General features: G+C 41.7%; 18 protein-coding genes, 1 non-coding gene and 2 pseudogenes across 31 annotated transcripts; 10 read left to right on the plus strand and 11 right to left on the minus strand.

Annotated features, from left to right (window-relative positions):
• Positions 1-2,759: 2,759 nt before the first annotated feature.
• On the plus strand, positions 2,760-8,296 carry LOC115752315 (callose synthase 12-like). The gene is made up of 2 exons (XM_048271634.1): positions 2,760-8,094; positions 8,143-8,296. Exons 1-2 carry the CDS (start codon positions 2,896-2,898, stop codon positions 8,146-8,148), a joined length of 5,205 nt encoding a protein of 1,734 aa, XP_048127591.1. The 5' UTR covers positions 2,760-2,895; the 3' UTR covers positions 8,149-8,296.
• Positions 8,297-9,443: 1,147 nt separating this feature from the next.
• TRNAE-CUC lies at positions 9,444-9,516 on the minus strand. Its single transcript has one exon. It is a non-coding gene; the product is annotated as a tRNA-Glu (tRNA).
• A 2,322-nt stretch (positions 9,517-11,838) lies between these two features.
• Positions 11,839-12,625, plus strand: LOC115752326. Its single transcript, XM_030690471.2, has 2 exons — positions 11,839-12,055; positions 12,275-12,625. Exons 1-2 carry the CDS (start codon positions 11,942-11,944, stop codon positions 12,395-12,397), a joined length of 237 nt encoding a protein of 78 aa, XP_030546331.1. The 5' UTR covers positions 11,839-11,941; the 3' UTR covers positions 12,398-12,625.
• A 911-nt stretch (positions 12,626-13,536) lies between these two features.
• On the minus strand, positions 13,537-16,304 carry LOC115752324 (GPI-anchored protein LLG1-like). Its single transcript, XM_030690468.2, has 3 exons — positions 15,962-16,304; positions 15,774-15,830; positions 13,537-14,212 (listed from the first exon to the last, which is right to left on the minus strand). The coding sequence occupies exons 1-3, from the start codon at positions 16,038-16,040 to the stop codon at positions 13,830-13,832; spliced, it is 519 nt and encodes a 172-aa protein (XP_030546328.1). The 5' UTR covers positions 16,041-16,304; the 3' UTR covers positions 13,537-13,829.
• Positions 16,305-17,354: 1,050 nt separating this feature from the next.
• On the minus strand, positions 17,355-20,833 carry LOC115752318. 4 transcript variants are annotated; one of them, XR_007196775.1, is made up of 9 exons: positions 20,411-20,833; positions 19,637-19,777; positions 19,423-19,515; positions 19,213-19,339; positions 18,746-18,840; positions 18,517-18,612; positions 18,199-18,281; positions 17,780-18,053; positions 17,355-17,565 (listed from the first exon to the last, which is right to left on the minus strand). XR_007196775.1 is itself a non-coding variant. In XM_030690460.2 (8 exons), exons 1-8 carry the CDS (start codon positions 20,750-20,752, stop codon positions 17,834-17,836), a joined length of 1,197 nt encoding a protein of 398 aa, XP_030546320.1. In that variant the 5' UTR covers positions 20,753-20,833; the 3' UTR covers positions 17,355-17,833. The 4 variants fall into 4 exon arrangements, 2 of the variants coding, with proteins under 2 accessions (XP_030546320.1, XP_030546321.1); XR_004016726.2 differs by having other exon boundaries at positions 17,355-17,664; XM_030690460.2 differs by having other exon boundaries at positions 17,355-18,053.
• Positions 20,834-21,942: 1,109 nt separating this feature from the next.
• LOC115752323 (thioredoxin M2, chloroplastic) lies at positions 21,943-28,141 on the plus strand. Of its 2 annotated transcripts, none has more exons than XM_030690466.2 (2): positions 21,943-22,508; positions 27,575-28,141. In XM_030690466.2, the coding sequence occupies exons 1-2, from the start codon at positions 22,244-22,246 to the stop codon at positions 27,886-27,888; spliced, it is 579 nt and encodes a 192-aa protein (XP_030546326.1). In that variant the 5' UTR covers positions 21,943-22,243; the 3' UTR covers positions 27,889-28,141. The 2 variants fall into 2 exon arrangements, with proteins under 2 accessions (XP_030546326.1, XP_030546327.1); XM_030690467.1 differs by lacking the exon at positions 21,943-22,508 and adding an exon at positions 23,231-23,248.
• Positions 28,142-36,403: 8,262 nt separating this feature from the next.
• Positions 36,404-38,587, plus strand: LOC115752320 (E3 ubiquitin-protein ligase RMA1H1-like). Its single transcript, XM_030690463.2, has 2 exons — positions 36,404-36,610; positions 37,607-38,587. The coding sequence occupies exon 2, from the start codon at positions 37,642-37,644 to the stop codon at positions 38,413-38,415; it is 774 nt and encodes a 257-aa protein (XP_030546323.1). The 5' UTR covers positions 36,404-36,610; positions 37,607-37,641; the 3' UTR covers positions 38,416-38,587.
• A 5,894-nt stretch (positions 38,588-44,481) lies between these two features.
• LOC115752317 lies at positions 44,482-47,800 on the minus strand. Of its 2 annotated transcripts, none has more exons than XR_007196635.1 (5): positions 45,909-47,800; positions 45,545-45,808; positions 45,257-45,370; positions 45,038-45,168; positions 44,482-44,527 (listed from the first exon to the last, which is right to left on the minus strand). XR_007196635.1 is itself a non-coding variant. In XM_048270997.1 (5 exons), exons 2-5 carry the CDS (start codon positions 47,049-47,051, stop codon positions 45,088-45,090), a joined length of 1,602 nt encoding a protein of 533 aa, XP_048126954.1. In that variant the 5' UTR covers positions 47,052-47,291; positions 47,397-47,800; the 3' UTR covers positions 44,866-45,087. The 2 variants fall into 2 exon arrangements, 1 of the variants encoding a protein (XP_048126954.1); XM_048270997.1 differs by lacking the exon at positions 44,482-44,527 and having other exon boundaries at positions 44,866-45,168; positions 45,909-47,291; positions 47,397-47,800.
• Positions 47,801-52,762: 4,962 nt separating this feature from the next.
• On the minus strand, positions 52,763-55,672 carry LOC115752319. The gene is made up of 4 exons (XM_048271750.1): positions 55,349-55,672; positions 54,944-55,102; positions 54,019-54,237; positions 52,763-53,119 (listed from the first exon to the last, which is right to left on the minus strand). Exons 1-4 carry the CDS (start codon positions 55,529-55,531, stop codon positions 52,778-52,780), a joined length of 903 nt encoding a protein of 300 aa, XP_048127707.1. The 5' UTR covers positions 55,532-55,672; the 3' UTR covers positions 52,763-52,777.
• An 87-nt stretch (positions 55,673-55,759) lies between these two features.
• Positions 55,760-56,801, plus strand: LOC115752325 (putative [ribosomal protein S18]-alanine N-acetyltransferase). Its single transcript, XM_030690469.2, has 2 exons — positions 55,760-56,267; positions 56,428-56,801. The coding sequence occupies exons 1-2, from the start codon at positions 56,012-56,014 to the stop codon at positions 56,655-56,657; spliced, it is 486 nt and encodes a 161-aa protein (XP_030546329.1). The 5' UTR covers positions 55,760-56,011; the 3' UTR covers positions 56,658-56,801.
• A 1,544-nt stretch (positions 56,802-58,345) lies between these two features.
• On the plus strand, positions 58,346-63,000 carry LOC115752321 (tetraspanin-19). 2 transcript variants are annotated; one of them, XM_030690464.2, is made up of 7 exons: positions 58,346-58,725; positions 59,854-59,953; positions 60,127-60,207; positions 60,303-60,407; positions 61,576-61,764; positions 62,479-62,538; positions 62,775-63,000. In XM_030690464.2, exons 1-6 carry the CDS (start codon positions 58,565-58,567, stop codon positions 62,488-62,490), a joined length of 648 nt encoding a protein of 215 aa, XP_030546324.1. In that variant the 5' UTR covers positions 58,346-58,564; the 3' UTR covers positions 62,491-62,538; positions 62,775-63,000. The 2 variants fall into 2 exon arrangements, with proteins under 2 accessions (XP_030546324.1, XP_048127645.1); XM_048271688.1 differs by having other exon boundaries at positions 58,347-58,725; positions 62,479-63,000.
• A 3,634-nt stretch (positions 63,001-66,634) lies between these two features.
• LOC115752277 (expansin-B3-like) lies at positions 66,635-69,195 on the plus strand. The gene is made up of 4 exons (XM_030690394.2): positions 66,635-67,027; positions 67,584-67,890; positions 68,343-68,472; positions 68,860-69,195. The coding sequence occupies exons 1-4, from the start codon at positions 66,850-66,852 to the stop codon at positions 69,052-69,054; spliced, it is 810 nt and encodes a 269-aa protein (XP_030546254.1). The 5' UTR covers positions 66,635-66,849; the 3' UTR covers positions 69,055-69,195.
• A 1,437-nt stretch (positions 69,196-70,632) lies between these two features.
• On the plus strand, positions 70,633-73,217 carry LOC115752278 (lanC-like protein GCL2). Its single transcript, XM_030690395.2, has 6 exons — positions 70,633-70,955; positions 71,051-71,229; positions 71,756-71,867; positions 71,960-72,076; positions 72,165-72,485; positions 72,620-73,217. Exons 1-6 carry the CDS (start codon positions 70,770-70,772, stop codon positions 72,956-72,958), a joined length of 1,254 nt encoding a protein of 417 aa, XP_030546255.1. The 5' UTR covers positions 70,633-70,769; the 3' UTR covers positions 72,959-73,217.
• Positions 73,218-75,760: 2,543 nt separating this feature from the next.
• Positions 75,761-78,217, minus strand: LOC115752272 (bifunctional epoxide hydrolase 2-like). Its single transcript, XM_030690382.2, has 5 exons — positions 78,049-78,217; positions 77,721-77,935; positions 76,668-76,838; positions 76,371-76,606; positions 75,761-76,224 (listed from the first exon to the last, which is right to left on the minus strand). Exons 1-5 carry the CDS (start codon positions 78,116-78,118, stop codon positions 75,975-75,977), a joined length of 942 nt encoding a protein of 313 aa, XP_030546242.1. The 5' UTR covers positions 78,119-78,217; the 3' UTR covers positions 75,761-75,974.
• A 1,794-nt stretch (positions 78,218-80,011) lies between these two features.
• Positions 80,012-82,246, minus strand: LOC115752275 (annotated as a pseudogene).
• A 1,262-nt stretch (positions 82,247-83,508) lies between these two features.
• On the minus strand, positions 83,509-86,448 carry LOC115752271 (protochlorophyllide reductase). The gene is made up of 5 exons (XM_048271727.1): positions 86,281-86,448; positions 86,019-86,120; positions 85,266-85,800; positions 84,228-84,586; positions 83,509-83,856 (listed from the first exon to the last, which is right to left on the minus strand). Exons 1-5 carry the CDS (start codon positions 86,332-86,334, stop codon positions 83,701-83,703), a joined length of 1,206 nt encoding a protein of 401 aa, XP_048127684.1. The 5' UTR covers positions 86,335-86,448; the 3' UTR covers positions 83,509-83,700.
• Positions 86,449-87,464: 1,016 nt separating this feature from the next.
• Positions 87,465-95,382, minus strand: LOC115752273 (annotated as a pseudogene).
• A 4,777-nt stretch (positions 95,383-100,159) lies between these two features.
• LOC115752329 (uncharacterized protein At4g04980-like) lies at positions 100,160-103,891 on the minus strand. 2 transcript variants are annotated; one of them, XM_048271422.1, is made up of 9 exons: positions 103,396-103,891; positions 102,952-103,113; positions 102,757-102,852; positions 102,545-102,671; positions 101,532-102,480; positions 101,259-101,424; positions 100,925-101,089; positions 100,679-100,831; positions 100,160-100,596 (listed from the first exon to the last, which is right to left on the minus strand). In XM_048271422.1, exons 1-9 carry the CDS (start codon positions 103,441-103,443, stop codon positions 100,399-100,401), a joined length of 2,064 nt encoding a protein of 687 aa, XP_048127379.1. In that variant the 5' UTR covers positions 103,444-103,891; the 3' UTR covers positions 100,160-100,398. The 2 variants fall into 2 exon arrangements, with proteins under 2 accessions (XP_048127379.1, XP_048127380.1); XM_048271423.1 differs by having other exon boundaries at positions 101,532-102,374; positions 102,541-102,671.
• A 2,686-nt stretch (positions 103,892-106,577) lies between these two features.
• LOC115752276 (ELMO domain-containing protein B) lies at positions 106,578-111,732 on the plus strand. 5 transcript variants are annotated; one of them, XM_030690390.2, is made up of 10 exons: positions 106,578-106,900; positions 107,906-107,999; positions 108,757-108,860; positions 109,127-109,195; positions 109,397-109,512; positions 110,073-110,127; positions 110,268-110,388; positions 110,877-110,924; positions 111,056-111,150; positions 111,391-111,725. In XM_030690390.2, the coding sequence occupies exons 3-10, from the start codon at positions 108,765-108,767 to the stop codon at positions 111,490-111,492; spliced, it is 702 nt and encodes a 233-aa protein (XP_030546250.1). In that variant the 5' UTR covers positions 106,578-106,900; positions 107,906-107,999; positions 108,757-108,764; the 3' UTR covers positions 111,493-111,725. The 5 variants fall into 5 exon arrangements, with proteins under 5 accessions (XP_030546250.1, XP_048127408.1, XP_030546245.1 ...); XM_030690385.2 differs by lacking the exon at positions 106,578-106,900 and adding an exon at positions 107,022-107,470 and having other exon boundaries at positions 111,059-111,150; positions 111,391-111,732; XM_030690384.2 differs by lacking the exon at positions 106,578-106,900 and adding an exon at positions 107,032-107,470.
• A 2,595-nt stretch (positions 111,733-114,327) lies between these two features.
• LOC115752274 ((R,S)-reticuline 7-O-methyltransferase-like) lies at positions 114,328-116,905 on the plus strand. Its single transcript, XM_030690383.2, has 2 exons — positions 114,328-115,098; positions 116,591-116,905. Exons 1-2 carry the CDS (start codon positions 114,328-114,330, stop codon positions 116,903-116,905), a joined length of 1,086 nt encoding a protein of 361 aa, XP_030546243.1.
• Positions 116,906-123,621: 6,716 nt separating this feature from the next.
• On the minus strand, positions 123,622-127,295 carry LOC115752363. Of its 2 annotated transcripts, none has more exons than XM_030690513.2 (6): positions 126,012-127,295; positions 125,655-125,869; positions 125,057-125,279; positions 124,808-124,893; positions 124,494-124,585; positions 123,622-124,364 (listed from the first exon to the last, which is right to left on the minus strand). In XM_030690513.2, exons 1-6 carry the CDS (start codon positions 126,099-126,101, stop codon positions 124,123-124,125), a joined length of 948 nt encoding a protein of 315 aa, XP_030546373.1. In that variant the 5' UTR covers positions 126,102-127,295; the 3' UTR covers positions 123,622-124,122. The 2 variants fall into 2 exon arrangements, with proteins under 2 accessions (XP_030546373.1, XP_030546372.1); XM_030690512.2 differs by having other exon boundaries at positions 125,649-125,869; positions 126,012-127,288.
• Between the last annotated feature and the right edge of the window lie 8,913 nt (positions 127,296-136,208).

Below are 136,208 nucleotides of genomic sequence, written 5' to 3' on the forward strand. Positions count from 1 at the left end.
TTGAGAACTAATCTGCATGTCCTAATAGCTTCCACATGCGAATGCATCTTGTTTCCATAAAGATGCATTGTTCACTTCCTACTGGTTTCTTATGGTTTTGAAAACCTTGCAAGGAATTCGAAATGTGGATTGTAGATCCAGAATCAATCCACCAAACGTTGTGACTCACATCAATTCATAACAAATATATGAGGTTGTATTACCTTTCTTCTAGAGTCAGCCCTTAAATTGCTAACAATCCTTCTTCATATGTCCATTCCTTTTAGAAAAGAAGCATTTGGATTCCCTCTTAATGTCAGCTTGGGGAAGTATTTTACCATTTCCCTTCTGCTTGCATTGCCTTTTAAATTTTGCTTGTGTTGTCAAATGAATACTATCTCCCGATTCCACAAGCAGCCTATCTTCCTCTTGAACGCATGTGGTCATGATTTCATTAATTGATTACTTATCCTTATGTGTTATAAAAGATCTTGAAATGTGCATATTGTTGGGGAATAGTATTCGGGATATAGTACACAAGAAAGGATTCAGATATATCAACCTTAATTTCTTTAGCCGAGCCAGTATGTCCCTTATCTTCATATGTGCTCACGCGTACCTCTAACACTCGTAAACTTCAACGATGACAACTTCATAATTAGGGTCATGGCATGTGCCTTTTCCAAATCAAATTGCATACCGATAGCCTCCAACAAAGCCTTAACATTGCTATGCTGAGAGACCGAACCATGAATGCTAGAAATTTTTTTTGTCCATATGAACATCGCACTAAGACAGTTGGATCACTCCCATTGTTCATAAAGGGTTATCACCTGTAGTGCTCGTATCAGTAGGAGCAGGTGGTTCGTCTTTCTTTGTAGCACATTCAACATCCATGCACCCAAATTGAAGAAGGATTAACTCCTTCCAAATTTTGTAGTTTTCACCATTCAACATGGGAACATCATTCTTAAATTCAAAGAAATTTACATGTGGTAAAACCGCATAATAAACAAAGTAAACATGCTTACGTCATAATATTTGAGGTAAATTCACTTAATTTATGTTTTACATATACAAAACATATTATATAATATGAATCAAATGACATCAAAATTGCATGTGAGCTAAGTTTCTAATTTAAATATATTCATAATAATCGTATGATGAAACTATCAAATTATATTCCTTTTTCCTAATCCTTGTGGGGAAATTAAAAAAATAATATGATATTTCAACCTAATTAATCATATTAATATAATGGAAATTCCTGTGGTATAAAATTTATTATATTAATATAATTAATTACAAGTAAATGCCATTTACTATATGTGATCTAGAGGCTCTTAATGATAGATGTTGTGACTAATCTCTAATTAATTAAAAATATATAGATTACTAGACATTTAATTGCATGCAAGTATACTTTATTGCATATAAGAGCAAATCTATAAATTTGCGTGAGCAGGACTGAATTGTAAATTAAACTCAAGGAGTAAAACCATAAATTAATTGAATGGGGTTAAAATCGTAAATTCTGACGCAATCTGGGACAAAATAAGGAAAGGAAGATGGGGGTGGGGGCAAAAGGGTAAATATGGCCACAGCAAAGCTCCCGCGTTTCCCCAATGCAGCAAGACCGTTGCCCATCTTTTTTTTTAAATGAAAGGGAGACACTCCCACGTGGACACGTGGGCAGTTCTCTCTTTCTCTCTCTGTTTGTTTTTTGAATTCTCCCCAAGTGGGCACCATGGCTGCGACTGCACATCTTCTTCCCTAAACAACGCGAACAGTACTTGCTTCCGTTCCGCCGGAATCCGCCGCTCGTTCGGCCACCGATTCTCCTCCGACAGCCCACCATAAATCAAAATAATTGGTGGGTTTTGCTCAACATGCCGGCATGACCATATAGGTCCAAGAATCAATGAAAACGGTGAATAAATTTGCCTGGAATCAAGCAAAAATCTCTCACACGAAAAAGCCTAATCCGCGACGTCCACCGCCAAATGGGCCTCCGGCGAGCAACCAAATGTCGAGATTCCTTAGGATTTTTGTTCTCCATGGTGAGACAACCCTACGGTTCCGAATTTGGGCCGTGATTCGCCTGACGGCCAATAACCCGCCGGCCATAATATCCCAAAATTTCGTTTTACTCATAATAAACCCACAAAAATTGCACCCGAAACTCAATAATTCAATCCAAATCATATGTTAAATATTAAAGCAGAGACATGCTCTGATACCAAACGTAAGTATTTCTAAAGATCGAATGTCTCGATTATACGTAGTCAAACAAAATCACATATAATCAGAACCGAATGCGAAAACATAAGAAATCTATACTTACCTCTAGCCATTGATGAAGTCGATTAATAAATTAGAATGGGCGGGACGTTGAACGGTACGGGTGCTTCTAGCCAATTGCCCTTTGTAATGCGATGGTGTGTGTTCTCTTCGAAATTTCATACAATTTGAATGCATGTTAAAATGAAAATTGACAATAAGAGAGTTTAGCTTAAATGACCTTTTTATATTTTTTCCTTCGCACTTCTTCGAATAACGTCATCCATCAAAATTTATCGTAATTTTTGGACGTGGTGACTCTTGAACGAGAATAGCTATCACATTATTTATAAAATATTATAATAGGGAAGCCTTAGGCTTAGGTCGACGCTGAAAAGTGGGCAGAGGATGTGGAAGGAAGAGAGGAAAAAATAAATAAGAAGAGAGAAAAGAAAAGGAGAGAGAGAGGACAAAAAAAAAAAAAACAGCTATTTTTGTTGACTGAGTACGGATCTTTGTCTCCCATTTTCGATCGTCAACAGTTGCTTCTAACTGAAGCTAACTGAAGAGGCACACGGACGGACAAGTTATTGCTCAAGTTCTCTCCATCTCTGCTTCCTCGTACATGCGAACATGGACCAGGTTGAAGCAGAACTTGAAGAAGAAGTCTACAATATAGTCCCACTTCGCAACCGCTCCAGCGACCACCCCTGCCTTCGGTCGCCGGAGCTCCGCAACCTAGTGTCCACCTTGCGCACCGCCACTGTCAGCCTCCGGAAACCACCTTTCGCTCCGTGGAGCAATCACTACGACCTTCTTGACTGGCTCTCTTTGTTCTTTGGCTTCCAGGAGGACAACGCTCGGAATCAGCGCGAGCACCTTGTCCTCCACCTCGCGAACCGCCACTTGCGCTCCCGCGAAACGCCGCGAGACGACGTCACTTTGCTCGACCCCGCAGCCCTCCTCTGTTTCCGTAAGAAGCTGCTCCGGAACTACGAGGATTGGTGCTGTTTCTTGGGGAAGAAGTCCGAGGTATGGCTGATCGATGGTCTCGGTGAATCTGCAACAATTCGCCGTGAACTTTTGTATGTCTCTCTCTATCTCCTCATATGGGGCGAGTGCGCTAATTTGCGGTTCCTGCCCGAATGCATTTGTTATATATTCCACCACATGGCAAGGGAGTTGAATATGGTGTTGGAAGATTACATTGATTCGAACACTGGGCAACCTTTTTTGCCAGAAACATTAGGGGAAAAGGGATTCTTGAATGGTGTTGTGAAGCCCCTTTATGAGGTTGTTCGCATGGAGGTTCAAATCGGCCGTAATGGGAGTGCCCCACATAGTGAATGGAGGAATTATGATGACATAAACGAGTACTTCTGGAGCAGAAGGTGCTTTGAGGAGCTGAAGTGGCCTTTGGATGAGAGTAGTAGATCTTTCAAGAAATTCAAGATGGCGGGCAAGACTGGTTTCGTCGAACGAAGGTCGTTTTGGACTTTGTTCAGGAGCTTCAATAGGCTGTGGCTGATGTTAGTTTTATTCCTTCAAGCGGCAATTATCATTGCTTGGGAGGAGGAGCACAAGTTTCCTTGGCAGGCCTTGCAGAATAAGGAGATACAAGTTCGGGTTTTGAGCGCATTTGTGACTTGGAGCGGTTTGCACCTTCTGGAGTCGCTGCTTGATTCCGTCATGCAATGGGGTTTGGTCTCGAGACAGACATGGTGGATTGGCATGCGCATGGTGGTGAGAAATGTCATTGCAGCGATGTGGGCCGCTGCTTTGGGATGGTTTTATGTAAGGATTTGGTTACAGAGGAACGAGGACAGGGAGTGGTCTGCTGAGGCTGACAAACGGCTTGACTTTTTTCTTGATTTGGCTTTGGTATTTGTTCTTCTTAAGCTCTCAGCAGTTGCTCTGTCCTATGTTCCCTCCTTTGACAATTTCCTTGTTCGGATGAATTGGAGGATGTGCGAGTTGCTGATGAGCCGGACTTTTGTGGGGCGCCACTTGAGGGAAGGCATGAAGGAGTATGCAAAGTATGCCATGTTCTGGGTATCGATTCTGGCGACGAAATTCTTTTTCAGCTACTTTCTACAGATCCAACCCATGATTAGTCCTACAAAACAGTTGTTGCAACTTAGGAATGTAGATTATAGATTGCATCAGTTCTTTTACGACAGAAATGGTCTTGCCATTGGGTTGATGTGGTTTCCCATGGTGTTGATTTATATGATGGATTTGCAAATCTGGTATTCGATTTGGACATTCCTGGTTGGAGTGGCAGTTGGACTGTTCTCGAGATTGGGCGCAATCCAGAACAATCAGCATTTGAGGTTATGGTTTGACCATTTCGTTCGTGAAGTTGCAAAAAAATTTAATCTTGTAGGACAGGAGCAGCTGCTATATGAGAGCGAGTCAATGACAAGCAACAAATTCAGTTACATAAAGTTGGTAAATCCAAGCAACTGGGTTTCTCCGCGCCTTAAGAAGCTCGAATGTAACCAGCTTTTGGTGCGTAAGTTTGCTGTGATGTGGAATGAGATTATTAGGGCTTTCAGGGAGGAGGATATCATCTCGGATCAAGTAGTTGAGTTGCTGGAGCTGCCAAAAATTTCTTGGACATCCCGGGTTATAAGCTGGCCCTACTTTCTGCTCTCAAACGAGCTGCTATTTGCACTGAATGCGGTTTGTCGACTGGCAGATGCTCCTGACGCTCGGCTCTGGCACAAGATATGCAAGAACGAATATAGGCGCTGTGCTGTCATTGAAGCTTATGACAGTGTCAAGCATTTATTACTTGAGATATTAAGAGACAACATTGAGGAGCATTCCATTGTTGCTGCCTTGTTTGATGAAATTGATCGTTCACTGCAAACTGGACGATTCAGTACCACGTTTGACATGACTGTGCTACCAAAGATTCATGCAAGTTTAATCCATCTTGTTGAGTTGTTGAACGGGTCTATTGTAGATCCTGATCAAGTGGCGAGTTCTTTACAGGCCCTCTATAACATTGTTGTTCTAGAATTTTTCAAGCAAAGGAGAACCTATCAACAGTTGAAGGAGGATGGTTTGGCTCCGCAAAATTCTTTTCACCATTCGGGGTTGCACTTTGAGATTGCCATTCGGTTGCTGAATTCTAGAGATGGAATTTTCAGCCGGCAAATTCGACGCCTGCGGATGATTTTAACGACTAGGGATTCGCTGCAAAATATTCCCGCAAGTGAGGAGGCTCGAAGGCGAATTGCCTTCTTCTGCAATTCTCTATTCATGGATCTTCCGCGAGCTCCTCCAGTTGAGAGAATTAAAGCTTTCAGCGTTCTAACCCCTTACTATAATGAAGAAGTGCTGTATAGCAAGGAAGAACTGCAAAAAGAGAACGAAGATGGTATTTCCACTTTATATTACCTGCAGACGATTTACAGCGAAGATTGGCAAAACTTCATGGAGAGGATGCACCAGGAAGGAATGGTGTCTCCTGATGAAATTTGGACCACCAAGTTGCGTGATCTCCGGCTTTGGGCATCATACAGAGGTCAGACGCTCGCTCGTACAGTCAGGGGAATGATGAATTATTCCAAGGCCCTGAAGTTGCTAGCTTTTCTTGAATACCATCCTGACATATATTTCTCCCAAGGGCTGCAGGAGCCGGGTTCCACAATGCTAGACGACAACAAGGATTGTGTCGGCATGTCAAGTTTGCTTTCTGAAGGTTGTGCCTGTGAGCATGGGGTTGCTCTCATGAAGTATACCTATGTTGTTGCCTGTCAGGAGTATGGATATCAGAAGGCAAAAAGCGATCCCAAAGCAGAAGAAATATCATATTTAATGGAAAACAATGAAGCGCTACGCATAACTTATGTTGATGAGGTGAGTAAAAGTAGGGGTGAAAAAGAGTATTTCTCCGTTCTGGTCAAGTATGACAGACAGTCACAGAAAGAAGTCGAAATATACAGAATCAAGTTGCCAGGTCCCTTCAATCTAGGAGAAGGTAAACCGGAAAATCAAAATCAGGCCATTATCTTCACACGAGGCGAAGCCATTCAGACGATTGATATGAACCAAGACAACTATTTAGAGGAGGCGCTTAAGATGCCGAATCTGTTGGAGGAATTTGAGAGAGTCTATGGTACGCGGAATCCCACTATCCTAGGTCTGAGAGAACATATATTTACCGGTTCAATTTCATCGCTTGCTTGGTTTATGTCTGCTCAGGAGACAAGTTTCGTTACCTCAGGACAGCGTGTTCTGGCAGACCCTTTGAAGGTTCGAATGCACTATGGCCATCCAGATGTTTTCGACAGGATTTGGTTCTTGACACGAGGTGGGCTCAGCAAGGCTTCCAGAAGGATTAACATCAGCGAGGATATTTTTGCGGGCTTTAATTGTACCTTGCGCGGAGGCAACGTGACACACCACGAGTACATCCAGATTGGTAAGGGGAGGGATGTTGGGTTGAATCAAATATCGATGTTCGAAGCCAAAATTGCAAGTGGCAGCGGGGAACAAGCTCTCAGTAGAGATGTATATAGGCTGGGAAGTAAGCTGGACTTCTTCAGGATGCTTTCACTCTTCCATTCCACCGTCGGGTTCTACTTCAACAACATAATGGTGATCTGGACTATATATGCACTGTTGTGGGGGCGGTTGTATATGGCTCTGAGTGGCCTTGAAGGGACGGCTTTGGCAGACAAAGCAAACAAGAACTTCTTTGGTCCAGTTGTAAATATACAGCTTATCCAACTTATCCTTTTGACGGGGCTTCCAGCGGTTCTGGACGGTTCAATTGAGCAAGGAATCCTCTCGGCTTTATGGGATTTCTTAATATTGCAGCTTGAGCTTTCACCTGTCTTCTACACATTTTCTATGGGAACTCGGAGCCACTTCTTTGGCAGGACACTTCTTCATGGTGGTGCAAAGTACCAGGGGACTGGCCGTGGCTTTGCTTTGCAGCACAGGAGTTTCACCGAGAATTACAGATTCTATGCCCGTAGCCATTTTGTCAAGGCCCTTGAGATTGCATTGGTTCTCACTGTATACACTATTTATAGCCCTCTTGTTAATGGCACGTTCTTATTCATAGACACGAGCATCACTGGCTGGTTACTGGTCGCTTCGTGGATCCTTTCGCCTTTCATATTTAACCCATATGGTCTTGATTGGCTGAAGACGGTTAACGACTTCGATGAATTCATGAGCTGGATTAGGACCCACGGATGGCGAGGAGGCCTGATTGGGAAGTCCACGCAGAGCTGGAAAACATGGTGGTACGAGGAGCAGGATCATTTGCGGACGACGGGTTTCTGGGGGAAGTTTCTAGAGGTAATCCTGAACTTGCGCTTCTTCTTTTTCCAATATGGGATTGTTTACCATCTTCACATATCCTCTGGGAGTACCAGCCTTCTGGTTTACTTATTGTCCTGGGCGTACATAGCCGGGGCTTTTGGAATGTTTGTGGTGATATTATTCGCTCGAGAGAAGTTCGCGACCCGAGATCACAGTAATTATCGGCTAGTTCTGTGGGTCGCTACTGCTTTGGTGGCTCTAGCATTGTGTGCCTTGGTGCAGTTCACGAATTTCAAGCTGATTGATTTTTTCCCTAGTCTGCTGGCATTCATACCCACTGGCTGGGGAATCATTTCAATAGCCCAGGTGTTTAGGTCCTCTATCGAAAGAACTAGGCTTTGGGACATTGTTGTTTATTTGGCTCGGCTATATGATCTCTTGTTTGGAGCGATTGTCATGGTGCCGGTCGCAGTATTAGCATGGCTTCCCGGGTTTCAGTCGATGCAAACGAGGATCCTCTACAATGAGGCGTTTGTCAGGGGAGTCCGGATATCCCAGATACTTTCGGTGAAGAAAGTAAGAGGAACGGGTAACTTGTAATCCTAGGGGCATTCGAATGTGGAGTCTCTTTTGATGTGTTTGCAGTCCCTGCTTTCTGCATTTTACATTTGCTTACTACTCTGTAACAAAATTATGCAGACAAATTGAAACCGCCTTTGGTCCTCTACTACTGATAGGGTAGTAGTTATCTGCAGCTCCATGCACCCCATGATAGATTACCATTTTTTTTTCCCCTAATGCTAGGGATTGGCTCTGCATATGGTATGAAATATCGGTCCATTGAGCAAACTAGGTTTCCATTGATTTTACAAATTCCAAGTGAGGCTTATGCATTAGTGTTTTGCAGCTGAACCGAAGGGGCTGGATGTTACAAATTCCAACTGATGCTTAAGCATTAGTCTTTTGCAGCTGGACCTATCAGCAACATTCTTTCAAACATGTAATTTTTGTTCCCCTTTCAAGCGGTTTCGGCAGCTAATAGCTCCTATCATAAGGCAATGTTACGCTTCTATTTAACCGGAGAGCATTGTTAAATTGTGGACCGAATGAAACTCGCCAGATCGTAGTCATTAACCGACCATTCATCCTAAATCAAGCTCAAGCTTATAGCTTGGAAGGCCTCTTCATATATTTCAGACTGGGATATTAGTCCAGGTTGATAACTGAAAACTGTTCATGTAAATTATCTCGGCTACGCTGGTGATGCAGAGTTGACTTCTGATTTTAACTTATTCAAGTTGCCTACTTACCTGATCCAACATGTTTCATTTCGCGGCTTAATTACTGTGGAGGGAGTGGATGGAAATCTTCAGACTCATGGGATTGGGGCTTCCCCTGGGGAAACTAGGCAGTGTTGTGAACCTCTCCGAGCCTTCATAATCTAGCAGGCCCTTCAAGGATGGAGTAAATTAGCTTTGCGCAGATAGATCACCGACCAGTTTCTTGCCTCTCTTACCTCCAATGGTCTTGGAAGATGCCTTGTCGATTCCTGCCTGGATTGGTCCAAAGAAAGGGTTTTCAGGAATTTCGGAAGAACATCACTTCGGCCGGAGCAATATTAGAGAACACGAAAAGGTGATTCGGCATAGGACTTGCCATGCATAGACCTCTCGTATCATCTGCACAAAACGTTGGAACCACTACTTGTCTTTTCACTTTTTGCCTCCTTTTGATCGAGTGGAGAGAGATTTAACCAAAAAAAAAAAGAAAAAAACTGAAAAGGCCATTGAATATCTCGGAAGCACTTCAAGGTCTCACTGAATTCTCATGACAGCGACAAATATCAGAAGATTCAGAACCAGAAATGGAGAAGAGAAGTTAAAAAAAGAATGAAATTCCGTTGCCGGGACTTGAACCCGGGTCTCTCGGGTGAGAGCCGAGTATCCTAACCAACTAGACTACAACGGATTTTGTGTTACACGTACAGATGTATATACTTTAATGTAAGTGTTAGGATGAGAGCGTTTCGATTGACACGAGGATTTCGAATCGAAAAGGCCAAATACGATTTTTGGCTTCATTTCTGCTTGCACTGTGGCAAAAAAAAAACAGAGAAAGAAAATACAAATGAGTGTCGGTCCCCCCGGGCGAAAACGACGTTTCTGGCAACTTTCATGTTCTTTTCTCGCTTCCACTGTCGAGAACATCTTCTTCCCCTGCGCATATGTTTTCTGCATGTGATTCGCCGGTGTTGAGCACGGAGTGCGAACGATGCTCCTTCCGAGAGGCCGATGAATTGCAGATCACCATGGCACCCGCGGACGTAGTGGAAAGGCCGACAGCCTCTCGCGCTCGAAACATGAAAGCATCGATAAACTAAGGAGAAGATAGTGCCGACACGTGCGTGCGTGTCGTTATCGGGTTTTATAAAGGAATCAAAATGGCTCCGTTAGAGGAAAAAAAAAGCGGTCGATTCATGCTACGAATCGATGGTCCTTACTACATATGGCCGTTGGTGGCCTTCGAATCTAACATGGCTACGTGTGGAATGGACGAACCGAACTGTCGATGCATTGCACGCGTATCGTGTTAACAAGGTAAAGTCTTACCTCCAGTCATCCGAGACGTCACGTCCCGCTCCGGCATTATTAAAATCCTTAACCACGTCCCATAATTGATCTCAGCATCTCATCCTGACGTACCCGTCGCCGTCGGTCTTCACGGGGATTCACATGGGGGCAAACTTTCCTAAAATTTTCAAGTGAGAATTGATTGTATTTGTTAACCACGATACCGTCCATGATTTGAATAACATATATATAAATAAATTATTTAAGATTACGACTTTAAGGACTGCACCGAGGTTGACTTTCGACCCATTTAAGAAGGAGCCGCGAAAGTGCGAAGAAAATTCGTTAGCGGGGGCGATGGGGATACCTAATCGCGATTTGGAGTTTCTTAAGATGCCACCGCCGGATAGTAATTACGCGATGAGGCCGAGGGCAAAAGAGGGACTTCGCGTGCGTAGCGACCGGTTCACCTGTCGCCCGTCCCATGCATGCGCCGACCCCCAGCCACCCACCCCGAAAAAAAAAAAACACGAAGATGCCGGAGAATCCCAGCTGGTCTTCACGCTGTCCCACCTCCTCCACACACGTGTCCTCCAGCCGGTGGTTGTCGTAAATGTTGGCCCCACGCCTTTTTCAAACCGAAATACTAGAAATAAAAGTCGGGAGGTATTAAGATTGTTTAAACTAAATCACGTTTAATTAAAAAAAAATGAAATATGCACATTCACGTATTTTTCCAATCTTAGTATTTCTAGTTCTACTAAAGCAAAATTTGGCTGGATTCAATTGATCAGACTAAGAGAATTAATTACGAATCCAACATTTATTACCGAAAAAAAAAATTCCAGTATTAAACACTCATGAAGCTGGTGCACAACGTAACGAAAGATTTTTGCTAGGACATAGGGGGATCATTTCCGATGTTATTTACATCATTATTGGTCATGAAATTCCAACCTTAAAGAAGAGTGTACAACAGGCTTGACACTTTTGACCGAAAGGTGAGGTGAGATGTCCTTTTTTTTTTTTTATAGGTTTAGGACATCAAAGGGGGAACGTCAAGTATTAACAACTCATAGCCCCAACAACCGCAACGCTTACCAGCCGGCAATTTGTTGAGGTAGTTGCGCTTCCCTTCCCCCACATGGTAAAAAAGAAAGAAAAAAAACACAACTTTCTTTAGTAATAGCTTGAAAAAAGGGATGCAATTGAATAGTTGGTGATCAGAATCTTGGGATCGGAAGCACCGTATTGCACTAACAAGAACAAAAGGACAAAAATTATTCCCAAACAAAACTGATTCGGGAACCGACTAGCGCTGACGGAACTTTACCTCCATAATTAGGGAATCGCGTATTCGTCCCGAGACAATCTTTAACGGATTATTTAATTTAAGAAGAAACCCATATTGAAGACGGATGCTGCGGCCCGGCATTCATGGGAAGCATGACTTAGTATTAACAAAATTGTGGTCCTAGTGGAACCTAAATTTCGAGCATATGGTCTTGGCGGAACAGAAAAAAAGTCGAACTACAGGGGCAGGACGGTAAATTAGGCAAGGAAAGGTGAGGCAGTAGTTGAGTGATGTACTGTTCCAAACGAACCTGTAACCACTAAATTAACCCGGTCGCTGTCCGAGTCCTGACCTCATATTAATACGATGGAGAGACTCCGAACCATCATTGTTTTCTCCCAAAACACTCTCTTCTCATTGGAAATTCTCTCTCTCTCTCTCTCTCTCTCTCTCTCTTCCCTGGTTCAATTCCCTCTCTGCACTCAGGAAAAAAAAAAAGGAAAGGAAAAAGTTCAAAGCTTGTCCGACAATGAAGAAGTCGGGATTGTTTGCAGTCTCTGCGGCTGCTGCTTCTGCCACTGTCATCTCTTCTTCTTCTTCTTTGAACTTCTCGTGCACTTCCAAGCTTCAGTTTTCAAACCAGGTATGCCTTTCGTTTGACGGCCCAGAAAGTGGGTGCTTGGTTCTTGAAAAAAGCTTCCGTTCTTTTGACTCTCTGGTGATGTCATGCCGAAAGGAGCAAAGTTTCTTCACTCACAGACGGCAAAAATGGATTTTTGCTGAGTGAATTTTGGTCTTTCTGGTTCCGGTCAGGATTGATCTTGGTCATTCGGTTCATTGATTTTTACCGCTCCACTTGCAGGAACGTGTCTCGAGCACCGAACAAGCTGCTGCTTCTTCGCAAAACTCGGGCTCAGCAGATAAGTTTGCGCCGAGGTTCGACGGCCTGCGCTTCATCGAAACGCTGGTTACCGCTCACAGATGACTCCCATTAGGTTCACATCCTTCGACTTTCATCTGTAGATAATTTACCCGAATTCTTGCAGGGTGGCAACACTGAAATTGCAGCTTTTAATTGCGTTTCTCATTTCGAAAGAGAAGGAAAGCTGTAGTTCTTAGTTTTATTTGGCCTATTGGGTGTTGAAGTATTTTTCTTGTAAGGACAACTTGTTAATGGTATGATTCCAAGTTTTCATTGTCAAGAGCTCATGATCTCCCCCATTATGCTTCTTACCGTGTCAAAGTCTTCGACTGTAACTTATGGTAAGCGCACAGTTTCGCGGAGAGATCCCCGTTCTAACCAATTAAGAATGACTCCCACGGCCAATGCGCGACACTTGGAGATTACCGTTTCATCTTCAAGAACTTAGAATTAGGAATGAATTGAAAGACACAAATTTGATTTAGGAATCGAAGCCAAGGTCGGTGCCAGTACCATTGATCAAAGCAAGAACCAAGTCGGAGCTCTTGCCATCGATCCAAACAACCGACCAGCCAGCTTCCACGCTTTGCTGGATCATGAACATTCACCCACCATTCTTCGTTTCTTTATCGTTTGTGCCTTTCCCATTCCCCACTGTGCGTGCATCTTGAGCTCAGATCTTTACAACTCCAGCTCAGCAAGAGCTGCATCAGCAAATAACTGCAATAATGAGAGAGCAACCAATATTTTTCTGTGGACAAGCTCAAGAACTTGGTGGGCAACTTCCGTGTAGGACAGATGGATCTTCCATTCCCACCTTCAATTGTTTATGCTAGAAAACATGACACACTCCATCAAAAGCAATGACTCTGCACATAAAGATACTAAACCCTGTGGACGAACTGTTCAAATTGAAGTGTCTCTCTTCAACTTTTGTCCAACTGCTTTGTCCATATGTGCCAACAAGTGTTGGAAGTCATAGAAACAAGCCAGCTGCGCACATGATTCATGCCAGCAAGAAATTGGGTATTTTAATTATGTTAAGTTCAACGAAGAACTGGGATACAATAAAAGAAAAAGGGCTCCTTTTGTTGCAAAGCATAGTGGGTCTTGACTTGGCCAAGATATTCAACCGCCGCCAAAGAAAAAAATTGTTCATCCTCACAGCCTAATGAAACGGTTTCAGGAGGCACCCATACATTCAAAGAATGTCACGTGCGACGTGAAGTTGGAAATACGAGGTACTCGGCAAAACATTTTGAGTTACAAACAAAAAGAGGGAAACAAAGCCATCTGCAATCGTCCCTGTGAAACAATGGAACTACAATCTGCAGAGGCTATGCACAGTCGCATTATCTAGCCATAATTTAAGACATCTCTTATAAAAGAATAGCAGCTCTCTATGGCATTGGGGAGGAAAAGCCACAACATCCGCACAAAGTATATAAGCCCGCAGGACGATACCTTCACATTTTCTTTACAAAGGCAATTTACTTCAGAAAAACTGAAGCAGAAGCGCAACAAACCCACCCAAGAACATCAACGACAAAGACTGTTTTGCCACTAACATGCCTCCGCTCGCATGGAGAGACTCTTTATCAGTTGGAGGTGCTGTTGCTGGTGCTACCGTGCTACAATCAAGACCTTCTTTCCCTTCTTTGCATTCATTAGCAAAGAGTCCTGGAGGGTATTTTCCGTAAAGGTTAATGTAGCTGAACATGGTGGAAGCACAATCAGTTGTGAGGTCATTTATTTGATCGACGAAGGGACACGCGAATTCTTTGAAAGCTCCACAGCAGAGCTTGGCTGTGTATTGGGGTCCCTTGCACTGGCTCGTGAGGATTGTGTAGTTCTGGTTCTCGAAGTCTACAGAGCAACCTTTGAGCCAAAAAAAAAAAAAAAGATCAAGGAGATTGAGGTTTAGAAATACTGCCCATTCACAGAAAACTCATATAAGCTGCCATTTGTCTTCTAGCTATAAAACGCAAGTTCCATCAACTACCAAGTACAAAAAGGGACATGTACCAAATGCAAAGGTTTCGCACATCTCTTCAACACAAACACGCGGGATAGAATTTAGGCATAGATGGAAGGCGATGAGATTCTACAGCATCATAAACTGAGGCATGGAACATTATACTGCAACTGTCAAATAACTCCATTGTGACTTGAAGAAAAGTAGTGTTCAATAATCTTCCAATAGAATTCGCCAAAGAGACATTTTAGCAGCATCATTCAGAAAATCTAGAAAGCTCTAATCACATTAGCAAAATCTCAGTGAAACGACACTTAATAGCAACTTTAAAAAGCTAATTTTGGATTACTCTCTTCAGTTCTCTCTCTCTCTCACTCTCTCTATAGACAGATATCTATATACACAAACACATATGTTAAGGTTACAAAGTAAAGCAGACTCATACCTCATAATGAAAAATCACAAAGAGGATTACTAATTGCAAGCACATTGATATATCTAAATCAACGATATTCCATGGAAAGTTTTGTGCTTCTCTTTCTTTCCCGAGAAAAATTCTCGAGCTATTGAAGATCATCATGGAAATATTAACTCTATATAACCTTATTTATAGGTGTGGAACTCAACCATACCTAAACAGCTTGTTCAGCTTCCTATTAGCTTCTTCTCAGAAAGCCAAAACCAAGTAATAGCCAAAGTTGTTTAGTGCCTGCTCTCTGAAAAGTCTACTTTGTTTCAGGCTATATTACTTCTTCTGTGTCTCTTTACATGTCTAACTTCTCATGTTCGACATAGGAGCAATGAAAAGTAGGCTGAAAATATCTAGGACTCAGGAAACTTGATGGTGATAGGGTAATGTTGCAAACAATTATACAACAACAAGTAGAGAGAGCTTATTGCTCAAGGGGCACAAGGAGAAAACTCACTGATGTGATGGAACAATTATAAAGATAAATTCACGCCATTACCAACTTATCTACGCAAGTATGGTGTTGAAAAGGTGCATGCTTCATTAAAATATTACCTAATTCCCTCTTCCTAAGACTGAAATAAGCATAAAATGTGCTCAGCCTCCAGAAAGCAACTGGTATTCTTGGGCTCAAAAGGGAGGAAGAAGATGGGTATAACAATTGCATATGTCCAGCAGCACTTGCTTGTTGCTCATAGAAATAGCTTCAGAATCTAATTACTAATCACATCCAGCCTCAATTTGGAAAAATTTAGTTGCAGTGCAAGGTCTATGGCCAAAACCACTAATGAGCACACCTATGACCTTAATGTATGTTGAATTTCCTAACATCCCAGAAACTACAAACTTCGTAATTTTCGTCAGACAAGAGACAACAAGCCATCAACAATTCGAAGAAACAGAAAACCTTCGACGGAAGGAACAGATCGTGCAATTGGTAAAACAAGGAAATCAAAGAAAAAGAAACCATAACGAGCATGCAGGAAAATCTTTACTCTTTTTGGCCTGAAGAAGGCTACGGCCACCAGCTTCCCGAGATTCAAAGATGCCATCTGAAAATGAAAGGCAAGAATCGTCAAGAAAACCAAAGGAATGAGAGACTAAGCGGGCGAAGAGAAACAATGAAAAGGCCCATAATTTTTTTTTTCTCGAGCAACAAAAACATCAAGAATGCGAACATGACCATGAATGAAAGAGGAAGATGCCAAGCCGATGAACAGGAAGAACAGAAGGCAACCGCAGGAAAACGGGTTGGGGGCCATTGCAAGGCTTTCTTCTGTGTGTTCTTGCCGGGACTCGCCGGAGATCAATCTTGAATCGAGTCGATCGACCTCCAAGAACAAATGGGTCCTCTCCTTCCTTTCAACGGTTTCTCTTTTTCTTGAAACGAGCTCGTTTCGAACAGGGTGTTGCTAATTTTAGCTCAGGGAGAAAGAGACAGCGAGCGAGCGAGCACGACAGGAAGAGAGAGAGAGAGAGAGAGAGAGAGAAGCCGCGTTTTGTCAGGCTGTCAAATGATGAGGGAGATGGGCAGAGAGGTCTTGACGTCGCACCTTAATCGATGATGCCTCAGTCCGATTGAACAGATTTTTGCCTTTTTATATCTTTATCTAATTTGCATGTTATGACCAAGGTCACTATTATCCAAAACCTCAAAAAAGAACATCACAACGTAATATTGATCGTTTTCTCATATAAAAGATTAGACTTTGAGGAAAAATAGGAAATTTCTATGCTCTATTTTTAAGAAATATAAACAAACAGGCCCTTGATGGTTTTAATCTCCACCGGTCAACTGTCGACGATAAAGTGTGCTGTCTAATTAATCCTCTGACCATTTGGCCAAGCGATCCTCTGTTGGTTGACCCAGTCCCTTGACAACAAAATGACACTGAATCCACTAATCTCGCCCGCCCGCCCGGCCACACACCTGACGATCCATGTTTTTTTGTGATAGCCACTTAGCTCAAATCTCGAAAAAGATCCAACATGGAAGAAGTCAGTGCAATGAAATTGGCCAACATACTCTGATTTTCCGTCCCACAACCAATGAACATAGTCATCCAGCTGGGAATAATTAGATGGAGAACTGCAGAGTGACAACTGAGGGAGGTGTTGAGATCGCCAACCCCATCAAAATTATAAAAGCAACATCCAACCTTTATCTCACTTCAATATGTGTTTCCCGTGTTGGATCTTCGTAGGAGACGGTGCATCTCACCAAATGAGGGAACGATGCCAAGCAAAACCCCCTTGGCCAATTTCATAATCAAGCAGCTCTCAGGAGGAGACGGAAATTTTTTTTTTTTTTTTTTTTTGGGGGGTGGGGGGAGCTGTGTGGAGGGGTGGGTGGGGGAGGGAAATGGTGTTTAGAGACAGAAGATTCTTTAAGGTTTGTAAAATTGATTTACAAAGTGATGTGTCAGACTATGATTGGCTCTTGAATATGAATCACTTGTTTAGAGTGCCACTCGCGGTATGACACATCACTTAGAATACCAATTTTATAAACCAGTTTAGTAAGTCTAGCATTTCTCTTATCGTAATAAAAACGATGCAAGCACAAGAAGGTGACAAAGAATTGAAATAGAGGTGTACCACAGCTTGAATTGGATGGCAAACAAATACGAGCCCTTTAGGCCTTTCAGGCCGACATGACAACAGGGAAGGTGGCTTTAAGCACAACAACCATGAGACTATCCAGAGTACAAATAGAACCAAAGAACCAGAACATTACTCATGACAACATCTTAAAGCCAAAATCGACATGCTTTTTCCAGAAAATCCCTATTTCATACGTTTGACAAAGTATATGGTTGTGAGTGCTGGGCCCTGGCATAACTTGGTCTAAAACATGACTATAGCATGCTGACATGAGTAGTCAGCCTATGGATCCACAATCAGGACAGAAGAAAATTTCATTCAGTAATATGCAAAAGACATGTTCAATCTATGTTCCTTGCCTTTTAAGTTTCCAAACATGAGTCAAACATGAGATTACCTCATGAGTTTGAAGCTTCCTCCCGTTACTCCATGATTACTTGTTAGTTGGATACTAGCAGATATTAATGGTGTGCCTCACTTTACGGGTGATGGACCTGCCCATTCGAAGGCGTCGAGCTGTGAGTGCTTCTAACAACACTTGCAAGGCATATTCCACTGATTCAGCCTGCTTATCCAAACTGTAGGAGCTAAACTCTGTTATCGCTTGTAGCTCCGACATGAGGCCAATGGCTGCAGCAGCTGTGCAGGTGCGATCCCATGAAGGCTGTGGCCTAAAATCAGACAGAAGTGATTGAGCTTAAGAGCGGTTTTAGGTGCTCTAAGATGAAGAGGAGAGAAAGTTCAAGGTTTTTATGGAGGAATCCTACAAGCAGCAGAAAGAATCAAGAGAAGGGAAGTTCTAGCCGTTCATATCACCTGAGCTTGTGCATTGCAGATGCACCAGTAGCGAGAGATATACAAGGAAGATCGTCTTCCCCCCAAACCATCTTTGCTTGCTCCTTCAGGTTCGAAAATATAAGTTCATGTCAGAATAAACTCATTAATCGCGACCAAGCATCAACTGCTAGGTTGTCTCGATAATGCAAAACTGTAAATCCTGTTCAAAGGGTCAAAGCCGACAGCACTGACTACCCATAGGTGACAAAGACATATTACTACATGGCGAGAAGTATGCTTTGTTGAGTGTCAACCATAAATCAGAGGAGATAAAATGGATCTGCCACCCAGTATAACCTTTAAACGCCGGAACATTGCAGCAGAATTACTCCATGTACCATCAATTAGAACAAAATTCAAAATTCCATCTTCATTTCTCTCAGCAATGGAAGCCTGGAGAAGATATAAAAGAGGAATTTACATCTGAAGCTATTGTAATCAAGAGACAAGGACAACAAGAAAGAAATAAAGATTCGTGTATTGCTACTGGCACAAGATGGCCATGTCAATTTTGAAGAAGCACTACCCTCTGTGACTGGAATTTTGCCCTGCTGAATGTCTCCTGTACAGATTCAGTCAGTGCACTCTTATTGGGATAGAGGCACCAAACCTTACTCTTCCCTGATATTAATAATATTACATGTCAGGTCCCAAGGATACAACAAAATGAAATATAATGACTCAAAGATCTCTAATATCTAAATCTAAAGCAACAGCAAATAGCCTATTTGCCTCTCTCCCGATATATAAAGACTCTCTCAAACTGAAAACCAGTTTATTTCACCCAAAAAGGCAAACACAAAGGTTGAAGGGAGGCTTGGATTGTAAAACGGAAGTGCATTTCCAATATGAACTTGACTCCGATCAACTCAAGAAACTTATTAAACTCGCAATATTTCCAAACATTGACCCTTCAAGATTTTCAGGTTGCTGCAATACTGCACTGAGAAACCTGCGAAGCGATAAGTCACAAGAGATAGAAATTGATGGAACCTGCGAGTCTGAAAGTATTCCACATGATCTCTTCGTCTTCAGCAATTCCAAAGAGGCACAAAGTTGCTGCTTCGACTCCAAACAATTGCCATAGCAACTTCCCAGTGTTGTTTTGTCTCAGAAAGTCCTGTAAAAGGACTAGACACGCTAACAGAGGCCGACGCATCAATGTATATGTATGATATACCATAAATGACGAAGGATTAATACCTTGGGATGCATATACACCCAGAAACGCATACCATGCCACATAGAACAGGGAAGTACTTTAGAACACATACAATCGTCCATAGGAAGCCAGCACTGCAAAACAATGGGACAGCAAATTGTAACATATCTCAAGATGGAACATATTTGATGCATTGGTAGAGGGAAGAAAAATGTTATTATGGAGAAGACCTATCCTTGCAAAGTAGCCTAGTACCTTTTGGCAAAGATAATTCCTGCTTCCAAGCAAACGGCATGCTATTTGTCGGGCAGCAAAGAATTGAAGTTTTTTCTCAGAGTCACCTAAAGCCTGATATTTTGCTCTGTGCTTCTTGTCCTCTTCCACTTTGAACTCGCCCTGAAGAACAAGTAATATTGACGAAGCGAATGCATAGCAATTAGAGACACTGATTCTCAATCCAAACTATTAAAGTAGCAGAATTTCATCGTTTAGTTTGGAAAAACCATCACATTAGAGCTCGCACGCATGCTTTTGTTATAACATTTGTTTTTTTTTTTTTTTTTTCAGTCTTGAAGAGCAATAGTCTCAGCATGATTTCAAGAGCATCCCCAGACGCGTGTAGACATCGGAAGGAGACTGATCTTCTTATGCAGTTCCAAACGTCCTGAGCTTCACCAAACTCTAAAACCTCCCCTAGTCACTTCTTTCATTAGAATAAAAATCTATTCTACGTAAAGGCACAACGCAAGACCAATCGCATCCTTGTCTTATATAGCTGAACGGCCAAGCTTCCCATAAACACAAGCATTAGAGTGACAGCAACATCAGTGAGATTGTTCCCAGGAAGACTCGCACAAAACTTCCTACTTTCCAATTGCTTATACTGAGAAACCACAAGCGGTGTCAAATTCAGCCAAGTCTACCGTAACAGATAAAGAGGGCAAACAAGTCCAACACGCCCCGTGAAGACCCAATTAATTAATCAGTCAAGAATCACGAAAGAGTCCGTCGACAAGCAACAGAGTATACCTGGAGTTTACCACCAGTGCCACCAAAACTCATGGGGGCGTCCGCGTCTTCCTCCAAGAGTTTCAGGTCCTCGATGACTTCGGTGACCATGGTGGGCACTGGGGACACGCATCCCCATCCCCGCCATTCTTGCAGCGAGATGGGACCGTCCTCTGCGGCTTCGCCGCTCACGTGGACTTGCCTCGGAGGCGCGCGAGAGGCGGAGCTCGAAAGGGTATTGCCATCGCCAGGGAAGGTTCTGGCTTTAGCATCCATGCGGCTCTCGACGAAGCAGAAGAATGTGCAATGTGCGGTTGCAGAGGATGGGCATCTGAGCGGAAAGGTTCTCCAAGGACGAAGCATTCTTCTCTTTTTTCAGGTCTCCTCTGCAGCATATATATTTTAATTTAGAGGTCGGTCCGTTCATTTCAGTGAGGCGAATTGGGAGTAATTCTGCCGAGCGCTGAGATGAATTAGGTCGCCCCGAGTTACTGTTTTACCGCCGAAAATAACCTCCAGGTAAAAATGTCGTGAAAAAAAATTCTACAAAGCAAGGACTTACATTCAAATATGCACTTTTCTCTTTTTGGATTAGTGACACATAATTTGCCGTGTGAGTGTGCTGTGCCTTGGTGCTTGCTAGGAACCGAGCTGTATGTGTTTATCAATCGGGTTCTACTGCGTTAATGGTTAGGATCGGTTTTTCCGAAAATTCGAACTGTTATGGTGAACGGCAAAGACAATCATGGTGTCGACGGCAATGGAAGCAACCATCCCACTGGAGAAGATCGGCGGACACGAGACTCGTCGGCGATCTTTTGTCGTCTCGAGACATCTCAACAGACCGTGGAAAATGATTTACAGACTTTAAATGGCTCGATTCGAGGAAAAACTCGAAAGCGGGCTAATGAAGTGGCACGGTATCCAAATAATAGCAGCCAAACGATCGAACAACCCGTTTAAGTGGGAATTTCAGAATAATTTATGATCCAATTTATGGAAATTTTTTCCTTTTTTTTTTTTATCGAAAGAAAGAACTTCATTTCATATCAAAGAGAGGTACATCACTTCAAAATTAAAAAAAAAAATCCACAAAACAAGTAAATCTGAGAAGTAAATCAAATTGGTACAATCCGCAGAAACTCGCTCAGCGGATAATGAAAATCTCACAAAATGTTAGACTTGCCCCAAATTTATCCGGGCCAAATTTCTTTTTTTCCATGTCACTTGTCGAGACCGAATGATCACCCATGGTTCAACTCGCGACAAATTCAGACTTAATCAAGTGACTTATCGGGTGCAGTTTTCTTTGAGTCCAATAGGTTGGTCCTGCCTAATTGAAGGATCACTTGCCAAGACGGAATAGTCATCCGTGGTTCGACTCGGGACCAATTTGAGCTTAGCCAAGTTTGCAAATTACCTAGCTAAGCCTATTTTCTGGCCGTTCTTCAGGTCGAGGAAAATCGGTCCAAACCGTGCCGAACCGGTCTGGTTTTCCGGGTTGCTGGCCATTTTGAACACCTCGACGGCTGAGCGACAAACTACAACAATGGCAACTTCCGCCCATTCGAGTCCATCTAACTTTCCTTGTTTCCGTCAACCTCCCATGCTTCACTGTCTTGTCTTTCTTCTTCTTCGCCGCCTTCCATCTCCAGGTCTCCACCGAAATATCTCCTCTTCTCCATCTCCATCTCCATCTCCATCTCCCTCCTCAGTCTTTCCTTCACCAGCTCATACAGTTACACACCGCTCAGCTAACTTTCTCGTATCCCTCGTTCCGTTGCCCCACATCCCCATATATAGTCGCACTCCCTCGTGGGGATATCTCGCTCTGTAGGTGAAACGATCATTCTCATGTCTTCGATGGCGGCTATGCACGAGTCGGTCGCTCTCTCCTCGCCTAACGTTCGCCCTTCCCTCCGCCGCCCGGCGGCAATGGCGTCGTCTCCCGCGGCGATTTCCCTTCCCTCGCGGCGGAAAGCCGGCGCCTTGCCGGGATTCGTGGGGTTGAAGATTCAGTCGCGATCGCTGGCTTCGTCGAATTCGAAGAGCTCGAGAGCTTCTTGCTGCTCTCGAAATGGACGGATTGTGTGCGAAGCTCAGGGCACTGCTCTCGACCGTGAGTTTTTTTTTTTTTTTCTCTTCCTTCTTTTGTGTTTGGTTGATCGTCGAATTTGGCGAGGAGTTTTGCCGAAATAGTTCGTCATGCACTCGCGAATTTAGAACTACAAAACGATGTGGTTTAGATTGTGCAGATTGATGGGGACTTTTTATTTTCCTTCATAGTGGATATCGAAGTGAAGTTCTATCTATATATATATATTCTCTAACTTCTGAAGTTTCCGATATGTTGGAGTATTCGGGAGGTTATATGCTTAGAGTCTTTTCTCACTCTATGCTTAGAGAGAGAGAGTATGCAGTTAAGTCTAGATAACAAAAAATTGACAAGTGATAGAAATGCCATATGTTTTATAGTTTGGTCGTTTCGTCATCAAAATATAATCGTTTTAAGGATCCGTTTGTTTGAAAGCGAACTATTTCCAGAAAATTGTTTTTCCGACTTTTCAGTGTTTTGATGCCGGAAAACTAATTGATCTACAGAAAACGTTTATCATGAGCTGAAAACAGCAAGTTTAGATTGAGGGAAAACGGCTTCCCCTTCTGGCAAGAAGGAAATCACTTTCCTAAGCCACCAAACAAATGAAAACCGATCATTTTCCTTAAAAATGATTTTCATGGAAAATATTTTCTTTTATCATGAAGTTTTCAATAAAACAAATGCACCTAAGTTCGCATTTGAGTGGGAGACTTGAGAAAATGGCAAAGAGACCTGTGTCTATGCTAATATCCTGCACTAAGGTTAGCGGGAATGTAAGCAAATTTAATTACACAAATCCTGCTGCAGATTGACTTTTTCTGATAGTCTACATGTTGTTCGACTCTATACTTTTTACCTAGCACTGAATTGTTGTGGAAAGTTTTGGAATTGCTTATGTATGATTTAGAGAATTACCCTTGACCTGCACTATCATGTAGTGTATGATCTGATGTAAGCAGAATAGATCGATTTCTTGGATTTGTGTACTTCTTTTTAGAGCCTATAGCTCAGTTCGCATCCATTGAGAACTGAGCTAGAGAAACTCCAATAGTTCTTTCTCCTCGAAAGTGTTCTTGCTGGGAGCTAGAGAAACTCCAATAGTTGACGCAACGGCTTATTTGGATTGCGTTGGAATATCAGCTTATCGCTGGCATATGCTAATAAACATGTTTTGCTTGGGTAGCACTTTGAAAAATGTAATTTCATGCTCAAGTTTGACATTTGGACTAGCAGTCTTGCGGAGAATTTGGATTAGTCAGCACCTTCGTTCAAGACTCATTTACTTTGCTCCCAGAACCTCAAATTATCTTAAGATCTCCTCTAAATGCTCTTTTTCATTTCAAAGTTTCCCAGATTCTGCACAATGGGAAGATGACTAGAGTATCAACAATGGGATGCATTTGCTTTGATACTAATCGCTTCTATGTTTGGCATTATCACGAAATGATGCCATCTTCTTTCAAACGCATTACCCCAGAAATCTGTATATATGTAATGCATGAATACTGATCTTCATGACTTGGATCAATGAATATGCTAGCAGACTGGCTAATGATCATCATTAAGTTAATGTTTGACGAGGGAAGAATGTCCCTGTGCACTTGGAACACCTTTTACCTGCTTGAACAGTGAATTTTAATCATTGGTCAACTAAATGTTTGTTCATGTGATTGCCCACTCCTATTAGACACGATTTTACATTTAAAGTTTGCTCGTTTTCTTCGGTTCCATCAATGGAAGATGTGCATCTCGAGATCATTAAATCCCATACTTGCCACTAGAAGCACTTGTTGTTAATGCGAATGAGGGTGTTTGGTGACAATTGACGAGTCGTTGATACTCCTGCAAACTTTCTTTAGTTGATATAGGATAGGCTTTCCTCCAAACCTTTTTAGGTTTACCATACGATATACTGCAAGCATCCTGTTTGCTGAGTCTGATTAATTGGTCCCTAAGTATTTTTAAAGAGTGTACCTGGTTTCCATCTCAAAGTATATGACAGTCTTCTATGTTCTAGATTAAGTTTTCTAATTGCTAAAATAGAAGATAAGAAGAATCCCGATTGTTTTAGGTATCCACTTTTACTTTATATGATGGGCATGAGCTCTTTCCAGTCACTCCAGTTAATGTTAAATGTAAATTCACATTCCTTACTGTTTTTGTTAGTTGATGAAGTAATGGAATCGTGAGAGATCAACCTCCTATCTGATCATTATGTCGGCCTAAGCACCTGAAGTTATCAGGCTGCTCTTAAGTCTTGTTTTTTAGCCTTATTTATAGGAATGGAAGTTATGCCCTGAAAATGTGTATCTACTTGTGGATGCATCCTCCTTTTACTTTCTCTGGATTTTATGCTTTCTTCGTTCAAGCATATTCCAATAATTCTTGTCTATGGTTTGGATGGAAGTGACTGACAAAGTCTTAGGTTTTTTTTTGTTTTTTTTGGCTGATGGATGGAGGAAAATTTCCAATCTTCATGTATGTTAGTTTTGGTTGCTCTATCGTTTAAGGTTTGTGTTTTTGGATAAGTCCTTTTGTTGGAATCTACCTTTAAAACCTTTTCTGAGAGTATGCTCTTCAGCTAGATTATTTTCAAGTTTTGGCCTAAATTTGTTGGAAATGCCGGAAGGAGACCTTAGGTTTCTTGGTAGGTTTTGGACTATTGGAACAATAAACTGATCTTTCGACCAGGTACTTCCTTAAGTCGCATACTTGTAGTCAGTAGATTTTGATCCCTGAGCCAGCAATTTCTCTGGTGATCCTCGTCCATGTTCAACTTGTTAATCTAATGCTATTGCGGTGCCGCAATCATTGACCACATTTCCTTTTACAACTTTCTGAAATGTCAAAGTGCTCCATCTTTCTGGGCCTGTGGCTGCTCTGAGGACACTACTGGGTAGTGGGTAGTTCTATGAATGTGGAGTTGTGGACTAGGATATATGAATACATAAGTTTGCAATGGATGCTACTTTAAGTTATTTACTGAATGTAATTGCTGGCTGGCTGGGGTTTTCTGCCCTTCCACTCCTATCACGAGTTTGTGTGATGTCTCTTTTCAAGGAGCGATACTAAGTTCTTGCCCAAATGCGTCGAGATAGTGACTTGGTTCTGTCCTTAATGATGAACAGTAGTTCATGACGAATAGAGTATAAATTCAGGCCTTTATAGTGTGCTCAATTTTCTTTTGAACTTCGGTTGAAAATTATATTGAAATAATTAGATTTCATCTTCAAACATGATCAGACCGAAAATGTTGGACTGACATTAACATTTGTAGTCTGGATAACACGGTAATATGAGAGCAATTAGACATACAATTATATGCTGCAAACAAGCATCTTTTACATTTTTGTCTTCCTCTTTGAGTAATGGGGAAAGGTTTTGTTGTATTTGGTGCATGTGGGCTTGGTTAATAACTTGAAGTAACTTGAAAGAAGGGAAAAAACCAGTAAAGATAGAAGTGGGTTTGCAGTTACCTGAAAAAATAAAAAGTGGATTGGCAAGTTGCTTGTTTCACTTCATTTTCACCTGCACACTTGGCGATGGTGCTAAGATTCTCGAGAGTGAATCATGGTGCTGTCATTAATAATTAAGTGAATTGTGCCATCTTGACATCACCCTAATCCCTCACATATTTACCCCAAAAAAAAAAAAAAAATTCACCCTAATCTAGAAGTCATGTTCGTGGTTGATTCATGGACTAAGATGACACCATTAAAATCATACAGCTGATGCACATGCTGCTCAAAAACCTCATGCAAGTCACACTGGAAGCAATTCTTGATGTAGACACTATCAAAGGGTTGAAAAGCTGGTTAATGGAAAATTAATATATCAGAAGTGGACACATCCCACCCACCTGTTCCTTCATGTTCAAGATACTCTTCTGTAGAAGCACTTATGAATGATGTTGGAAAATAACTTGCCTTGCGTAGATCAACAACTCTTGTGGTATGTATTGATGTAATTAGCTTGTCATTTAGGATACTCTGTTTTTTGTTGGACCACAAAAGCAGGGAAAGACGAATTTTTAAGGGAGTAAACGGAAATATTTGAAATAAGAGAGATTGTGTTATGGAAAGGTAAACTTTTTTATTTTCGTACTTGATGGAAAGTGGAGTGTAGGATTTGTCGTGGCGATTCAGTTCTGCTTCAGTTGGTTTCTTGATTTGTATAATTTGTTCCTCCTGCTTTTCAATACTTCTAGAATTCTACAACTGAGTCTACAAATTGGCGCGATCCTTACTAAAAGGTCAAAGCACTTTATGTTGATGGGCCTTCTGTTTAGAATTTAGTCAAAAGGGTCTGTTGCAACCACACCATTGAATTGCCAAGGATCTTTAAGATTTATTCTAGAAAGAATGGGTCCTAGAAAGTGGACCTACGTTTGTTATATTGTAGTTTAATAAAATTTGCCTCATTTATTCATCAAATTGTTCGGAATTTAGACTCTAGGACAACTTTTTCTTGCTGTTGGCCCCATTGACCCACATTTGACTCCTTAGTAATGCAAGCTTATGCACAGAAAAAGATGGATCTTGTTTCTTGCAGTAGGTGTTCATTTTTATGCTAGCAAGTAATAAATTTGACTCCGATATTAGTTGATGTATACTTAAAAGTTTCAAGTTGCTATTCCTTTTGATGATTATCTAAGGTTTTTCTATTTCCTCTTTTTTGGCCGAACCTGGATCTGCGCTCAATCTATTTTCGTGGAGGATTAATTTCTTTGTTTTATAAATTCGACAAAATAATGTCGCGAGATATAGTAGTTGTCTGAACTTATTAATCTTGCTGCCAGCATTTTCTGGCGCTACCCAGTACTTCAGTACAGGCAAGATGTGAATTTTGAAGAAGCATGAGTGACTTTTTCCCCTAGAATCTTTTATTCCCATTTTGTATGGAAGAGTACATCATCCTTATGAGGATAAGTTTTCTCATCTATATAGTGTTCTTTGATATTGAAATCTTTGAGCTGCATAAACCCTTTTTTCTTCTTTTTTCATAAGAAATTTGAGTTCTTTGCTTAAATTGGTCTGTAGGGTTCTGATCATCTTCAGCCGGTAACTCGTTTGCTTGGCTTCCTGCAGTTCCTCCAGTTACAGATACTACATGGGAGTCACTCGTTCTCAAGGCTGATGGGCCTGTGCTGGTTGAATTTTGGGCCCCATGGTGTGGGCCCTGCCGAATGCTCCATCCGGTGGTGGGAGAACTAGCGGACGAGTACGCTGGGAAGCTCAAGTGCTTCAAGCTTAACACTGACGAGAGCCGTTGGATCGCGACTCGTTATGGAGTCCGGAGCGTACCCACGATCATGATCTTCAGCAACGGCAAGAAGGAAGACGCAGTCATCGGTGCAGTGCCCAAAACTACCCTATCAACCTGCATAGAGAAGTTCTTGTGAAAGCAAACAATAGTGTGTGTGTGTGTAAAAGGTGAATTGGCTACTTTGCAAGATATTTTGGAGAGTTTCCATCTGTCTGTGTTAGTGCTTAACTAGAATTCAATCATGTTTTTCTGTCTGGTGTGGGGAGCAACAAAGAGCCAAGAAAAATAAGAAATTTGACATGATGCCAATGGCTTGGTGGTGGGTACTTTTCAACTGTTCTGAGCATGAATGATACAGCTTTGCCCTTTTGTCAATGTGTCGGTTTGAATTGATGCACATCAGCAGTGACTCTTCCTGGCCCATCCTGCCCAGCTCTTCTAGGGCTTTTGCTTTGCAATTTTCCCCCAATATCTAGAACTTCTATATCTGACCAGCTCTTCTTTAGATCAGATTCATCACGGCCTTCTTAGATTGAGTTGATTTGACGATCACCATTTCAAATTGGACTTTGTAGCTGCGGACACTGAGGAACAGGAACTCATGCCTCATGCTGTGATCCTCATATAGATCCTTCAACATCCTCCAAAATGCGCTGTTCTAAGGGATTCTGCATACTAAGTGGAAAAATTGTCCGTAAAAGGTCATAAACTTATTACACTTTTGTCAATTTAGTGCTAAGTTTTTTTAAATTTTATCAATTAAGTCCTAAACTTTTTCATATTTTGCCAATTGAGTCCGGATGACTAATTTAGCTCGTCGGCCAAATTAAGGGGGAAAAAAACACAAAAAAGAAAAGAAAAGAGAAATAAAAAAATCGAAAAAGATTGTTGAAATTATCCATGTTCACGCCATTCGTCTCATGTATGACTATCTGTGTTCACGTCATCAATTTATAGTCAAAATTGATTAAATGTACTTAATTAGTAAAACGTGAAAAAGTTCAAAATTCAATTGATAAAATTATAAAATTTAAGACTGAATTGATAAAAGTGTGGTAAATTTTAAAACTTTTTGAATAATTTTTCTCAGCACAACCATGATTAGGAAAGCGACTACTTTCGAGTAACTTAGAGGTGGTGGGACAGAATCACTGCGACTTGGAGAGGAATAGAAAATTCTGATGGTGGGATTGATTCATCAGCACTTTTCCCCACTCTAAAATTACCACGACCCATCGTGGGAATTGCCGAATGATGTCGATTCCATCTTGTCGAAACACGTGGAATGGTCGCATGTCGCAACTTTGCAAACTACCCCAAGAGGGAGGAGACGAGGAGGGCACCATGAAGGTCCCCCCCGCCCTTCCAAAACCCCCCCCAAAAAAAAAAAAAATCAATCCAAGGATACGACCCTGCCTGCCTATGTCCTGAGATCGATTGATTGCTTGATGCGAACCAGACAGCAGCAGAGAGAAATCTTCTGACCTTCTAGTGAACCTTGGCAACCCTTTTTTGTTCACAGGGACCACAATATTGTCCCCACCCCCGCTCTTTCCTTATCCAAAAAAGCTAATAGTGATCCCCAACGTTTTTGCCAGCTTGGATGATCTTATCTTATTCCGACTGGCTTATTTCACCCAGACCTTCGTTTTTCTCGTGTCCATCACGCAACATGTGATCTTGGCAAAACATTGATCCTTTCTGGCTTTCTCGCCCGAAATTGGACCGCCGTATGTTTTGATCCTAATCCTTCCGTGCGTTTCAGCAGCAGCAGCGTACTTGTCCAAGCCATTCTATATCCGTGACTTCTTCGTTCCGGGGCTTCACCCACCCCCACCTCCTTCCAGCCAATCTCCCTTTCTCCCCGCGAATTCCCGACGACGCGCAGCCCGCGTATCCGACTCGAAACCACCCGTAATCCGGGTAAGCGTGGACGGAACGGGCCATTTTTTTAAGCGATTTGCTTAGCTCAATAGCGGAAATTCAGACATTAGTTAGACCCGCTACTTAATATACAAGCCACACCTTAACTGCATTGGCATAATTTATCTCGAGCTCCCTTTTTTTTTTATAAGCTCCTTTTCGAAATTTGGTAGCTCTGTTACATAACTGAGGAGGTTGACCTTGAATTTATTAAACTTGGGGATACATCAGTAAACGGTGCATCTTCCTCGCCACAGGAGCCGACAATTTGATGTGGCCTCATCGGTTTTTTATCATCTTTATAGCTTATCGGATGACATCAATAATTACTCGTTGATTGGTTGATTTATTCAATTGGATAAGGTACGTGGCCGGCCGGGTAATGAGCACCCACTAGAGGCCGATTATACCAAACTAGAGCCGTGCATCATCAAGCATCTAGGCCTAGAACACCAACAAACAAACAAACAAACAAAAATTGCCAAGTAGAACTACGCATCATTTATCATGTCATAACGTACATTTGTAACTTGTAAAGCTAATACACTCACGCTCCTATCCGATCGGGAAGCGATGAAATTCACGAGAACTAAGACCGATCGCTGAAGAGGGCGACGCCCCTCGATCTTTCCCTTAGCTCATCCTATCAAGAAGTGGTCAGACGGCAACCGATCTTTTACGTTTGAGTCTTTTCGGGGACCACCTCTTTAAGTAATCGAAGAAGGAACGCCGTGATTTTCGATACACCCAACTTGAGAAATCAACTTGTTATTGTCCGCTTCGAGGCATGATCGTCTTCAATAATTTGGGGGGTCAAACTCGGTGATCCCCTCAAAGGATGGTGAGTGCAACGTATGGCCTCTTGAGCAAAAAAGTCGAACGACGGCGTTTGCTCAAATCTACGGATCACCAATCAAACGAGATAAGCACTTTGTCCGAAAAAATTCCAGAGGCAAAAAAGAAAGGAAAAAATAAAAATAAAAACACAATTATATAAAATAGCTATCAATATAATTAATGTTAACAAGTGGTCGGTAAAGGACGATGAGCATCCCATGATGGAAGCCCTCATTGCCAATTTTGCCATTATTGGTCACTCGGGGCGGTGGCCTTACTTTTTATTTTGGCTCGTTCCTACCAACCTAAAACCTAAAATTATAGGAGGGGAAAAAAAGAAAAAAAAAAAAAACAAACACAAGAACAAAAAAAAAAAAAAAAGAAGAAGGAGAGTTCTTGGGGAAACACCAAAACGGACATGTAACGTTTTCAACCCTCCTACCATCTACATTGGCATGTAACGTTCACGTTTCTCTAACCGAGATTCCGAATCGAAGTCGCCGGTCCTCGTAAACTTGTGCCGGCATCTTCCCTCGCGGCTTTTGACTTTGAATGTTCCGAGCGAGCGTGGGATTTTACGATGTCCGATATGGACGTTTTCGGAGAAGAAAAAAAAAAAAAAACATCGATAGTTTCGGCACATAGGGTATCTTCAAGAGCAGAGTGAGATAGATAATATAAGTGGTCATTGAGGTAAGAGATGAGATAACTTAAGTTTTTTTGCTCCTTTCATATTCATTTTTTTTTTTTTAATGCTGTTCAATTTATAAAAGGCACAAACGTACCGAATGATTTGGAGGGACCGCTGTTTTAGAAATGCCTAATAACGCTCCTTTGACCTTAATTGCGAATTTGCACTAATTAATTTAATTGGTGTGGCGTGGTGGCGGTGGTGGGAGGGAAGGGGGTCATTATCTAGAGTGTGAAACATCCTTAAAAGTCGTCGGGACCGATCAACTCGGACTGTTCACCCGCCAAAGCTGGAGTCTCAGCTCCCCGACAAGAAAGACAAGACGCACTTCGTTTGGACCGGCCTAAGGACCGGGTTGAACTTTGATGTGCCCGCGATCGAGCCTGTGAAGAAAAAGTTAGCCAACTCCTATGTTCTTTTCTTCTCTTTCTTTTCGGCCTTTGGAATCGGGGAACGTATCGCAAAACAAAGGGCCCCGTTTTGATCATATGGGAATATCCTCAAATTATCCTGTTGCTTTCCCCGTACGTCGGGGGAAAAGAAAAATTTCTACGCAACCCGTTTCGCGACCGTGCGAGAAACGTTACAATCGGACTCATCACGTTACTGAGTCACCGGCTCCCGCGGCTTCATCTTGACTATGAAGCCCGGTATTCATGAGTTAGCTGGAGAAATAATGATCCATTTATTGGGAGAGCGTGGCATGCGCAATTATTAACTGCTCGGTCTCACATTAATTTTTCGATGTGGGGATTCTCCAACACGATCCACACGTACGTCTCGACACATCAGTAGTGAGTTACTCGTCATCCAATTTAACATCAAACGAGCTATTATTTCATTTCTCTTCCGATCTCTCGATTTCTTCATCTTCTTCTTCTTCTTTTGGGCTATTTACTTGTCGGAGAACTTAAATCATGAAGACAAGGATCCATGCAAGAACATTCTAGAAGTGGCTGCACGTTTTGAATCATTGGTTGGGCTCCGTCGTCAATGCAAGAAGGAAGAGAAAACCGAGAGGGACTTGGCCGGGGGGAGAAGATAAGATAAAGCGGCGTTAAAAGGACCGTCCAATTGCCCGACCCAACGCACCACTCGCGGCTACTCACCTTCTAGAAAGTCAATCCTCGATAAGAGACCAAGATGGAAATTTAATACCTCTCTTTCTAGAAGGCCTCTCTTGTTGGCCCCACACGTTCCTCGTCTTTTAACGGAGCCACGTTCTCCTGTCGTAAAAACACCGGATTTTAATTGATCAATTCCCTCGGGGACTCCGCCGTTTCATGTTTCCCCCGTCGTGTGTTCTAGAACGAGATGTGGCCGATCGAAACGGGGTGAATCGGATTGAATTCGAATCGAATCATAAAGAATCCAACCTCTGATAGATTTAGTTTGATAAAAAAAGAAAATAGATTTAGTTAACTCGTTTGACCCATTTTGCATTCAATGCAAACCTAGCAATTCATACCCAAGCCGATCGAGGTGAAAATGTGAAATAAGTAAGCACGCGGGAGAGAATGAAGAGAGAGTTGGGATTGGTTCTAAATAAGTTGTAAACTCATTTATGGCTTTTTTTTTTATCTATTTAACGCCCATATTTTATTTAAATATATTTATAGTCCATTTTTTAAATATAATCAACCCATATAACAATTCCGACTTTCATATATGAGATCTTTTCTATGTGGATTAAGGAACGTGCTTACGAACTATTTTGATAGGTTTAGTCGGATGTAACAATAAGATGTTGCTACCGATTACCTTAAGAATATTGGTTGAACATCGGCACAAAGAAATTGTGGTTTCCAAAGTACTTTTTTTTTTGTGTGTTAACACAAGGGTATTCTTTTTTTTTTTTGGGATTTTTTTTGTCGGTACGCTGGATAGATTTAATGGGAGTACTCATTAATAGGATCCAAATTAATTACGTTTGATATTTTCTATTCGAATAGGATTTCTGCAGATCACGTCGACCGCTATCATGAAAAAATAGTCATCTATAAACTTCATCAACTTTATTGGGGTATAGTTCATACTCCCTATCGACAAGAAAACTCGAGGATGCCACTCCAGAGGAGTCGTGAGGACAGCGCTCCCGAGCCGCCGTAGGGTTTTTATAGTTTGAGCTCGGATTTTATTTATAGTTTGGGTTTGGGCTCATGAATAGCTAATACTATTTATATTTTTTTTTTTCGCTTATAATTGAATGATTAACGGAGATGTGCGACATGCTAATTATAATTGAATCATTTACTATATATAGTTCTAATTTAAGGGCGAACCATGATAAATCTGACGTCTCGATTTCCTTCTCTCGTCTTTTACGCTTTGTTTTGTGATAGTTTGTGTGCCGAATCCTAGGAAACGTTTCACAAATGATCTGCAGTACACGAGCATGAAGCACGAGGATTACAAATTCATCCGTGGGCACAAGTCCTATCAACACCTCATCCCAACCACTGCACTAGATTGGCCTAACAAACATCTTAAGGAATCTTACAAATAGGACTCGATAAAGGTGTGGACGGTTAGTGTGTAGTTATCATGTTGACTAAGCTCGCAATTTCCCTCCACCACTCAGCTTCATAAACTTTGATTTGAAGCATTAAATTATGGGTTTGCTTCTGAAAGAGAGAGAGAGAGAGAGAGATGCTTGGGGAGACTTGCATAATGTCGTTTAAATAACTTGAATTGTCCGTATCTCTCTCTGTATGACAAGAACATCATGTGTATTGTAACACCAGCGAGGACAATCTTGAAGTGGTGTTCTTTCTTGACCGATCAACCCTAGTGATTTTTCAATTGCATCCTATCTTTTTCAAATCATCATTGACGTAATGTGATATATCTTCTCTCTATTATTTATCCGTCGGTTGCAGACAAAAGTGATTTGCGAAACGAAAATCGAGGGAATCGATATAAAAATCTCGTTAATGAGAGATTGATGAGGCTTGAATTGATTATAAGAAGTGTTGATTTGTCTCGCGATATCAAAGTTCGAAGATTGTTTGTAAATTATGACACTGATTATATCTAATGAATAGAGGGTTAAGGCACGTGCTTTTGCTTAGCATCTGTGATTTGCCAACACAAGAGGATTACTTACCATGAAATAGGCACGAGAGACTGTTACCTCAAGAACATGTCATACTATCGCCTTTATTTAACGTTAGTTCTAGGGGGGGAACAAAAGAAAGAGGCAATTAGGAAATGTTAGGGCCACTTGCAATTTTAGCTCGCGTCTTACTTGACGTACCTTCTCGAGATGGAATTCAGTTCGGGATCGTGCTCAAGCGAGCTCGTGATCCTTTTGCTTATGTTACTTCGGAGGAGGATCAACAACCAAATGACGATTCGATTCGATTCGGCTTCTTCGATTGATATGTCATGCGAGTACTTGTCTATTTCGGTTTGACTATGGGGTTTTCAAGATTAGGATCCGGTTATTCAACATTTGGAAACCTTGGGGCTTGCTTTACAAGCAATTGACCCGACTCATCTTCAGATTAGATGTCTAGTCACCCCTTCTTTTAACGGCTTCAAAAGAGTTCTAAAACCACGGGGATTTATTCAATAGCTCATGCCAGCAGATTGTCCCTAATCCAGCAAAAATCAGATTGAAAATTCTCACCATGTTTTTTTTTACGTGCGGTTGAGCTTATCAATGGAATAGGGAGTGGGTCAAAAAGGGTCATCAACCACAAACCATGGGTTGCTCATTGTTTGTTATCGATTCATGATGCCCTTACATCGAAAAAAATAGAAAGAAAGACAGAATTATAGTGTGGAAATATATGGTGTGGAGTCGAAGGCAAAAAATAACTTAGGGTTGGTTTATGTAAAGGAAAATTATTTCCGAAAAATTATTTTTCGGCAATCCGGTGTTTCGACAGCGGAAAAAAACTAATCGATTTTAAGAAAGATGCTTTCCATGGATTGAAAACAACTAGTTCAAATCGGGAGGAAACGACTTTTCCTCCCGACAATAAGAAATCACTTTCCCTAAATCACCCAACAAGTGAAAACTAATCCCCATGAGAAAATGCGTTGTTTTATCATGATTTTTTCAGTAAAACAAACGCACTCATAATTATGAATTGTATTTATTAATCTTCAATTGGATTGCAATGTGTCTGAGAAAAATCTTGTTAAATAATGTTCATATCAAGTGACGTGTTGATTATACTAAAGTGAATATTATTCGATTTATCGGCTCTTCTTGAATTTATAGCGACCGGTGGAGCGGAGAAATCGCTTCGCGAATGATGCCAATTAGCGTAGTAATTGTTGCATTTGGACTCCCAACCGCCCCGTGCCCAAAAAAAAAAAATTTGCAAAAAATGAAAGTGAAGAAAGCCTTGACCTACTTAGCTTAATTTTCTCAAAAGTCCGTAGGAATTGAAGCGAAGTTCAATTTTACACGTCAATGTTGACAAATTCGCACAACCTAGTGCTTAGTAGCTTGCCAAACCAAGGGCTAACTTTAGGCGTGACCGAGGGTGAGTGTGGGAAAAGAGAGAGGATAAATTTGGTAATGACGTCCAGGAAAACCAAGCTGAACCCATGGTGTTCGAATGTAGAGAAACTATGTATCAACCGAATACGTACGAAAGGGGTAGAACTGTCTCTAATATCAATCGATAACAAGAGACATAAATCAAAGTTCTGATCGGACCCAAAGTTAAGGACGATTAAGTTACCCAATGCAAAGTTAAAAGGGATAATCTTCGGAGGAGGAGGTTAATGCAATTTTTCCTTTCTTTCTTTTTTTTGATTAAGTGTGTGAAAGCCTCTTTTGCTAAGCGAGAACCCTAAACCGCCCACCACCGTTACTTCGACCACAAACTATTCGTCCTAGTTCGCCAATATTATAACATTTCCCCCCCATAAAAAATCTCCGAGACAGGAAACTATTGCTAATGATTAACAACTCATAATCCGAATTAATTAGAGGGCACGAAACGGCAGATTCCCATAGCCGGTTCGACACGTGCACAGTCCGCGTGCCACGTGTGCAAGGGATGGCAGTCATCGCTCCGTTTACGGTCGCCTTACCAAGTACCCAGTTACCCACAGGCTGTGGGCCACAGCGTAAGTACGCAGCCGCACATCGATACGATGCAGTCGCGCGCACCGTATAATTTCTCTGTCCTCGCTTTGTGTGTGTGTGTATATATTATAGCGTTCGTTCTCGTCATCTCCATCATCCGTTACCACTCACCGAATCGCCTCTCTCTCTCTCTCTCTCTCTAAGCTCGCAGGCTCTCTCGCCAACGCGAACAGGCTTCGACATTTGAATCTCTCTCTCTCTCTCTCGGTCGAGAAACTTCGAACCGCGGGCTGAACGGGGAAGGGCGTCGAGCACGTCGCGATCGCACGCCGAGAGCTCGCTCTTTTGCATTTCTCGGTACGTGACTTGCTACCTCCTCTCTTTTTTGGTCCTTTGAGAAGGAAAACGTGGATGGAAGTCGCGAGTGATTATGGGTTTCGATTTGTTTGTTCTTGTTCCTCTCGTCCGATCGTGGTCTTTGTTGGGAGTCCGGGGATGACGCCTGTAGCTCCGTGTGTGTGTGTGTGTGTGTGTGTGTGTGAAAGAACGGGAAGGAGGTGGCAATGAGCTGAATCTTTAGGCGATTCTAGGGCTCGAGAGGGCTTTATGGATGATTTTAGGCTTGGGTTTTCAAAAATTATGGTGATAGCGTTGTATGGAATCTCCATATGCAGTTTGGTTTTCGCTCTGTTTCGCTTCTTTTCTCGTCGAGAGATAATATAGAGAGGAAGATGGTCCGGTTGTCCGCTTCCATCTTCCTCTGCAACTGGCCCTGAAACGATGATGAACCAGATCTTGCGGATTCATTTCTTTCTTTTCAGGCCAAAGCATTGATTTTTGATGATCTCAATTTCAATTGCCTGGCATCCTTAGAATACCTCGTTGGTAATCGATAATTATAGATACCCTCTTCAATTTACCATATATATTTTTATCACAACTGGGAGCGGTGACCGAGTTCGTCATACCTCCCTCAGATCTCTGGAGAATATTGCTCACACGTCCCCTGATGTGAAACCTGGCTCTGTTCTAACTGCGTGCGAGAATCTCTTCACACGCTTTTGCATAAAAATTTATGCTTGAAGGATGGATTCTATCCTTCACGAGGAGTGATTGCGAGAGCATACTGCAAACCGCCCTCCTAATATGTTTTTGCGTCATAAGTTTAAAAGAAATAAGTTAGATTTACGAAGTCTTATGCCAGAAAGTTCATGTGCATAAATTTCACCTGATTCCCTGGGGAAAAACAAACAGAGATGATGAAGAAAAGAATAAAGATCACTTTGTCGTGCGTACTTTCAGTTTTTATTTAGATTTTCGGTCGTCTGACCTTATCCTTTTGATATGATCCAGGAAGGCAAGGAATCTTTGGTCACAGCACAAGCAAGATGGCCCTAGAGCACTCTTTTGTAGATTCTATGGCATCACAAAACCCTTGTGAAATACGCAAGCCATCTTTTGAGAACTGGAAGTCCCTTGCAGCGGCTACTGCCGACTCAGATGATCACCACTCTGGTGGCTTCGAGTGCAATATCTGCCTTGACATGGTGCAGGATCCAGTGGTGACCCTGTGTGGTCATCTCTACTGTTGGCCTTGCATCTACAAATGGCTTCAAGTTCAGAGTACTAATATGGAAAATGAAGAACCACAACCACAGCAGTGTCCGGTTTGTAAAGCAGAGGTTTCACAGGCCACTCTGGTCCCGCTCTATGGCCGCGGTGGATCTACCAAATCAGCAAAAAGCAAGGCCCGGCAACTCGGCATAGTCATACCGAAAAGACCGTTTGGTCCTGCTTGCGGCGTTGATAGCCCGAGATCTCTCGGTGCTGTTTCGAGTCCCCGTTCTGTTCAGCGAGTTCACAATCAAGGTCATACATCCTACCAGTCCCACCTTGGTAACTACCCAGCCTCGCCTACGATTAATCTAGGTGGTGCGTCGACGAGTACGGTGGACCCAATGATTGGGATGCTTGGCGAGATGGTATATGCGAGGGTGTTTGGGAACTCGATGACAAACATGACCACCTACCCGAACTCGTATCAGCTCGCCGGGAGCAGCAGCCCCAGGGTGAGGAGGCATGTGATGCAGGCTGACAAGTCTTTGAGCAGAATATGTTTTTTCCTCTTCTGTTGTATAATTTTGTGTCTACTGTTGTTTTGAGCGTGTAGACCATTTTCGACTCTCCTTTGTCACACCTGTAAAAATTGTGAGGATCTCAAAGGGGAAGTCCGACGCAGCGGTACGGATTAGAAGTTAGAGTTGTATTTCTACTGCTGCAATATAATTTACACGGAAAATTTTACAGTTCAGAGTGAATGGTCATTGTTCATCAGGTTGCTCGGCAATCTTCAGAGCCTAGATTCCATGTACGTGTTACAAAAAGAAGAGGAAAAAAACTCTCCTGTAGCGACCGACAGAAAGAGAGACGCCCTTGGAGTGTTTGACACTCGACAATGCTACCAATTCTAGACATAGATCAACTGTTAGCTAATCAAAGGTAGGTGATTGGACCATTAAAAGAGATGATTCGTGTTACGTGGAAGACGATATTGGCTTGTTGTTAAGTGTTTGATCTCCTCTCTTTGGGACGGTTCAACTGAGAAGATGCTAAGTGTCCGTGTGGAAGAATTTCAGGAAAGTGGTCCAGATGGGAGATACTATGAGTTATGATCAGGGGAGACCATTCCACTCAGAGGGTAATAACTCTTGTTGATGGAGGATCTAGGGCAAGCTATCAGGATGACTCCCGGCGCGAAAGACTACTATACCAAACTACCAGGTAGTCATCGACCAAAGCCGATCTGGGGTCTACCTTTCCCAACTACCGCCTTTAAATTGTCTCTAAATGTATTTCTTTTCCAGAAAGAGAGAATGTAGAGAGAATTTATAGGACTTTTCTCTATCATATCGGGAAATTTCTTCTCCGATCTCTTTTTAAGCCTTTTAAAGTCTTGCCCTGTACGACGCTCCTCAAACTGTCACACGTTCATGTCCAAACAGTAAGTGTGGAGAACCCCACAATTTTGGTACTCCAGAGGATGGTGGTGGGGTTACAAGTTTGATTTTTCCTTTGGTGATGGAACCTGTAGTAATCAAGCCATTCACCATCATCGCAAGGCAAAATGTCATCTTCACGTTTCTTCGTCGTCGCCCATCACCCTTCTAGATAAACAAAGTCACATTAAAAGCGGGGGTTTTTTTTTTTTTTTTTCTCAATGTGTTCAATGCACATGGTTGGCCGCAGCTGGTGGAGGGGCCACCGGTGGCGGTGGCCAAGGAGCCCCCACTATGGAAGCTTCCTCCACAGAGACAGAGAGGGAGGGGGGGGAAGTCATTTGATATGGTTTCGTTCATTTAATTAAACTGTTGTTGACTCCTAAGACTAGAAAGAAGACACGGGAGGAGGGCCAAAGAAATGACATTCCGCTCTTGGCAGTGCAAAAGAAACTTCTCTTTCACTTAGCATCTCCTTTTTCTTTTTTCTGTTTTAATCAGAAGAAAGTTGGCACTTCGCCTCCTGTAATGGTTTCGCTTTGATGGCTAAAGCTTCTAGCTTTGTTGAACGACCTCACCTCACCTCGCGTGTCCTCTTTCCAATGTTACCAACCCAACGCAGATCTTCCCCCTCACGAGTCCGTGAAAACGGAAAGGGGCAAACAAAGGAAGGGTACGTCGTTATCGACCGGTTCATGCGATGCCTCGACCTTTCGAGAAGAAGTGTTTGGGCCGGCCAGCAAGCACCACTTTCTTTTGACAGTGTCTCGAGACTCGGGGCGTAAATCTCGTGTCTTGGCGAACCGATGGCCGCACGAACATGGTTTTATCGGGGTCGCCAGCTTTGGATTGGATGCATGCGGCGATCGAGGAAGCCGAACACGTGCCATAGGCCCGCGACCGGTGGCCAAGGCCGAACCCTAGAGAGTAGAGACCGGGAACTTGTGTGTCCTAATTGTTATTCTCATAGGACGCGCACGGCCGAAGGAACACGCGGAGTATAAGCCTTCAAAAATGAAGGAAATATGAAGAACAAAATTGTACCCTTTGTTGTTTCTTATGCGGAGATGTTACCATGTAATACCAGACAGTTTTAGATCAAATCTCCCAAAAAAGAAAAAGAAAAACTAACCATGAAATGAATGGAGACTTTATGAATTTAGGAAACCTTCCAAAAGTTTCTTGCAGAGATAATCTCAGCATCAAAACGAGTTTCCCAGCTACACAAATCAGATACGCGATAAATCTTTAGACAGCTGAATGTCGGAACCATTTGAGAGGTTGTGCTTTTCGAGCAGGAGCGGTGTGAGCCCCTACCCATTTTTTTTTTTTTTGTTTTACAGGAATAAGTGCACCAGAAGTTTTGACGCTTGTCATCATAGTTGAATTGAGTCATCAAACTTTCAGAAAGTATAATCAAGTCCTAAAAAAAATTTAAAATGTAATAATCAGGTCTTAAAACTCGTCAAATTGGTACAATCAAGTCCTAAAACTTATTAGCATTTTCCGTTTATCAAGTTGGACGGAGTTAATTGAAGGACTTGATCATACCAAACCTAATAAGTTTTACGACTTGATTTCATTTTTCAAAAAAATTTAAATGTAATTATATTTTCGTGATAAATTGTAAGATTTTCAATATGGAATCGATGTAATCTGTCGCACCGAGAGCCCAAGTGATACTTTATCGGACAGGGAAGACATCTTATCCCGTTGGTCCACCAAAATGGGCCTGTCACATGTATTCACTTACTCTTTCTGCAACACTGACATTTATTCCACTCGTTGCCTCCCATGAAGATGCAACAACACATCCTCTTTGCTGTAGACGATGGACCACACCTGTACATCCCGCCCATGTCCGGACTATAATATATCCTTGTCCAAGATAAGCGTCCACCCGTTCTACCATAAAAACCTAAGTAGCACCGACATCGGCATGTGACACGCAACACGTTATTTTTTAAAAAAATAGAGAATTCCGACACGTTAGGACAAGTTATGTACTAAATGTATGTTTTTATTTATACATGAGAAACTATCGTGTATATATAAATATGTCGGCGGTGAGTTTCTTCTTCTTCTTCTGTTAGGAAGTCATGATTACTATTTATTTTCTGCTAACCGAGTATATTAATTTTGGGTGGCTGGATATATGAATTAAATATAATCTACATTTTGACTCCTAATTTATTTAAAATGCTTAGAATTAACCATGTGCATGTTGAAATCTTGGACTCGCGTGTAGGCGTGTCCGGAGCGCCGACCACATGTCGATCTTTTACTAGAGAGTGTTGGAGAATGTCGAACACAATACAGCGGGACATGAAGGCTCCGGAGAGTATCGACACTTCCTAGACAAAACATTAGGGAAAACTCTAAATAAGGGTCTAAAGTGACAACAATTTTTCAAATAAATATTTAAAGTGGACATTGTTAAAAAAAAAAAAAGCATGAAATAGCCAAATTGTCACAAATAAAGATCTAAACTATATATTATTTCAAATAAGGGCTCGAAATAGCTACATTAATCTCAAAGAAGGCCTGACCTCATCGGCCGAAGGGCATTTTCATCATGTACTTTTTTGATTTTGTTCCTTTTTTTCTTTTTCTTTTTCTTTTTCTTTTCTCTTTTGCCTTTTGCCATCTTCCCTCCGCCGGACTCAAGCAACGGTGAGGCTTGCCCTCGCCCGCCCAACCTAGGCAAGAGCAACCCTCGCCCAACACCGGCAATGGCTAGGGAGGGTTTAAAAAGAAAACAAAGAAAAAGAAAAGTAAAGTAAAGTTAAAAAAAAAAAAAGCCTTAGATTTATTTTACTAAAATACTCCTTCTCCAATGGCCGGAATAATTACATGCTCGTCCTATGGCCAAAAGTTCTTATTTAAGACATTCGGCCATTTCACGTTCTTATTTGAAACAATGTCCATTTCGGATCATTATTTAATTTTTTCCCGAAAAACGACAGACATGCCAAGTCTATTTATAGCGTGATAAGTTGCGGCATTATCACGATAAAAGTTTGAAGCATAGAAGCTGATGCCGAAGAATTATCGAAGGTTTACACGAGTTTGCTCAACTGAATGACAAAAGTTCTATAGATTGTTGGTATAATCAAGAGACTCAAAACAAGCGGGAACATAGAAGCAATGCGCCACAGTTACTGCACGACACAAATATGGACCTAACGCGTTTCAATGAAGCCGTGGGGTTCGCAGAAAACAAAACAATTAAGGCAAAAGCTATAGCCGCTTTTCTTGTTGGGCGACATAGAAGCAATGCGCCATCCTCAGATCAGGCTTCAGTTAATGTCCGGACTAGGCCCGGATGGAGGCACGGATGGACCCTTCGGAAGCATCGCAATGAGCGCTGTCAAGCCAGTCAGGATCTCCGGCGAGCTTCGGCTGCCTGAGATCGGGACCGGGACTTGAGAGAGGGGGCGGGCTTCGGTTAGGCGTTCGAAAGACAGTAGCATCATCAGAACGATTAGAAAGCATAGGGCCTTCTTGACTCTCTGCGAGTAATCCATGTTCTCAACCTACTGTGTAAGATTCCCACGTCTGTAGGCATTTTATAGACGAGGGCAATGAGGAAGTCAACGTAGGGGCCGGCGTTGAGAAGTGAGATACAGGTATTAGTACAATCGTGAGTCAACCGCATCTACATTCGAAGTTGGTGCCGGCGAATCCATCGGATGGAGTGGGTGGACATGAGATTCGTGCCGAAGAATGTGTTAAATATTATCCACTGGATGAGTTGTAGAGGCGGCCGGAGCCTATTAACATCGGTCGAAGCGGAGGAGTGGCTTATCGAAAATTAATAACAGTCCTTAAAAGATGGATCCGCTCAAGCAATCAACAATTGGCGATCTGTAGCCGTGTCTGCAAACTAGTTTAATTCAGATGGACGTTTACAACTCCTGTCAGGCTGTACCTGTTGGGAGATAAGAGAGACAGCAGGCTGAGACTCCTCTTAAAAATGGGTATATCTACTTAAATGCCTTGCAGCATCTTGAATTCTTCATATGTTCACACTTCCCTCAAGTTCGAAATGATTCTCCGAAGCGGCGATAACTTTTCATCTTAACTAAGGGAGAGAGAAATCTTCAAATCAAGTTGCTCTCCCTTTTGGCCAAATAAAACATTCTTTCAAGTTTCAATTAAGTTTTGTGTTCAGTAATCTCAATCCGCGACCATCCAACAATTGACAAATAGGGGTGATCGGTTTCGGAGCGGGCACTTCCTAGTCTAGAACTAGGAACCACTCACCAAGTGTCGGTTCCACGAAATGAGAACCGGGAACTGCCCACTTGTAGTCCAATTCTCGGGTGTATCCATAGAACCGGTCTACATGACACAAGAATTGCCCAGCGTAGAAAAACCCTCGGGGGACAGAGCACGGGAGACATGTGAGAGACTTAGGGATTCCATGGGCAGGTTATCTATTTTGTTAGACCATCTCACGGGCTTCTTCCTAGTTCTTTTATGACAGAGTTGAATTTGCAGAATGTTCTTGGCAATCAAAAGCAATAAAATTTCTAGAAGAAGAAAAGGAATACAGAATACCAAGCTCAGAGACAAAGCCCCTTATACAGGAGTATGCTTCCCATAAATAGAACAGACAACTCTTATTACCTCTCCCAACAGCTCTATACACACGATCAAAGACCAAGACAACAGCAGCTGAAATGCAAAGGATATTCCGACAACCTAGCAATAAGAAGTCAAAACCCGAATCACAGATTTAATAAACGACTCAAAAGATGTCACTCAACGAAAATGCGTTAAGACATCAAGAAGGTTAAAAGAATCGAAGGCAGAGTCAAATTCAAGGTGAAGGAGATGAGCGTACCTTCGTTAGGGCTTTTAGGTCCAATTGAGGCAGAATGAAGGGTGGTTTTGGGGGAGAAGATAAGAGAGCGAGACTCTTTGGATGGCGCTCACTTTAATTTAAGTTTCTAGAGTCAATAGAGACTAAGAGTGAGAGAGCGAGCTGCGAGGAAGATCAGAGGAATTAGGCCGTGCGCGAGGAGAAGAGAGGACTGAGGGCTTTGTGTTGTGAGCCCTCACTCGCTGGAGTGGGGTAAATAGTGATACAAGTTTGGTCTGGATGGGCAGTTCCACACCTGAAACCAAGAACTAGACCGGTACTCAATGATTAAAATCGGAACTGGATCGATTCCCATTGGAACTGCGTAAAACTGGCCAATTCAATCCAGTTCGAATGGTTCCCGGTTCTTTTGCACACCCCTAGTGACAAACACCACAAAGACGACTCCATCTGCTTCAGTCATCGAAACCAGTATACAAACCAGTCAAGACTTGCATATTTTTCAAAGATGTGGGAAGTAATGCAAGCATTCTAAATGCTTGTTCCAAGGACACCGTGATCTTCATTGTGCATATATAGCACTCGTGATGCAGTTCAGCTATGACAATCACCATTTCAGGAAAAAACTGATCTTTGACATTTCAGTAGAGCAGCTCCATAACGTATTTCCTTGTCGTATGGCAAGCAGATTTCACACTAAAGTTTCATCTGACAAGGCAATCTCTAATGGCACAAAGAGCATGTAGAGAAATGGCTAAAAGAATTGGAGTAGGGATCAAAAAATTCAGTTTCCAAATCAAAGTGCAATCACTAATCGTCATTTACAATGTATAAATGTCAACAGTTACGTTATTCATTCATACAACCAGTATATACATTGATTGACGGGAAGCTAGTGGATTCACTATATCACATCTACCTGAAGGCTGCTATTTTTTTATCCTAAAGTGAAATACAAACCTAGCTTTGCTATTTAGCAGACGGTAACAGAGGGAAGCTGTAAGTCAATTTCAAAGGTCTCGGGAATGTTCCGGACTGGCACAATCAACGGCTCCATAGAAATTCAGCAACCTCAGGGGCACCACCTTTTCCTGGGACAAGCAATACGTGCGATATCAAGCTTCTGTATGATAGAAAGATAATGAACTTCTATAAGCCAGGTATCTGATAAACCTCAACCTGCCCTCCTGAATCCTGTGGAAAATGAAACCCTACTGAGCAATTCTGCAACTGTTGAGGGCTTTTCATCCATGCTCTCCGTGCATCGCTCCCTTTAATTTTAAACCTGAACATCTGAAAATTAAAGCTACGTGAGTCGTTTCAACAGGTTAATCCTCCCAACTTGGTTAGAAAAGTTCACATGTGAACCCCGTTGCTGGTTGGGGAAAGGTAAGAGGGTGTGTGGAGTGAAGTGCTTGTGAGGCACTCAAAGTATAGAAAAGAGCGAAAGAAGGTAGAATTTGAAACCTCCGATAAAGGGACAGATGGATTTTCCAGATTGTCTCCTTCAACCATGATGCCAGTGCCTTGGCACTCTGGACAGAACACAGAATGGATTTGCGCAGGTGCAGCTTTCTTGTCAGCATCTTCTCTTGGTTTAGTGCACTTAGGTCCGTTCTTTCTTCTCGATTTCCTCCTCACTTTTGGATTTTCCAACTGACTTGTAGCTATCTCAAATTCGCAGAGAAGTACCCAGTAGATAAGGCAAGAAGTATGAAAAACATGATATGCCTGCAACATACAAAATTTACCGTTCCTCCTTAACAACTTAGACGAACGAATTGGTTGAGCACAGCAAATATGTTGGAATAAAACAGAAAAGAGAACTGACCCCATTCAAGTTTCGGCTACTGCAAGCCAGCTTTCCGGTCTTCATATTGATGAGTGTGGCCACGTCTTTCCCTGGTAGCATCTTTTGTTGACAGATATCGCACATTCTTTCTGCAGCTATACGTTGATGCCGTCTCAGTTCTCGTCTTACAGCTTTGCTTGATGTAATTCTAGCACGCAGAAGCTGATCGTCGTACCTATCCAACATCAATCTCGGAGAACAACCATTGGAAGCTGACGAACATTCTCCAGACAAATCACACTGGTTACTTAAAGAGTCACTTATGTCCTCCGGGTCAGAAAAAGATTGCTTCCTTTTCCTATCGTTGTTCCCACCATCCTCCAATGCCAGCAAAGGACTAGAAGATAGCAAGGTCTTTACATCGCCAAACAACCCTTTCCTACCTAAATCATAATTGTAACCTAAAGTCACAATGGCAAAGTCATGCTTTGGAATCTGTACTGGATCATCGTCAACAGGAATCTCTTTGCCCAACCATTCACACCATATTCTACTTATACCATTCAGCACCTCATCTTTCTCGAGAAATCTCGCAGCAATCCGTCCGACACCCACCAGTTTTGCATGTAAATCACAGATCTCATCTTTGACCAACGCATCTGGAATCAACAGGTAGCCATCTCCTCCATCACCATCCAAACTCCCTACACAAGAACTAACTTGACCACCCAAGTGAGCATTATAAAGCCCATCATGCCCATTAGCTGCGTGCTTGGAGTTTTCATCATATTGAACAATGGCAAGATTTTCATTCTTGTCCAACTCCAGTAAACTGTTTTGACCGCCATTTGCAATGTCTATTGGCTTATCCTCCTCAGCTGACTGATCAAAGAACACAACGCCATCATTGAAAGGCCATGGGTTGGGTCCTAAGAGCGTGACCTTTGCAGTAGCTAATCTCTCATTGTGGAGATTCCCCTTGAGGTGATCAAACAACACTGAATCACCATAACACGGCGACAGACACAAAGTACAGAAGAAAATGAACTTCCCATTATCCTCACGAAGCTCGACATAGGTGTGCCCCTGTAATCTAACGTTGCGAAGAACTGTTCTTGCGGCTTGTTCTCTTAAACTGTGAGCATCTGTTCGAGGAAACGATAAAGCCCTCCTCCCTTCCATCCAAGATTTTGCAGTAGAAATGTAAGAAAGATAGCTAAACTTGCCTGGAAGTAATCGCCTTCTCTATATAATCCAGAGTCAGTCCCGATGCCTCCCTGACCTCAAAAGGGGAGAGCCTACACGAGCCATTCTAAATCCCTCCAAAACCCGAAGTCCACAATTTCTACTTCTATACTAGCCTGAATTTTGGTCCAAAGATCCCTCCTATGTTCGGAAAGATCTCAAGTAGCTCGAGAAACCCTAGGAGTTCCAAAGTTTCACCAGAAAGTGACGTAAACATACCAACCTCCACAGAAAGAAAAGAAAACGCAGAGAAACACACTAGCCCCAAATTAAGCAACTTACCAGCCCAAACGAGACGAAACCCTAGGCTGGAGAACCAGGTCCAAAGCAAAGCAAACACCGAAAACCGCAAAGAAATCCCTAGTTTTGGGAGACGCTTAAAAGCACCTGAACGGACATATTCGTAAGCTACCCGGTATCCAGCAACTCTTGGACGTTCGAGGACGCAGGAATTGAGCGAGCATATCGAAGATGATGCACGAATCACGAGCGCGCGACTCTTCCATGGCCATCTCCATCCGGCGCGACGAAAGGGAGGAAGGGAAGGTTGGGGGGAGAGAACACGGAAGGACCGAGGGAAAGTGAGGGAAAATCAGAGGGAAAATGGAAAGAAAATTTCAGATTTGGGAGAGGGAAAGAACGAAGGAAACGGCTCTTAACCGAATTTTGAGAGAGAGAGAGAGAGATAAGAGAACTGCACGGCGCTGATTAGTTTATGCGGTGAGTTCTTCGGAGGGAGCTGTTAAGTAGCTGTCGCGTCAGACCGTCTGATCAGGTGGCGAGGGCCGGGCAATCGCGGTGGACGGTATGAGGAATAGATTCGGATTTCAAGCGGATTATACTTTGGCGGGGAATTATCTGGTGCGATCATACGGTGGGCAGCCACGCTGGTTTTGGGCACGCATAACAACACTTCTCCTTCAAAAATCAACTTCTGATCGGAAATTGATTTGTTTTACTTTTAATCAGAAGCAAAAGTTGATTTTTCTATTTCTATTCCAAAAGTTGATTTAGTTTAGAAACGGTTGAAAATTTCTACTTTTGAAATATTATGAAAATAAAATCTTCTATGAAAAATTATTACCAGCGACCAAAAAATTTCTAATTCATTTTTACACTTTTTAAATTTCTTTTAAAATATTTTTTATTATTAAAAAATATTATTCAATTTTCAAAAATAAAAAATTATTAATTATTTTCTCCTCCGAAAGCCGAAGACGACAACTCAACGGCGAGCGACGGTCGTGGTCGGCGGTAGATTGGGGCGGCGGGTGGGGCAGTGGTCAATGGTTGGCGGCGAGGGGTGGCGGTGGTCAACGGATAACGGCGAGGGTTGGCGGTGGTCAACGACGGAGGTGTTTAGCGGGTGGCTATGGGCGGTGGTTGGCGGCGCGAGGTGGTCGGTGGGTGGTGGCGATCGCCGTCACGGTTGGCCATGGGCGGTGGCCAACAGAGGTTTGCAATGGGAGATGGTTGGCGGTTGGTAGTGGTCTCGAGCGGCGACCGGCGATGGTCTACCGGGGGTGGCCGGGTAGAGGTGGTTGCGGGTGGTGGTCAACGGTGGGCAACAGTGGAGGTCGGTGGGCGCGATCAAAAAGTGGGTGAGAGTGTAATGAAGAGAGGGTGATGTGAGAAGTACTTCTTGAATTAATGAACTTTTTTTAACTTCTCGAATTGAAAGAAAAACAACTTCAGAAGTGAAAATTTACTTCAAAAGTAAAAATTTTTATCAAACGGATTTACGCTTCAAAGTTACATTATCAAACTAATTTTTGCTTCAGAAGCACATTTAGAGTAGAAATCCACTTCCGGAAGTGTTACCATGCACCTCCTTTGATTGCGCCATTCGAAATCAATGGACCATCTGTTATGCTTACATTAGCCGGGCCATATGTGGAAATTCTTCGTTGACGAACTGAATCCCAACCATTAGATTTAATAGGACCCGAAATGCATACGGGCTCCACTAGATTTGATATATGTTCTTTCAATATATTGATATTAATATCTTTGCACGACGATGATGACGTTCTTAGCATAGAGATGATAACCTAGAAAGCATCGACACTCTCTGAAAGCTTTCGTGTCGTATTGTGTCCGACACTCTTTGACACTCCGATACTCTCCAATATTTTCTAATATGCGATTAACATGTGATCGGCGCTCTAGACACGCCAGTAACAAGCGAGTCCAGTATTAGGGCACGGATTTCGACAAGTACGGGATTAATTTTAAGCATTTTTAATAAATTAAGAGTTAAAATATAAATTATACTACCTACCTGTGGGTGGCTTAATTGGTTAAGGCCCATTTGGGATTGTGTGATTTGGCTCACTGGTTCCATGTTCGATTCTCTAATTGAGCACTTGTGATTTAAGTGAGGGGGCCCCGGCGGTGGGTTGCTGTGCTAGTCTCTCCCGAGGAATAGTAGAGGTGCGCGCAAACTTTTCCGGACACCTCGGTTATAAAAAATAATAATATATATAAATTATATATCAAATCACCACAAAATTAATATATCCAACCCAAAAAAAAAAAAAAAAACTAATTGTGAATCCCTAACAAAAGAAGAAGAAAAAGAAACTTACCACCGATATTTTTATATATACATGTATTAAAAATATGTATTTAGTAGAAATGTGTCCCAACGTATTGAATCTCGTGCCGCATGTCGATGCTATTCAAATGATAACAAAAATGTTAAACCTAAACACGCACCACAAATTGTTTACAAATAGAATAAAAGATCTCAAAGCGTGCTCATCAATGATCGGCCATCGAAATTTCACGGTGACATATTATGCTTTGTTATTTACTTTTTAATTTTACTTTGTTTATCGGGTACTTAAAATTTGTTAAAGACTTACAAAGTATAAATTGTGATATATATATATATATATATATATATATATATATATATAGCATCTTTCTTTGGATAAAAAGAAAAAACTCTTATGATAATTTTTTTTTTTGCCTCTCATACAAATTCCCTAACTTTTAATCCGACGTCAAAATAGAAAAAGCTTATACCATCAAGCGAGAATTATTATCATTTTTCTTATCCAACTGTCATTTTCAATATCAATTTAATCTCCAACTCTCCATCTTCCGGAAAATTCCAAGAAAATATATTTTGCTTCTCGATTTCCCTTTGGGTATCGCCCACGGATTCTTTTTCTCAAATTTTTCCGTTTATTTGGAACGACGAAGATTTTATGATTAAAGCAAACGGCACAATTACCTAGAACGACTAGCGTACGCGTTTTGTCAAAATCTTCAGTTCATTTGGAAGCTAAAACTTTCGACAGAAAACAGAAAGCTGTCCGAATGTCACATATCCTTTGCAAAAAATTGAAATCTCGAGATGAATCTCTCGGATGTGTTAACGAAAAACTCATGGCCTTTTCCTACTCATGCGCGCCCAGGAGCTAGGAAGTGGAGATGGGTCGAGGAAGCAGAAAGGCCTACTACTGCTACAGTGACAACCTCAAAACTCAGAACCTTGAATTTCTATCGATATCGACAAGCAATCCATCGGCGGGAGTCGGCGGAATGTTTTCGCCATCCCCTCACCGTTCTTCGTTCAGATGAAGATGAATCCCCGCTCCTCTCCAACCAAAAGAGAGAAACAGGGGGGCGAATATACCAGCGCGAACAGGGCCAACAAAATCGATTTTTATCAAACTTCAAACGCAATAAAACTAGAGAATCGATCGGAAAATCGTCACTTTCAGAAAGAGCAAGAGCAGTCTAGAGCAGATCTAATCTGATGACCAAAGAGGGCTCCCTACTACTACTACTACTACTACCCGACCCCAAAAGGAAAAACACAAGACAGAGGCCTATAAAACAGAAACAACAAAACAGTAAACGGAAAGGCTAGATCTTTACATCGAAAGAATCGAAACCCACGATAGAAACTGAAAGAGAAGAGAAGAGAAACATGTGTACGGCGAGAAGAGCCGAGGCTGCATAAGGAGGTTGGGGGTGTGAGAGGGGATCAGCGTCGGATGTTCTTGACCTTGGACCAGCCTTTCTTGCAGGAATCCCCCACGATCTTGAACCCCCTCTTGAACAGGACCTTGAGCTCCCTCGCTCTCTCCTTCACCTGGTCCTCGAAACCCGCCATTGCTGTGTCCCTTTCTGCGAGAGCGCAAAGAAGATTCTGGGAGACGGCGACGCCCAGACAGAGCAGTACCACAATTCTGATTCCCGATGTGAACCTCGAAGGTTTGGCTTTTATAGATGAAGGCCCTTTTCTTTTCTGGACCAATCGCAGAGCCGCGCGGACGCGAGCTCTACGTGTGTCCGGCCACGCTGGATCCTATCCTCTCTTTCCTTCCGTATGTTGCCGTTGAAATTTTGAGGGTTCCCATCGTGCGGTCCAGCTCAGACGGACACGTGGAGGAAATCGGGTGGTGGGGATTGGGAGATCGCGTCTTGGTGAGGGACACTTTGATTGCGGGGCGAGGAAGTATCTTCTTCGGAGGGGGAAATTTACGGGCAGTCGCAATTCGTGGGCCCCATGTGGACCACTAATGTCGCTTTCCTTCGGGGGAGCACATGAAGCTCCTCGCTGTCCCTTGGGCCCACCCTTTAGCCTTAGTCCCGAACGGGTGGGCCCGATGTTTTGTTTGCACGCATCATTTCAATTTTCGACACATCAATTGAATCAAGTACGAGAAAACGGATGTGTTCGAAAACATAAAATTGTGCACTCGGGAGAGTAACTTTTCATACAAGGCATGTAACAAAAGATGCATAGCAAGAGAAAAAGACCACTCCAGAGATAGTCTTCACCCGCCCCTAATCTTTTTTTTTTAAACCTATGCGCCTGTGTCGCCGGATTCACTCCTCCTTCGAAAGAGATAATTATCTCACAACATGTTAGAAAACTAACGACTCTCGTGAAAAGCTGGAGGTCCAGATTTGAATTTGAAGCTTCAACGTTGATCATTCGTCATCTCTTTCGTTAAGTGAGCGGAAACGCAAGAAGTTTAGCTTCAAAAAGAAGGGCACAAACCAGCACTGTCATGTGACGCTAATCATGATTGGTGGAGATCACCATCGATAACCAGCTGGAATTGCTCCTAAACTAGCCATACATCGAACCTTTAAAGTCAAACGATTCCGAGTTGACGAAATCGACGTTCAAATTTTCGAATGCTTACTGTCACAAGCTCCAATCAACCAAAGCACGTCATCTTCCAGCGGTAGTAGGTATAGGTGGGGGCCTATCATGGGGCCTGCCATTTTTTGGACGACAATCCCATCTGGAACATTCCTTGTGTACCCCCACAAATCTTGGTGGGACCTTTTCAAGCATCGTTCTTTTGAAGGGCACACAGAAAAGAAAACTCGACAACTGGATTAGTAAGATAGCCTGGAGTTACGCACATGAGTTACTAACTTAAGCTAATTACCTGTTTGATTCCACTTATATTAGAGCAAGAAAGGTGCTTTCTCACCAAAAGAAAGAGTTCTATTCAAATTTTCATATAAGTTATAGAGAGAATGATATGTAAATTCACGTGTCGACATTTGCATTTTGCAGAAGTTCCGAGTGTTTTGCATTTTCAAAAAGTCGAAGCACACGGGCCATGAAATTCTGGTTAAGCAGAACAATATAACCTAGAAGTCGATCCCAATCAATCCAAAATCTTTTATAATGTATATGTTATCACGAGTATCAGTGCGTTGTACAAGGAATGAATGAGGAAGGACGTACTCAAGTCTCCGCTCCAACAATAAGAGCAGCCGAGAACGCACCCGATGATGAACAACTGCAAGGAATTCTCGCCCGAGAAGTGAACGGCGCTGAAGATAGCGGAGCTGAAGACAACGGCTTGCTGCCACTTCGATGTGGATGAGATAGATGTCAGCAGAAAGCCCCGGTAAACAATTTCTTCCAACAAAGGGGTGATGATGCAGTAGACAAGAACACAAGCTGCTCTTGAAATGTCGCTGCTTAGAAGGATCTCCTTGAGTATGAGATTGTTAACGGCCTACAAGCGTATACATGAGAGAAGAAAGTTACCATCTAAGGATAAGATCATACCTCAGAGAATTAAGACAGAAAGTTAGCCACAGTAAATGCTGGAGGCACGTTTTTACGATCCACAGATATGGAAAGAAGAGCAATTCCAGTTGGGTGGAAGAGAATCTGCTGAACTATATGCCACAACAAACGACAAGCTTCAACTTACACCTTGCTCAAGAGATCTCGAGGGTTAAGTAAATACAACACAATCTATATGCCAGACTTAATTCCCCTGTAGTGGTAAAGACTTTGTCCCAGTTGGCAATCATCCTGCTAAATAAGACAACTTTGCCTTGGTATTGCTCCTGAATGCACTACATTCTAGTTTGGCAACAATAGCCAACTTCTTATTGGCTTACAAAAGAAGACATTGCTGTCTTCACAAGCGAAGGTTCGAAATTGATTGACCTGTGGGCATCTGATCCCTATGTAAACCCCATAATGGACAATCTTACTGCTGTCCCACATAAATCATGACAACACAGCTGTAGAGTTTCAACCAGATAGAAATGGATAAAGCTAGGAGAGGTAGTTCAAGTTTATTGTTCCAAAGAAATAAATGTCGGAGAAATTGAGAGTAACTCGTGGCTGCAAATCATCTGTCTTTCCTTCTAATTTAAACACGTCCTGTTTACAAAAGAAATTGATCAGCATCATTCTAGATTGTAAATGCAGTGTGTCAATCAAATTAAGATTTCGCATTTATGTTCCCGTTCCTCTTTATGAAGTCTGCCGACCACATTCCATGGGTCAATCTTGTAGGCAACAAAACAAGAAAACAGTAATAGAGTCTTTATGCTAGCTCGCAAGAGTAAATTTTACTTGAAATTGAGAAATAGCAAGTACTATGCTCATGAGACCAACCTTAGGCCCGACTACTCTGTCGGCGAAGAATGAGATGAAGAAAACCAAAAAGATGAGTGAGCAGAATCCTACTGCCGAGGCCACCCATGTTTTCATCCCATTTGGTGACCTGTTACTTTTGAAGAGGCTTATCAACTTAAATAGAGGCTTGGCAGTGCACTTAAGGAGGCAAACAGTTCCAATGAACTCAAAGACCTGAATTCCAAGTAGTGACAAAGCCTGCAGTATAAGCAGAGAGGGATCAAGCAAACCATCAATACAGATAATCGTTCCAATATCATTAGCAAACAGATTCCATTGAAATTTGGGCCAAAAAATTTGTCAAAGAACCTTAGCTTGATATGATGATGATTCACATTGAACTTGCACAAATGAAACTTCTGACCAATATACAACATACTTGAGCGGTAAAATATCAAACTGTGTTTGTGAGGAGGAAAAACAAACGGCGTTACAGTTAATGTGCTTGGATGAATCCAGAATCGATCCACCACCAAAATCTGGTAAGTTATTCAGGACATCGAAGAGGATAACTATATCTCACAGAGTTTCACCTCACGACTACACTGAAGTAATTAACTTCATATTCTGTGAGGTCACAGACAGCATCCAAGTTCCAATCAGACCTTCTTTTAAGTGTCACCATTGGTGGCACCGTCATACATGCGAAAATGGATTTACATGTAAGGCGTGTAATCATAGCAAGTCTTGCAGGGGTACAATTCACTAATAGGTGTATTCGACAGGAAGGGAAGATGACCGTCATTGAGGGAGCAAAAGAAGTTCCTCCAATAAAGCATTTTAAATTTCTTGATATGCAATACTCAAAATGACACAAGCTGTTGACAATAACAGGTGATCAATCATGCACACATGGTGGAGAATCACACAAATTCTGCAAGAAAGCTTGAAAATGAAGCTTAACCTCTGTCTGTGGATCAAGAACAGGCCGGCGAAGCACATGTGCAACCACGGACAGACCTCCAAAGCTCAGAGGAATATGCAAACTGAGCAAGTAGAACGCAAATGTGCTCCACACACTCTCACCGTCCCATGGAACATCCGACGCCAGCGCCGGAAAACCCTGCAAAATCACAGTCAACCACCCCGTTTCAATAACAATCAGCCAAGGCTAGACAAAAATTAAGCAGGATTTGCTTTCGTTTTCGCCAATAGATATTAAGCACGCATGCACACCACCACATAAAGAACATTCTTATGTAAGAAAATCCAAAAGACCCCATGAACGATCCGGGTCAAATTTCATTTCGAAGGAAGAAGCGTTCAGAGGTATGGGAAAAGCAGAGGAGCTAGCAAAAAGCGATTCTACCTGAAAAGAAGCTTCATGGGTGTCCTCGTCCTTGGAACAACGACGTTTCGGAGAAGCTGAGGGCCTCAACTTGGAAGGGAAGAGAAGAGGACATGGCGAGGGAGATGCGGTTAGAGATTTGCCCAAGTCTCTGCATAAAATGATCGGATTGAGATAAGCAAGAGGTGGATGAACTAGCATCATCCGCCAATTCCGCAAGAGAATCTAAATCAAATCGAAAGGAAGAAGCTTTGCGAGCATGGGTTGGTTGTCGATTTGGAGTATCTGTTTCCAGACTTGGATCAATTCAGTGGCATGGAAGTTTTGGTCTTTTTCCCTCAACGGCAGAAAAAGAAAGGGACATTTTTTTTTTTTTTTTGCCGCGGACAAATAACGCCGGATATAATTCTGAGTCTGATAAGAAGTGATTCAATTAATTTTAGTGGTGATTATAGTTTTTATACGAGACAAGGCATGAATTTACTCGCCAAAGCTGACAAAATTTTGCGAAACATGCTCAAAAGGCAGAATAATTATCCAATATAATATTATCTGCAACGAGAGAATGAACCTTGTCCACACCCATTTGATAGCTGATGCTAAAATGCCCCGCGAATTGAAGTTCTGGAACTGTTTGTCAAAACGTAGGAGCGGCCGAAACAGGTCTTGGGGGAACCACCGTCAATGGCGGCGAAAGTGGAGATCTTGGAGCTTAAGAGGAACTCCCACCCCAACAACAACTGGGACAAGATATTGAATGAAGTAGTGAAAATGGAGAAGAAATTGTTCCCGAAGCACGAGTCTCTGGCCAGATCATTCGAGGAGGAGCTGAGGAAGAAGAACACCGGGCTGCTTTACTTGGAACTGGACGGAGAAGTCGCGGGCTATGTCATGTACACTTGGCCTTCTTCACTGTGCGCCTCCATCACCAAGCTCGCAGGTTCTTTTAAAAAAGCACCTTTCTTCTTCTACCATTTAACTGGTCATGCCCGTCACCTGCTTGACGGAAGTCCTAATAGAGTCAGGCACGTTCATTTCCCTTTCGTTATCTTTTTACGTGGTTCTCAATCTTTATGGAAAATGCGAATGTCCCTCACCAGTGAAAGAGAGCTGTCAAAGGCAAGGGCATGGAGGGTCGTTGCTGCGAGCGGCGATTCAGAAGTGCAGAGAGAGGAAAGTACAGAGAGTCTCGCTTCACGTGGATCCCCTAAGGGCTCCCGCCGTGCATCTGTACAAGAAATTGGGGTTCCAAGTCGACGCCTTGATCCGAGGCTACTACTCTTCGGATCGCGACGCCTATCGAATGTTCTTGGATTTTGATGCGGACTGATTCACTGTCCCAAAACGATGTCTTCATCTCAGGCTCTTGAGTTACCGACTAATTTAGAAAGAACTGGGACCGACTCCATTCGATGCACATGCAATATTATCGATTGGAGACGAAGGCTACTGAGTTTTTTTTTGCAAAATGTTCAATGCTTATTCAAATCTCTAATTTTCTTTTTCCGATCGAATCTTTGTACTTTTTGCTTTTCTTTCTTGAAAATGTAAATGAGCTTGTTGATGTGGTCATTAATTTGGCGTTTGCATCAAAGGTAATATCGTACATTACAAGTTTAAATGTTCTTATACCGAATAGAGTATAACTACCTACACTTTCGCCGTATGCCCTTTCTCTCTCATACATGTGTGATCGATTTGCACGATACTATGGTATTTAATTAACTCCTTTGTGATCATTCTTCTAGTTATAAGTGAGTTGACATGTAAATTTACATTTACTTCTTTTTGAAAATTGTTCTCGAAAGGTATTAAGGATAGTGACATTGGGTTATAGAATCTTCTCGATTTGTGCAATGTTGTTCTTAGATTTTTCTCGGAGAAATTGCGCCATTGAACTTTTTCGGTTTGTCGGATGTTCCTTTCGTCGGGTTCTTGGACGTAAACGTTGATATGGTAGTCAAATGGTTGTTAACTGCCACCCCGGACGTCCGCCGTGATGCTTATTTAGCACTTGAAGATTAAACTATGAGATGAATATCGTTTCATGAAAAAATGGAAATGTATCAAAAAAAGAACACACTTATAAGGGATGGAAGAGGCCACTGGCCGCCCTCTACGGATGCGAGTGTTCAGACCGAAGAGGATGGCACCTCCGGTCTCCCCGCATCAACAGCAGTGCACATCAATCAAACAATAACCTCGTCATTGGCCGACAAGATTAGCTAACCTCGGGTGCGGGTGCTCTTGCCTAAGATTTGGGCAAAAGGGAAGCACTCTCCCCAGTGCCCTCACCTCATATCTGAGGATGGGCAAGGGAAGCTTCGTCTAGCGTTGAGTTGCCATTAAATCTACTGTTTAATCATTTGAATTTCAAGTTCGCATTGACAAGATCCAACAAGGATTTAGATTCGAAGTTGAGACGCTGGTGGAGTTGTATCAATAGCCGTGGAGTTGTATCAGTAGTCGAGTCGCTTCCTGTTCGATGGAGACCGGACCGAGCAGTTTTAGTTCACTTATCAAGTCTGCAACTTTGCTTCATCCAATCTTCCACATCTCCACCGTGTACAGTCCGGCATGAGGTTGTGAGCTCGCCTGCACACGGCGGCGACGTCTTGCCGATTCCGCTTGTGCCCAGCTGGGCCAGCGCCGCCCATCTCTCGCGCGCTCTCTCCCTCCTAATCTCTTTATGAAATTTTTTTGTCGTTTTCTCATCTTTTATAATAAAGTTCAAAATCTTATCCTATAAAGAAAAATTCAGGGATGATACTACAGGAGACGGAATCGAGAAAATTCATGGACCATCCACGCCATCATTCAAAGCGTTATTGTGACAAAAGAAACATGAAAATCAACCATATGATTCTCGTTAAAAAAAGGGAAAAAGGGACGATGTTTTGGACGGATATCTGCGTTGTTTTGCTCATGGAGCACTCCGACATCGGTAAACCAATAATGGGGACAACAGGCTAAATTCGAAAATAATAAATAAGTCGTGTAAAAATGTCTCCTTTTTTTGGTTTTTCCCCTTCCGGAATCCTTAATCTTGCCTTAGCGAGAACGGGAACGAAGTAACAGAATCCAGCGAATCGCCATTTCGTCGCTCCTGGGGCAGTCAGATTCATGGTCTCCATCGCGTGTGATTGACGCGCCTTAGCCCGTGTATCTGATCAGGATTCAGGAGTTGCTCAATCCTCAATCGAGAATTGTGTCTCTCCCCCTCTCTCGGCTGGAACGATGGGGAGCATGGTGAGGAGTTGCATGCAATCGATTCTGAAGTTGGTGAACTCCGTGATCGGAATGGTCGGGATCGCCATGATTCTGTACTCCGTTTGGATGATTAGGGTTTGGACGAGGCACATGTCTGATTTCGATCATTCTTCTCAGCCCGCCCCTTGGTTTGTCATTTCTTGCTCTTTCCCCTGATTTTCTTTAAATTGTTTCTGGGTAAATGTCAGGATATGATTTTCTTTCTGTGCGCTTGATTGCTGAGGCTCTCTTGGAAATGCGCAATTTCGTCATTTTGGTTTGAGAAATGGCTTTCTTTTTGGTTACTTAATTGGGGAAAAAGGAGGAATTCATTTTGATTTCCCAGCGAGCTCTGCATTCCCAATTGAATTTTGTGGTTGCAGCGTCATGTTGAAGAAGTTGGCCGAGTTTTTGGTGGCGCACGAGTTTCGCATTAAAGCGATTTATATATGCTCAACTTTGATGCGGGCCATTCTGCTTTTGCAGCAAAATGTGAACTTGAGTTCTTGTTGTGCGAGTTTTGAGTGGACGATTCATGTGTACTTTTCCTTTTCACGTTACTTCCTCACTTTACTCTTGTTTTTTGGGTGGGCTTTGTGGCAGTATAGTAATGATTGTGGGGGGAGGGAATTGAAATTATGGTAACTTTGGAGGCTGCATACTTTTCAGTTTGCTATGAGCCATGTATTTTATTTGTCTGGGTATTATACTAGCAGACCTTGCTGAGAGGCTTTTCATTTTGGCTAGTATAGCATACAATAGCATGTTGAAAAATTGAGTCGCCACGGCGTAAGAGGATCTCACTTACAGGGACAGGGCTGTTGTTTGTTGAAGGGAGAGGCACTGTTGTTTTACTTTTAACAGCTGAAGAAACACTATGTGTTATATGGAGTACTGATCCTCCATTTATGCTGTAAATATTGTGGCATAATTGTAAAACTTATGGATGTGTCACCTTGTCCTTTAGAAAATGGAAAGTGTAGTGAAATCACTTTGCTGTGTGTGCATTTTAGCAATTATTTTTTGATTCTTGCTAAATCCGCTGCCTTTCAATGGAGTAAAGAAAAAAACGTGGTAACTAATCCGACCAAAAAAAGAAAAAAAGATGTAGGAAGTAAAGTTAGCATTTAGTGGATCAAGGCTGTAGCGCGAGGAAGGTGTTACAGCACATTTCTTATCAGTTTTAACACTCCCTATATTGTCTTTCTTTTCTATGAATAGTTGCCTTGCATTTGTTGTGATAAATGTTTGAGAATTATCGGATCATGTCTGTGCAGGTTTGTTTATACTTTTCTTGGTCTTGGAGTCACTATGTGTGTGATCACATGCTCTGGACATGTAGCTGCAGAAACTGCAAATGGCTGTTGCCTTTACCTGGTAACTTTTCTTTAGCATCTCACTTCTGGACGTGGCGTGGACCTGTAACTTTGGAGCGTAATTGGACTTTTTTCCACTGTTGAAAATTTGTGCTGTTCCTGATATCCTACTTTAGCCCTTATGCTCGTTACTCTTCACCATACAGATTCATTTCTTGTATTTAATGTGTGCAGTATATGCTTTTCATCTTTTTGCTTCTCATTCTGGAAGCTGCAGTAACTGTTGATGTTTTTCTGAATCGTGACTGGGAAGAGGTACATTAAGAAGCTGTTCTTGGTAAAGTACTTGGTGATTTAGTATCTCAAAGCCTGCCTTGGATCATGTCCTTTTAAGCTTGACATTTTGACAGGACTTTCCAGAGGATCTTACTGGGAACCTTGATCTCTTGAAAGAGTTTGTCAGGTCAAACTTTGAGATGTGCAAATGGATAGGCCTGTCAATTGTATCTATCCAGGTAGGTGTGCTTGAGTATGTTTTGAGCATTGAGCTATTGCTTGAACTGTTGACGCTTCTTCTTCCTTTACTGTTTTTTTTTAATACCCTTTGTGGGACTATGGGGTTAATTGGTTTTGTCTCGCCGTGATTTATTTATTATATATGATGAAGTGGGCGTCACTTGATAACGTTCTCTAAAGTTGAACCTGTGAAGTGGAAGTTGACATTCAAACAAGTTGATCTTTTACTTTGTTTAGAGGATGGCCTTTTCTTTTCCTGCAATTGTGAGGCTTTAAAAATGATACTCTGGTCCTTTTCTAATTTCTTGCTGAAAATGAATCTCAATTGTCTTTAGCATGTTCGTCGACTTCGTTGACTTCCTTGGTTAGGGCTTCCTGCCATACTCACATCTATGAGGTGTTGAACTAGAGGAAAACAAGAGGATTGTGGTGCAATATAGTTGATTGCTCTTTATCTTCCTTTTTTTGGCAGTTGCATTTAATCTCCCTTGATTAACCCAATATTGTACTTCCGACACGAAACTTGAAAGAGTTACCCTTGTTATATTGAACTTTCGGTTGTTTTCACCAGCAATTCTGATAGTATTTGATTAAAGTACCAGAGAATGTTTCAGTAATTCCAGTGTGTTCCCTAGAAGTTTGCCTGTTGTATTGTACCTCCTAAGTTCATGAAATTTTAACATGCACTAGCATTAAATTACGGGTTTAGAGTAGAGTGAAGGTTTCTTTTATACCTTGCCTTAAAAGTGCATTCACTCCTGTAGTTGAGTTAAGGTACATGCCATAGTGGGTTTAGAGTAGTCAAGGTTTCTTTTATACCTTGGTTCAAAATTGCATTTATTTCCGTAGTTGAGTTGAGTTAAGTGCAGTGATTCGTTATGACAGTTCAATTAGTAGCTTCTTGGGTATTGTGAATATTAGACCTGTAATCTGCTTTACTTTTGAAGATGGTTCAAATTTCTTGTTCTTCTTTTTTTCATGTTTACAGTTACTCTTTGGTCTTTAAATAATTCTTCAAACTATTTTTATTAACATGTCATTAGCTGAATGATAATTAACATGCGTGTTGCCAACCCTGTGCATGTGAGGAAATACAAATGAATTTTTTTTTCCTGATTTGCTTTTGATTTCTTTTACCTCTTTGACTCTCTCATCCTTTTGTTTCAGGGGCTATGTATCCTGTTGGCAATGGTACTCAAAGCTCTTGGGCCGCGTCAAAACTATGACAGTGACGATGAATTCTCCACAGACAGAGTTCCTCTGTTGAAAAATGCTATGGTCCCACCACCATATGTTGTTGCAGACCCTGCTTATGGACCCAAAAGTGATGGATGGAGTATAAGAATCAACGAAAAGGTATTGATGTTAGAGACACTCTTGACCTGTCTTTTGTTGTATGAGAGTTGACCTATTTTAAGTTCTAGCTTGCTGGCTTTGTCAGCTTTTGTTTTATGGAAACTTGAGGCATGATTTTGGTGGTGACTCCTCCGTTCCTAATCTCCATTTTAACCACCTGTTCAAAATTGCAGGTTCACTTGCATTTTTACCATGCATGGTGCAATCACGTGTAATTAATCTATTGGCAGAGATTTATGTTATAGATATCTGATTTTCTTAAATTGGAATACTTCTATTTGTTTTAATTAGATTAACATATCCTCTTCATTGTCCTTAATGATGATTCCTCAGAGATGATTGGGCTAATCATGTTCTGTTCAGCATCATTTAAATTACAGTGCATTGTTTCTGGTCAATGTGATTTTCATTCTCAACAGCCTGCACTTTATGAGGCAGAAAAAATGCCTCCTGCTCTCTGTTAATATATGTAGAAGTGGTCATGCTGAAATTATTTAGCTTCACTGCTGGACACTTCCTGTTCTTCTGTATTGTATCGTCTGATTCAAATTAACATCCTTTATTGGACCGTTTACGTGGATAGGATATTGCACTTCTTTTTTGCTCATCCCAAAACTCACAACCTGATTGCCTCTCTAGAGGAGGAACTTCATAAAACCGATCTTTTGTATCACCTTGGCATTCAAACTCATATTCTTATTACTTCTAATGTAGACAAGAAGGTGACCGAACAAATTCAAAGAGGCGCCAGCTGTTGACCAATGGATGGGAAGTGTAAGATGCTGCTCTTGGCCCATGCCTGTTAAACTAATTGGAATTTCATCGTGGGTTGACTCTCGTCCAGACTTTCAGAGTTTGTGCACTTCGTCATGTGTACATGTACAATAATGCAGAAAATTCTGCAAATGTGCACTGAAGAGATAAATAGCTAGAACACGAGAACTTTTTTTGTTATTATGCAATGCTCCTGTATTTAGAATTGTAATTAAACTCTAGTTCTTGTCTTTCAGCGCCTCTAGCCTATAGCACCAGTCAACCTCAGTACGTGGTTCAGCAGCACGGAAGCAATGCAGTTCGACATGTATCATCACTACTATCCTGGAGTAGGGCCACGGTTGCATCGACTTTTGATCTGCAATTTTTTGGTGTAAGCGACGTTTATAGAGTGAGGTTTGATTAGAGCACTTGAATTTATCCTGATGTTGGGTCTAGGTATAAACATAGTATTCCCTGATCAATATGACAGTCGTCTCGCTGTGCTCATTTACGTTGATACTTACAGTTGCGAGTGTGTTCCCCCCTAGTTGCTGATAAAGTGGCATGTGACAGGCCAACCCAGTACGACGTCAATTCATTCGTTCACGAGATTAGAAGTGGCAAAATAACCTCAAATCATGAAAATACATATCTGATATCCTCTCATGTTGCTGTAGGACCAAAAAGAAAAAGAAGAAGAAGAAAGCACTGTTGATTCTCCGTAACGTGACTCGTATAATGGTTCAAACGTATGGTTCGATTAGAATAATGGGAGTGTTCCGTTCGTGCCATTAGCTGAGTGGTTTTGCCAGTTAAGATTCTTCAACCGTTGCAACTTTTAACCGCCGATTTAATCATACTTTATCAGACAGAATCAATCAAGATCGTCCAGCGACTTTTAAGGCATTCGTTTTGTAGAAAGGTAGCGTGAATTGCTCATGCGCATCATAAAATACTCAACCCACATCCTCTTGATTCTCCGGATTTTGAGGTGAACAATCAGCATGATCGTCCCTCTTTAATTAGCAAAAGATAGAAGCGTGCGAAGCATGTATCGGAACTCGGGCGGAAAAGAAATTTCAGTTGAGAGAGTATGGGGCTTAACAGTTCCATCTTTTTTCTAAGATACGAGAGTGCTGTTTAAAGGGTCTGGTGCCAAAGTCTTCAATATGGTCAAAAGGATGCCTTTCCTCATAAAGCTCCAAGCAGATCTTCTTTCCAAGACTTAACCCATTTGTTCCCATGCGTTGTCTTCGAGCTTTAACGATACCCGAGTTCTTTATCACGCGCCCACTACTCTCTCTCACCTTCTCAAGTATGGTAATCTGTCACACGGCTAATAATTAAACTGCCCTTGTGCAATTTGAATGAGCACGAGGACTGACCTCACGACTGTAGGTTACAGAGGCCATGGCCATATCTCTGGATATTGTTATTCAGTATCAACTGCGGCTCGGATTTTGCAGTGAAATGCTGAAAATGAACTGCAAAAGATGGTCAGGAAGAGTCGAATGCATGTAAATGTGTGAAAACTGAAAGGGGTGTTCTGGTTTTTTTTTTTACCTGTGAAGTGAGATCAGGATGACAAGTGAGAATGGGGGGAAAAGGAACTGTGGCTTTAAAATTTCTAGCGAGAGAACAAACAAACAGGGACTGGGTCATTTTCTTTGCCGATTTGTCGGTATGAGTGGATATAACGGTTGGTGCTTGCAGATAAAGTCACATGCCGGCAATGGATTCGCATGTGCTCTTTGCAGCTTCGGACAAAACAAGGAAAGAATCAAGTCTGCATTTTTTTAAAAGAAACTTGCAAACTTGTAAGGATCTGCTGCTTTGTTTGTTCTGGGGAAAACTGTGTGGCTGAGCGATGTCCATTGGGATTCCACGGCAGTCAGCTTCCTTTTCCTCTCTCACGTCCTTCCTTCCGAGACTGTTGGATCTTGGATCACCCCAAGTAAAAACCACACAGCACGAGGACCAACAAAGCGAAAAATCACAACTTTCTTCCTCGCTGTTGCTGTAATTATTATGCTGCTTTCGCTTTTCTCCAATGTTCTAGTGTTTGCTCAATGTAGGAGCTGTGGATTGTGCGGGCGATTGCGTGGGGAGTGGTTTGAGCAACATCGTTAGTGGGATCTAAGAGGTTGATGAGGAGGGGAAGCACTGAGGACTACCGTTTAAATGGGGATGTTGGGAGGATGCTTGCTTTAACTTCCACTGTCTACTGTAATGCTCCACCCAACATGAGCTGTTTGGGTTCTCTATTTCTTCTAAGAGATCGATCTCAAAGAGGCGAGGAAGTAATTAGAAGACAAAACAGAGCATTAAGAAACACTCGCGAGACAATAATTCTTGATAATACTACAAGTAATTCTTAATGGCCTCTATTAATCTTGATAACGCTACAAGTAACGGAGTAATCGCAACTCTAGGATCGGCCTAAAGGCTGACACCGGCTTAATAAAACAAGATTTCTAAAGAGGATTGGTATGCCTTCCCTTTTGATTTTCCTGGTGATGTGGAGATGCTAGCCTTTTCTTTTAGAGTAAGCATTGCAAGTGAATTAGCTCTAAGCCCATCCGCTCTTACAGTATCCGCTGCACATGAAATTGTTCTTGATGCTGAAAAGGGTTAGGGGCCAAAAAGATTGTGATCAATGTAATGATTGCTTGAAGCTCTGTGTCTATGCTCACCCCCTCTCTTTTCTTTTCCGCACCAATCCTTTCCTTATTTACTAAACATATCCCAAACTTCTTGCTCCCACCTGCCGGCTGATGGAAATAGGCTGACTACCGGAGATAACCGTGCACGGGGGGCAGCGGAGGTAAGATCGACGCAAGGGCCATATACGTACATCAGCTGCATGTGTATAGTGCGGTTAAGATGCAAGTTTTTGGCAAAAACACTAGGAGCAGGTGCGAGCAGGATTATTCGAAAAAAATGCCAGAGAGATTTTGTAGCTAGATTAATGTCACTTCATGGTGACACGGAGGTGTCGAGTGCATAAGCCATACCAGTCGACAGAAGGATTTTCAAACTCGATAGCTTTTCGGTAGAAGATGGGCTCTTTAAATATTCCTTTTTTTGATTAGAAAACGAGATTCTGGCAAGACACCGCGGGAAAAAGGGGGGTTGGGGGGGGGAGAGGAGAGGGGAGACATCTATACAAGTTCCTCTATGGACAGTAGCAAGATAAGTCTCCTCGTTCCCACCGAAAGTCACAATCCTGGGGCAATAATTTTACATCTTCGTTCGGTGCGGTACCTAAACAGTGCTCCTGCGTCATCATGTGAAATCCAAAACGATGCAGCTTCCCTAAATTTGGAATGACAGAAAGTATTTAATCCCTACCAGAGACACATGGGTGGGGGAAGCTCAAGCGAAAAAACGCCCCCCATGTGACCCGGCAAGATTGTGATCTGGGCATATCGAGCGGGCGGTCCTCCACTCCCATCGGATGCCGATACGCATTGGATAAGAAGGAGCGCATCAAATTCAGACAACCATCTGCCTCTCCGGGGCCACACCACTGGCCGACGATTCAATTTGCCCTTAAAAGTCCTCATTCTCCTCAATTACTCCTCCAGCTCCAACTCTCGACAAAACTCGATGCATTCTCAAAAAAGGGTACAGCTTTTTGCACGGACCCTTCATAAAAATGAGATTCGGGCGCCATTGAAGCTGCTCTATAGGCTTAAAAGAGGTCAGCAAAATCAGCCGCACCCTTTTCACACGCGATTGTTTTAGTCAAAAGGGAGGAATTGGAAACACATCGTTAAATCAAAAACCGAGTTGATTAGTTAATTAATGCGACGACATGGTTATAATGGGCTCCAATCATACTTCTGACCCATGCGATGCCGAATCGTCCCCTCCACGTGTCGCCAGAGAGACATAAAACATTATTACTCGTACCGGTCGCGACGCTTTCTTGTCCGTGCTTGACCGAAATGCCCTCGCCTCGCCATTCCCGGGCAGCGTACGGTCAAAGCGGAATTAACGCCTTAACCGCCGGTGGGGCCCCCCCAAACCCCCGCGGGAGCAGAAGTGGCAAGCGCTGTAAATTACATCGTCCTCCGTGTCCACTCTCAATTGCAAGATCAATAGAGGAAGAGGAGACTCGCAGCTTTTCTGTTTCTTTATATATTCGCATTACACAGGCAAAAGCGACTGCAGCACTACAGGAGAGTACTAGCACAGTAGCAGCTACGCGCTCCCGCCTGTAAAAAAGTGTCGGCGAGCCTTTTTCGAGGCTTCCTCTTCCTTTGCCCCCCTCCCCTCCCTCTTAACTGTCCCTCGGTTTCTCCGCCGCGAGCTTGTGGCGGGACAATGCAGCCCCGCCGTGGCCCCTCCGCCCCGCTCCTCGGTCGGCTCTGGCTCCTGCTGGTGCTGGGGACGGCGTCGCTGCGGTGCGCGTCCGCGCAGGTGAAGCGGCAAGTGGCCGACGCGCGATGGAAGCCCGCCACGGCCACCTGGTACGGTAGCCCCGACGGCGACGGCAGCGACGGTAAGTTGGTTCGCTCCGACCCAAGGTGTAGCTACATTGTTCGGATCTACTGATAACCGTCGAGAATTCCTCAAAGCTTTTCGCGTGGGGTAGTTGAGCTGTGTTCTGTGCGTGAGTCGTCCCTGAGTCATCTAGAGCTAACTGGGTAAATGAAAAAGGTTGTGCTTTGCTCGACTTTGCACTTTGCACGTAGCTAAGAATGTGCCATGAAGACTCGGTGAGTCTGCAGAGTCAAAGCTCTCTCGAGAACTCGCTAATGGGGGATGTTCTTGTTGGACAAACTCTTGAGTCATTGGGTTGAAAATGGGTGCAATTTCAAGACAGAAGACGGCAAATAAGAAAACTTAGACATCTCTCTGTTTCTCTCTATCCTTTTTCACATGCAACAAAATGTAGGATAGCGACGCCTGAAACTCAATTTGACAGTGACTACTAACACGTATAACTCCAGCGAAATCTGGGTAGTTTACCCAAAAATGTTTCCCGCAGGGGCTGTAATCATGAAAAATCAATTGAATGCATCTAATGAAACTCTCTTGGGGGCTAAAAATTGCAGGTGGGGCGTGCGGGTACGGGTCGCTGGTGGACGTGAAGCCGCTGAGGGCTCGGGTCGGAGCGGTGAGCCCGGTGCTGTTCAAGGCCGGCGAGGGCTGCGGGGCGTGCTACAAGGTGAGGTGCCTGGACCGGAGCATCTGCTCCCGGAGGGCCGTCACCATCATCGTCACCGACGAGTGTCCCGGCGGATACTGCTCCGGCGGGAACACCCACTTCGACCTCAGCGGCTCCGCCTTCGGCCGCATGGCCATAACGGGCGAGGCCGGCCCGCTCCGCAACCGGGGCGTCCTCCCGGTCCTGTACAGAAGGTAGGCAGAGCTTGTTTCGCTTTTTTTTTTGGGGACTCTGCTGACACAGAGACGCGCGCTGTCTCTTCCTGCCTTTTACTTTTCAACGGTCTTTGTGGGGATCGAGGGTAGCCCCGGTCCGGTCTTCGGGAAAATCAGCAAAAATGTTGGGGCTTTTTTAGGACACTTGTCAAAGAGTTCTTACAAATCACTCGGGAAGCGATTAAAAACGACAGCTTTAATGTACTGACTTTCAACTTTAGCAATCGGACACTAGGTACGCATGTTTTGGTAAAATTCCAAATGGTGTTCTGTTGGCTAGACGCTGGTTAAAACGGGGCTTAACCCAAATTCCCTATTAAAAATCTTCTTTTTGGTCAAACTAATGTGATCAAGAAATCCTCTTTCTGTTTTTTATTTTTTTCAAATGATGGGTTAACGAGACGTGGTTGATTATGATATTGGGATTGTAGGACACCGTGCAAGTATCCAGGCAAGAACATAGCGTTCCACGTGAACGAAGGCTCCACAGACTATTGGCTCTCTCTCTTGGTCGAATTTGAGGACGGAGATGGCGACGTGGGTTCCATGCACATTAGACCCGTGAGACTCTCTCTCTCTCTCTCCTCTTTTGATTCATTCTTTCACCACTAATTGGCGCTGCTTTACTTTAGATCAATGTGCTCCTGTAAAGGAAAAAAAGTGCCCCATCTTCAGCTTTAATTAACCTAAAAAGAAAGGGGACCTTATAAACGTGCTAGGGAAAGGGTCACACCAAAGATCACACGGTATACTTTGGTAAAGTCGCGTGCTATTCGAATCTTTGGTCGAAAATCTTCAACACCCTTTTGGAAGCCAACTCCTGTAGTCGCGGCGGATCGTGCCGCACCACAATAGTCCCTCAACCTTGTGCACGCTCACAATGGTGTCTATATGGTGGCTAAAACTTGTTGTTGTTGTTGTTGTTGTGGTTCATGAATATGGGGGCAGGCGCGTTCGAGCGAGTGGGTGGAGATGAAGCACGTGTGGGGAGCGAGCTGGTGCATCATCGGGGGTCCTCTGCAAGGGCCCTTCTCGGTGAAGCTGACCACATTGTCGACGTCCAGGATGCTCTCGGCCAGAGACGTCATCCCAAGGAATTGGTCTCCCAAAGCCACCTACACCTCTCGCCTCAATTTCCTCTAAACTTCCATTCATCCCGTCACAAAGTAGCTCGCGCCTGTGCTCTTTAATTGGGGAAGAAAAGTAGCGAGTTGGGAGGTGCATACATTGCCATCCCATGCTCTTTCTTCTTCTTCTTCTATTTCCCAATTGATTTTTTTTTTTTTCACTTTCTTTGCTTTTCTCTCATTTGGGCTTTTCTGGATGCAAGTGTGGGTTTGTGTTTAGTTTGATGCAGCCCTCTCCAAAGGGAGAGAGAGCGTGCATGTATGCAATAGAGGCTTTCGCAATAGCAGCATGTGTAGAGATTTGGGTTGGTCACGAGATTATTATTGTGGGCCACCTTGTTTTCTTCTGATGGCTTTTGGACCGTTTGAATTGAATCTTCTTTGCCGATCCATGTGATGCGGGGGATACGTAGGGTCAGCTCTTGTTTGGGGTTGGGGGACACTTGTGAGTTTGTTTTGTTTCTTCCAGTTGATTCAGTTGGTGTTTTGAAGGTGAGTTTCAACTTGTTCCAGCCACTTGCAGGAGTGATTTTTTCCTTTTTGTGTGTGTGTGTGTGTCCGTAATACCGTGATTGACCGGCTGTCATAAGGCCAAATCATGTCATAACAATATAATTAACCTGTTAAAGCCCACTCTGTAGAATGCTTAAGCAAACCCTCCCGACCCACAAAGACCCACTACAGTACATTCCACCCACGATGTATGGAGAATTCATCAAATCGGAAGGTTTCAATTGACAGAGTGATGGCCATGGCCGACTCTAGACATGTTAAAAGGAAGATGAAGTCTGAGTTAAGAAGGACCTATTGTGACGTAAGGGATGACCGTAGCTAGGAGATCGGCAATTACGAGTCGTCTTTCAAGTGTCGCGAGAGGCACTTTGAGACTTCACAATCTTGAAGTAGAGAGCGCAAATTAAGCGACACTTAGAGACTTCACAATCTTGAAGTAGAGAGTGCAAATTAAGAGAAATGAGAATGACTATGGTACGAGAAGAGCACGCTAGCATGAAAATACCAGGGGAAGTGACAAGTTGAGACCCACATTTTAAGCTTAAGAAAAAAAGATTTTGTTAATGAGTACTGTAAACTACTGATTAAGCAATCAAGTTAACGAAATCTCGCAGTTCTCAATATACCGATTGTTCCTATGATATGTACAATCGGTGCTTCTAGATAAGCTTATGAGCTTTTCAAAATTTAAAAATATCTCGGGTGATGCAAAACCATTACTTTCCGACCAGATATCGTTTGTTTGTTTTTACGAAACAGAGGAAGCTTTATCCCCAAGTGAAAGTGTAAGCAAACATTAATACGACTGAAGTAGGTGGTTATAATGCAAAGACAGAAGGGAATTTCCTTTTATTTTAATTTTTTTTGTCTGACCATTGTTCCAATGTTGGGCCGGAAAAGAAAGTCCAATACTTATTAGAAAAAGACAGGAGAAAATTAAAAAAGTAAATGGGCCGGTGGGCTCTGTAGCTGACAATCCGATCTTCAAGGCCCATGAGACAAGAGCCGTCTAAACTCGCCGTGCCACGTGGACGATGGCATCGTCCACGTGTAACAACTTGCAGCATTTTCTCCTCGTTTGAGAATCGGTGGAGTGGAGTTGAGAAACTTCCACGCTCGTTGACCACGTCGCTCCTGCGAAGTGCAAAGTCAAACCCCCACTCGCGAGCCGAGAGGCGTCGGTCGCTGGAGCAAACCCGAGCTCGACGAACGAAGAAAATGGCGGACAGATTCTTCCCCAACACCATGCCGGACTTTGTCGCGGCGGCGACATCTCTCAGCGGAGACGATGATGGAGGAACGGTCTCAGCTCCCGGGGATTCTTCCCCCGCGAAGCTTCTCGCCATGCCTTACCCGGTCCTCTCCGAGAGTTTCAAGCGCGCCGCTCTCGACCTCAAGGAAACCGTACGCTCTTCTCTTCGATTCCTGAGCTCTGAGTGCGCTTTGTTTTTGTGGTTTTTTGTACGGAAGTTTAGCAATTGTTTGTGGAAATGTCGCAGATGGTGGTCGAGACGTGGGGTGTCACGAGGCAACGCGTGCGCGACTTTGCGCTGTATACCGGTTCACTGGGAACTGCTTTCTCGCTGTTCAGATCGTATCAGATCACGAGCAACTCCAATGATCTCGCACTCTGCTCCCAGATTATCAGAGCCTGTGACTCTGCTTCTTCTGGATCCAGGCACTCTTTCTTCTCCCCGTTATTTGTCATGTGAATCTTTCGGCACGCGCTATGCTAATGCGCACTGTCAAGTGACTGTGCGAGGGAAAGAAAATGAGTAGTAAATTTAAGGAAATGGCTGAGGTGTTGAATTAATGGGGATATGCTTGCTAACTATGTTCTTTTTTGTCTTTTCATTACTCAATGCTAGAGTAATTTTTGCAAAGTCGTGATACAAAACCCACTCTTGGCTTAATATTTGGATATGAAATCCTTAGCACTGCTCGGGCACTTGCAGATTAATCAAAACTAAGATGAGGTTTTGTAACGTCAAGTGCATTACTTTTCTTGTCTTATGTTTCCATATTAGGAGAGCAAAATCTTTGTATCAAGTACGCTAATTGCTTTGCATTTGTCCGGAACGCTCATTAATAAGACCCTTATCATATTCATCTTTCTTTCGGAAAAAAAAATGTAAATTTTGTTGGTGGGTCGACAATTGAGGCTGTGGAATTTCTTAGCTTCCCCATTTTGTCATCGCTGACAGGGATGTGACGTTCATATGTGGGAGAGCTGGTGTCTGTGCTCTTGGTGCGGTTGTGGCTAAGTACGTGGGCGATACTCGCTCTCTCACTCATTATGTAAATCACTTCAAAGAGGTAGATTCTTTAAACTGTTTATTCCTCACTTTTCTGATTTTCAATCTGATTGTTTTGTAAGCCACAGTTATCGACCTGCATCTTCATAACAGATTAAGTTGTCAAGGAGTACTCCGGATGAGTTGTTATATGGAAGAGCAGGATTTCTATGGGCCTGCTTGTTCTTGAACAAGCACATTGGCGATGGAACTGTTCCTTCATCGACCATGGTGACTTTCCATTGAATCTTTGATATCTCATCGCCCTTCTTTATGCTTGTGCAAATTGCCGTTATCTGGTTAATGGTATTATATGCAGCGTGCCGTGGCAGATGAAATATTCAAAAATGGGAGAGCATTGGCTAAAAGAGGAGGAAAGTCCCCACTGATGTTTGAATGGTATGGTGAAAAGTACTGGGGGGCTGCACATGGATTGGCTGGCATAATGCACGTTTTAATGCATTTGGAGTTGAAACCAGATGAGATGGAAGATGTCAAGGGCACTCTTAAATACATGATCAGAAATAGATTCCCTAGTGGAAACTATCCTTCCAGTGAGGAAGATAGAAACAGGGACGTTCTCGTGCATTGGTGTCATGGAGCCCCCGGGATTGCCCTCACATTAGTGAAAGCCGCTGAGGTAAACAAAGCCAAGTAGTCTCTGAGCCCTTGGGAGGGTGTTTTCGAACGTGATATTGGTGTTTTCCCAAATGTTCTCTGCTTGTTAAAAGCTTTCACGCTGATCACTTACGCGGAATAGCTGCCTCATGCTAGGTCTTTCGAGACGATGAATTCTTACGTGCTGCGGTTGATGCTGCGGAGGTAGTGTGGAATAGAGGGCTGTTAAGGAGAGTTGGTATATGCCATGGGATAAGTGGGAATGCGTACGTGTTTCTCTCGCTCTACCGTGTCACAGGCAACGAGGAGTTCTTGTACAGGGCAAAAGCATTTGCTTGCTTTCTTCTCGATAGGGCTCTCAAGCTTATTTCCACAGGAGAGATGCATGGAGGTGATAACCCCTACTCCCTCTTTGAAGGGATTGGAGGTATGGCTTATCTCTTTCTAGACATGGTAGAACCCTCAGCAGCCAGGTTTCCAGCTTATGAACTTTGAAAAGGGGGAAAAGATGGAAAGAAAAGAAGGGAAAGGTGAGAGCACGCTTGTGGTGAAGTTGTTCGAATTAGTGTTAATTATGGGTTTTACATATACTTGACTAATGTGTGTACGGGAATAATTAGCCACATCATTGGGTGCCCTCCACATCCTCTCATGCAGGCTTCTGTATCTGAGATTTCATTTTGATGCACATTGCTTGTTGTTTCAATAGAAATAAGGGCATTTCTCATTATATTGTGAAATGCATAGTTTAGTTATAGATTGCTGGTGCTTTGTTCTGTTTATCCAAGTTTTTTGCTGTGTCTTTATGGCCACTTCCGCAACAACTTAAAAGTGAAGATGTATGTCATCTCTGTAAAACCAATTGAAGAGTGGTTACTTGTCCTCAAGAATTTTCTGAACCAGGCCTTTAACTTTCCAGTTCCTTCCTTAGTTTGGAGGGATTGTTGTTAGCTCTGTGTTGCCAAGCGTTTCATAGTTTAGTGTCCCTGTTTAACAAAGGGTAGGAGTCCATTGTATTAGGAGTCACTTAATTTGGTCGTTCACCCATGTGGACTTTATGCATTAGCAGTATAGTATCCTGTCTCAGAGGAGTGCAGTACATATGCATCTTATATTCTCTAATAACTATAGCTTTACAGATCCCTACATTTCAAGTTGCTTGATTTCGAGAAGTTAGCGAGATGAGAATCACGCCATTGATGGTGTTACGACGAATAACTTTTGGCCAAACAAGGTGTTTGGCGGGAGCGGAAGGCAAAAGGCATATGTTAGAGAGTTTATTCCTCTCATGGGCTTGAACTACCGTGGGACTTGGGGAGTCCTGACGATATTGAATGCTTGTTTGGTAAGTTGAGAATGGGAAAGTTCACTTGATATGGGGAGCCGCTCATGAACAAATCCGGTTGCCGACTCTGAAGAACTAACAAGAGGAAATAGTGGGCAATCGAATCTGTAAATTGATTGTCCAGAACCCAAATCCTGCCAAGACAGTCGTCTTATGGCGAGTTTGGTAATGACATGATAACACCCACGACCGATTTCCTCAAGCATCGTGAAGAATCCCGCCCTTCGCGCATGCGGTGCATGGTTCTGTCATCAATTTTTAGTTCCAACCATCGGACCCTTTTGGCAAGTTTCATCATTTGGGATGCTGAACCTTGAAAGTCTTGAGCTTTGTAGAAAACAAACTCGAAAGTTCTTACACTTGGTCAGTGCTGAAGAAGCCACACCTCTCAAGAGTGCACAGGGATAGCTACGCAGTGCGAGCGTCTCGTCTCTCCTTGCCATGTGAAACTGCAGATAACGATAGTATTCGGGATAAATGCATTGGAAGTTCTAAAATTTATTCAGATGGTATAATTGAGTCTTAAAATTTTCTCAAAGTGCAACCAAAATTTGTCACGGAAGTGTAATTGATCCTAAAATTTTTAAAAAGTATAAATAAGTCCTAAAACTTGTCAAGTTGGTGCAATTAAATTCTTTTTTTAATTCTGTCCAACTTAACATACGAAATATGTTAATAAGTTATAGGACTTGATTGCATTAACTTGACATCTTCATAACTTGATTGAACTCCTTGAAAATTTTTGAACTCAATTGCACTTTTATGACAAATTTTAAGTTTTAGGATTTGATTGTACTTTTTAACGTTTTAAGACTTAATTACACTTTTGCGACAAGTTTTGAGATTTTAAGTGCACTTATTCCCGGTATTTTTACATGTTCAAAGTCAACTTTGGCGAGTTTTCACACTAAAATCCAACCAGGTGACCTAATCGATAAAATCTCTTCATTTTTTTTAACAATCTTCCCAAAACCTGCGAACCATATGTATTAGACTAACTACACTAAACAAACGACAACGATTCAACTTATAGTCAGTTGAAGAAAAAGAAAACCAGAATAACCATCTACGCAAAATTACATGCTAATATGTCGTTTCTTGAAGTGCTTATTTTGACAAATTAATCAAGTCACTCTATAAAAAGCTATAGAATGAGGCCCTAAAGATTCCTTTTCAAATCGATGGAAGCTAAATTATCGTCAAATTTTTTGTATTTTAGTTAGAATTATTGAGATACATGTGTGAGTTATGTTAGATAAATTTTGGAGAATTAGTATGGTGTAGATTAGTTAATATATCTAAGTTGGCTTATAACTAATTGGTTTAAGCTTTTGAATGAATGTAGGTCAATTGGATATATTGACGTGCTAGTACTTGGGCTCTCTCTTGGCGAGTTATCGGATTTCTGTTGTGCACCCCCAACAAGAATTATCCCTATATAACATTCATGTAAAAATTAAGTTGCTCGAAATGTTTATTTAACGAATTAGAAGAGTTACTCCTCAAAAAGTTACAAGAAAAGGCCCAACGGTAATCTTTTTTGTTATTTATTTTTGTAGTTGGCAAGTTGAATTGTTGTTGATTTATTTTTCCGTAACCTCTCTCTCCATCCGCCACAGTGATTCTCTGTCTTCTCCATCACTCCATTCCTCAGTTTTCTCCATTACACTCTCTTTTGACCACCAATCCAGTTCTCTCCCTTCTTCTACAAGAGCTCCGAAGGCATTTGCTAGATATACTGCAGAAGAGATATTTTAGCTTCAGGCGATGCTTACACGTAACACGAGTGCGTTAAAAGCTGCAGACCTGCCCTGCCGAATGGCGTAACAAGTACTCCGAGAGAAATCACTATCGAACTCCTCCTTGTGAATTAAATGTGCATTGATAGTCCTAGTCCTAATTCTTTCTGCCGGTGAAATGCAGGATATTTTCTTTTATTGGACTCCCAATGGTTAGAATAGAACTTGCAGAATCTTCATTTTCCAAATTCACTCATAAGGCTGATGAAACATGAGAGTTCATTACTGGTGATATTCAAATAGAAAGCCTCATCACCCTCTAAGTAGGAAGTTCAGAATTCTTAGTGATCACAGATACTGGAAAGCGATGAATGAGTTTATTTTACTCTCACCAATATCAAATTCTGCCATAGTCGGGGAATGATAATTAGATACTTTGCTTGTTCAGGAAGTCTACTATGAGACTGTTCACTTGCTCCGGAAGTTGCTCATGGACGAAATGGCTCCCTTCCCGCATGAAGGTGATGTCTAGGTTGGGGACAAAATGCTTCACTTGCCCAGTTCTTATGTAGTCCTCCATGCCCGGAAACTTCAGGACATAGTCTTTCTCTCCCATGATCAGCAGCGCTGGAGCTGAAAGTTTTGGTTCCGCGAGGGGATATTCCCTTCCCAAAGACCTAGACCAAAAATGCAAGTAAGATGACATATGGACCTTAACCAGCAGTTATTGACTGATGTTTTTTATCTAGAACAAAACTTTTGGTATCTAGAATCATATTTCTCTCATTTTACTGCCACTGAGTCAGTATTTTGCTATGATTACCTGTATGGAACCTGCAGGGGAAACCGGAACCCGGACTTCTCATACAAGGATGCATAGGTCGCGAGATCTTCCTCGGAGAACCACGGAGGTAATGGGGTCGACTCATCGACCAAGTCCATGATCTCCTGATCATCGCTGGCGACAGGGACCTCACTCCTTGAGAAGAGGATGTAGATGTTTCTTATGACCGTCTTGACATCTAACCTACCAAAGTCAGCTTCCGCTCGCCCAGGTTCCTGAAATCAATTGAGGAATCAGAAGAGGTGGCGGAGTGGAAGAGAGTGTAAAGAATTTTACCTGCCACCTAAGAACGTAAAAGCCTTTGGGAAAGAGATGGAATGGGAGGGCCGATGGTCCGGGGAGCATGAAGGGGATGCCCAGCGTGATGACTCCACATATCCTATCCGGCTTGACCGCTGCCACTAGGTATGCCGGCAGAGCTCCAAAGTCCTTCCCCACCAGGAAGGCCTGGATTCAACACTCCATATCATCAATGGACTTCTCTTTTTAACTCACATAATCATCCTATGATTTCTTGATTTTGTATCTATTTCTGTTCTCATGAGTGTTGATTTTGTAGTCTTGTACTCTTGTTTATTTCTAGATTATCATCTTGTTCATGCTCTTTGTAAAGTGCTATGCTTGTGTAAGGAATGTCCTAAGTAAGGAACAAAGTAAGCAAGTTACAATCAGTTTGACAGAAACGAATTGTTCATCATTCCTGGTGGAGATCTTTTTCTAACTTGTAGGTCCCAAGCTCGGAGGACGAGGACATGCATCGCATGTGCGACCTTACTAAAAGATAAAATATTCGCGGTTTTAATGGCACAGATCCTTCTTGGGATTTATCAGTTTATAACTAAAACTTATCTGTCTAAGAAGATAGGTAGAGGACAGGGAGAGATGAAGAAAATGTCCAAAAGGACAATAGTATTTTGGACCTCAAGTATATGCACTTTCGTTTAACGAATGGTCATGTGAATATATAGAAACAGAGGATTAGATTTTCTTGTATGACCAAGAAACATCCACATCAAGAAGCTCAACCTCTCTAGATTGATGGTTCAATGGCAAAAACAGACGAACTGACTGCCATATCAAAATTAGCAATTGGCCAAGAACATGCAGCACTATACTGAAACTAATAGAAGAGAAGGAAACGGATGATGAATTAATATATGAAAGATTCCCAAGGCTCAACTAGCCAAAGTTTTTTTTTTTTGGCCAGAGTCAAAGTCTCAAGAGCAAGAACTGTCTGATCATCCCCACAATGGTCGCGCAGGTCAAGGTAAGTATTTCTCAAAGGGAAAAAAAATTGTATTTGAATGCGACAGATTAATGCGGTGGTACCTTTGCAATGCCCAGAGCATCAAGGAGGGCAACAACATCTTCAACCAGATCAGCAAAAGAACCCTTCTCGGGTTCAAGAGGCTGATCGGAGAGCCCGTAGCCTCTGGAATCCAAGGCAATGGCGCGGTACCCTGCATGGGCGACGCCGATCATTTGGTGCCTCCAGGTGTACCATATCTCTGGGAACCCATGCAAGAACACCACCACCTTTGGACCTGCAGAGTGCACACAGCAAATTTGCGAAATGGGTTTGGGTTATTCTTCAAATTGATGAACTCAGCAGCACACATGGGAGGGGACGTCACTGAACAAGCCATGTATTATGTACCTTCTCCAATTTCGGCAACATGAAGCTTCACATCTCTCACTGCTACATGGCTGTGCTTGATCTTCTCCATCTCTCCTGGTACACACACACTCACAAACAGAGGGGAGAGAGAGAGAGGGAGAGAGAGAGAGAGAGAGAGAGAGGTAAGTAGGTGAGGAGGAGTTATGAGTATGACATTGCAGACGGCCTCTGTTGTAATCAAATCATTGGTTTCTACGAAAATGCCGACAAGGCAGGTACAACTTCCCCCTCCAAATAAGACAAACGAGTATTTCAACGCAAAGGTGTAGATTCTCAAGAGCATCCTTGGCTTAGAATATTCTGCTAATTACAGTTGTGCACATGGCTCCAAACGATTCATTCCTGCAAGAAAAGATTAGTTGCGACGGTTGGCCAATGTCCTTAATAGATTGCCATAGATCCTATGCATAGTCATGATTTGAAGCTGATGCAAGTAACTCTCGTTTTAAGATTCCAATGCTTCTTACACTTCTTCCGGAGAATTGCCAAGTTCATTCAGTAGATGCTTTGACAATTCATGTTGGAAAAAGGCAAAAATTTTGAAGTTTTTGGAGCACAGAGTCTACTGAAATGATGATATTCTAATTGACTAGAAATGGAATCATTAGAAACCGTCTAGCAACAAAAGTAATACAAAATCGAAGCTTAGAGTTAAAGAATGGTCTTTCTAATCGTGCTTTTCTTTTTAATCTTGTAATCATCTGGACGGCTAGTAACTGTGGAACAACGAAATCACTATATGCCTTTAACCATTTATCTCATCCGAAATCTTATGGAGATTCAGAGTTAGAGTTAACACAAATAACGCTGCTTCTACAAGTCCTCTTCTTTGTATCATAGAGATTTGATTCTTTTCTCCATTGGGTTAGTCCTAGATAATTCAGATGAAGCAGGCATGTTGTTGGGGCTACTTTGGGACTGACATTATTACACCATGAAGCATCATGAAGAGCCCGACCGTCCCTACCTCACGTAAACCATGCATGCTTCTGTCATCGCTATCTAATTCTGACCATGCGAACCGTCGGACCCCTGGCCATTAGTCTCAAGTTTGCTCCAGGCCGGGGATTTCGAGGAGCATGCAGAGATGTATTTGGCAAATTTCATAACTTCAAATACCGAAACTGGACCGGTGCTGAAGAACCCACAAGTTTTCATTTTCCCAGAGAAGTCAGCAACCTACCCTACCACTCCACATTTTCATCTTCTTAGTTGATGGAAAGTTGTGTTACTGTCATTTCTTCATCCTATTTAGTATTAACCCTAGGAGTCCAGGTACACGATATCTTCATGCCAGTAAATCAGCAATGTGCTTTGTCTATGACTTTTCTGATGATTCATGCCCATCCGGTCAGTTGATATTGCAACTTATGTTCTAAGTAATGGGCGAACTTATGTACTGTTTGATCACCTGCGACTTCAGGTTGCGAAGCAGTGTTACAAGGATCTACCGGTCTTCAACTCGGCAGTATCATACCTTTTTGTTGAATTTAAGTCACAAAATTTGTGTACTTTCCATAATCTCTCCCCAATCACATGACGATTCTTTTGCCTTTCTCCATCACTCCATCGTTCCTCTGTTTTCTCCGTTTCTCTCTCTCTCAACCACCAATCCAGTTCTATCCCTTCCCTTACAAGCGCCGCGGAGGCATTCTGAGAAGAGATATATTTTAATTTTAGGGCGATGCTTATATGTAACCCACCCGAGAAAATCAGTGCGCTAAAAGTTGCAAACCTTCGCTGCTAATTGCGTGGTATGTACTCCAATGGAAATTGCTGTCGAACTCCTCCTTGTAAATCGATGTGCATTGACAGTCCTAATTCTTTCTGCTAGTGATATGTAGGATATCTGCTTCCATTGCAGTCTCACTGTTGAAATTTTCCAAATCTTCATCTTCACATATTCATCCGTTTGCACAAAGCTAATGAGAGTTTATTACCGGTGATATTCAAATAGAAGGCCTCATTATCCCCAAGTAGTAAGTTCACAATTCTTGGTGATCACATATGATGAAAGGCGTCGAATGAGTTTATTTACTCTCACTAAGACCAACTTCCCTCCATAGATAAGGGTCTGATAACTAGATATTTTGCTTGTTCAGGAATTCAACTAAGAGACTGTTCACTTGCTCCGGAAGTTGCTCATGGATGAAATGGCTCCCCTCCGGCATGAAGGTGATGTCTAAGTTAGGGACAAAGTGCTTCACTTGCCCACTCCTTACGTAGTCCTCCATGCCTGGAAACTTCAGGACATAGTCTTTCTCTCCCATGATAAGCAGCGCTGGAGCCGTAACTTTTGGATCCACTATGGCATATTCCGTCCCCATAGACCTAGAACAAAAATGCATTAAATCTGATGGCATATAAACATCAATTGCCGCGTGTTGATTGATTGGTTTTGGCAAGAACACCTTTGGTCTCTATAATCAGATTTCTGAACATTTTATTGCCCCCGAATCGGTGTTTGCTATGATTACCTGTACGGAACCTGCAGGGCGAACCGAAACCCAGACTTCTCATACAAGGATGCATAGGCTGCGAGATCTTCCTCAGAGAACCACGGAGGCAGTGGGGTTGACGTGTCAACCAAGTCCATGATCTCCTGATCATCACCGGCCACAGGGAGCTCCCTCCTTGAAAAGAGGATGTAGATGTTTCTTATGACTGTCTTGACGTCAGCCTACCGAAGTCAGCTTCCGCTCGCCCAGGTTCCTGAAATCAATTGAGGAATTAGTAGAGAGGTGGCAGACAGTGCAGGTTGGGGGAGAGAGAGAGAGAGAGAGAGTTAAGAATTTTACCTGCCACCTGAAAATGTAAAATCCTTTGGGAAAGAGATGGGATGGGAGCGCCGAGGGTCCAGGTAGCATGAAGGGAATGCCCAGTGTGATGACTCCACAGGCCCTCTCTGGTTTGACCGCTGCCACTAGGTATGCTGGCAGAGCTCCAAAGTCCTTCCCTACCAGGAAGGCCTGGATTCAACACTCCATCTCATCAATGGACTTTTCTTTTTAACTCACGTAATCATCCTATGATTTGTTGATTTTCTATCTGTTTCTGCACACATCAATGGACTTTTTTTTTTTTTTTTTAACTTGTAGGTTAAAGTCTAAAATGTTTGCGGCTTTTAGGACACGGATCCTTCTGGAGATTTATTGGGTCATAGCTAGAACGTACCAATGTTGGAAGATGGGAAGAGGAGACAGAGAGATGAAGAAAATGTCCGAAAGGACAATACTATTTTGGAACTCGGCAATATGCCCTTTCATTTGGCTTCCTAACTAATGGTCAAGTGCATTTATATGGAAACGGAAGCATGTTCATCTGTATATGACCAAGAAAAATCCACATCAAGAAGGTCAACCAGATTTTGCATGGTTCAATGACGATTGCACTGTATATTGTTGGTGTCATGACAAGAATCCGATTCACGACAGATAAGATATGGACTGACCCAAATATTACAATTAGCTAATTGGCCAAAAACGTACAGAGAAGATGCGTTAAAAGAAGCAATTTTGTTGGAACTAACTGAGAAGAAGCAAAAGGATGGTTTAATGAATATATTGAAGATTCTCAAGTCTCGGGTCTCAACTCTCAACAGCAAAAATTTGTCCAATGCTAAAGGCTCAACAGCAATAATTGTCTGATATCCCTATAATGGCGGAGAAGATCAGACTTAATACTTCTAAAAGGGAAAAGAATGTAATGAAGTGTGCTAGATTAATGTGGTGGTACCTTTGCAATGCTCAGAGCATCCAGCAGGGCAACAACATCTTCAACAAGATCAGCATAACTACCCTTCTCAGGGTCAAGAGGCTGGTCGGAGAGCCCGTAGCCTCTGAAATCGATAGCGATGGTGCGGTACCTGGCATCGGCGACGCCAATCATTTGGTGCCTCCAGGTGTACCATATCTCTGGGAACCCATGCAAGAGCACCACCCCCTTTGGACCTGCAAATTGCACAGAGCAAGTTTATGAAACTGGGTTCTTCTTCATATGATGAACTCAGCATCAGATTCGAGTGAATTCACTGAACAAGTCTTGCATGTGGGCGTGTCTCTCTCTATGCTTTCCTTTATTATGTACCTTCTCCAATTTCAGCAACATGAAGCTTGACATCTCTCACTGCTAGATGGCTGTGCTTGATTTTATCCATCTTTCCTGAAACACACACACACGGGAGGAAAGAGAGAAACGTAAGTAGGTGAGGAGGAGTGATGAGCATGACTTTGTAGATGGCCGTGTCCTATATAAATAGTGGGTTTCTACCACAATGACGACAAGGCAGTTTTAACTTCTTCCCAAGTCAGACAAACAAATAATCCAACTCAAAGGTGTAGATTCCCAAGAGCATCCTTAGTTTGGACAATCTGCTAATTACAGTTGTGCACATTGGTCCACACGTTCATCCCTACATGAAAGATTAGTTGTGAGGGCTCCCCTGTTTCCTTAAATAAAATTGACTGTGATAGATCCTTTGCGTAGTCATGACTTGAAGCTGATACAACTCTTTAACTCTCATTCCAAGTTGCAATGCTTATTACATTCTTTCTGTTAGATTGGCAAATCCATTAAGTTGATGCTAAGGCAGTTCACGTCGTAAAACCAAAAATTCGAAGTGTTGAGAGTATAACATACCGGATGGTCTGCTGAAAGGATGTGATTCTAATTGACTAGGACTCGTCTACCAACTAAAGAATCAGAAGATCCAAGCTCAGGGTTAAAGAATGGTCTTTAACCGGTGAACAGCGAAATCATCATCTGTAATTTTTCATTTTAGATGCAAAAAGAGGGAGAGTAATATTATGTCGTGCCTAATCAATATTATATAAAAAAATCTGCAGGGATCAGTTAACTTTTTTATTTGTCCTACTCATGGCAATCAAATGAGTTGTTGATGGTATATTCATGCTTGGACAGCCTAAGACCATTTTCTAAGAGTTTACCAAGGCTCGTTACAGCTCAGACCTGAACCATATCACCCGAAATCTAATTTGCTCGTTAATTTATATCTGGGATCTTGCTGAACCAGAGTTGACACCAATACTGCTGCTGCTAGAAGTTCTCTTCTTTGTATAGTAGACATAAAAAATTATCTCCGTTGGGTTAGTTCTAGATAACTAAGATGAAAAAGGCACGAGATTTGCAGGCAATTACTACATCTTGCCACATTCCATTTCGTCTGATGTCTGTGCGGGCATCTGATCTAATAACTAACCCTTTCTTCATCGGAACCATTTCATCCATCACTTGCCTTTTGTGCAAGGTCAAACACGACACAATGGCATACATGGCAAAGAATCAGTTAGAAGTGCAATGTAGTCGTCCACTGGCAAGTCCAGTCCATGCAAGCATCGCTAATACGTATTTAGTTTTGCTACGAGGCAGAAGAGAGTCTATAGAGTAACCCAAAGAGTGAGCATGAAGTCGGGTGGTTGGTCACTAGATAACATTGCTCTGGCAAGTGTTCAATTTAATCTCTGAGACATAATTTCGACATGTTTACGTTTGTACACAACACAAAATCTTTTTCTGAATTTATACAGGGATTTCTATCCAAGGAAAATTGATTCGAGAAAGACGATTCTTGATAATGCTGACCAAGCAGTGAAGCTCCTACTTTTTGCTTATCTAAGCTAATCCGACAAGTTTCTCACTGATCTCCCACAGCTTACGTGCCTTCTCAGCATCACTGGCTTCTTTGGAGAGTTGATTCTCGAAGGAAGATGAGTTCTTGTTCCAGCTCCAGTAGACTCCTGATTTCTCCAAGCTAGGGTCGCTCACCACCTGAACGACAGATATGCTTTGAAACATAAGCACCATTCTTAGACATTGAATTTACCCGCGCCTCATAGACAGACATTCTGTGGTTTTTTTAAAAGTGCATGAGTTTCCACTACACTTGTCAGCACACAGAGGATCCTACATTTCAAGTTATAATGCCTATACTGGAATGATATTCCTAACACTAAACCCTCCGATTCCAACATGCACGAGTTACCCTGTCTCAGCATTTCATGTCAAGACATTGCTGAATAGCCTCTATGATCGAGGAAAGATACACTTGCGCTTTATAATTTGAAGCATGCAGGGTATCCATGTGTTTTCACCAAATTAAAGAATGTACCGTCCATGTGATGTCCTAAAATATAACTGACCTGAGCAAGTCTTTTTCCAGCTTCTTCTTCAGAGACATATCCTTTGGTGATGTACTTCTGGAAGGGAGGGAAGAGAAGTCTGAACAAGGGAATGTGCTCTCGGAACAATCCGGTGGTGGCAATGCAACCCGGATACAAAGAAGCAAATGTGATTTCGGTCTCTTCATGGTAGCGCCGGTGGAACTCCTGCATGGTGAGCATGTTGCACACTTTGCTGTCCTTGTAGGCCTTGGCACCGTCAAACTCACCACCGTCTATCATTGGCGAGCTGCTCACCCCATTCAATCCTCCTGCTAAGCCCCTCAGGTCCCCCAAGTTGGCCTTTGGTGGTACATTTCCTGCTAATGTGTTTGTGTTCCCTAAAATCAAAAGAAAATGACCCAAAGTATGAGTATTTCAACCCTGTTAATACCATAGCTAACTGCAGGATTTGAAAATTCATATAAAGCACCATGATGGTGCCAATGTAAAGGCCATCATCAAATATGGTTCTTCGGTCCGGAGAAAGATTAGATTTCCAATTACACATTGTAAGCTTGGACATCATGGAGCCAGTTTAAATCCTCGAAACACTTCATGTATCTTAAATTTATCCTAATTTTACTAAATCCATCTGCTTATACAAAAAATCGCAATCAACACACAAGCTCAACATTCTAGCTACCGAAGTGATTTTTCCATTTCATGAAGAAGGTTGCTGGTACATGTCAAATGATGGACCTATTGTCCTTGACACAATTATTAGTTGCATTTTACTATCCAAAACAGTTTGGAATTTGAGAAACTAGTTATGAGAAAACAATCCCAGGTAAACGGGTATGTCCCCGAATTTTCTACCGTCGATTCTTAAATGGCTGTTCCAACCTCCTAGGCAGTTTTTGGAAAGAAATGCATTACCTGAGCTTCATCACAGACAACAATTTAGATTTTGGACCTTCTATTTCTAAGCGATCTTCTTTCCAGGGAACAAACTGAACATGCCCACTTTACTTGGTCTATAGACTCTATGCAGCGAGCTAGCTCTGTCTGTAGCAATACCTGTAATGGACCCAACAATGATGAGGCGCTTCAAGGGGTAATCTGATTGCTTCAAGGCATCAAGCAACAATCTTGCAAGTAGGAAATGACCCAGATGGTTAGTCCCGACACTGAGCTCGAACCCTTCAGCCGAGAACGACGGCTCTTTCGCGGTGGGCTGATATACGGCAGCATTACAAACCAGCACATCCAATGGCCTACCCGAACGGCGGAAGTTGTCAACAAATTGCCTCACACTCTCAAGAGAGGCAAGGTCTAGGTGCATCACGGTGTAGCTCTCTTTCGGAATGCCAACCGATTTAGCCGCTTTCTCCGCTTTGAGAAAGTTTCGGCACGCCATTATGACATGCCAATTCCCCGATTCGGCTAGTGCCTTGGCTGTGGCCAGGCCTAACCCAGACGAGGCTCCCGTGATCACTACATTGAACTGCCTTTCCGTCTTCTTTTGTTCTGGTTGGAGATCTTTGATTATTGGCGCCGTGGTCGCTGTCTGGGCTCTAACTACGAAAAAGGGCACATCTCTTTTCTTGAAACCCTGCATTTGGAGGGTCTGTTCGTTTTAAATTCTCCCAACTTTTGTTAGTCAAAGAATGCCCTTCGTTTCTTGTGACAATGACACATTTGGCAAATGAATTGAACTCATCCAATATGTTTCACTGCATACTCATAACCTATATCCCTCTCATCTTTAAAAGTCCTATCCTCTTTCATACTTCTACGATGAACAAACGAAAACCAAGATTTCGATTTTACCTTAGTGAAGGTGGCGGGGAGGAGCAAATCATCCCTGAGGTGGTCTCTCACTGAAAGTCCAGCAAGACTGGTGTCTTTAGCATGAACTGCTGCGTACTTCCCCTGCGGAGACGGAATCCAGTCGATCGCTAATCACACTTGAGCTTGAAGAAAATTTTTAATGAAAAAGAGAGTCGCCCAGAATCGAAGGAAGAAGAGAAAGGACTCGAAAGTTGAAACGGTGAGCGAATAGTTACAGAGAAGGGTTGAAGAATAATCATACGTCCTTGGGGGAGGAAATTGCAGAGGGAAGTGAGAATGTTGCGTGGAGTGCCATGGCCTTGATGTGATGATGATCTCTTCTCGCTTCTTCTTCTTCTTCTTCTTCTTCTTAGCGTTATTACAGCGATAAATATGGGTGCTTCAGATAAGCTGGTCGTGGTTGGGGGATGTTGACTGGCTTAGCCACGTGGAGCGTACATCCAATCATTGCCTTAGCTTGGGATTCTTCTCGATATAGCGTGTGCCTACGTGGCATCCATGCACCCGTGATGTGGCCTAGAGATAAAAAGTATGGAAGCCAACAGGGCCAACGTTACCCACTGCATTCTCATCGAAAAAGTACAAAAATATTCTAAATAATCATATTTATGTCAATTTAGTCCTACGTATTTTTACATCATCTAATCAATCTAAATTTAAAGTTACTGACATGGACACTGGACGTTTTTTGTGGCGGCGTCCATGACGCCCAACATCCACATGAAACGAGTGGCGTTGAAATAAAAAATTTAATAATTTTTTAATATGATTTTTTCTTTTCTCCTTTTTTTGCTTTTTATTTTCTTTTTGCAAGTGACCGGTAGCCTTGCCCGAGTGAGGACAAAAGTATTCAATTATTCAGACAAGTTCAAAACACATATTTAGTTATTGCCTTGTCATTTATTCTTCTTTATTTTTTTGGAAAAAAATATTTAAAAAGTCATAAATCTATTGTATTTTGATATTAATTCAGCCATAAACATTTCAATTGGACCAATTTAGTCCCCTTACGTTGGTATCAATTCAGTTCATTTGACAAATTTTGATCGGAAATCGTGAACATGGACTGTGGGCATCTTACGTGGCCCGATCGGTGTTTTTGTAAAAGGCCCGATCGGTGTTAATGTAAACATTTTTGATACTTTTTTTTTGAAAGTTTTATAATTTTTTTCCGCGATCTATAATTTTATAACTTTTTTGTTCTTTTCTTTTTTTCATTTTGGCTGGCGAGTGTTGCGGCCCTCGCCCGTGCTCTCACTAGATATGGGCGAGGGCTTTCACACCCTGGCATGCGGACGGTGAGGGCGGGCACCAAGGCCCCGAGCGAGGCCATTGCGGTTTCAAATTGCATTGAACCAGTGTTACTCAAAGTTGACCGGTTTTCCTTTGCTGCTATAATTTTTTTTTTTCCTTTTCAATCTTTCTCCAATGTAAAATGATGTGTAATTATTTGGCATAAAAAAAAAAACGTTAATCATGGCAAACATCGTTAGCAATGTACGTAACCAGCCACAATATAAAGGACGGAACAGCATGTGCTTGCTTCTCCTGCGAATCTTATGAAGTTTGAACAAACACCCATCAATATCTTAGAGCACACAGACACACCACACGAAAGCTAAGAAAAACGCATAAGGTAAAAGGCTCTCCCCAAAAGCCAGACCTCGATCAATAAGGTATCCCTAATCAAGGGGCACGGGTTCGAATAAAGCCAACATAATATGGACCTCGGTTTCGCGATCAGGAAGGCCGAGTTCGTCTCCATATCGGTAAAAGCATTGAGAAGCTCGTGCCAAGTTCAAACAGGCACTGAGAAAAGGCCCCGAAACTAAGGTACGGGTAGTCCTCAAACACATCTCTATTCACCCTCTTCTAGGTTTTGCGCACTAGGTGCCTCATGTGTTCCCCGCGCGGCCTCTTCCGAGGCGCCGATTTCGTTCATGTAGCATTCCAGCGCCTTCACGTTGTCTCCTCGTTCCAATTCATGCTGAGCATGGACGACATTGACGGGTTACAAACATTAGTCTCGATACTCATCTCACATTCGTATCAAGTGAATTAAAAAGAACAGCATGTCACTGTGAACATGCCCATGGGCGACATTGATGGGTTGCAAACATTAGTCTCGAGACTCATCTCACATTCGGATCAAGTGAATTAAAAAGAATAGCACATCACTGTGAATATGCCCATGATGCAGTGTTTTCTACGTGATATTGTTAATAAGGGTGTTGACACTCGATTTTTAATCGGTTTTTCTTTTGAAAAAATCTTTAAAAATCCGTAAAAATTCATAAAATCGAAAAATCAATTTTGGAAGCCTTGGCCAAGCTTAAGGATCCATTTTTGAACAAAAAAATATTTTTCGATATTTTTCACATTTTTTAGTATTTTCCGTATATTATAAAAATACACAAAATTACGAAAAAATAGCATTTGTGGCCACAAAAATATGGAAAAATATCCACTATTTAAATTTTTTATTCCCTCTTCATTTTTGCCACTGAAAAATTGGAAAATTCAACTTGGGGTCACATGAGTCTTTGCAAATGTGGACCCGAATTGAGCCAAAAAAATCATTTGAGGTCTTTCTTTTATTTTTCTTACTTTGAGTCAGTTATGACATTTGATTCTTACACTTTTAATTGCATTTTAGTCCAATCAATTTCAATTTTTGAGCAGATTGCAAAATGTGCTTCTTTGCATTTCCAATTTAGTCCTCGATTTTCAATTAGGGTCAAATTGGTCATTTTAAAGGCGAACCCATGCGGAAATGAATATTGACCCACAAGTTTTTTGGAGTTCTAAACACACTGGTGAGGTCAAATTAGCACAGGTTAGTCGTAAAGAGCACTAATTGGATAAATTTTACTTCCGAGTCGCTCGCTAAATTTGGGGATTTATGTATAATTGGATCCACTGGACCGAGTGTTACCATTCCTAGGTTTTAGACATGTTGTGGAGTTCAATGTTGAGCTTAAAAGTGCAAAAGGGGTCACATTAATGCTGAATTAGGCACACAAAAAATAAAAAATGGAGCAAGTCAAATAGTTGACTAAGCCAACCCAAAATAAAGTGCGCGCACAGAACCTTGTTCTTCCTATGCACACCCATAAAAAGCTTCAGCAGCAGGGACGCCCAAAGAAGATGCAAATGAGGCGCCAATCCGCAAGACCCAGTGGATGATCCAACTTTGATCGACGACCCGCACCAACCCGGCGACGTCCGGTCGGGCAAAACGTGTGCCGCACGTGAGAATCCAGGCAGAAATACCCATAACAGACTTGAAGACAGCCACGCAAGAGGGGAGGAGGATTTCTTTTGGAGCCCAGTTTTCTCTCGCGCGCACGAAAACCTCGAGGAAGTTTTGGATAAAAGGGGGTTCGGTAACAAGGAACAGGGGGAGAAAGAGGGAGGAGCATAACAGAACAAGGAGGAGCAGAGAGTGAAGGGGAAAGAAGACGAGAGAGGGAACGAGAGAGCAGAGAGAGAGATAGGAGTGAGAGGACGACTTCACAGAAGAGAGAGCGCGAGTTCTTGAGAGAGAGCGATCCAGGAGGCCGAGCTCACCACCGTCGCACTTCCTCGTGCCGCCATCATCGCCGGCGAAACCAGGTCAGTTCCTCATCATTTGGTTAGGCTCTGTTTTTCTCGATAAATAGGTGCTTGAGTTCAATCAGATAGTTGGAGAGTTGTTCATGCATTTTCGACCTCCGACTCGAATTTAGAACAGCATCTAAGCCTATCCTTCCTCTTTTCTTGCATCGATGCACGCCAAAATGGCGAGATCGGAAACTTCCCGAACTTCGCCGGAATCCCGAGTCTGTGGTCGTTAAACGACCAATCGCCGAATATTCAAGATGCTCAGGTAAGTCCTTCCTACCTCCTGGATGCTTTTGATATGTTGAAAATCACGTCTGAATGGCTGAAAACTCGAAATCTTGAAATCGCCGGAAAAGTGCATTCTGGCCGGACCTGTTTGGCCTCTTTTAGGATAGTTCCCACCGTTAGATCGCGCTGATTTTCGGATATGTGATAGATGACGTCGAGACAATTCCGTCGATACCTAGATCGCCCAAATCGGGCGAGATTTCACCGTTGGATCGTGCCGGGAAGCCGTCGGCCGTCCATCTCGTCGGAGTCTAGAGATAGGAGACGAAGCTGACGTGGCGGTCAGCGGGTCAACGTGGCGCTGACGTGATGGCCACGTCAGCCGGCGGTTATAACAGAAAAACAAAAAAACAACATTGATCCGACGGCCCAAAATAAGCCACGTGTCGAGATCTCGGATTTTCCGAAAATAAAAACCATTTTTCAAAAATATTTCATTTTTGAAAAATAAAAAAAATGTTTTGTGATCGGGTGGCCCAGGTTTGGCCACGCGTCACGTTTCCAATCGTAGGATCAAAAATTCTTTTTAAAAAAAAAATCAATAAATAGAAAATTAATTTTCGGAATTCATATTAATTCGTTTAATCGGACAGCCGTGGATTAGCCACGTCGTCCGATCTTGACCGTAGATCTGATCAAGAGATCAAGTGGTTGTGGGTTAGCCACATGGTCAGATCCTGACCATAGATTGGTTCACAAATCGGAGCGTCGAGAGCGTGACACTTGGCGCGCTCTAAACCATAGATCCCAATTCTAGATCGGAAGGCCATAGGCTAACCACGTGGCCTGATCTTGTCCGTAGGTTTCATTTCCCAGATCGGAGCGTCCAGAGTCTGCCACGTGGCAAAATCTGAGGCGCGAATTTTCTTTTTTCGACGGGAAATTAGAAAATGAGTGAAAAATTCGAAAAAAAGAAAAAAAAAAAAGAGAAAATCCAAAGCGGCGTCGTTTGGTAGACAGAGCCGGCCGTCCGTGAGGTGTGGGTCGGGTCACCTGATCCGACCCGGAAAATATTTTTCTTTTTAATAAAAAAATTCGAAAAATGATTTTTAAAATCCAAAAAAAATTGGAAAAATCATAGAAAATCCAAAAAAAATAGGAAAAAATTGTAGAAAATTCCTAAAAAATTCCAGAAATTCTCAAAAATTGAGGAATGGCCACAATCAACTGGCCAATCCTATTTTTGAGATTTCTTTTCCCGATCTTTCCAAAATGACATGTTTACCCTTTAGGGGTAATTTGTCTCCAGAAAATTTCAGAAAATTCTTAAAAAAAAAAAAAGTCGAAAATTAGGAAATGGGTCAGTTTAGGTGGCCAATCCTATTTTCAACATTTCTCACTCCAGATTTTTTTTCGAAATGACGATTTTGCCCTTTTTGGTAAATCGTCCCCAAATTTTCTCAAAATTACGATTTTGCCCCTCATGGGCGAATCGCTTCCAAACCACTCTTGACCTCCTCTTATGCTTTGAATACCCTTTCTCTAAGCCAATAGGGCTATATTAGGAATGTCATTCCGATTTGATGTGATTTATCCACATATTATGGATTCCTTGATTTGCGCACTTACTTTCTTATTTTAATTGATTGTGATTGCTAGGATAGTCACTCCCCCCTGCATGAACTCCTAGATTAGGATTCGTACCCCACTCATATGCATGAAATCCGAGGTTAGAAAATTCAATCAACTTAGGTACCGAAAGGGCGTCAACTACGATAGTTGGCGTAACTAAGTCCCCGATTCCATTTCTCTAGTTCTCGCAGAATCGAATAGAAACTCCCGACTATTCGATAGGGTTTCCAATCGTACCTTCCACGAAACGATTGGTGGCGACTTCGAGGCATGCACACGTAGCACATGTCACTAGACCACACCGAAGGTCGACTCGATTTTATCTTCCGTTGCGATTTGGGTAATGGGCCTTGGGAGAGGCCCGCGTCCGAAGGTCCACCATGCAATTGGGCCCGAAGGGCGACCCCCCATTAGCCCTCTCTCTCCGAGATTAGGGTCGCGACAAAGGGGAAGGGCAAAAGTCAAAGTAAGTTACCGACGATGTAATGAGATCATTGTCTAGTCGAAAGTTCGTAGAGGAACATTGCATGAGACTCGGGATTTTCGGCACGTAATCCCTCTTCCATCAATTTGTCCGTGGTTAGGAAGTAGCTGCCCAACAGCACAATCATCCCTCCAACTGAATCCACCGCAATGTCCACGTACTCCTTCAGCGTCGGTTTAGTGCCCCTGTTGTACCAACGGGCCTCCTTAACGTTCACCTTGCATTCATCCGCCCACTTAAAAATTCAAAAAGAGGGTCAATGACCAAGTCGAGGGATGATCTTTTCTCGTATTTTTTTTCGGATTCTCAAATGTTTAAAGAGAAGTCAAAAGCGAAAAGATACAAGTAGAGAATCGGGTTGCCCTGCACGGGGCTAGGCTTAGGAATCCACAACAATTACTAGGTGCAAGATCGACCAAAGTCGAGATTACCACTTTCCGCACATAAGGGATAGAATTAATTCCATGCTCTCTCATCGTCCATTACCCAATTTAGTTGGTCGTATTGTACAAGGCGAGGAAACAAGCCCTTACTCTAAGAGGAAGCTTATCGACCTCTGTAATGTCCCACTCGGATAAAGTATCACCATTTCAATAGCTTTGTATTTGACCAAAAAAATAACAATAATAACTTTGTATGTTTGACAGTCAATCGAAGTACTCTTTTCGTAATAATGATGAAAATTAGCGCTTACCGTTACTTGATTAGCTCAAATTCATCAATTACTTATAGGAAGAAAAGCTAATCTAAAAAATGATATGTAATTTGATTCATAACATAGAATTCTTAGGATCTATTGTAACCATCGCGTCATTCGTGGACGTATTGATTCCCTATCTTTGCTCTTGGCAATAACAGTTTGAAGGGAAAACGACGACCATGATGACATTATGCGATCCTGACAATGAATTCTGTTAAGAGCTCAAGCTCTTCTAGCGTCCCACACACATCATAAACGTCATTGATAAGTGTTACCATACTAGTGAGCTTCGTCGTCATTTCTCCGAATTCTGTATGTTGTGGTTCAAAAACCATTGCGCAGCACCAAAAATAGTGTTCCACTAGCCTGTCTCTATAGAGAGGGTCATCTTATTCACTTCAAGTTCAACCCATCAGCTGAAAAATTTGTCATATATTTGCGTGAAAATTTATATCCTCACGTCAAATGCATCTATCAACTATGTATGGAGTGCTTGCGCATACCTTGCCATGTTGCTAACTTCCTTCTTATGGATGGATTGAACTATATTGTAGTCTTATTTAGCCAATCGTAGCAAAGAGGGGATCATGTCTTGCTGTTTCTCGTACATGTCCATGAAGTTGAACCACCGAGCCTCCAACCTGTTTGGCCTCCAGTGGATCGGCATATCTAAGGCATGACTCGCATCGCTCGCTAAGTTAGTGGGAACTTCGTCGAGGTTTAGTTCCTTCAGATGCTTAGAAGCAAAGTTCGAAGCTTCATCGACTATGGTTTCACCTTCTAATCCATAAAAAGAAGCTTCATAAAGACTGAGAAGCCCCTTCACATCCTTCTTGAGCGTACAAGTCTTGTTCATAAACCTTTGAAGCACATCTACACATCCAACAAAAGAAATGGCGAGATAAATCTCGAGGTGTTGACATTACTCTCGAAAGGTTCGCTGGTGGTGGCTACCTTCCAGTTCCTTATATCCATGTTGTCTGAGTAGCCGGAAACGAAGGGAAGCTGCGCAGAGATCATATGAAAGGTGAGCATCGTCAGTGTTGTATAGATGGAGCTGTGAGCGTTCTTGATCTCTGTCTCGAAATGGTATCCTAGTCCTAGTCTTTGAACCGCGTCAATGAACTCGAGCTTGGCCACCCGATCCATCTCCATGTGGAATAGACCCTTGACTTCTTCCTTCAACCTTTGAACTTGCTCTGTATATATATCCACCTAGGCACATGAAAAGCTCAGAAAAATGAGATCTTGATCAAAGCTAATGCATAAGCAGAGTTGAATTTTGTTTCTCGTATTGAAACAGATCGATCCTCGTGCTATTTGCAAAAACATTTGAGTAAGTACTGGCGAGCTCTAGCCTATGCATTGAGAATACAAGTCTGATTCACAAGAAGTACACATGCACATATCTTAATCACAACACAGTTATCCCTTTAGATAAAGAAGACAAAACTTGCATATGAGCTTCAATTTGCCACCATATACCAAGAGATTTAATAGCTTATTTCCACGAGTTCTACTTCCAAATTGGATAAAGAACACAAATTCGGGACCAAATGTGGATATGAACTTTTTTTTTTCTTTTTTTGGATGGAATGAAAAGTTTCATTTCATTCGAAAGAGAAGTATATAACTTCAAGATAAAAATGTAAATTAAATAAAAGCATGTAAATCTAAAAGATAAATCAACCTGGTACAACCTGTAGAGACTCGCTCATTCCACAAAAACGCATGGAAACATAATCGGTGGCCGATCACTGCAAAATTAGTGATGAGCACACGATAGGAATTCCCTCTCTAGTTACTACGGCTTTGCCAAAACGCAATGGGCGCCTAGATTCGACGTCTCAGCACCATCACCGTATAGAGACAACAACACCAACAAGTTGAAAAAACACAGATATGGCCTTGTAAATCTCAGATTTATTTCTAGATTGGAATAGAAGAGCACACAAATCTAAATCTAACTCTAGGTCAGGAGAGAAATTTGCAAAACAGATACCAATTGATTACAAAATAACTTTTAAATAAGCCGACTATTGAACTAGTAGAGGAGTTGTAGTTGGCTATATGGAGTAAGCATTGGGGCCGGAGTGAGCGAGTCAGAATAGCACCGTCACGGTTCGAATTTCTAAGCTCATCGGATAAAACTCTTCACTCGGAGAAAGTCGATCATCAACGAAGAAATCTTAAAGAAGATGAGGCTATTGAGAGATATGGAAACAGAGGGAGAAAGAGAGAGGGGGAGGGGGAGGGGGAGGGAGAGATCCCTCTCTCCTCCTCAGAAATGACCCTGCAGAAAGAGAGTTTCTTTTTTTTTGGGGGTAAGAAGAGAGAGAGGTTGGGCGGGGCTTGTTCCTTCGGCCGCCGTGGGAAGAGATGGAATTCCCATAGAACTTAAGCTAGGCTGGGTTTTGTGCTGAAAATAGATATACAGAAAAAGAATCATTGCGGCGAAATCAGCGGTGAGAGATTGCACATAGCCAGAGTCCCAAACGCTAGGTCTCCAATTCGCCGCACGTCTCGCGACATCTTGATCTTCAATGTTCAGTGCGCATTTCGCAAATTGAGCGCCGGACGAGACGGTGGAGGGGGACGAGGAGGAGGAGCGGGGGTGACTAAAGAATGAGAGAGAGGGTTGCTTAGGGCGGATCGAGGAGGGGAGGAAGCTTTGTGAACAAAGCAGGAAGTGGCATTGCGAGTTTTGTTTCGAGTCTCTTACGCTAACCATCCTTTATAATTATAGTTTAAAATGATTGTCCTCGACACGTGATGGATAATTTTTTCTTCTTGATCGAAACGTGATGAATAATTTGAATGGATGAGAACATGGTGTTTTTCTACCAACCCCGCACATGCAACCATCATCGTAATTAGAAATGCCAATGGATCTTTTCTAGAGAATTCAATTAATAATCTGTTGTCTCCTTTAGGACAAACTAATAAAAGTAAATCAGCAACATCAGGCAATGTAGATATAACATGCCAAACCATCATGGAAAGCCTAAAACTTTTCAAATTTTCTTTATATCAAACACAGTATAACATTTTCTCCGTTGATCGGCAGATCGTTATGTCTCCCTTCAAAGCGCTTACGTTGCGATTTTTCAATAGTAAATAGGTGAATGGTAGTAACTACTGATTCTAAAGTAAAACGCAAGAAATGGGGGAAAGAAAGGCGAAAGACATGAAATAAAATGAGCGAGGACTCACCAAATTCGTAGTAGAAGCAGCAAGAAAACGACATAGCATGTCATCCTTTCTATTCAGTGGCGTTACGTCCCTACAAGCACAAAGCACCGTATGATGAAAACGATACCAACGTGGCAAGAAATTCCGAGCTCGAAGCAGAAGGGCAACTTGCTCTTCATGGTAAGTATCACAAATCATGTGTTCCTACAGCTGATGTCGATGCCCAGGATCACAAATCACGTGTCACAATCGATGGGTGCTCGGAGCTGCGAATATCATATCAGGAAGGAATCGAGGACAGAACATAGTGTGTGGGGGACGGATGTCGATGGATGATGCAAATGTAGGATAGATTATGAATTACACCGAGGCATAATGGACGTGCCACCAACCTATGATATAGATTCAGGACAGACAAATTTCGCCACAAAGGCTTAAAGAATAACACCATCCAATATAAAGTGCTTATATTTTGGCTCACCATCAAGGAATAAAAAAGCTGGGTTAGGAGTTATCCACTCTTCAAAGATATTCAATCACATAGAGGAAAATCTCATGTACTCATATTTGTCAATAATATCTACCTTACAACTGAGATTTCGCCTCTTTTCATGGAAGGATTGATACATAGGAAATAGATAAAGCAATAAAGACTAGAGACTGGTACATAGGAAATAGATAAAGCAATAAAGACTAGAGAACTACCCGATCAACAATGACTTGAGAATTAGAAAACACGTTAAAGTCATAGGAACCACAACGTACAATAAAATACTTAGAAATTAGAACTTTGACTCTTGAAACCTATAACATAAATTAAGACTCGTGAAGACCGAGGAGCTAAAAATTGCAATAATGATACTTGAAAGTTTGATTCTTCAGCCTCGTTAATCATCTCTCAAAATTCGCCCACCAAGCTAGACCAACAAAGAACTATCTTGGGAGATCATAAAATAACCAAGGAAATGGCATGAATCAGGCTCTCATCGATATGCTATTAACTAGCTTCAACATCGACAACTATTCTGGTGAATCGGTAGCTTACAACGTAATATGCATGGAATAATCAACTTCTTATTTGGTAGCCCGATTGTTATGCCTCATTTCAACATCTTGAGCTTGATCCCACCGAAACAAGTTATGACCATAACCTATTTTGGCTTGAATAGACATCGATATTGCTTGACTTTGCCAATGGAACTATGTTGGAACTTATGGATTGTTCCTTATAATCGGTTGCTTCCGCATCATCAGTTGGATAAATCAGCAAGATTTTAGTTGAATTCGAAAGCAAATCGTCTAAGTTGAATCCAAGAGCAAATCGATGGCGCTCGATGCTTCTGCATCAATCTCCCTAGGTTCTGAAAGATTTGTCCTCAAATTTGACATGGCTTCATCTCCAAGATTGAAAGAAGTCAAGTTGCCATGACAATCCTTACAGAAGGAACTTGATTCTGAAAATTTTTAGGACGGCCTCTCCAACCAACAAAATAATTCATCAGATTGAGCCTTATAAAATTCTTCAAGGCTAATAACACATCCTCAAGTTTATTCATTAAAGAACACAGTTCAAGGTGTAGGGAACTCTCTTTCTCACTTGTTTCACTTTCAACCGCAAACAAAGAAATAGCAATCTTTTAAGCAGAAATAGCTCTCTCAACTCATGTTTCATTCAAGGAAATGTTTTCTTTACTTGTATTTCCTTCCCCTGGTTGAAATTTGTGGATCATGGCTGGATTTAAAGGGGCAGGAGTGATTTGTTTCTAATCCTTGTTCAATGAGTAAGCGTTTTTGCAGCCATCATGCAAAGCTTTTTTTATCATATTGCCAAGGTCATCATCCTCGCATGTCATCATATTTGCATGCCATCTTTGCCATGTCATATTTGCCCCGTCATTATACCATGTCATTCGTATGTGTCTTGCATTTATAAATTGTCTTGCATATTTAGTCATAGTTTGCATGTCATGTCATTTCAAATCTCATTGGCCATTTTGTTTAATAAATACATTATCTTTGCCATGTCATTCATGTAGTTAGAACATATTGTTTTGCATGTTGCATTAATATTATGTCATTTTGCATGTCTTAATTGACTAATTGAACTTTGCATATAGGATAGTATTGCATATTATTGCATGTTTGGTCTAATAGTGTCATTAGAATCATATCCATGTCATCATTGTCATAGTCGCATAATTGCATTCTTTAAATTAAGGAAAACCCAAAAATATTTGCTCCATTTGAACCTTAAGCTAAACCAATAAAAGTTGCCAAACTTAAACATTTTTCATGAAATTTATCGTATCGAACGGATGTTTTGAAAAATTATCGTAATCAAGTCCTTGAACCCATTAATCTCGGGTTCGTAGAAATAGAGTATTCTCCTGATATTTTATTTACTTTCCTAATCAACCTACCAAAAAAATAATTAATGGTGGTTTCGAATTAAAAATCATTTGAACATTAATAACTTGGACCAAAGTTGTGATTTGATAGGACTTTGGGAGGGTCTGAATTAGGTTAGTTAAATAATTAACCTAGAAATTTATTTTTAGGTCGCCACAATGTCTTATTGACTTTTTTTAAATCCATAATGAGTTCATTAAATTCATCTAGGTGGGATCCGAAAGACGTACCTTCAGTATATCTAAATTGAAACATTTTCTTCAACAAGCATAAGCGATTGTTCAAATCCTTCGTTACATAGAGTGCCTAAAGTTTTATCCACAAAGCTAGGACATCTTTCTACTCGACCACCTCTATTAACATCTCATCCGATAAATTCAACAGTAGTATACTCATTGCTTTCTCCAATAAATCTACCTTATCAGCCTCTTTCATCGAAATCGGCAACTCATCTTTGTCATCCAATGGCTTGGCCAAACCTTGAGTTGTCAATATTGCACGCATCTTAACACTTCACAATCCAAAATTGTTCCTCTAATTAAATTCTCAATTTCTGCTTGAAACATAATTGCAACAATAAAATATCGAGATAATAACTAGACAAGCAAAAACCCCAAATCACAATCCAAAAATCTAACCCCAAGCTTTAATACCAATTGTTATAAAATTAACGTGGAAACTAACTTGATCTTGTAAATAAGTCAATGCGAAAAGTACTAGAGAAGTAAACGAGGAACGATAAAGGGTACCAAAGATTTACGTGGTTCGGTCTCGGTATTGGTACATGCTTCCACGGGAGAGACATCAATAATAATCTATTTTATTTAGAGAATTAAAAATTACAATTGCTTATACGCTCGAGTGTTTCCTACACCTAAATTAAACCCACAAATAAAACAACTTGATCGGATGTAAACTCACAGATCAAAAATCGGTATCTAAGCTCTTGCCCGAGACCAAAGGAGCTCTCCTCTTACGGCCAAATTACAAAGAACGTCTTGTTCGTTCGTTTTCGTCTCCGTGCGGCTTCTCCTTACCTCACTGTGCGGCAATTCATAAAAGAGAGAGGGGGGCCACTAAGTCTTCTTCCTCATTTATAGCATGCGGCTACTGTAGTGATAAAAGAAAATCGAAAATCTTCTTCATTTATACTGGACTCAAACTTTGAGACGTAATTTAACACGTTTCAAGATCTTTGGTCTCACTTCCCCTTCTTGCTTCTTCACTTTCCTCATGTTTTCTTTCCCCCTCCTTCTTCCAAAGGAAAAAATCTCACCTTGTTAGGCTCCGTTTGTTTCGTGGAAAATAATTTGCTCTTCCGTAGCAGCAAGTCGAGCACGCAGAAATCGAATAAATATGTAAAAAGCTTAAAAAAGTGGGTAGGTTTAGAGCTGGTCCGACAAGTTTCCCTGCTAGCGAAGTTTGGCCACGCCGGCACCAAGCACTAGGCTCGGGCGCTCCGCCCTTTACGGCGCAAACACAAGCCCCCGCGATGACGCGGAACTTCTCTTGGTGGCCTCAGGAACCACCGTCCGGAGAGGAATGTGAGTCAAATTTCTGGACCGGGCCTTTCTTTGATATGGTGATTCGAATAAATTTACATTTTTTCAGCTTCGCTCTAGTCATTCATCTTCAATTACCAACCCACTTACGTGTGATACTGATCCGAATGAAGTAGAGTTCATTACGTAGTGATCATAGTTTCGATCTTCTTTTTTATCTTTCCAAAGTTATAGTAAATCAACCTGCGCAATCTTAACCGTTGGACCTGGCAGCGAGCGCTGTGTGTTAGCAGCGTCAGTCGCGGACAACCTTTTTCCATTGGTGTATTCTCGGAATCCTCGCTCGCAGGATTAGAGAAAACCTTATCGAAACTGAACTTTATATTCTTATATAGAAGTTCATGCTCTTACATGGGATATTACATTCAGCGACTCCCGTTTACATACCGCTATGGCGTCCAATGATCAGTGCTTTAACAAGACCATGTTATTCGGAATTGATCTTGCAGACGATCATACTGACCTTTCTTGCAGATGATCTCACCGACCTATGTTTCTACGAGGCGGGTAAGTTATTAGAAGGTACTATTCTTAAAATAGACACTAGATTTATAAAGGATCGGCCTCGATCTCATCGGCTAATCTTTGAGTCAGCTGGTCGGCTCGGTCATCTTGCCCGCCTGCAAAGTTATAGGCGCGAAACGCCAGTTGAAAAGCTCGCCAGAGCAATTTGACGCATGTTTTAGTTTTGCTCTCAGTGTTGGCTATGCGAGCCCCATCGGTTGCTGCTTTTATCTCTCTCCGTTCCTGGACAAGATTTCAAAGCCGAAGTACATGAACAAGTCTATCTTCTTTTCTCGACTAGGTTGCAGTTATAAGTAAATTATACCTCCAGTGCCAACTCCATGCAGCCAGAAGAAACATCAACCATTGATTCTTTAATTCGAAGCAAAATGCCGAAATCAAAGTGAATGTTTTGGCTCACGAAACGCTTCATCTCTTCGTCTTTGCTCCTCTCTAATGCATCCACTTCTTCTTTGATCTGTTGCCGACATTTTTTCCCCCAAATTAGAATGACGCATTTATGGTATAGCCACAAGGTATGTCTCTACAGCTAGAGGTACTTGGAGCCTACCTTGTTGAAGTATGATTCGACTTTGTCAAGGAGCTGGCTTAAAGGAGGGGTTACTTTCCAGTTCTTAAGCTCAGTAGCTATGCCTTCCAATCTTGAATAAAGCGCTGCCGCCATCCTCAGGGCCTCGAGCTTCTTTGTTGGGAAGCCTTCAAACCTTGCCAGAACCTGATTTTGACTTAGTCCAGAAGATTTTCCAGGTTAAAATAACCCCACTGCTAATGACTGAAAGATAAACTGAATGAGAGTACCGTTGTCTCAACACTCAACATAGTTTGATGTGGAAATTTAAAAAGTTTGGATCACTAGAAACCGTAAGATAACAGAAGAAAAGTACCTGAGTCTCGTCAGTTAACTTCTCCAAGTGCTGCTCGACGAACTTGTGGAATTTAAGGAGTTCAGACATGTCCTTTGTTTGAAAAGCATTGATGGCTCCTTTTATCTCCTTAATCAAATCGCTGTGCTCTCGAACGTCTTCTTCAATCTGTTGAAAATATGTTGATCTATAGAACCAACCGAAGCAACAATGTGGCCATTTAGTTTTTTTTTTTTTGCTCACTAAATCACTGCGACAAAGGAATCGATATCTATACTAGCAGAGGAACCTGACCTTTTGGCAATCTCTGCTATGGCATCAGCCATTCCTTGTTTCCCGCACGAAGACCCTCCGACTGGTGTTCTTTTGCCTTTAGATGAGTTTTGGGTTTTCTCTCCACCTTCTACCTTTGCCTTCAAGTTTCTGTACAACTTGCCCATGTTTGTAGATCTCTTTAGCTTGGTATTTGCTTTCTTGGCGCGCAGCGCTTTTGCCATACTACCTGGAGGAGGTGGTGGCGGTGCACCTCCCCTGGATGGTGGCATAGGGGGAGGTGGAGCTGATGATGATCCTTTACTTGGTGGAATTGGCAGTGGAGGCGGGGGCAGAGTATTCTCTGGTTGATTGAATGATAAAGACAAGTCCTCTGGTGGCATAGCTGGAGGAAGAGGAGGCAACGGTGGTGGCAGTGGAAGGATTGGTACCTCTAGGCCTTCGGACACCGGTTTCTTCACATCTGAACTTACACTTTGTATTTCATGGAAACCATCTGATTCCTTAAAATCCTTTGTCCTGTGGTTGCTTTCTTCCGCAGGTAGTCTTCCAGCAACTGCTTCATTTTCAGGAGTTGGCACGTACGGTTTCTTGTTCATGTCACTACCTTCTAAAAGGTTGTGGCTTGGCATCGGAGCATAAGGAAGGGTGTAGAATGGGAAACACTTCACATCAAGAAGCTTTAGTTGCTTCACCGCTTGAATTTGTTGAGGCATAAGAAACGGAGGCCTGAAAGCGATCTCAGTGAGTTCGGGCAGTCTCATGGGAGGATTCAGCTCGGGCGGGAATGATGTTGGGGTGTCGGGTGAGGGACAGGTACTTTTGTTGTCCAGGCAGGACTCATTCAAGGTCTCCCCAAAAACATTACTCTTTTTGTTGCTGTCACTGATCTCCTCATCTTCATCCATTGCATCGAATAACTCCTTAGCTCTGTTTATCATGTGATGGAGCTTAGCAAGCACTTTGGCACCTATACAAAACGCAGTGCTCTTAGTCTAGGGAGCATCTAAAATTCGTCTAGTGTGGTGACTTACCCAGTTGATCTAAATCGGCAATGTCCATTCCATCTTCAGCAATATCTCCAGTACTGACTATCCACTTGTTGTTTTTCGCCCACAAATTGCTGACGGATCTTAGAGCATGATATAGATGGATCAGTCCCTATACGATCGACTCCTAGTTAGTTGATGTATTTATTAGATGAAAGTAATAAGTAAGACTCCAATTTCGCTAATTGTCAACCGACCTGTTGTACCGCTATTTCTACTCTTCCCGAGTTCAATTTGGCCGATACAACGTCAGGATATGACTTGTGAAGATCTTCAACGGTTCCAATCATCAGCTGAAGCAAGACATGTACCAGGAATCAGTAGTCACGGCAACTAACACAGCGTGTGGACAAAAACTTCACTCTGCCTTTGCCGTTAATCAGATGAAGTACCTGATTAATGGGAACAGAGCGATCGCAAGGAGGAAGGTCGATTAGATCTCGGAAGATCAATATTTTCTTCCGGAGCTCAACTGACAAGATAGAATCTCCCGCCCACCCACACGGGCTTTGGACCTTCGTCGCTACCGCTTTTTTTGGTTTTTGGCATAACTCCTGCTGCAAGGGTGGAACATAGAGAATTGGACACAAGCTCGAACTATATTTATGCCAACAGTTCTACATGGTTGGAGACATGTTCTTTTATGTTGCATCTAAATACATCAAGAATGGACGTTTGCTATAACCAAATTCGGCTCACTGTGATTTATAATAACCAGGAGTTCATATTTGTTGATGGATCAGACCACACATGATCATCAACTAGGACATTATTCATCATGCGTGACTGATAAAAAGAGAACACAAATCATGCGAATTTACCTGAAATCGTCCTACATTGCTGCGGACTGAGGTGTATGTCTCCCCTGAAAAGCCAGGAGCCATTGCTAAGATTCAATCTCCTTAATTTTCCAGCAGATGTCGAACCAGAGGAGGATATAAATGTCGAAAGGTGTGGCAAATGTGCTAGTTCTTCCTATTCTCAGAGCTTGCAAACTAGAAAGCAAAGTTCCGGCCAATAGGAAGAAGAATGAAGGGACAGAGAGAGCGAGTAAAAAGGTTGTGATTGGTTAGGAGAGAGACAATGGCAGCAACCGCCTGCCTCCTAGAGAAGGCCAAAACTGTGGAGGCGCAACCGTCGTCTCACGGCAATCTCCAATCTCCCTTTCCTAGTTGAGCCTAATAACAGGGGAGAAGCTTTCTCTCCTTCAATTTAGGAACTGTTGGGACTCCAAAGCCTCCACTTGTCTGCTAGTCTGTTATCGTACCAAAACGGACGTTGAATTCACTCGTTCTCTCACATCGCCTTTGTTTAGATCGTTGCACTGAAGTTAGAGAGAGAATCGGGAACACGATACCAGGATAATTATAAGGATTTACGCTTTGCCCGTGTCTGTGCCATTACTACCCAAGCGGACCACACTTGGTTAAATTTAGCGCGCTTTCGCTATTTTACTCACCGTGTTTCGAATGAAGAAAGACCCGAATTCTTGTGTGCTGTAGAACACATGCGCAGACATTCATTTCTCTTAATAAAACTCGTGTTGTTCAATTCACAAGCGCATACAAAAGGATGTGCAGGAACTCGTTGGGTTACCGAGACAATCGGTAACTGCCGAGCTCGATACCTCGTGGCACCAAGTTCAATAATCCAGTGACAACTTCTAGCCTAATAAATCGTAGTGCGAATGAGATGACTGGGCTGTGACCAATGCCAAGATGCATCTCCTTTTGCTCATTTTTTTGCAGGCTTGAAAATGAATAATATGTCAGTACTTCATACCATATCACCTTGACCCAACTAGAGTTATTTCGACCGGTCATCGGATTGATTCTGTTACTTCTTGAAATCAAAAGCAGTGGTTCCTCAGTGGCTGTGGCTCCGATGCCCTGATGGCCGATCGGCAATTGCAAGACCTTAGAGAACCCATCCGCACGAAAGATAGGACCGAAAACACCATCGCCTTCGCCTTCGCCACCACCTTCTTGTTGCAAAGACTGCGGGAGTTCGACTCATGGTCTGCCGACCCGCCCGCCGATCCTAACTTGTAGGTCTTGAGGAAAACCTGGCGCTGCTTGGCCCGCTCACGCCTGTAACTGAAGGAAGGCCTCAGGCCGCCGTGGGAGTCTCTCTTGCGCCTGGACAAGTTCCTCCATCTCAAGGTGGTGGTGCTCCTAGCAAGAGTGTCCATGGTGGTCCAGATATCAGGTCTTGGATTTCAGATGATGATGGGATATGACTCTTGGGACGCGCTTCTTATATAACAGGAAGAATTTTCTATTTGCACGTATCCAATTGGTGTGATGTTGGAAACTTTTCGTGATTATTTAAAGGGTTCTTAGTGCAGTGGCTACTCGTTGACCGTCCTTCGTTCTCCTCTTTCTACTTTGGCGGGCGCAAGAGATGACATTAAACGTTGCATTCAAGAAATCACAAGGAAAGTCATATATAAATTTAAGGGATAATGACATAAATAGTCCTTGAATTTTGACATAACATCTAATGTGATCCATGAACTTTAGCCGAATGTGAAATGTCGTCTATAGACTTCTAATTTGTTCAATGTGATTGTACACGTTCAATTTTTTTTTTTTTTTATGATCCGGGATCCGTCGGTCGTAATCGGGTTTTGCCCTTTCCGACGGCGACTATACCTGGAGGAAGGCTGGCCCCATGACCCACCAGCAAAGGCTTCCCACTTAAGTCCGAGAAATGAGTTGGGAGAGTTTCGAATACCTAATCGTGGCTTATGTCGGCGCCAAAGGGTTTGATTCTCACCAAACACGCCATGCCCATGGTGGGTCGTTCAATTTAGTCTCTTGACAGTATGAGAATATTCAAAGTTATCATTCAATTAATTCAAATTTAAGGACCACATTGAATATTTTCATACGGTTTAGGGATTAAATTGAACATGTACCATTAGTCCATGAACCACATTGAACAAATTAAAAGTTCATGGATGACATTGCACATTGAGTTAAAGTTCATAGACTATATTGAACGGATTTACAATTTATAGATCACATTGGACATAGGACCAAAGTTCAAGCACCATTTATATCGTTTACCCTAAATTCAATGAAAAGTGAACGCGTTTTAATTTATTTTCCGAGTACACATATGATTTATTTATGTCTTTCTCGTGTAGGACCGCTGGCGTTCTTAATTTACGTTGCCATAGTACGCATAAATTGAATTTGCATTGAATTTCCTCGTTTTGTCAGTAAGATAATATGGCGTCCATGGTCTGCCTGAAAGCCAACAAGAGATTGGCCGGTTCGAAATTCTTTGCTCTTTTGGCGTGTGTTGCTGGCGCCTGCTTCTTGTAGCCGTTCTTGGATCTTATGATGATGGTGAGGTATAGCATATTTTCGCTATAAAAGAGTTTCTAGTTTGCTCTAGCCATGTAACTTTGATTATCACATAAATGGTTCATGAATTTTGGCCTAATATATAATGAGACATTAAAACTTTAAATTTATTCAACGTGGTCCATGAGGTTTAGCCCAATATGCAATGTTGTTTCTAAAATTTTAATTTATTTCATGTGGTCCGCGGACTTTTGATACATGTGTAATTTAGTCCTCGGACTGTATGCGAATTCTCAATGTTCTCCTTACATCAATTTAAGTTCAGAAACAATATTGAACATGTTCATGCAGTCCAATGAATAAATTGACCATGTAGAAAATATTCAAGGACCATATTAGATAAATTAAAAGTTCGAGAACGGTATTGAATCTTGGGCTAAAGTTCGGATGCGATATTACACATTGGATCAAAGTTCGGGGACTATTCGTGTCATTTACCCTTTAGATGTCAATATTGGATTTTTTATTGAAATATAAAAGGTGAAATTTTTATATACCACCCTCTCAGATTATAGATTTTTTTCCCCCGTTGAATCGTTCTATTTAAATGCGATTAATCTCATGTTTGGATCGCACGTCTCCTGTTTATTTATGGAGTCAATCTTCGAAGCCTTACTCCATAGCTGTGTCATCTCAGGAGAATCATTACTCATGTGCTACAAGATATGAATATGATGCGAAATAAGTTGGCACGTACGAATGTCAGTGGGGGGATAAGTAAGATAATGCCGATGGTGATTGGAGAATGCGAACGGGATTTGCGGAGAGCAAGCTGGTGCTTTGGAAGGCAAATGCAAATTGACAGAACAAGAAAGCCCGAAACTTTCTCATACCCTTCTGTTCCTCCTCCCTGCACCCACAAGCCATGTCCTTCTCTTCTTCTTCTCCTTCTTCTTCTTCTTCTTTCTTCTTTCTGCGTTGGCTCCACCATTTCCTTCTCGTCATGTCCTCTCACACGCCATAGCAGGTACTTTTTGGATCTCTATGGCTTTTTCGTGGGCGCGGTGGTGTGGGGCTTGGGGACATTGTTCTTGTCTTGCATGAGTATGGAAGATTGTGCGTTTTGCCCATCTCTTTCTGTACTGCCTTGGAATATATTGTTGTTTCTTCTTCTTCTTCTTCTTCTTCTTTTTCACTTTTCGATTAGATTGGGGAGATTATTTGTTACGCAAAAGGTGTACAAAAAAGACCCTTTGATTGCGCTTGTTGATGCATTCCTCGGCTAAAAAGCCTCTTTTGCATTGTGCTTCTTTAATTGGAATATGCCTAGTGTGTTCCACAGTTATAGCTGTTGACCTTTGAGAGAGAGAGAGAGAGAGATAATGGTGATGATGGGAAGTTGAATTATGGAAGCAAAGCATGGCATGGGTGCAATCATTGGTGACCCAAGACTTGATAACAATCTTTGTTCTTCATTTGCCTTTTGCTTTCGGTTTAAAAGAGTTGGGGAAACAAGGAATTCCATGTTTTATTTGGGCCCCTGATGAGATTAAGAAGGCATAGACAATGCATTCCATCCTGCTCATCTCTCCACCGAGTAATCCCCTACCCGTTTCTATCTCGCATGGTCTTGTTACTCCTATCGAATCCTTTGGTTCTGATACTAGCCTCACGAAATGCATACCAGCTATAATTGCTTGATTCTTAGTAGTTGGTGGTGGCGCTTCATCTACTCTACGTGTATCCTGCATTTTGATATCCCTCCTTTTATGTTTTGTCCGTGTTCCAGGTCTAACTTTTAAATGCAATACTTATGTCAGTTGTGTAGGAGTAATCGTAATTGGTAATCTTGAGAAACTGTGATCGCATTCTATTCCCAATGTTGGAAATGTTCTTTCCTTCACCTTTAAGGTATTCTATGTCTGCTGCATGGGATGGATGGACTAACAAGTGTTCGTGCAGTGAAGGGTTTCTCTGTGTCTTTTTTGTCCTGCATTTTGATTCTAAACTTGCTTCCAAATCACTAATGTAGGTTGATGAGGATGAAATTTACTGGAGACAGAAAAGGGACAATGAAGAGTTGGAATGGTCACATTACGCAATATCACAATTAGCTCAATGTTTTAGTGAGTAAACTTTCCTGGCAACTTCGACCAAAAAAAAAAAAAAAGAAATTCCGGGCAACATTCCATCTGTGCTATTACATTTACATACTGGCTGAAGCTGGGTAAATTTCGTTCTTCTCGTTGATTGCTCTCTATACTTTGAATAAAAAAGTTTTGCATGCTTCTGATACATCTGAGAAAATATCGACCACAATTAGCCCTTTTTTCCTTTTTATCTCCGTTTTGATGATCCTTGTAACAGCACTGGGTACTTTTCAGTTTAGCATAAGTCCTTTCTTGCCTTTTATTAAACCCACGAATAGTACACATTTATTATTAGAATGGATCCGTCTCCTCAACTCATGTTGCTGTTTTCATTCTATGAGGAGGTGACGCAGTAGAGTACTTGAGAGGTTAACAAATTGGAGGTATCTTAATGGATTGTGTATTTCATTTGTTTATGGGATGAAATGTTTAAACAAGCTCAAGTAGTGTCCTAACTTAATTCTACTCGATTTCTTTTTGAGATAATCTCTTCGTTTATCATGTCTTTTTTGGAGGTGCTCATGTTTATCTTTGAGGGACCCTCAGGTTAAATGACATATGAGCAGATTTTATTTCATTCCTCACCACTGATCCTATACTTAGAGTTTGCAAACTGACTTGAATACTCATGTATTACAACTTCCAAAGAGCGGGCTACTTTTGCTAATACGTGTTGTTCTTTTGAAAGTAACACTCAAGTTTCAACTTATATATAGATTCATGGCTGTTGTAGCTAATGCTATGGTTGGACCACGATCATGGATTGGAGGACTCTTCAACCGCTCCACCAACAGACGTAGTGACAAATATGTTGACTACCCTTTCAATCCTCTTCAGGTAAATGATTAGATGAACTAGTTGGGGTCATGCGTTCACTACTTAGTCTAACTCTTCTAATTCGGTGCTACATCAAGTATCGATATGATAAGTGCTTATCATTTATTTAAGAATCTCTTATAAAGCCATTTGATGTTGTTGCTTCCAGGACCACATGCAAAAAAGATGTCTTTTAGGGATTATATAGAGATTGCATGTTTAAGTGCCTTTTGCTCAACTATCTGTGCCCCTGCCCTTTGAACTCTCAAAATGCCTATTTTTCCCAGGTGCAACGGCTTCAAAGACTTCAGGAACGTTTACAAGTACCATTCGACGAGACACGCCCGGATCATCAGGTACTCCTTCATGCTACCTCATTTTTCCTCTGGCTCTAAGTGATCAGACCCCATTTTCGGGCATCTTAACAGGAGGTGTACATGCATCAGCATTAGTTGTTGCAGTTCTAAAATTGCCCCTGCAGCAGTTCTCTGTGTAATCATCTTCTGAAATAGAATCTACATCTGTGAAGGAAACTCACTGATCTTTCTTGTTGGCAGGAATCTCTTAGATCATTGTGGTATGCTGCCTTTCCTAATGTCGTTTTGACGGCTTTAATATCGGAGCAATGGAAAGACATGGGCTGGCAAGGTCATAATCCATCAACTGACTTTAGGTATTCTTGCTTCAACCAGTCTTGTAGCGATGCCGTACTGTAGGCACAAATTGATCTAAGTTCTTGTGGATAGACATTGGACAGTCTATAGAATAGATCATGAAAATTACCCGTCGCAAAAGCTATTATCTTGGTTCATCTCACTCGCTCTTTATAATCCCCTGTTTCTTGATCAACAGTCAGATGTGCAATAAATGCTGAATATGAAGGGTCATATCCTTAATTAAGTGCTGTGGCAAGTTTAGCAATGTATTTTATTTTACTATTGAATTATATTTGGCGCTTTCATAAGTTCTTATTGTGAAAAATTTGTGGTGCTACTTACCGAGATTCTATATATTTGTGTCAAATAGAGGAAGTGCTTTCTTTGCGGTGATAAGGCAATTCGCCGACAGAGATATCCCTGTCATAGTACTATGGTTTACCCAGGAGTAACAAGCAATTAGGATGCTACACATCGCATGATCTGTATATGCCATGCCACTATACCTTCTTTGGCAAGAACTAATTTGAATATTGGTGATTCTTGTCTATGCACTGATGATTAACCATTCTTTTAGGGGCTGCGGTTTTGTTTCCCTGGAGAATTTGCTGTATTTTGCCAGAACTTACCCAGTAAGTATACTCTCTCTCTTGTTTGTGTGAGCTTGACTCTTTGCACTCTTATAAGTGGAAGTGCATAACCGTTGTTCATGAAGTTCTTGCTTTCTTTGATTTCTCCATTTTAACTAATTATAGGAATATTCAACATGAAGAAATCTTTTCATAGGTTGTTGTTCAAGGAAGGTGGGAAACGAGCAACCTGGGAGTATCCATTCGCTGTTGCCGGCATAAATGTTACTTTTATGTTAATTCAGATGCTAGATTTATACTCAGGTGGGTACAGACTGTCTATTTTCACGTGTTTCTATCATAAGGACTACCATCGGTTTGCCTTTCGGACAATATACGTGTTGCTGCTTTGAGCATTTCTGACCTTGGAGTCCCTCAATAGAAAGAACCTTAAATTAAAACCTTGGGAGTGATGCTCTGAAATTGTCAAACTTGATGCCATTTCTTGTTGGAGATGTTTTATTCATCTTTCTGATTGATTGAGCTCCCTACAGTCCACAGTGATTCGTGCGACTCCTCTCAAACCTCGAGTAACTTTAATCTTTTACTGGTGTTTGAGAAAATGTTGAATAAATTGTGGGCTCTCTGTTAAGGAGATGGAAATAAAATCAGGGAAAACAATGCTGCTTCGGTGGCCTTCTATTATTTGCTGATGTTGATTATATAGTGATGTGGAGCGACTTCATTTGCTAGACATAGATATTAACGAAGGTTCTATAAGTTGATCAATCAATCTTGTGTTTATTTTGCAGTCAAACCAAGATGTCTTCCAGGAGTCAATTTTGTCAAATTGTTAGGAGGTACTCTGCCATTTAGTACTAATTCTTGATCATTCGCGTTTTTCAGCTAACTTCAATCTCATGGACTTAGGTGCACCACCTTCTGCATAAGACTTATCCTTTACTGACTATCATCCCCATTTGATTGGCAGAAGATGAAGAAGCCTTTGATGTATTATACTGTATAGCTTTCGAAATGATGGACGCGCAGTGGCTTGCCATGCATGCTTCTTACATGGAGTTCAATGTACTCTCTCTCTCCCTCTCTCTCTATCTCTCTCTCTGCTGCATCGCATATGTTTGATGAACCTGCTCTTTCGTGCGGGGTTCTCATTTATGTGTAGCTCTTCCACTCTTTAGTGGAGCTTTCTGGCCATAGAAAGTAAGTGTTTGCACGGCATTGGAAGCATTAAGGTTCTCACTTGCATCTGTATGGAGTCTAAACAACATATCTAGTCTGACACTAGACTGTTTACGTCCTTGCTAGGAGGTTCTTCGAGTAACAAGGACGCAGCTGGAGAGAGAACTGTCGTTGGAAGACGTCCACCGAATCCGGGATCTACCGGCCTACAATCTGCTGTACCAATAGAGACATTAAATGCTTCACTTCAGATGTAGTGAAGAGTTAGGAAAATGTCCGCTTTCAGGTTTCGCGCTGGCTGACAGCATGCCGGTGCCCTTCTTCTTGGGGATTTGCAGCTACCCGTAGCTGAAATGCCTAAACTTTTGGCGGACTCATTTGTAAAACTTTGGGAAAATTGAATCGGAATCCGACTCCAGTGAAATCATGACTTAACATTTTTCAGGTACCAACGGTTTCCTGTAAATGGAACTGTCTGGTTCTTGCCTTCCCATTTTACTGTGTCTTGCCTTGAAGCTCCATACCTTTACCACACCCAAAAGTTCAAGCCGTTATTAGGCAGAGGAGATCGAGGGCATATGATAAGATTCGTCGTCGGGCGATGTCGGGATATTTCAATGGTAGAAAGTTAAATTGTGAAGAGGCAGGCAAGCAAATGTTAGTCAATTTTGCAACGTTGCTAATGACAGAGAGATGGTGAAACGTTTTCTCCTGCAACCTCAATTTCATGGTACTACTCCCTGTGGGACCGGGCACAATTATCTCCCAAACCTACCTTATATTTTAGCAAATCCCACGCAGTTCACGAGTTCTTCCACCAGGTACATAAACAAAACAAAACAAAACAAGACAGGCAAGAGAATATATGCGTGTACGAAAGCAGCTACTCCATCTGCCATCACTGCAATTAAAGACGATTGCCACGTGAGAACGCAAGCAAGATACATGGCCCGGCACACTTTGCTTTCTCCCTATTCAGACGAATGTTAATGAAATCTACAGGAACTATTGTTTAATAAGCCTCTGTTTCCGGGCAACCGACAGGTTCATCCTCTATTATGGCAAAAAAGGCATTTCTTCCTCTTCTATATCTTTCATCTATAGTACTTTTGCCCCGGTGGTTCTCTCTCATTTAATAAATGTCTTAAATTTTGGATTACTAATTGGTTGAATATTAGGCAATCCGAAACTTTTTTGACTGATATTCAAGAAAAAGAGTATTCCAGAAAAATTTATAGAATTGGAAGGACTCTTATTCTTGGACAAAATGATAAAAGAGTACCTAGAAACACATCTACAAACACTCCGCATAGGAATGCACAAAGAAACGGTATAGTTGATCAAGATGCACAATGAGGATCATATCCGTATGATTTTGCACTTATCGACGGCCTCTTTCCCATCCTGTATAAACAGGCTACGATATGTGTCGATGAGACCACCAAAAGCCTTTGTAGCTCTTGTGATACACAGAAGTCATGGGTGATCATTGGTTCAATGCTTCGAGCGAAACCAATTCCCAAGATGTGACCAACGGTGTGTACAGGGCCCAAGAACATATTCATCACGGCATGCTGATCTGTGATTACTAGCGATTCCAATTTCATGTTCCCGAGTTGCAGAGAACAATCCAAACTAAAACAATCTTTTTGGATTCGCTTTGCCTTATAGCTTTGCTTCCCATTATAATTGTCATTAAAGCACGTGTGTGGTCTAGCCCATAAGGGCCATGTGGACTTGACATCCTCCCCACCTTCCTTGAATTTGGAATAGAAAGAAAAGTAATACTTCCTAGCACGGGACAAAGAATAGGACCACTTAAATCGGAATAGCATTTAGAGAAATGTTCTATAATCGAACATGTTAGAGATTAGTTGACAACAGTAAAAAGATAGGCGCCTAATTCCAATACGATAGGAGTATAGCAGTCGGCTGAACACCTTGACTGATGAGTGGCTAGGTTAGGTGGATTACATGCACACCTCGCCCTAGTCCCCTCCCCCCTCCTCCTGAATGAAGTCTCCCTTTGTTTGCATGGGGATTCCTAAGCTTTTTTTTTTTTTTTTCTTCCAAACATTGGCCTTAGCATCTTGAATCCTGTTCTCTTAAATTTAACCCTTGCCTGATGCCCGACGAGAAAGATCTTTCGTTGTTCGGATTGGATCCATGATTTGCCATCTGCCATGCAGTAAATATTACTAATACTAATTTATATATACATGTATCTACAGTTTCTATTCTTAAAGATCGAGGTGTAGAAGTGCATTCTCGTTCATTGCGTTTTTTCTGTAACTTTCGCCAAATTTCCTATTCCAATGACCATTAAAAGACCTCTTGAGACGTCATATGGCCCTCTAATAATCGCCTGAAATAAGACTAGAAGAGCATGATTTTTAGGTAGAACTGGGAATAGGAGAATCGGATTGGTTCCTAACGGTCCGGTTCCAAGTTTTAGGGAATGCAGGAAGGTTTAGGTTCCAAAAATTGAGAACCGGTTCTGACAGATAGGTTCGAGGTTCTAGGTGAAACCTGAAACCCGGAGCAAGTCTTTGTGATTTTCTTGTTCTATGTCTTCGGGCGATCTTACGGTTTCATAGCATCCGAATATGAGTGTATAATTTGGAACCGCTAGTCCGAACTTCATTATCCGGCGATATCAATGATTGAGACTTTTATTTTGTTAATGTTTTATATTTTTTCGTATGTCTAAATATGAGTTGTGATGGTCATTAAACGTCATAATGCACTACAATTGTTCAATTAAGAATATAAGTGGAATCTGATTAGACTCTGGAATCGATCTAGGAACTTATGACATGATAGGTTTCAAGTTTCAAAATATATAGATAAATTTTAGGTTTCAAAAATTAGAGAATCGATTCAAAATTCCAAAAATTGAAACCTGAAATTTGGATCGACCCTAGAACTGTTCACCGTAAATAAGACTGTGGGATCTCCTCTTGACTCTTTCTATAAGTACCACGCAACAATGCTCGTCACCATCCCAACTTCCACCTATCTCCTAAGAGGCAAAGTCCAGAGAGAGAGAGAGAGAGAGAGACCATGGAAGGAGTGAAGGAAGGAGATGCAAATGCAATGCTAAGAGGCCAAGCTGAGATATGGCGGTACATGCTCGGCTTCGTGGACTCGATGGCTCTCAAATGCGCCGTCGAGCTCCGCATAGCCGACATCATCCACTCCCACGGTGGCCACCCGATCACCTTGGCCCAAATAGCCCAATCAATCGACGGCTCCCCTTCCCCTGACCTCTCCTACCTCTCCCGCATCATGCGCCTCCTCGTCCGCCGCCACATCTTCTCTGTCCATCGCCCATCCGACGGTGGGGACTCGCTCTACGGCCTTACCAACTCGTCCCGCTGGCTGATTCGAGGCTGTGAGCTGAACCTTGCGCCGATGATCATCATGGAGAACCACCCGCTCCAGCTCGCACCGTGGCACTGCCTAGGCCAATGCGTGAGGGAAGGCGGGATCGCGTTCCAGAAGGCGCACGGGGTGGAGATGTGGGACTTCGCGGGGGACAACCCCGAGTTCAACATCATGTTCAACGACGCGATGGCGTGCACGGCCAAGATCATAACGAAGGCGGTCCTAGAGGCCTATGGGGACGGGTTCGGCCTTGTGGGGTCCGTGGTGGACGTGGGCGGAGGGACCGGAGGCGTGATCGCCGAGATCGTGAGGGCGTATCCTCACATCCAGGGGATCAACTTCGACTTGCCGCACGTCGTAGCCACGGCCCCGGCACACGATGGGGTGGAGCACGTGGGAGGGAGCATGTTTGAGGTCATTCCCATGGCTGATGCTGTGTTTCTCAAGGTAAAAGCTGCATGGCTTTCGCTCTTTCGTCTTCATAGTCGCGCAAAGGTTGATACATTTTCAAAGTACAGTGAAAAATTCAAACCCAGCTAAGATGACCGTACATAAAACTGCAGGTGACGAGAAAATTGTAGGGAATTGTTATTACCTATTTTTAGTTTGGTAAAACATCGTATACACACACACACATATATGTATACATATATATATATATATATATGATGTTTTGGACCTGAGTAAAGCATTTAAACTGCTTTAACTTAACTTTAGGACGTAAATTCAAGGGAATTCCCTGAAATGAAGGAAAGAAAAATATTTTTTCTCAACTTAGAGATAATAATAGGAAAAGTAAAATTCACATCATCTTCGGATGACTACCGCTGGGTAGGGTCATATAATAGCGTCCCGTGCCTGGGGTCGGATATGATAATATTAATATTAAAAAATATTTGTAAAAAAATTGTTACATATTCATCTAGGGTCCAATACCTTATTTTAAGAACTACATTTTGTAAATTAATCTATTTCTCTCTCTAAGTAGGCGTTGACCATGAATATGCCTACAACAAAAACTCGTGAATGACGTGTTAGGGTATGAAAGGTATTAAAGTATAAGGACTCTCATTTGATATAAAGTCGAGGTTGCAAAACTTGTCAACTTGCTTCGCTAGAAGTGTCCGCGATGAAAGATCTTTCAGTGAATGCATGAAATTTTTGGATTTGATGATTAATCGGGTTCTTGTGGCAATTCCGGATATGAAGTATCTAAATTAGCTAAAGATAAATTGGACAATACAGGTAAATTCAACGAAAGTAAATCAGGTAAGATAAATTGTAGAGTAAAATTAGTAAGTGTTGTTGATTGTGGATCTTTTACAAAGATTTATCTCCAACTATTCATAACTAGGTACAAAGTGCAACCGTCGGTAGCGGTTACTTTCATACATCCTATCCCTACATTACCGGGAGGGCTTCATGAATCGCTCTTTTTATCCACCGAACAATTGTACTTCGGACTTATATACTTTGCTTATACTTCACGTATCGATCGGTGTCACCGATGCTTCATTAGGTCAAGTGTCGGTCATGCCATGTTATTGGCTACTGACCCACGTTATACTCTAAGCCCTTTAGGCATGTACCATTCCTATGTGCTTTCTGACTATATGAAGCCCAGGCCGATTTTTGGTGTCAACACCACTGATAACTTAACATTTTAGAAATTAATAGTGCTATATGACTCAAAAATAAAATTAATAGCACTAGATATGCTTAATATCGGATAACATAATTCTGAATGATGTGAGTGACTCTTGTTGGGTAGATCAATACGATTGATCTGTTTGAATACCCACTTGCAATTCTCTACCTCCCTTTCTAAAATTAATCTTGTAATCACATTCGGTATAGAAAGTCGGTGCACTCAGCATGCATTAAGTGACAAACATCAAGAATACATACAAAATTCTCACGGCTACGCATCCAAACACAGTGGGTTCTACACGACTGGGGAGACGAGGAATGCGTGAAGATACTGAAGAATTGCAGGAAAGCCATAGCATCGCCGGATCGGAAACCCATCGGGAAGGTCATAATCATCGACCTAGTCCTCCTCGACCAAGATGGGGACAGCCCGTTCGAGGACATCGGCGTGACGTTCGACCTGCTCATGATGGCTCACCAATCGGGAGGGAAGGAGAGGACGGAGGCGGAGTGGAAGGAGCTGCTGGAACAGGGCGGCTTCCCTCGCTACAACATCATCAAGATCCAAGCCCTACCTTCCATTATCGAGGCATTTCCCCTGTAAATCATTTTCTATTCCTTGGTTTAATAAGCAGTTTTTATGGTTACATGCCCGTACCTTTCCTTCGAAACCTGTCCGACTTCGACTTCTTGCGGTGTGGATTCTTAGCAGTAAATGAAAGTCGTCTTCTGTTTGCATAGAGGAGGGAGGTTGGTCTCTTGACGAAGTGTATTTCAATATGAAGTCTACGTTTTCTCTGTTCATGGTAGACGGAAATTTCTCACTTTCACGTGTACTAAATCTGAATTTGGATGATGTCCGTTTTCGTAAGTTATTGAACAAAAGACTTTCTCCAACAAAAGATTAAAAAAAAATTGGAGGAGTTTATTTTCTCATGGTATGTTTGATTCTTAGATAATCAATGATTTTGTAAATATTTTCTTAAAAATATTTGTTTATATCGCTCCGGAAAATCATATTGGTAGTAAAGTTTTTCATTATCAACAAGAATCTACAACTAGACATTTTAGTTCATTATGAAAATGCCTTCATTATTTATTTTCTGAAGTAATATAGACGATCATTCCTAGAAATACGTTTTCGAAATGTTTATTTATTTATTTATTTTGTCAAAACGAAAATCTTCATTTCATATGTCAAAAAGAGTAAATAACCTTCGAGATATATATCCGAATCCGACAAGGCAAGTAAAACAAGAAAATCTAAAAAGTGAATCAATTTGGTATTGCTTGCAAAGACTAACCCATTCCCCTCGAGATGGATCTATTGTAGCATCGAAATTCATATGGCGGCCAATTACCGAACCTCGCATTATCATTAGTGATGAGCACATGCCAAGGAAATTCCTCCCCAGTAACTACGGTTTTGCCAAAAGGCGATGCGCGCCTAAGTTCGGCATCCCCAACACTATCACCTTATAGAAACCATAACAACACCTAAAGATTGAAAGAACACATAAAACATCTTATGAATCCCAGATCGATCTCTTAAATTGGGATAGAAGAGCATCCAAATTTAGATCTAGCTCTAGATCGGGAGAGAAGTGTATAAAATAGATAGCAGTTGATCACAAAATTACTTTCGGATAAGCCGACTATTGAAGACATCATCAAAAGAAATTTTATTGGATTGTTTCTGTGACGACCTACGTGGGCTTTTTTAACAAAGCCCATTCTCCAGGCCCATTTTTGGTTACGGCCGAACTCTTTACACATTTGCGAGTGGTACTTGGTCCCACCCATGCACCGGTCCGCATGATTTTAGTCGAATGTTTCCACCCAAATAATAGTAGTTAGGAGCGAACTCGGCTGAGTTTGATCTGATTTTGAAGGAAGATCAAACTGAATTGAAGTAACTAAAGATCCAAAGAAACAAAAAATCGAAACCGAACTCAATATTTCGGTTTAGTTCAGGTTGCAAAGGAACCGAACCGAATCGAACCGAGTTCACCATTTTTTCCTTTTTGTTTTTATATAGTTTGTTTCATTGAAAGCTTCACAATAAAGAAAAAAATAAATTTCATAGAAATCACTTTTAAGGAAAATAGTTGATTTTCGGAAAAATAGTTAATTTTCAAAAAAGAATTACCAAAAAAGTTATAAAACTATTACAATTGTGTCAATTTAGTCATAAACCTTTTGTTTTGTCAATTTAGTAAATCTTTTGCATTTGTACCAATTTAGTCCACTTGGTCGGCCGGTTCTAACGTGGCACTACCGATGCTAACGTGGACTTTTTTATATATTAAAATTTTTTATGAATTTTATTTCTTTTTTCTTTTCTCTAAATTTCTTTTCCCCCCAACCCTTAGGGCTGCGACACCCTTGCTGACAATGGGTGAGCGAGGTCGTCACGGCCATCACCTAGTATCGAAAAAAAAAAAACTAAAGAAAAAAAAGAAAAAATGATGAAAAAATTCAAAAAAAAATTAGAATATCATTTAAAAAAATTCATGGCGGCGCTAGCGATGCCACATTAGCACGGTCGAGCAAGTGGACTGAATTGGCACAAATGCAAAAGGTTTAAGACTGCATTAACAAAAAAAAAAGTTTAAGATTGAATTGACATAATTGCCATACGTTTAAGGCTTTTTTGATAATTCTCCAGTTATTTTTTGTTTGTTTGGGGATTCAGGGAAAGTGATTTCCTTATTGCGAGAAGGTACATTCATTTTTTCATAATCTAAACTCATTATTTTCAATCCATTGGAGAAAGGTTTATCATGAATTGATTAGTTTCGGTCATCGAAATACTGAGAAGTCGGAAAATAATTTTCTAAAAATAGTTTTTTTCTCAAACAAACGAACGGTAAGTACTTTTGGTTCTCATCCAGTGTTTGATTCTGTCATCTCGAATTGGTCAAGGCCTCAAGCCAGTAAAAACTAAGAGAAGAAAAAGGAAGAGGCGTGGTTTTGACAAAAACCAGAAAAGGCAACAACGAATGTTTTAAGTGAAAATTTAGAAAGACAGTTCGGTTTAGAGGTTCGGTCCGGTTAGGAAAAGAATTCAATTCAAACCGGACCAAACTGCCAAATTTTCAATCCTATTCGGTGGACGAATCGAATTGTCAAAATTGCCTCCCGACGATTGGAACCGAAAGTTATTCTCGGCCTCAATCGTAATTAAGCATCCAAAGAAGACATTTCCTACGATTAATATGAATGTTCGAAGCCCCTTTTTCCACCCCCGGACTACGGGACGTTGAAATATGCTTTACCCAAAGTACAGCGGATTTCAAATGGTACATATCTTGTACAACTTTCTTCTTTCTTCAGATTTTTCCCTCAGACCCTATCCATTAGGTATTGACTAGGTTCGTCCCCGCTTAGTCGGTCAAGAAATCGTACTCGACGTCATGTGTATGTAGGGTTAAATGCAGCGAAACATCGGACAATGACCCGGTAACTCATTTGATTATCTCGCCCTAGAGAAGGAAGGGTCCAACGCACGTGTAATTAGGAGTGAAAGAGGGGGCCAAAATCTGAGAAAGAGCCAAAGTCTGAATACCTTCGGATGGAGAGATTGCTAAGAGAGGGGGCCAAAATCCGAACCCGTCAACATATCGAGTTGAACTCACTTTAGCTCAAAGACTTAAGTTAATATATTATGGGCCAATCATGATATATTAATTGCTTAATACTACACCAATTCTCCGAGGTCGGACTTCTTTGACATAACTCACACATGCATCCTAACATTTCGTTGATCCTATTCTTGGTTCCATAAAATTGGAACCAGTGATTTTCGATCCAGTTTTAAGGGAAACCAAATCACCCGAAAAGGACCGATTTTTTTTATTTATATATTATTTCTTCAATATAAAGCAAACTTCAATTAATATATTAAAATTAAAAATTGTGTTGCTCAACACTACTAATAATTCAACGGTTCCATTGGCATTGGACTACCTAGGAATCAAATCGGACTGGCCGGTCCGATCCCAAGACCATCCACGGATATAAATACAGAGCTGAGGAGATCTCGGGCGGACGCGATGAATAGCTGGGCTTAGGCTGGCTGGACTCCATGCCACAATTAAAAATCCTTGTCCAAACACGTCTCATGGTTTATGAAAACGTGAAAGCTCTCTTGCATTAAATCGATCGGCTTGGGCGGGCCAAGATGGATGGGCTCGGGTTGGATCGAAGCAAAGAGCCGTTTGTCCAGGCCTGCCCATTCTTCCCTCTCGGGGACTGAAAGTTAAAAACACCCCTTAGCTTATTATCTTCCTCCACCGGGCAAAAGAAAACCCATCAAATTAACGTCCCCAAGAGATTTTCTAACACCATGCAATGCGCACGCACTTGCCCGAAGTGGGTTTGTCGATGAAAATTTTAGTTAGTGGGCGTTGCGACTTTTGAGATGACATCGTTGTTGTGGCATTTTTAAGGTTCGGATAAGATCGAGGAGGGGATCGAGGGTTTCCACCGTTGGGACTTCTTGGAAGTGGATTACACGAATGATTGCACTCCCGAAAACGGGTCTTCAAAGTCAATGCCCGACCCTCTCCACGTGCGCCATTGAAGTTAATGTTTGGCTTTTGTGTTTCCATGTGCATACATATGGTCCTACTTCAAATTTAATTTCTTAGGTTGAGGACAACCACTTAGAGATTTCTCCTTCAATTATAAAAGAAGAAGAAGAAGAAGAAGGAGAAATCTAAACCTATTACAATCGGTCGAATTATATTAGGCTAGAGAAAGAAGGGAAGAAAAGAAAGAGAAAGAGAATGAACAGAAAACAAAGGGAAAAAAGTAATAATTAATTAACTAAAAGAATACTAAAAAAATTGTTAAAAATTATCTGCACCATGTAGGAAAGCCGGCGTCCATGTTAGCTATTTCCAGTTAAAACTAGCTAGATGGAGTGAATTGACACAAATACAAAAAAAAAAAATTAGAACTCAATTGGCAAAAAAAGAGTTTAGGACTGAATTAGCACAATTACAACAAATTTAAAATTTTTTTGGTAATTTTTTGAAAAGTTAAGATAGTATAGAGTCCAGGGTTGTAGAATCGTAGGCATAATGAAAGTCTGAATGACCTAAAAATCATTGTACTAAATCTTTCAACAATTTGTTCTTGTCTTTGATAAAGTGTTGTTATCACAATATTAACAATTGTATTTATTAATTCAATCGATAAATCCATCCATATATGAATGCCAAACATCCCACGTGATACAGCCGGCGCTAACGTAGACAATTTTTTTGACAATATACCCGGTGGCAATGGGGCTGCAAAGCTCTCACCTAGTGCTCGTGATGTCGGCGTTAGTCCAAGAAAAATGTATGGAAAAGAAACAAAAAAAAAATAGAAAAAAAAATCCAAAAAAAGCTATTAAGAATTATTCATATCAGCTCTAATCATGTCATGTAGGACGGTCGGTGTCTATATCGGTGATTTTCGATCAAAATAAGCTTTAGAATTAAATAATAAAAATCGAAAAGGTTTGAGACTTGTTTGGTAATTTCCTCCATTCTGATGTCAGATACCTCGTTGTTCAATCAGATCGCATCAGATCACTTATTAGCAAGGACAAAGAAGTTGAACGTCTTTTCCAACCGCAATGGACTCATCTCATGAATGTTCGATTGTCAACCTTCTCCTCTCCCAGCCGTGTCCGCACTCTTAAGTATACTTTGACTTTGATGAACAACTATTCCCAAAAGATAAAAGCAAAACACTAAGCAATAAAAGAGCATAATAATTTTCCTACTCTAAATTAGGCCAAACCGACAAATTCGATTGGATTCAATCTTGTTCAAGTTTAGATTGAACCTTTCGGACCATCGAATTGTGTCATACTAATACATTTCATTGAGTTACACATGGATTGGTTTGATTTTGGTGTTTAAATAGAAAATTTGATTCGGCTCCAAACTCGTTTAGGGTTTTTCCTTTTTTTCGATCCAACGGTCCGAACCAGCTATTCTGGCCCTAGTTCAAGTAGTCCGAACAAATGCATCCTAGGACTTGATATGATATCATTAGGCACCAACGCAATGGACCCCACGAATTATGCCATTGGAGATCTAAATCATTTAGTGAGTCTATCCAAGAGTACACACCCAATCACATAAGGTCAAGATAGTTCGGTCTGCCCTGATTTTGGTTAGTGCCATTTAAAAAATCAACTTGACTAGTTCATTGCGGAAAGCTACTCTTCTCTTGGCCAGTAGTATAATTCATGTATAATAAATCAAGTGCTTATCCACAATGGCCAGACTGCCTAGTTGGGCACTAAACCAAGCAATGATTATGAATGGCAAACCTAATGTAATGGGATGGAACTTCCAATTTCATGCTTTTCTAGAATTTCCCTAATCGACTTTGAACATTTTCTACTTTCATATGTAATAATCTCCTTTTTAGCATAGAATATGAGTAATCTAATTTATGGTTCGGAGAAAATCCGGATTGAATATGCCAAGATTTATCCAGATATAGATATAATAATCGAGGACAGAAAATGACGAGTCTAAAGATAAAAGGATGGAATATCGTTATCTTGCCGTCTCAACCACTGCCACAATGGTAGTCAAGCGCGATTGTCGCCGCAATGGCTGTGGCTGTGGTCATCGCTCGCTATGCGATGCTGGCCAAGCTAGCCCACTTCGTTTTTTTCTCTTCAAAACCTATTCCGTGTCCACCAAATTATCGGATAGTCTTTGAACTGGCTCGTGACAATGCGAGAAATGGGTCATGTTCTATCCTATAGAGACTCATCTGGCCAACTAACACGGCCGACCAAACCCGGCATTTTACCCTAGATCTATGCCTGTGGACCGCAGTCTTAGACCTTGCCTTTAGCCATGCCAATATCTAGGAGATGACTCCTAGAAATTTAAAGCGCAATTTGCAACCCGCCTAGAAATTAAAAACAAGTTTTCCAATCCCAATCCTTTGAGAAAGCATCCCACTACGAAAATGACCACTTTGGAAATTCATTGAAAAGTTGACCCAACGTCACATTCGATCTTTGCATAGATCCAAAGTCATAAGGTATCCTTGTCTTTCCCCGGCGATTCCATTATGAGGTGCGTCGGATCAACCAAAAAGATAATTGGATGCACTTCGATCGAACATGTATTAGACATGAGGAACCTGAAGATTTTAACTCGTGAATGGCATTAAAAAATCGATATCTTCGAAATCGAATCTTTCTTTATTTAGTTAAGAATTAGGAGACGAGAACGGCACGCAAAAGTTCGATGATTCGCGGCGGAAATGGAAAAAAGTTACAAACGACACGGATAATTCGCGAAACTATACCCTGATTTTCATTGTTTTACCCCCGCTTTTCCTCTTTACAACAAATGCCAGAAAGCAACAGACTATCCACTACGCTCATGATCCTGTGAGAGTCATAGTCAGATCCATCCCACCAGTACAGAAGAGCTACACAATTCACAAATCAAAGTCGTCCTCTTCTTTTCTCCTACTTTTTTTTCCTATTTTCTCAGATCCAAACCCACTCTGCATCACCGGAACTCAAGCCTACAAACTACTAAGATACTCCACAGCGGTTAGAAACCGAAAAACCAAACACAACCCTCAAACTCAACAAACATCGCGTTCATGTCTCACATAGGTTTGGGCAGCTGAATTCGCCTTCCTCGAACACGGCTCATCTTGAGATCGTGGTTAACCTAACACGCCGGATCCCCGAAAAAGGGTCCTCTGTTTTATCTCTTCCTCTTTTCCACGGGTCAATTCTGCATCTATTCCGGAGTGTACGTTTTCATGCAAGTTGATGCTTTAGCCACGCCGAATCCCCATGAAGTAGTCGAAGTCGTGGTGCTGGACCCTGAGCTGCTTCAGCCACGAATCTGCCACGCTCAACAGCGACATCAGCCTCTCCTGGTCCCGGCCACTCTTGCCCGAGACCCACACATTGCCCTGCATCTTGTAAGTGGCCAGCCCAAATGGAGGGAGGCCGATGCCTTCCCCTTCCTTTCGCTTCCTCTGAGCACAATCGACGTCGTCCTCGAGGTCCATATCTTATGAATGACACAGACACGCGTGGAGTACATTTCGGTAAACATTCAAAGGAACATGAACAGCGAAAAGGATGAAAGGCAAAGAGAATATGAGAGAAAAGTGGAGAAGAAAGACGACTACTTGAGTACCTTGGAATGAAGAGGAAAGGGTGTGGTATGTGAGGAAGCATGTGGACAAGTCCTTTATGGTCCTTCCCATGGGAATATGATAGATTGGGTACCTGCATAATCAAAATCAAAGTTCCATTCATATTCAAAAGTTGCAGATATAAGCACATTTTCATGTGCTTTATCAATTTATTCACCAATTATGATCATATAGAATCTGGTTAAAGCTCAGATCAGGCTAGATTTATGGAAACAATTGGATTCTACACTATATTCTAGTTCTAGGACAAGTAATAGATAGAGAGAGAGAGAGAGAGAGAGAGAGAGAGACTAACCAAGCCACTGACATCCAGCTGGCAGGAGAAAGATCTACACTCCTTAAAGACATCAAACCAGGATACTTTTTGGCGAGTCCATTTATCTGGAAACCAAACGAAAGAACACATCATATGCTAACCGAACATGTCAAGATCTGCATGATCCAATAATTAGAAAAGTCATCACATGTATTTGGGTCTAAGTACAGACATCCGAAAGCTATAACTAGAGGCCGGATCGAGAAAGGCATGAGTCTCTGAAGTCACCTTATCCATCAAAGGGACCCTAGCATAAGGAGCCGATCTTTCAAAGTATTGGAAATAGAGGTAGCCCAATCTGTCATTCAGATGCCATAGCGTGTCTTGATCGAACCCACCTTCTTCGGACGAACATCCATCCGTCCTCGATAGTTTCTCGCTCTCGCTCTCTTCGCTGCAGGAGTCGCTGAACGAGTCCCTCGTCTCACAATCCCTGGAATCAGCCTCCTCCCTGAAACTTACCAATCCCCATTAATTAAATTAAGAAGTTTTCAATTGGTGAACATCTCGAGTAAGCGCTTGAAGCAGTTTTAGAGGGAGAAGATAAATGCTTGGCGAGCTACTTCTACAAAATCTGGTAAAAGGAACAGATGCTAATCGAGCCGAAACTCCTCTGCTACACTGATCAATACCTAAAATGAAGGGTTTTTTTTCATCAACCTGAAGTTTTGTATCCATCTCAACCACAGCGAAAATGGCAGGCACAAATTAATCAAAATCAACTGAAAGTCACCGCAGAATTCTAAAATCTTTCCGAGTTCTTAAAAAAGCCACAACTTGAGCTGCAACAAAAGGGTAAAAGGAAAGAGTTGGAAATCACCTGAACCTGTTCACGTAGGAACTGCTGGTGAAGATCTGTATAGCCGAGAGATAGGGCACATAGTACTGAACTAAGGTCTCTCCACCGCTCATGACGATCGGAACACCGGCCCCGTAGGCGCTCCATTCATCGTAACAACGCCAGAGATCACTCAATGTGAAATACTCTATCTTTTCCCTCTCCCAGGGGTGCCACAAACGATTAAGGTTCCTAATCTCAGTCTAAACAACAACCAATAGTTTCACATCAATCACGAGATGGTATAAAAATGATGAACATTGAAATGAAATGAAAAATACAGAAGAAGAAGAAGAAGAACTCATCAAACATAAAACGAAAAATGCAGCAAACCGGGAAACACACCTTGGGTAGGGATTGGGATTGCACGACTGGCGTTATGCATCGGAGGAAGCAATCCAGATTCGATTGCATCAAGTCCTTGCCAACGACCATAATTTGAGAGAGAGAGAGAGAGAGAGAGAGGTTTTTCTTGAAATCAACTTCTCTCTCCAAACCCAGAAAATGGAGAGAAACAGAGGAAAAACAGAGGGAGAATTTGGGAAGGGGAGGGAGAGATTATCGGGATACTAATTTTTCCCTCTAAAAACACAAAATGATCGGCCCAAAAAGACGGGCTTGACGAGTAAATACTATTTTTTGACTCTTTCGGACAGCTATTTTTTAGGACACTAAGATTCTTCTCTTCTTCGTTGGCAATTCGACGACGAAAAACCAAAAAAAAAACAAAAAATGGAAAAACGAAGGGGAGAAAAAAAACCGAAACAACGATCCAAGGGATTGCGAAACGCAACTGTTACAAGGAAGTGATTGTTCTCCCCTCTCTTTCTCTCTCTCTCTCTCTCTCTCTGCTATTTCACTAACCTTAAAGAAAACTCAAAGCGTTCTCCTTTTGATCAACACTGAAGAAACAAGCACCCTGTTTCTACAGTCGTGACGATTCGACGTCAGAAGACTCAGAACCTTCACTTTAAATCAAAACCCAAAAACAAGAGGCCCCAAAATTCACGCCAGTTGTGGAGACTGGAGAGAGGAGGCAGAGGACGAAAAGGGTCGGAAAACCAGAGAAAGTTTCAAGAGGAAGGAGAAAATTCTCTGCTTTTTTTTTTTTTTGGCCCCCTCCCGCTGTTTCAACTGAAACCCAAGTTTTCTGCGGGAAACGTCGGTGGTTTGTTATTTAATGGCGTTCGTATAGAGACAAAGGCTCGAACGGAAAGGAACGGGAAACGATTCGACTTCCTTTTTTCTCTTTTTCGCTATGAAAAGAAAATCTCGAGAGGCTGGAACGAAGGAGAAATGGTGGCAAGAATATCCAACTAAAGCACCCAAAACAAAAGCAGAGCCCTTTTGGGTTCTGGAATGAACCGCGATGAGAGAAATGCAGAGGTCGGAAAGATTCTCACGAACCCAACAGAAATCAAGGCATCAGAACATCAATTTGTCTCCTTTTATTTGCGGGGACTCATCCGTCGCGCTCGTCAACAGTCTGACCTTCGAACGATACGTAAATGAAAGCTTTCTCTTACTTTAGAGAGAGAGAGAGAGAGAGAGAGATTGACGGACTTGGTCTATGGCTTGAGCGGAAAGGAGCATGCGATGTTTGAATCTTGGGTTTTTAAATTAAGGTTGGTGATGATTAACTTAAAATCCGAATTTCCGCGTAGCGAATCAGATTTCCTGGCCTTCAATTTTTTTATTTTTTTTTTAATCTTCGTTTCCTCTGTTTCGTGGATGGGCTCCTCGACCAGCAACTAGAAAGATTGAAAGATGGACAACGTTGTCTGGCATGGTGGAAAGCAAGAGATTCACAAGTTTATCCCGTTCTTGTCATTTGTAAGAATCTGATACAGTTGTTGCTTGCTTGAAGATTGAAACTTCACCGATTCTGTGCCCTATCGTCTAACCCTTGAATGGGCAATTGTCCAATCGCGTGGTAGACTGTTAATAAAGATTAAACAAGTGGGACGGCATGGATAGCGACTTGCCACGAGCCCTGTTCATTTCGTGAAAATTAAATAATTTCAAAAAATATATTTTTTTTAAAGCTAATCATTTATATAATAAAGATGTCTAGACATAAATTATTATCGATAATAAAAATATTTTTTATTGACTAATTATTTTGAGACGATGTCACTTTTAGGAAAACATTTTTCAAATCACTTATTTTTTTATTGTTTGTGTCACTTACAAAAATAAATCAACGGAAAATATTTTCATTATCCACGAAAATATAAATTGTTATCAATGATGATAGTATTTTTCATTTTTTAGTTATTTCAAGCGATAAAGTAATCATTTTCAAAATAGAATTTTTCAAATCACATTTTCCGTGACATTTTTGGAAAATATTTTTCAGGAAGCCATTGTCCGATGTGTGGATGTGACTTGAAAATCAACTAAAAAATATTTTCTGTCATTTGGTAAGGAAAATCTCATTTGATCGAAAATTGCTTACATTGATGCTGGCCGCTCTACACGACACGGCTACACCGACATGGACAATTTCTTTAATTTTATTAAAAACGGAATTTGAATTTTTTTAATTTCTTTTTCTTTTCCCTTTTTTCTTCTTCCTCCACTAGTCACCAACCCTCGGCGTGAGCCCTCAACGGGACACATGCGAAGGCGGACCTCGCTAGTATCCGGCGAGCTCAAGGTGGTCACCAGGAAATGACGCGGTCGAGCTTGAGCTCATGGAGCCTCACCGGATCCCGGTGAGGCTCAATCTCGCCGACCTCGAGCAAGCTTCACCTTGCCAAGATTTGGCGAGGTGGAGGCGAGGGCGGACCTCGTTAGGATTCGGCGACCTCGAGCTCGCCGGGATATGGTGCGATCGAGTTCATGGAGTCCCGCATGAGGTCGGCCCGTGCCTCTCATTTTTCTAAGCGATCCAAACTCTAAAAAATGATGAATTATGTTTTCCTGACAAATATTTTTTTGCAAAAAAAGAGAAGAAAATGAGCACTAGTGCTACGTGATTATTCTTTTTAACAAAAAAATCTTATGGTTCACGTATATGCTCAATAGGAATTTTGTCTTCTATTTCCAAACACTAACCACACATTTGCCCATTTCAAGGATCAGGCTAATACGTTAAAGATGACAACATGCGGGACAGTTTGGAGGATTTGACGAGTTCCTTCCTAGTCTGATGCAAAGGACGGGGGATATGGCAGTGGCACCAGATTCCAGAACGTGAGTGGGTAAAGGAGGGATGGGCAGAAAAGATTGTGATATTTTTGGATTTTGACTCGGTTCGAAAGCGAATATGATAATCATTTCATCAAAATTCCCAAAAAAAAAAAAAAAATGAAAAAGCGCAACAAATTCGAAAAGTAAGGGAAGGGAAGGAAGGAAAGAAAGAAACTGGGGATAACGTATAAAGGTTGGTGGACCTTCGTTGCTTTGACTATTTGGCTTTTGCCCCTCCCCCACCCGCCCGCCCCCCCCAAAACTGGCTTTTGAGACTGTCGATGTTGAGTGGTCATTAGGGTTTTGTTAAGGAGACAAAGATGCCCCCCCCAAACCACATCCAATTATGTAAACTTTCTGGTATTTCGTTATAATATGGGGGTTAGAAAATACCCCTCCAATGCTTTCTTTGGCTAATCAACTTGCTAATTGTTTTTCTAATCTCTTGTGCTTGAGGCTTCTAGTTGTAAAGTTTGATTTGTCGGTGGTGCTAATGTGCAAGGATCAAGACGGCAGCGTAGAATCCACCACTCACCGGATAAAATTTAATATTTGGGCGTGATAGACCTGTCAAAATGAATTATAAACATATTTCTTAAGCCCTATATGACTCTCTCTCTTCGTTCTCTCTCGACCTCATTCTGTCTCGCGCTCATTTATTTCGCATTCACACCTAATTTGGGCATGAGTTTTACTGTATTGGATTAAATAGGAAAGTGTTTCACGAATATAGATTACGTCGGGTATGAGACACTAAATTTATACCACAATAAATGTGTCATATACAGATTAAATGAGTCCATTTGGATCAGATCATTTATGACCCAATCCAAATCCGACCTAACGGACCCGTTTGAAGGGTCTAAGTTGTGATGGGAGCGGGGTAAAAGTTCAATTCAACTTCGTTAATGTAGCCTGTCAAAATTACATTTACTCAAAAACCTTGAGGCCGTTATATAGCGTGCTGATACAAAGATTTACAGCTCTATCACATACCAATTATCAAACGAAGGATCCTATTTTTATGACTTCCACACACATGCATCGTGAAAAGGGTTTTGGAAACCAATCATGATTCCGAGTTATAAATTACGATTTTGATTGACAATTATGGCTTAACAAGCTAAGGTGTGCGGAAATTTTGACTAATTAGATGAATTCTGTAATGACTTGTCTTGGATCAGGACAAAAAGAAAGAAAGATGTAAACAAAGTCGGTCTACCATGTGAGAGTATGCCAAATATTGTGCCCGGATATAACCCCATACCCAAAAAAACTAAAAGTAATGGCTTTACTAAACAACAATATATTGCCAATCTTCAACCAAAAAAAAAAAAAAAAAAGTTTTTGTTGGACACTGCCGAATCGAGTACAAAGTACAAAATGGGAAAAATTCAATCGGAGCCAACTCACGAAGCATCTTTCTTTCTTGGTCCCTCCCGAACATGGCATTGCATCTAATCAAAATCTTTAGTAGCATCGATAAAGCAAGATTTGCCCGAACGGCGTTAAGAAAGTCCCGCAACTTGCTTTGCCCTCCTCCTAATTTTAGGCATCCAACACATAAAACTTAGGATTAATATAACAAAAAATTACAAACCGGTATATCTATAATAAATTTATACCAAATTAATTTTTTGATCACAAAAAACTCATAAACTAATACATTTGTGATAAATTTATCCCAAATTAATTTTTTTATCAACAAAAACCTCAAACTAGTGCACGTGTGATAAACTTATCATCCGTTAGTTTCCGTTAAATTGTGTTAATATCACAAAAAATTCAAAACTGGTACATATATGACAAATAGATGGTAAAAATTCAAAATTGGAGCACCCTCCAACTGTTACATGTCATCTAGTTTAGTAATTTGACGGTAAACTTTAGCGAAAACTAACAAAGGATAAATTTGTCGGAAACTGATTATATATACACAGGGAGACACATATCAATTAGGCTAGAGGAGATTTTGTGGTGGGATGGGGATGAAAGTGATGGTTCCGGTGCTGGAATGGGAATGCTGTATCTGTCACGTACGTGGTCCACCATTTATTAGTGGCCTCCTATTTTCATATTATAGATTATATTTTACATCCTTGGTCCCTCTCAAAACCCACGAGATTATGTCCAAAGTATTGTATAAAGAAAGAAAATAAATTGTTACAGAAGAAAACGAAACCCTAGAGACCAACCAACAACCCTCCAAGTATACCTCACATCCATGGAGGGTCCATCTGCACTGAAATGTTTATCATGTTTGCTCTCACCTTATGAACAAACTCTCCAACCTCATGACCGCGATCACTCAGCAGATAATCTCCAAAACCCCATAACCATGCTTATCAAATCAAAACGCAGAGAAGGGTAAATACTTCGCCGATACGTATCTTCTGCTCTATTTGCGTTTGGACCTTCCGACTTGGCTGAGTTTCCCCGAAACCAGCCAATCGTGTGCCGTTCACGTGTTTATTGGACAGCGGATTTTTCCGTACGTCGCCGTCTCATTCCGTGGGCGAAGGGTCTAAGAGGAGAACCCAGCATTAGGTGGAAGATGAGTCACGAGTGTGAACAGATTGAAAAGGGACTGATACTAGAATGCTGGGAAAGGGAAGTGAGCGGGGAGGTCTCTCTATTCTGCGCATTTAAAGTAGATGCTCAATCAGCAGGCTCTCGCACAGATAGCAGTTGGTGGAGCGGAGGTAGAAGCCAGAAGAGTGGTCTCTTCGCGTCTTCAAAGTTGGACGCGCATGTTCAACTGCTTCTGGTTGGAGAGCCAACTCTCATCCTCTATGTACATTTCCATCCAATGAATAAGCTTGAGTGAATAAACAAATTATCTGTGGACTAATGCTTTTTAGTAATGCTAACCTTGGATAGACGACGATGGATGTTTAATTGTACTCTCAAATCATCATACCCGATCCCGTCACAGGAACCCGATTCGTTGCCCTAAATGTACATATGGTCATGAAAATGGTTTGAGGTTTTGTTTACTTATGGTGACATAGTAGACATGACTGTTTCTCAGTCCTTTTTTTGGACCATCTGAGGAATCAATTCAAGTACATGCTGATTGCTGATTGTGTTCATATTGTGGCAGGTTCGATAAGTGAAGGTCCCATTTTTACTTTTGCTCGGGCACTCTTCAATGGAATTATGTGATTAGTTCTCTACCTACATTGAGGAAATAAATCAACTATGGTTCGAATGATCGAATAGTTTAGAGCGACCCTTCGTTTGAATGAATAACAGTAGCAGGTTGGATTCGTTTTCACAATGAGGGGACACACAAGGTTTTGAGACAGCATATGCTTTCGACATTGCGCGGAAAAGATCAACTTTTAATTTCGCAATTCTCTAGATTTTCGGAATCCTTGAGCGCAACCGAGGAAGACTTAGGCAGGTTGTTGCTAGCCCTTACCGAAAGGGTACATCTTTGGGTGACTATATGGGGATCCATCGGGGTTTGAATGCTAATCAAAGGACGTGACATGGGAAAGTTACTAAAAGAGTTGTAAATCTATTGCAATTATGTCATTCAGTCATAAACCTTTTTTTTGCTAGTTCAGTCATAAACCTTTTGTATTTGTGTCAATTCAGTCCACTTGGCCGGCCGATGCTATTATGATGCTACTGGCACTAACGTGATCAATTTTTAATAAAATTTTTGTATTTTTGGGATTGTGTTATTTTTATTTATTTTTATTTTATTTTTCTATTTTTTCTTTTCTTTTCTTTCTCTTTTCTTGTTCTTCCTTCTAGCCGACCGCTAAGCCCAACGATTGCAATAAGTTTAGGGGTTTTTTGGTAATTCTCCCAACAAGAATTATAAGACTTGATAGGTTAACATCCTTTCTTTGATGATATATCAGAAGATGTCCAAAGCTAAAGACCCTAGACATGGCTCTTGCCCAAAAATGAAAAAAAAAAAATGATGAAAAGGAAAAGAGACCGAATCCAATTGCTTGAGCAGGTAAGTTACAATGGTTGTCGGGGTCCAACTTCCAACCGCATACGGTAAGAATGTGTGTACAGTCTTTCTTTGTCCTCAAACTTCTTGTTCCTCCTCCTTTCTTTCTTTCTTTCTGTTGTTTTTTTAGCTTTTTGGGGGGTTTACTTGTTCGTGTAGAGCAGGAAGAGCCGGACGTGCATTGCATATGGCATGTGATCTGACCAAGCACAAAGCAATGGAGGGCAAGTTCACGAACCAGTCAATTCTCGACTCTGATATTCTTCCCACTTTTCGTAACTTCTCCGGTAGAACCACACCTCATCATGTCTCCCTTCTTGACCTCCAACTCTAAAGAGCTCTCTTTTCTATTGGCCTGCCAACCCAAAATAAATCTTGAATGCAGTATATTATATTTGGCAGAATATCAAATACACCCACCTCAACTTTTTATCACCAAAATACCTTAATCTTTTGTAAATATCATTCACATATCTTTAAGCAAAACCCCCAGATTAAAAAAAAAAAAAAACAAGAATATATCTTCTTGCAACGTCATTTTAGCATCTTGCTTAATTAGGGTTTTGGTGTTTTGGTTTGTAGTGGGTTTTGAATGCTTTGGATCGGACGAGAATTTAGGATTTGGGAACGGACATTTTGAATTAAATGACATTTTTTTCTAAATGGGGGCACTACGATAATCGATGTGAATGTGGCAGAGGTATGTAAGTGGGCGTTGGGGGAAATGTGAGGTACGGATTCAGTTGTTTCCCATTTCAACATCAGGGATGTGATGTAAAGTGGAAAAATTAATACCATAATTAATCCTTAACTTTTTGAATTAAACTTTTGAGTAACGATAAGTTCAATTGAATACGTTAATAGATTTGGACTTGGGTTTTTCCTCTACGATTTCTCTCGGGTGAAGGTATTAAGCTTTTATTGCGTTGGCCTAATAAATCGTATCGGAGCTGACAATTTGGATGGGTCAAGCCCAACGTGTCATCAATGCCTAGTAAATACCTCAAGGAAAGGAATCTAAAATGTGGTTCCCGATAAAGGTGGCAGATAATTGTTCTTGATAAGCTTGGTGTCGAGGCCATAGAGGAGGAGTCGAGGTAGATGTGTTTGTGCATAACCAGGCTAGACCAATGTGGAGATTTGAGTTGCGATAATGTTGGTGCACAAAGACATCCGAATTAAGAGGGAGCAGACCTGACACATATAGCTTAGAGAGAGGGTGGTTTTTTTAGGTGCACATGCGAGAGTGTTATACGAAAGAAGTCCTATATTGGAGATGTGGTGTAAAATGGAGCAGTTAATATACCATAATTGATCCATGACTTATTGACTTCGTTTTTTAGGGAAAGTAAGTCTAACCATTCGTGCTCTTCCTTAGCGATCTCTCCCAAATAAAGATATTGAGCTTTCTACTGTGTCGTCCCGACACTATATGATAGGAACTCCCGGTGTTCATATTTAGTAAGTTTCACTCTTGAATATATAAAACTCCTTTGAAAACATTTTTGTACTTCGTGTTCTTTAAACCTCAGAATTAGGGCATTGCAAGATCCATTTTTCCTATAGCCTCCCCTCCTCTAGTACAAGTCTCTAACCACATAGATTTTGGTACTTAAAGCTCCATGCTTTTTGATTTTTTTTTTTCCCCATTGGAGCCACTCCATGCCTTTCATCATTACTTCAATTGGAAAACCATCCTTCAATCTTTATGGCGTTGAGCTCTTGACCTCCACTTAAATGTTCTAGTTTCTTGGTCCCACGCAGAAAAAGTTGACATGGTCGAGTTGCTGACATTTTGTTGGCCAAGAAAATATTCGAACGGTTCTTGGTAGGTTCTTGATCGTCGCTGCTTTTTTTCGGGTGCCATCTGAGATTTCCTTTTTTGGGGGGAATTTGGGGCAACCAAGTCAATTCAGAGCATATTACATGTGACATCATTTGGTGGCCCATGAATCATAGAAGTCGGTGCTTTTCTTTCCTCCTTTTTTTCCATACACCGAAGGGTACCAAATCATCCACGAGAAGGTCCATTTAACCACATGTCCTCTTTTTGTTACGAGAAAAAAAAAGGCATCGAAAATCCCAAATTATGTACACCGTCATCTATTTATTTTGAGATTTTATTTGAGACATTAAAAGAATCCCAAACTATGTCCGCTCTGGCATGTTCACCCTAAACTTTTTCTCACGACATCGAAAACCCCAAACTTGTATCCATACGATACATTTGCCCTTCGTCAAAATTCCATCGGATGATATTCCAGCCAAAACAACATCGTTTTTATTTCACTTAAGTCAGGGTGGCACCATGTCAATACTGATTTCGTTCCGTCATCTACGTAGACAAAAATTTAATGGTGCTCATTAATGGAATCTTGACGGAAGGTAAATGTATCTCACATGTATAAGTTCACGATTTTTTGTTTACAAAAAATTTTAAGGTAAATGTGTCACGATAGCTATAGTTCATGATTTTTTTTGTGATTTTTTCTCTTTTGTCAGTCACGGTTATTTCCAGCACATTAATTCAAATTATTTATGATTTACCAAGATGTTTCTTCGTAATAATAAAAAAAAGGGAATACCATCGGCTATTGTTAAATTTTCATTGCACGAAAATCATTTGAACCTCTTCCCTTTCGGTAATACGAGTCAATCTACTTAATCATAGTTGATCTTTATATGAATTTGAAAGAATATTATTTACTAAAAATCCCCCCCCAAACAAAAATAATGCATTTCTAACAATAGTGAAACGTACTTTTCAATTGTTCTATCTCTATATGAACTTGAAACAATGCCTTGCACGCACTATTTAGTCATGCTTATTTACTAAGTTATTAACACTTATGTTATTTAACATCTAATCTAATTAATTCCATTAAACCTCTTTATTTTTCATTAGACTTTTGTGAAAGTTTATTTTCTAAATAAAAGAGAATACTTGAGAATCTGAGTTTCAAAAGTATTGTGATTTGAAGTCGACCAGATATGCAAGAAGACTTCAAAATGCTTTTATTTTTCAAATTTTGGAAGTACCAACTTTTTGTGCCAAAAAAAAAATCAATTAAAACGGCATGTGTATGTCCTCAAATATTGCAGCAGCAACACAAATAAAACAAATGCAGTAAGATATTTCAATTTTTATACTATGTACTGGATATTTCAATGGGCACCATACAAGTTACCATAGCTAAGTTTAGGAAAGATTACAAAAAAACCCTAAACATATTTTAATTGTGCCAAATTTTTTTTTGCCAATTGAGTCCTAAACCTTTTACATTTGTATTAATTAAGTCCATTCGGCCAACTTTGGCCGGCGCTGATGTGGCAATTTTTAATAATATTCTAACTTTTTTATTTTGATTTTACTT

The sequence above is a fragment of the Rhodamnia argentea genome, chromosome 10 (assembly GCF_020921035.1).
Source record: "Rhodamnia argentea isolate NSW1041297 chromosome 10, ASM2092103v1, whole genome shotgun sequence".
Classification (NCBI taxonomy): Eukaryota; Viridiplantae; Streptophyta; class Magnoliopsida; order Myrtales; family Myrtaceae; genus Rhodamnia; species Rhodamnia argentea.

What these genes read in the sequence shown, in the direction of transcription:
- LOC115752272 (XM_030690382.2), bottom strand. Translation starts at nt 78,118, where the DNA reads ATGGAGAAGATCAAGCACAGCCATGTAGCAGTGAGAGATGTGAAGCTT. An exon ending in TTTACGTTCTTAGGTGGCAG is followed by an intron (nt 76,607 to 76,667) that starts GTAAAATTCTTT and finishes AATTGATTTCAG; the next exon opens with GAACCTGGGCGAGCGGAAGC. An exon ending in CCCCTGCAGGTTCCATACAG is followed by an intron (nt 76,225 to 76,370) that starts GTAATCATAGCA and finishes TTTTTGGTCTAG; the next exon opens with GTCTTTGGGAAGGGAATATC.
- LOC115752318 (XM_030690460.2), bottom strand. Translation starts at nt 20,752, where the DNA reads ATGCTTCGTCCTTGGAGAACCTTTCCGCTCAGATGCCCATCCTCTGCA. An exon ending in GAATACTTTCAGACTCGCAG is followed by an intron (nt 18,841 to 19,212) that starts GTTCCATCAATT and finishes TATTAATATCAG; the next exon opens with GGAAGAGTAAGGTTTGGTGC. An exon ending in CAATGTTCCGGCGTTTAAAG is followed by an intron (nt 18,282 to 18,516) that starts GTTATACTGGGT and finishes TCGAACCTGAAG; the next exon opens with GAGCAAGCAAAGATGGTTTG.
- LOC115752319 (XM_048271750.1), bottom strand. Translation starts at nt 55,531, where the DNA reads ATGATGCTAGTTCATCCACCTCTTGCTTATCTCAATCCGATCATTTTA. An exon ending in CCCATGAAGCTTCTTTTCAG is followed by an intron (nt 55,103 to 55,348) that starts GTAGAATCGCTT and finishes GTGATTTTGCAG; the next exon opens with GGTTTTCCGGCGCTGGCGTC. An exon ending in TTCTTGATCCACAGACAGAG is followed by an intron (nt 54,238 to 54,943) that starts GTTAAGCTTCAT and finishes CTTATACTGCAG; the next exon opens with GCTTTGTCACTACTTGGAAT.
- LOC115752315 (XM_048271634.1), top strand. Translation starts at nt 2,896, where the DNA reads ATGGACCAGGTTGAAGCAGAACTTGAAGAAGAAGTCTACAATATAGTC.
- LOC115752274 (XM_030690383.2), top strand. Translation starts at nt 114,328, where the DNA reads ATGGAAGGAGTGAAGGAAGGAGATGCAAATGCAATGCTAAGAGGCCAA. An exon ending in CTGATGCTGTGTTTCTCAAG is followed by an intron (nt 115,099 to 116,590) that starts GTAAAAGCTGCA and finishes ATCCAAACACAG; the next exon opens with TGGGTTCTACACGACTGGGG.
- LOC115752325 (XM_030690469.2), top strand. Translation starts at nt 56,012, where the DNA reads ATGGCGGCGAAAGTGGAGATCTTGGAGCTTAAGAGGAACTCCCACCCC. An exon ending in CTCCATCACCAAGCTCGCAG is followed by an intron (nt 56,268 to 56,427) that starts GTTCTTTTAAAA and finishes GTCCCTCACCAG; the next exon opens with TGAAAGAGAGCTGTCAAAGG.
- LOC115752271 (XM_048271727.1), bottom strand. Translation starts at nt 86,334, where the DNA reads ATGGCACTCCACGCAACATTCTCACTTCCCTCTGCAATTTCCTCCCCC. An exon ending in TCCCCGCCACCTTCACTAAG is followed by an intron (nt 85,801 to 86,018) that starts GTAAAATCGAAA and finishes CTCCAAATGCAG; the next exon opens with GGTTTCAAGAAAAGAGATGT. An exon ending in CTGGAAAAAGACTTGCTCAG is followed by an intron (nt 83,857 to 84,227) that starts GTCAGTTATATT and finishes TCTGTCGTTCAG; the next exon opens with GTGGTGAGCGACCCTAGCTT.
- LOC115752329 (XM_048271422.1), bottom strand. Translation starts at nt 103,443, where the DNA reads ATGGCTCCTGGCTTTTCAGGGGAGACATACACCTCAGTCCGCAGCAAT. An exon ending in ACACCTCAGTCCGCAGCAAT is followed by an intron (nt 103,114 to 103,395) that starts GTAGGACGATTT and finishes CCCTTGCAGCAG; the next exon opens with GAGTTATGCCAAAAACCAAA. An exon ending in GCTCTGTTCCCATTAATCAG is followed by an intron (nt 102,853 to 102,951) that starts GTACTTCATCTG and finishes GTCTTGCTTCAG; the next exon opens with CTGATGATTGGAACCGTTGA.
- LOC115752276 (XM_030690384.2), top strand. Translation starts at nt 107,417, where the DNA reads ATGAGATTAAGAAGGCATAGACAATGCATTCCATCCTGCTCATCTCTC. An exon ending in ACAATTAGCTCAATGTTTTA is followed by an intron (nt 108,000 to 108,756) that starts GTGAGTAAACTT and finishes TGGCTGTTGTAG; the next exon opens with CTAATGCTATGGTTGGACCA. An exon ending in GATGCTAGATTTATACTCAG is followed by an intron (nt 110,389 to 110,876) that starts GTGGGTACAGAC and finishes TTTATTTTGCAG; the next exon opens with TCAAACCAAGATGTCTTCCA.
- LOC115752323 (XM_030690466.2), top strand. Translation starts at nt 22,244, where the DNA reads ATGTCTTCGATGGCGGCTATGCACGAGTCGGTCGCTCTCTCCTCGCCT. An exon ending in TCAGGGCACTGCTCTCGACC is followed by an intron (nt 22,509 to 27,574) that starts GTGAGTTTTTTT and finishes GGCTTCCTGCAG; the next exon opens with TTCCTCCAGTTACAGATACT.
- LOC115752320 (XM_030690463.2), top strand. Translation starts at nt 37,642, where the DNA reads ATGGCCCTAGAGCACTCTTTTGTAGATTCTATGGCATCACAAAACCCT.
- LOC115752278 (XM_030690395.2), top strand. Translation starts at nt 70,770, where the DNA reads ATGGCGGACAGATTCTTCCCCAACACCATGCCGGACTTTGTCGCGGCG. An exon ending in CTGTTCCTTCATCGACCATG is followed by an intron (nt 72,077 to 72,164) that starts GTGACTTTCCAT and finishes TATTATATGCAG; the next exon opens with CGTGCCGTGGCAGATGAAAT. An exon ending in CATTAGTGAAAGCCGCTGAG is followed by an intron (nt 72,486 to 72,619) that starts GTAAACAAAGCC and finishes GCCTCATGCTAG; the next exon opens with GTCTTTCGAGACGATGAATT.
- LOC115752277 (XM_030690394.2), top strand. Translation starts at nt 66,850, where the DNA reads ATGCAGCCCCGCCGTGGCCCCTCCGCCCCGCTCCTCGGTCGGCTCTGG. An exon ending in CGACGGCGACGGCAGCGACG is followed by an intron (nt 67,028 to 67,583) that starts GTAAGTTGGTTC and finishes TAAAAATTGCAG; the next exon opens with GTGGGGCGTGCGGGTACGGG. An exon ending in CTCCCGGTCCTGTACAGAAG is followed by an intron (nt 67,891 to 68,342) that starts GTAGGCAGAGCT and finishes TTGGGATTGTAG; the next exon opens with GACACCGTGCAAGTATCCAG.
- LOC115752326 (XM_030690471.2), top strand. Translation starts at nt 11,942, where the DNA reads ATGAAGAAGTCGGGATTGTTTGCAGTCTCTGCGGCTGCTGCTTCTGCC. An exon ending in AGCTTCAGTTTTCAAACCAG is followed by an intron (nt 12,056 to 12,274) that starts GTATGCCTTTCG and finishes CTCCACTTGCAG; the next exon opens with GAACGTGTCTCGAGCACCGA.
- LOC115752324 (XM_030690468.2), bottom strand. Translation starts at nt 16,040, where the DNA reads ATGGCCCCCAACCCGTTTTCCTGCGGTTGCCTTCTGTTCTTCCTGTTC. An exon ending in ATCTTCCTCTTTCATTCATG is followed by an intron (nt 15,831 to 15,961) that starts GTCATGTTCGCA and finishes TTTCATTTTCAG; the next exon opens with ATGGCATCTTTGAATCTCGG. An exon ending in CCTTCTTCAGGCCAAAAAGA is followed by an intron (nt 14,213 to 15,773) that starts GTAAAGATTTTC and finishes TTTGGCTCAAAG; the next exon opens with GTTGCTCTGTAGACTTCGAG.
- LOC115752321 (XM_030690464.2), top strand. Translation starts at nt 58,565, where the DNA reads ATGGGGAGCATGGTGAGGAGTTGCATGCAATCGATTCTGAAGTTGGTG. An exon ending in ATGGCTGTTGCCTTTACCTG is followed by an intron (nt 59,954 to 60,126) that starts GTAACTTTTCTT and finishes TAATGTGTGCAG; the next exon opens with TATATGCTTTTCATCTTTTT. An exon ending in TGTCAATTGTATCTATCCAG is followed by an intron (nt 60,408 to 61,575) that starts GTAGGTGTGCTT and finishes CTTTTGTTTCAG; the next exon opens with GGGCTATGTATCCTGTTGGC.
- LOC115752363 (XM_030690512.2), bottom strand. Translation starts at nt 126,101, where the DNA reads ATGGTCGTTGGCAAGGACTTGATGCAATCGAATCTGGATTGCTTCCTC. An exon ending in GGGTCCCTTTGATGGATAAG is followed by an intron (nt 124,894 to 125,056) that starts GTGACTTCAGAG and finishes TTTGGTTTCCAG; the next exon opens with ATAAATGGACTCGCCAAAAA. An exon ending in CCTTTCCTCTTCATTCCAAG is followed by an intron (nt 124,365 to 124,493) that starts GTACTCAAGTAG and finishes GTCATTCATAAG; the next exon opens with ATATGGACCTCGAGGACGAC.
- LOC115752317 (XM_048270997.1), bottom strand. Translation starts at nt 47,051, where the DNA reads ATGGAAGGGAGGAGGGCTTTATCGTTTCCTCGAACAGATGCTCACAGT. An exon ending in GTAGCCGAAACTTGAATGGG is followed by an intron (nt 45,809 to 45,908) that starts GTCAGTTCTCTT and finishes TGTATGTTGCAG; the next exon opens with GCATATCATGTTTTTCATAC. An exon ending in CACAGGATTCAGGAGGGCAG is followed by an intron (nt 45,169 to 45,256) that starts GTTGAGGTTTAT and finishes TGCTTGTCCCAG; the next exon opens with GAAAAGGTGGTGCCCCTGAG.